General features: G+C 32.8%; 6 protein-coding genes across 7 annotated transcripts; 2 read left to right on the top strand and 4 right to left on the bottom strand.

Annotated features, from left to right (window-relative positions):
• The first annotated feature begins 7,576 nt into the window (after window positions 1–7,576).
• LOC132749336 (46 kDa FK506-binding nuclear protein-like) lies at window positions 7,577–30,019 on the top strand. Of its 2 annotated transcripts, none has more exons than XM_060739067.1 (13): window positions 7,577–7,681; window positions 13,504–13,596; window positions 14,380–14,541; window positions 15,127–15,219; window positions 18,388–18,473; window positions 18,631–18,711; window positions 19,219–19,366; window positions 19,991–20,169; window positions 22,971–23,108; window positions 23,687–23,977; window positions 24,737–24,866; window positions 28,061–28,109; window positions 28,794–30,019. In XM_060739067.1, the coding sequence occupies exons 1-13, from the start codon at window positions 7,645–7,647 to the stop codon at window positions 28,870–28,872; spliced, it is 1,566 nt and encodes a 521-aa protein (XP_060595050.1). In that variant the 5' UTR covers window positions 7,577–7,644; the 3' UTR covers window positions 28,873–30,019. The 2 variants fall into 2 exon arrangements, with proteins under 2 accessions (XP_060595050.1, XP_060595051.1); XM_060739068.1 differs by having other exon boundaries at window positions 7,617–7,681; window positions 22,974–23,108.
• Window positions 30,020–37,535: 7,516 nt separating this feature from the next.
• On the bottom strand, window positions 37,536–52,963 carry LOC132749334 (perilipin-2-like). Its single transcript, XM_060739065.1, has 9 exons — window positions 52,813–52,963; window positions 50,053–50,299; window positions 49,386–49,579; window positions 48,993–49,179; window positions 48,433–48,590; window positions 47,106–47,243; window positions 46,461–46,631; window positions 46,029–46,151; window positions 37,536–37,669 (listed from the first exon to the last, which is right to left on the bottom strand). The coding sequence occupies exons 2-9, from the start codon at window positions 50,282–50,284 to the stop codon at window positions 37,562–37,564; spliced, it is 1,311 nt and encodes a 436-aa protein (XP_060595048.1). The 5' UTR covers window positions 50,285–50,299; window positions 52,813–52,963; the 3' UTR covers window positions 37,536–37,561.
• A 1,033-nt stretch (window positions 52,964–53,996) lies between these two features.
• On the top strand, window positions 53,997–56,315 carry LOC132749335 (uncharacterized monothiol glutaredoxin F10D7.3-like). The gene is made up of 2 exons (XM_060739066.1): window positions 53,997–54,251; window positions 55,932–56,315. The coding sequence occupies exons 1-2, from the start codon at window positions 54,039–54,041 to the stop codon at window positions 56,025–56,027; spliced, it is 309 nt and encodes a 102-aa protein (XP_060595049.1). The 5' UTR covers window positions 53,997–54,038; the 3' UTR covers window positions 56,028–56,315.
• A 6,532-nt stretch (window positions 56,316–62,847) lies between these two features.
• LOC132749333 (uncharacterized) lies at window positions 62,848–66,405 on the bottom strand. Its single transcript, XM_060739063.1, has 5 exons — window positions 66,272–66,405; window positions 65,780–65,910; window positions 65,050–65,119; window positions 64,489–64,635; window positions 62,848–63,995 (listed from the first exon to the last, which is right to left on the bottom strand). Exons 1-5 carry the CDS (start codon window positions 66,318–66,320, stop codon window positions 63,688–63,690), a joined length of 705 nt encoding a protein of 234 aa, XP_060595046.1. The 5' UTR covers window positions 66,321–66,405; the 3' UTR covers window positions 62,848–63,687.
• A 7,840-nt stretch (window positions 66,406–74,245) lies between these two features.
• LOC132749332 (alpha-2-macroglobulin-like) lies at window positions 74,246–114,677 on the bottom strand. The gene is made up of 28 exons (XM_060739062.1): window positions 114,495–114,677; window positions 111,382–111,590; window positions 110,606–110,868; window positions 110,405–110,477; window positions 109,534–109,647; window positions 108,618–108,702; window positions 106,687–106,792; window positions 105,422–105,536; window positions 105,068–105,183; window positions 104,460–104,633; window positions 102,625–102,849; window positions 101,809–101,935; window positions 100,584–100,700; window positions 99,587–99,747; window positions 90,104–90,253; window positions 88,943–89,039; window positions 87,488–87,549; window positions 85,138–85,210; window positions 82,895–83,099; window positions 81,410–81,638; window positions 80,836–80,985; window positions 78,388–78,486; window positions 78,128–78,179; window positions 77,412–77,498; window positions 76,725–76,901; window positions 76,054–76,382; window positions 75,454–75,625; window positions 74,246–74,481 (listed from the first exon to the last, which is right to left on the bottom strand). Exons 1-28 carry the CDS (start codon window positions 114,533–114,535, stop codon window positions 74,261–74,263), a joined length of 4,029 nt encoding a protein of 1,342 aa, XP_060595045.1. The 5' UTR covers window positions 114,536–114,677; the 3' UTR covers window positions 74,246–74,260.
• Window positions 114,678–117,093: 2,416 nt separating this feature from the next.
• LOC132749331 (murinoglobulin-1-like) lies at window positions 117,094–143,226 on the bottom strand (the record flags this gene model as incomplete). The annotated part of the gene is given in 24 exon segments (XM_060739061.1): window positions 117,094–118,471; window positions 119,635–119,781; window positions 121,825–121,894; window positions 123,094–123,224; window positions 123,994–124,093; window positions 125,164–125,232; window positions 125,657–125,744; window positions 126,006–126,133; window positions 126,400–126,612; window positions 127,827–128,041; window positions 129,145–129,316; window positions 130,055–130,383; window positions 130,968–131,144; window positions 131,404–131,490; window positions 132,385–132,436; window positions 132,720–132,818; window positions 133,483–133,632; window positions 134,207–134,435; window positions 135,027–135,204; window positions 139,620–139,692; window positions 140,270–140,334; window positions 140,993–141,089; window positions 141,510–141,659; window positions 143,162–143,226. Coding segments are annotated over 24 exon segments (3,317 nt in total), but the record flags the coding sequence as incomplete, so codon positions are not given.
• Window position 143,227: the final 1 nt, after the last annotated feature.

The raw sequence follows: 143,227 nt of genomic DNA, 5'->3' as shown, positions 1-143,227 counted from the left end.
GCCTCTTCTCAATTAAGCAAGAAAAACCATTGTGGTGTCAAACATATTCTCAAACTAATTCAATGAACACAAAAGCTACTGCTGGAAAGATCAAACTTTGTCCACCAGAAATAAAAAAAATGTTTGATATTACATTTATTTATATGTCAATCACTAATCATTTAAAAGTTATCCTAAACAATTTCACAAAACATTTGGTCATGGGGGGCATTACTTTATCAATATTGAATTGTTTTCAGCCAACATCAAATTCCACCTGTGATCTGATATAACATACTTTAATGCCAAATATAAACAAAATCATTTTCAAAAAAAAAATTCAAAAGTAATCAATCAGAAACCCATTTTGAATGAGCATGCTGAAAAGACATTAACAGGGCCAAAACACCATTTTTGGGGAAGGGGCCTCAGCCTTTTTCTTGGGGATAATATGCGTGATTTTGGCATACTTTGGGGACAGGAACAAACGTTTTACAAGTTCTTTAAAATAGAAAAGCAAAAAAGCACTGGTAAATACTAATAAGACCTTAATTCAACACCATCATTTAATTTTGTTCTAAATTCTATGGGAAATTTCAAAAGACTGGGGAAATTTGAGGCCCAAACTAGGGAAAAAAAGAGGCTAGTTTGGTTGGGGAAGCAGCCTATATTCGGCCTCTAGAAAGAAGGGTTTTTTGGCCCTGATTAATGTCTGAAAGACATTATGGTATTGTTCTTTTGATCATATCCCCCCCCCCCCCCCCCCCAAAAAAAAAAATCTAGGGTTTTTTTCAACCTCAGAATTTCAGTTTGTACAAAATAAACCTCATAATGTTAAGTTGTAGACAAACACTAACACCATAGTGTCCATCTCCTAAAATCAGACAGACGGATGGACAACACTGTATCATAAAATCCCAAAGGACTATGGGTATAAAATATATTAAATTATTCTGAATTATGTTACATTGTCAAAACAGTATAATAAAATGCATCAAATTTAAATTAAATGGCCAACATTAATATAGTCTGTACCTATACCTGTCAGGAACTAATATTACTGACTCAAAGAACATTAAAGACACTGCTGACTTTATTCACAAGTACACATATCTTGAGCCATTTATTGTTTGGCATAAATTTATACATGGAAATGCCTGATGATGTGATATGTCATGAACTATCATTCTTATTAATACTGCCCAATATGTCATGAACTATCATTCTTATTAATACTGCCCAATAAGATAAGACCAGTTCAGGATATTAGATTTTTACATGTTTTACATGCTGCTAAAAAAGTGACACTCACAAGCATCATGTCATACAATAATTGGTCTAATTTTTTTGCATTATTTACATCAGCATGTGTTAATAGACTTAGAATTATGAATACTTTGAGTTTTCCCAGCCAATGTGAGGGTACAAACAAACTTTTACAGTTACAGTTTTTAAAATACATGTAAGTGCTACAGGCTGACTTTTCTATAGTGAACAGTAGTGTACTTTGGCAAAAGTTCTTATGAGTGAAGTATAAAAGGATTTTAATTTACCAAATATTTTATTTCTTTGTCTTAATTGATGTATACAATATGTTGTCAGTTTTTAAAAAAAGTCCAAATTCTGGGGGAAGTGTCATGTTCCCCAAGTGCTGAGAAAAAAATCTAATTGCATTCAGTCATTTTTAAGAAAGCAGAGTTAGCTTGCACGAGATTTTTATTCTAAAGTCAACATCACTTATTTCATGTCATCACTAATTTCACAAAAATGGCATATATTTTCATGTGACAAGTGCTGAAATTAGTCAGAATTGACACATTTTATTCATACACCTAAACATCAAAGGTTTTGTGAAAAATATTTTAACTCTCGATTTTTATGTAAAACAGAACATCATTTTACTCATTTCTACAAAAAAGCCACAATAGACCATTAAAATATGTGCATACTTCTGAAACAATCATCATTTTCTAAATATTCCTGTTTGTTGAATTGTTAGTGAAGGAAGAAAACAGTCAGAATGATGTTTCATCAATTCATCATAGTAAATTTTATGTGTCTGCCAAAAAAAACAAAATGCTTTGATCTTTAGAAAATATAGTGGTTCAAACAAGCACAGCAGGCTTCGCGAAAGTTGCCGGACCGTCGGACATGTCCGACAAAAACCAGGCAGGTCCGATATTTTTTTCCAAGTTCCGGACCTTATGTCCGGTACGAATACCGGGATATATCCAAGACCGATCAAGACTGAGGTTTTCTCCCTTGAATAAAAAAATGTAAAACGAGTTTTGATTCGCCGTTTCATTTTTTGTGTCCAATCAAATTCTAGATACATACAACTTTCGATGATCTTGTACTCGAAGAAAATGTCGGTGTTTCTGCATTATTAAATTATTACGTTGGCGCTACGCCAGGCAAAAAACGTAAATTATCTAATGAAGGAAAAAAGCGAAACAAAAGAAATACGAGTCCAGGCGCCTGCCGAGAAAATTTGTGGGTAAATGGAAAAATGGCCCCTCGTGGTTAACGAGGAAGAAAATAAGATGAAATGTACATTGTATCATATTCATAAATTTTATAAAGATCATATGATGATGATGATTTTGGTGATGAATGTTTAAATTTCCAGACAGAGTCCATCAATCTGGATAAACTGATGTTTTATATAAGAGAATAAAATTGTGTTGCAAATCTTTACAAGTTCCTATGTCTTTAAAAAAACACAAAGGTATTAGATATATACATATATTTGGAAAAAAAATTTAGTCAGACAAGAATTGAAAGTTTGTCTGACCGAATGTCAGGCAAATGTTTCAGCAGTTTCGCGAAGCCTGAGCACAGTGAAAATGCCAAGGGTAAAGAATCATGGCCGCCCATGGATAACTTATAATGTAGTAATCAGGTAAAAATATTTTCATTTTCTTATTTATATCATTACTATTACCCATTTATTAAGATTTTATAGATATCAGTCTATAAGAAACAATAAAAATGGGAGGAACAGTCTGCAATAATTGCACATACAGTATTTTGAGAGCTCTCTGGGAAGAACAAGAAATGTCAAGGCAGGAACTGGCAAGAGGAAAATAGTCTGACTACCGTGATACAATTGTCGCAATCTTAATGTTCTATGTTGTTTGTCAATGTATGTCCCATATTGTACACCGTAGATTATGTTATTTACATGTCCATATCATATCTGCTGTATCTGTTACTGTATATATATCTTGTGTAGCCCTATATTTGTGTCCCTTTTCCTATATTCCATCCATTCATCCTTTTATTCATTTACTCATTCATTCATTTCTTCATTCATTCATTTATTAACAAGTATGTACTAACCACTGGTACGGGCCTCAATCCTAAATATTCTATTTTCACACTAAGTACCTTCAAGCATGCGCACCCGTCTGAAGATTTTCATGGCGCGAGCCAGACTTCATATTGATTGATAATAAATATTTCCTCAGAGCGCGTCTCAGTATTTTTACAGCAACCCTCAAGCCCAGAACTTCCAGAAGCCCAGGTAATTCGGATCAACTGATGCAGTTTAAGTTACTGAACAGGAACTGAAACAGTGAACAGGTGAAAGGATGCTGGACATCTTTAGAGGGGAACAAATAATGTCTGATACTTATAATAGACACAAATATAGTTTAAACAGATAAATATCATGAGGGCAGATGATAGAACCGAAAGTATACATAGGATTTATTTAAAAATCTTAAAACAAGCAAACTTACATCGTAATTTTCAGAAATTCATAAATTCATAAATTATAATGTTGTTGTTGTTGAATCACTTGTAATTGCCGTGCGCACCGTTCTATAATGGGGCACGGTAAAAGGATATACTATTCGCCGGTCCGGTCGCATCCGGTCCCCGGTCTCACCCGGTTTCTTTTGACCGGTAAAAACTAGAAACCGGAGAATAGTACATTAACAGGCCCAGCCTGTGCAGTCTTCGAATGATTTATTATTTGTATGTTTTGATGTTGATATAGATCTAATACTCGTACACTATTTCAAAAAAAGATATTTTTAAAACATCCTAAAGTAAGAAGAATATTTTTTTGTATATAATGTATATAATATTAGTTTATAATCCGAATTTATTATTTTTCCGTGCGTAAATTTTGTACAAAGGGTATATAATAGCTAAACATAAAACATGTTCTAAAGTTCATTACAAAATAACTTTTGTTAACTTATCTTTAGATATAACTTTATTAAGTTGTTTTGGAGATAGATCTATTTATCATAAAAAAGGCGCAAATTTATAAGACCTTGTTGAATTTGTTACACCCAGTTGAACGTAAACAACATTAAATTCTGAAAAGTAAAGAATTAGGAATATTTATATTTCAAGTGTGAGAAGCGTTTTATTTGAAAAGAAAAAACAACAATGGAAATGCGTGAAATTCATAGAGGAATATTTTCGTGTATTGTTTATTGACTTTGATTAACGTTTGTGACAATACATGTATTTATAATACTGCACGTTTGTAAAGTCACTTTTCATTGGATAATCGTGACATTTATATAGTTTTAATATATACACAGCTGCTGTCAATTTTCTAAGAAATCTCACTTTCTCTCAAAAAAGGATGTTTGCTGTATTATTAATTCGTAATAAATATTCAAGACAAGTTATATGACCGCATATAAACGGTTGTTTGCAATATAATCCTCGCCTAGCGGCTTGGGTTATATTTCAAAACAGCTGGTTATGTAGGGCCATATTACCTGCCAAAATCTTTATTATATATCACCATTCATGTCCTTAAGAGTTGTTTTCTGCCAAAAGGTGACCTATGAATAAAGTACTTCCCCGAATGATACTAAATATAAATGTATGCATGTATGCAAGTCGATAATAAAGACGGAATGACAACTGACACAAATATCTAAGTTTCTTTAAAAACGATGCTCGGCCGAAGTAAAAGGGGTTAATTGCATATGTTATTTCTAAGTTTCTGATTCGTAATGATAAAGAATTGTTAGCAATGATTAAATAACAAAGACATAATAGATAATGATATAAAAAGAATTGCATTTGTAAACATAGAAAATAAATTATATAAATTATAAATTTGGTAATCATATGCAACATTGGCAGTATTATTAAAAGAATCAAATAAAATTGCAAATATTGCAAATTGAAACAAAGTAAAGGATATTGGAAAGTATAAAAACAAACTACTTATAAACGTTTTATCTTTAATTAAATACAAACATCTATGATGAAAAAGAACAAAATAAAACACTATAAAAAAACTTTGTTAACCGGTCTTGATTTCACAAGCAAAATCTATTGTGATGATTTGTTATAAAAGTGGTTTACAACACCACCCACCACATTATGTGCATGAAAGTTTGTGGGTCTGAAGCCAAAATTCAAATTTCACATACAAATAGAACAATAGTAAGGGGTCAGAGGTTATGGGTAAACACGTGTAAGCAACCATGTCTGGAGTTGGGCTTAGGGGCCAAGTGAAGAAGAAAGAAAAGTTAGTTTTTGACAAATGTGAAAAGTATTTAAATACATGCATTTTACTGTACAACTTGTGATGGCCCATGTGTCATTGAGCTGAGTCGTGCACTAGAGAGCAAATTATAAAAGTGAACAATTATAAATATGAAAGCTTGCCGGTTTTATCATGTTTACCACAGGGGTCAATTGTGTCCTTTACTATTTCACTACGAATTCAGAAATTCATATGTATGCAGATGATTCAACATTACATAAAGCTGACCAAAGTTTTAGTAATACACAGCTGTGTTGCTGCTAGACTTAGTAAAATACAGGAATGGTGCATGGATATTAATCCAGAAAGACAACATGTATGATAATTGGATCAAAATGTTAAATAAATAACTTAAGTAATCTTTCTCTGAATATTGAGAGTTCGAGAATAAATAATGATCATTGTCAAAAACTAATTGGATTCATATTGATAACTGTCTATCTTGGAGAATTTATATTGACAAAACGTGTTCTAAGCTTGCTCATAAAATATCCCTGTTGAAAAGAATTCAAATATTTCTTAAACCTGAAATGAAACAATTATATTATAACGCTTACATTGCCTGTACTTTTGATAATGGATGTATTAAACTGTATGGTCCCAAAGTAACAAATCAGATCTAAACAGAATAATGAATTTACAAAAAAGAACCGCCAGAATTATTTTAAAGAAACCCGTAAAAAGCAATTCTCTTGAAAAGTTTCAAAATCTAAAATGGTTAGCTTTTCCATCTAGATGTTATTACTTTTCTGGATTTATTCAGTTGTGTATAAAGATATGAAAAAATTAACACCAGCATATATTTCTGATCTAATTCCGTTATCTCAGAATATAACGTACTAAGATCGACACAGAAAAACAGAATGAATGAATGAATGAATGAATGAATAGAATGAATGAATGAATGAATGAATGAATGAATGAATGAATGAATGAATGAATGAATGAATGAATGAATGAATGAATGAATGAATGAATGAATGAATGAATGAATGAATGAATGAATGAATGAAATATAGGTCCCCAACAGGGGTTTGACAAAATGGAAGACAGGTAGGACAACTTAAATCAAAGTTCAAATCTGTGTTAGTTAACATGTTAAAAATAGCAATGGTTGCTAAGGCAAATCAATGGTTGCTATGGAAGTCACTGGTTGCAGTATAAAAAAAAGACTTTTTGCTATGGAAGTCACTGTTGCTAATAGAAGTTTATGATTGCTATGGAAATCACCGGTTGCTATAGAAAGTTGTTATTAATCGTATGGTTGCCAAGTGATATAATAATAATAATAATATTATTAATAATAATAATAATAATAATAATAATGATAATGATAATGATAATGATAATAATAATAATAATGATAATGATAATGATAATAATAATAATAATAAACTCCTTATTTAACGAAAGTTTTGTTTGGTTGATTGGGTTTTACATCACACCGACACAGTATAGGTCATATGGCGACGTTTTAGCTTTACTAGGGGAGAAAGACCTTAAGTAGGTGCCCTTCCGTGCATTATTTCAGACACGAACGGGCAAATGAGTAGAACCAGGGACGTTCCATAAGCTAGCTGGATAGCTTCCTCACATGAAAGAATCCGAAGTCCCTGTGGGATTCGAACCCACAGTGGTGGAGGGGCAAGTGCTTTGAAGTCAACGACCTTAACCACTCAGCCCCCATTTAAAACGAAGGTAGCTTATTAAGACATTTCATCAAAGCACCAAAGATAACACATATAATGCAAAATAAATGTATTATTTACAACAATTAACATAAAAATAGACATATTAAAAGTAATTAAAATAAAAATTAAAACATTCATTACAATCATCTTATCCAACAAAAACGATAGATATTATATATAGGGATATTGCTTATAATTTATCTTTTGATGATAATGAATGTTTGAAATGTGATTTTATTAAACAATTTACACTTGTAGAATTTCTTATTTCTAAAGGAACTGTGTGCCATAACAGTTACTTCATACTAGAATAATATAAAGTGTGTTTTGGGTCGTTTTAAAGTGAAGGAAAATATTTAGTAGTTTTCAACCTGTAAAATATGGTTAGCCTTTTACGACATTATAACGGGAAAACTTTTAAGACCACTTTACGATAGCACATGTGCAATGGTACAACTGAAATCAGTAGAAAATATGTTTTGGGGTATTTATAATATTACGTCACTTTTTAAGCAATTGTGTCTTGTGTCATACTAATATTGATCGTTATATTAAAATCTTAATTTACAAAATTACGTTTTTCTTTTGCTCATCTTGTTTTTGCGAGACGATAGGTTCGCTATTTATTTTAATTTTCAAATCGACCTGTTCCTTTCTGTAATGCTGATGGAGAAATACTGCAGCATAAATGACACAGGAAAAAGGGAAAACCCTAATTCAAATTCCAAGTATGAATGGAATTTACCCACACACTTTATTTTCTATTTCAATTCAGTTCAACATGCATGGTACAAATGCGATTTATATAAAAAAAATCAACTAGATCTACAGTATCCACATACTGCCAGTTTTCAATCACAACCACTTTTCAATCATCCCTAGAATTTTTTTATTTTTGACCTTATTTGTCATGTCACCAAATTGTAAGCACATCTTGTATTCACCTTGACTAAATTTATCAGCAGCAATGTCAATTATGGCGATAAAAAAGAAAATGCTAGCATTTTAGTTCAAAATATGTAAAATGTGTGTTTTCCACTAATCCTTTATTTACCCAGTTACAAACCGCAATAGTTTTCTAAAAATAATTGATTTACAGACTCAGTTTTTAGTCAGTCTGCAGAAATGGTAATTAAGTTGGACAACTGTTTCAATATCATAAAGTCATAATGTATACTGCACTTCAAAAGCTGTAATTTTAATATGTACATATTTTACCATTCAGTTCTTAATTGGAAGGTAATACATCAGTAAAGTAACAGTCACTTAACCAAGGAAAAACATTGTCTGTGATAACTTTTCAGTAAGCAGTCACTAGAATGGGGTCATATAGACCCTAAGATCCTAAAAATTTCACAAGAACATGCTTTTTCTGTTATGCAAATTGAAATGTACATCCATACCCCAATTGTGACAGCTTTACCACTGCAAATAGATATCTAGATTGAAAAATGGCATTATAATTAGGTTAAAATTGTTTATTACCATTTATCTGAAGTTGAGTTTGTCAAAATTTCTCCAAAATACAGAACTAATTATATTTTAACATTGTATGACAATTTTTATGTGATACAGTTTATATTTTGTTAACTGATTGAAAAGTGGTTGTGAAATTTTGAAGAACTGGAAAATGGGTCAGTAATGATTTGTCCTCGATTCATAGTAATAATTCAAGTAAAATTTTAAAAAGTTGGTTCATTTATTAGCTGAAATGATAATATTCGCAGAATTGAAAGAGAATTTTTTTATATATAATTTCACTGTCAGTTATTGTTGAAAAATCTGTTAGCTGATCGGAAAGAGGCAGTACGGGGATATTTATATGGCAGTGGGCTATGAGCTGTACGGGCCTGTCGGGCTAACCGTAAGGCATTTTTGTGTCACCTCTACATAGTAGAGGCAACATACAGGAATCATTTCTCCGTCGTCTGTCTAAACTTGTTTAGACAACTTCTCAGAAACTACTGGTGCAATTTCATCCGAACTTTACAGGAATGATCAGTATCAGAATAATACATGGGTTTTCATGTTGAATAAATTTTGGCCGAGTTATGAATAAAAAGGGGTTTTGCCCTTTTATTTTAATGATTTTTGTGTGCCCTGCTACAAAGTAGCTGCAACATGCAATTAGGGATTGTGAGTAGCCTAATTAATTCGGCGTGATCGGTTTGACCCATTTTACAGACTTTTTTTTCTTACTGTCAAACCGTTACGCCTAATTGTAACTGTCATTTTTACGCACGGAAAATCTACCGGTAACACTATCGATAGTTTGGACTGATTTTTACTGCTTAAACCTAAAAGTAACTTCAATTACCTCTAAAGATCAATAGAATATAAATTTTAGTACTAACTTCTCCTAGAAAAAATATTAGATTGTACCTGTCTTAACGCATACATGCGATTTATTTCAAATTTGTACTGTCTACTCTATCTTCGGCGGACATGTTATGACGTCATCGTAAAAAATCGATTCCGTGAAAGCTGGTAGTAGCTACCAGTGTGTCTAGCAGGTAAGTGTGGGTTACGCATGAAGATTAAATTAAACAAAATATCGGGGGAAATAAATCTATTCATCATTTTTTAATAAATGTGTGCATTATTAAATACTATTGAAAAGTATCATTGTATTTAACCTAAAATGCAATGGTCCTGTTGTTTAATATTTTTTAAATATTTTAATACATGTACTCAACATTTATCAATTGGTGGTTTGCCTTCTTGTTTACTGCTAATGACTGCCAAATGTCACTCTCGGATAAAATACTGACTTTATTTATACATGCATATTTATATGACAATTAAGAACGTAAAAGAAATATTGAAGGAAACTATTTGAAATACACTTCAAATTATTCAGTATTTGTACAAATAATATTTCAAGAGCTCTTTTTCACCGATTGCCGATGTATAATACCATATTAAACCTATTGATAAAGTTAAATGTTCTCTTGACATACTTTATTAATTTACTAAAAAGGAACTTTATTGTGATCCAGCCATATGCTGTGTAACTATAAAGGAAGGGTCACATATTTTAATTGAAATAATTTAAATCTTTTTATATAGGATATTAAAAAAAAGTCATTGAGAAGATCAGATTTTTCAAATGAACAGATTAAGACTTATAAATGTATAAGGTGTATGTCTTGTTGTTTCATACTGTTTTGGTGACACTTTTGTTTGTGTCCCTTGTTGTTTTCTCGTCTATGGTAAGTATCTTCCCTTTGCCCCTAGTTTTATTTCTTTATTTCGCCCCCTCCCCCGAATTTCCTATCCCCTTCCCCTGTGCCTGTTAACTTAGTGGTCCTGTTTCATACTGTTTTGGTGACACTTTTGTTTGTGTCCCTTGTTGTTTTCTCGTCTTTGGTAAGTATCTTCCCTTTGCCCCTAGTTTTATTTCTTTATTTCGCCCCCTCCCCGAATTTCCTATCCCCTTCCCCTGTGCTCGTTAACTTAGTGGTCCTATTAATCATTCATTTATTTATTTTCTTTGATTTCCTTCTCAGTTACATTTTAGTGATAAGCCTGACCGTGCTCTCCCTTGCGCCCTGTCCCGTTTTAATTTAGAATCATCCTGGGCTCCTTGCCAATGGTTCATGTTCCTGGGTCGTGTGGGAGTTGCGTTCATTGAACGCCGCCTTTCCTTGTTCATCTTGTTTATCATATTGTATACATGTATACCGAACCGTAACAAACAGATAATGATTATCAATACAAGGTTCGGCAAGCAAGCAAAGAAATGTAAAGAAACAGAAAAAACTTATCCACATTCATGTATCCACCCTCGAAAAAAAAACCCACCAAAAACGCCTGAAACTGCAAAATCGAAACATAAATACACAGGAGTGCCAAAGACGGCTCTGGTAGGTGCAAGTGCTCCCTTTCGCCGGTTTAAACAGAATTGACCACTTAAACATAATAATGTTGAAATTTTTAATCAACATCCACAAATGTGTACATAATACGGCGGTAATCATGGAACTTTCAATGTGACACATTCGAGGTGCCGTTCAACGGGAACTAGACAACATGGAATTTTTAATGGGTATCAGAGGTTTTGGTGTCCTTTTGCGACAGTCGTTCTAACATTTCTCCCATCTGTCTTACATTGTTATGCTATTCAACGTCTAAATAACGGTCACTAAATTTCCTCTTGCTGTGTTTTTATCATAAACCCCGTCAAATCTGTGCGACAATTGTATTTTACTGAGGACTGTCTGAAATTCCATTTTATAGTTTGAAATTTTAAGATTTTTTTTTCGGAATTTTAAAGTTATTTTTGGTTGTTTTGAACTTCTTCCCCTTCACAACCGTCCTCAATTTCTTTTAAAGATAATAAACTAGAAATTGATATGGAGTGTAATATAAATTGAAATTTTTCTTTGCTTCATCATGTATAGTATAATTATAATTATAATTCATTAAGATGTACCTACAATTACATTGTATTTTCGTATGTGGGAAATCATGGCAGGGTTATAAAATAAAAAGGTAGTTCAGAAACTTCACCTAATGATCACAAATGTTAAAAAATCCAACTTAATAATATCTAATTTGACAATTTAAACGGACTTAAATGCAGTATGATCTGACATCATAAACTATTTAATTTGTAAGTAAGGTTATCAGAATTTTCTTTTCACATTCTCTTTTTAATGCTGAAATATTTGTGTGTGAATAAAAGAGTTATCCTGCAATAATTCATATAAATAACATAAACAAATTGTATAATAAAGCTTGGCAAATACAATTGATCGCCGTCGATACCTGTGTTACACCATGGATTTTACCATTACACCGCTTTCCAATATGGCCGCTTTCAATAACATTCAACGATTAAAAAATTAAAGTGGAATATTTAGTCTTCTGTTCGACTTTGAAGTATGATAATTTGGAACCTTGCATAAAAAACGATTCTCGTTCAGGTAATGTATACCGTTTCTTTGAAACTTTTCTAGTTTTCGCTCCCAACAACTTCTAATTGGGAAGCGTCCGTGCATAAAAATGCAGTTCGTGGTTGGACTTGGAAAAAGACAGCGCCCGTCCAAAATTATCTCGGTGTCTCTTTGACAAGTCTAATTAGTTGGACTAGGATTGTGAGATGACACATGTGATCACTGATCACTTAGATTGTTAAAATAAATAACCTAAAACAATTAATGAATATATGAAAGCTTGTGTTTCTAAAAGAAGATTTTATTGAACATCATGAAAACTTATCAATTAATGAAGGTATATTAATTTTTAGCTTTTGATGATCAGAAGTTTTTTCTTCTGAAAATCACAGAGTATAATAATTAAACTCCTTGAGAAAATATGAGGGGAAATAAATTGAAACAGTATTACATCATTTCTATTGACAATATAATGTAATGAAAATGTCATCTTGAACACTTAAAGCTGGTTGTTTGCTCACCAATAAAATGATGCAGTACACCAGTTTTTCACGATTGCTTAAGAACAATAGCTGCTAACGTGTCAGTCCGGGACTTAAATTGACAATAAAGTCTAAAGGTCAATTTCCAGCGGTAGTTAGATTATGACAAAGTTTTTTAACAATTATAACTTGTAAATAAAACAGATTATGACAAAGTATTTTTAATAATTATAAATTGTAAATAAATTAGAATTTCCATCGGCTCACAAAAACTCTTTAATTATATGGGTGAATTCATTTCTGACAGATTAATCCGATATAATATAAATGCCAAACATCTGTAATTATTTACAAAAAACATACATGTTCATTCTTTGTCAAAATGTAACAAGACGTGCTAGCCAAGTTACTGACTTCATCATTGCATTTATTTATTATTGAAAACATGTTGTACGATTAGAACTTCTGGCTGGCAGTACTAGCCACTTCCTATTCATATATCCCTTATCAATGGGGAACATTTATTTTAGTAAACTAAGTTAAGGAAATCTTAGTTATTAACTTAACCATGATTAAATGTACTTTCTCTGTTTCAAATTAATAATTTCACCCTATGGGAGAACTCTTGTAGGAAAGCAAGCTCCTTGATACATTTAGGTCATATGAAGGCTACCAGTCATTTAAGTATTAAATTTTAGCATGCACATTTAGTTACAATTGTAAAATTGTTTTGGTTCAAATTTTCATTTTTCCACAAGTGGAAAAATTCCTGTTTCAATACCCCTGGAAAGAGTCCCGTAATTATCCATAAATTTGTGTATCATATATATTTGTCATCTGATACAATATATCACTGATATGCTTTGCAGAGAGTCAGCAACAGCTCTATTGTAAATTTTATTAGAATTTGTTTCATTTTTTTGCAGCACTTGTTTTAGAAGAGGGAAAGCGCTACAGTCAGATTGTAGAGCAATCTTTCCATATAAGCATGGCAGCTCTAGAACTTCCAACAGATGCAGGTAAACTTTGCTGATAGAAATAATTAATATGTACATGTACCTGGTAATGAGATTTTGTCATCAAACTTTAAATTTTGCTGTTTATTAAATTAAAAAAAATCTAAGTAAAGATAAAAAAAACAAACAAAGATATTGGTTCTTACTTTTTGAAGCTTAATTAAGAAAAAATTATCTGCTTAGCAGCTCAGGCCTTTTTTTGTCGTAAAGTTTTTCCAATTTAGGAAAAAGGTTATCATGAAATGTCAATTTGGGAAAATATGCTAGCATTCAAGGTGATACAATTAATTGTTAAAATAAATCTAAATAAATCTTACTTAAACTGTTCAGCTTTTTCTGTGATATCAAAAATACAAGGATAGGCCAAAATGTGTGCAAATGTTAAACTGATAATCAACTAAAAGTCATGTTTTTTGTACAAAACATGAATATATTCCCTAAAGCTATTTCACAACATCAAAATAGAAAATGCGGTACTTTTTCTTTCAAATTGCTGACTTCTAGATTGGGAATATTTTTTTGGATTGGAAAAAAACACAACATAATTTGGATGGGGAATGGGCCCCATAATGGGATCTGTGGGATAGGGGAAAAAAGGCCTGCAGTTAGCCGATTGTGTTAGAGGAAACTATGTAGAAATATTGCATTAGTTTTTGGATGGGCCTGATTTATCATTATATGCATGATTATATGAATAATATGAATATTTGTTATATTTCCTAAGATTTGAAGAATTTTAACAGTTCAACTTTTAATTGAAATTTTTTTTATGCATACTTATTACAGAAACATTGAAAGGTAAACATCATCAGTCAGTATCGGTGATGGTGGCAAGCCAGAAGTCAGAGTTTTTGATTTGTTCTTTAAACTACAAACATCAGACACAACAACCTCTAGATCTCAACTTCAATGAGGGGGAGGAAGTAACATTTTTCATTAACGGGCCAGGTAAAAATTCTAAAAGTGACTTCAGTGTCTATTCTAGGATTCGAAAAACAAGGGGGATTGTTATTGAAAAAAGAGAATTTATTACATTTGTTGATTTTTTCCCTTCTTTTTCTATGTAAAATGTTCCCCCTGCCTCTAAATTAATAATTTCACCCTATGGGAGAACTCTAATTTCCATGAAAACATTTTTTATCTAAAATTTGAAAAATTCTTTACCTGAAGAAATGAACTACTTTTAAACACAATGTAAAGAATTATCCAGTAAGTACTATATGTAACTATTGACAGTAATCTTTAACAAATGGTAGCTTTAATTCTTTTGTGTTCTACATAATCTGGCAAGATAAACTTACTTAGTACTGTAACTGTAACAAAAATGTTTTTTAGATAAATATTTATATATCGTCATGTATATTTCAAGTATTTAAAAAAAAAATATATGTCACTTTTCTTAAATAATTTCGGGTTCTATTTATTTGACTAGTTGACTATTTAATAGAAATATATGCATAAACAGGTATTTTGACTGGTTATTACTCAAATGTTAATTACAAGTTGCAACATTTAAATTTTGATCATTTTCAGGGAATATACATTTGACGGGCTACCAACTTGAAGATAATGATATGGATGCAATGGAAGATTTTGATATGGAAGAGGAGGATTCTGACGAAGAAGGTAGTTATTAGCTTACCTTAGTCCTAAGCTTTTGTCAATAACCCACAAGCTCTTTAAAACAATTTCCCAAATTAAACAACTTGGTGGTTTTTGACCAAACTTCACAAAAATAGCCCTCTCCAAAAGGTATATAAATATTTCCAGTCTGATACTTATATAGGTCACAGTAGTTATGAATAGACATTCAAAATGAAATCTGTAATATTTCTTTTCTTGACAAGGTGTAATAGATGTTTGGCATTTAACAGCAGGTTGTGGTCCTTTACAAATGCCCACAAGTCAAAATAGCCACAACTCTTGGGATCACTTAGTTTACATAGACTTGTATAGGAAAATTCAGGATGTAATGTTAGGACAATATCACAATATGTTTGATTATAATACAGGGGTTGCAATATAGTTTTCATCCAAAAGGGCCATAAAATACTTAACAGGCATCTATACTCAAGTATACACTTTGCAGTGTTTTTTTTATGCCCCCGGGCATATAGTAATTGAACCGTCTGTCCATCCGTCTGTCTGTACGAGGTTAACCTAGAATGGCAAGTTGGATTTTTCTTAAGTTCTACCTGTACCAATGGCTTTCAAGTTTACACACTTACTAATCAATACGAAGTACATGATCTGGGCAAGTTACATAACTCTGGCTTTCATATTTACCAAGTTATTGCCCTTTTCAGCACTTAAAATGAATAATGGTTAACCTTAAACGGCAAGTTGGAAATATCTTAAGTTCTATCTATACTAATGGCTTTATAATTTCCACACTTACTTATCAATACAATGTACATGATATTGCCAAGTTATATAACTGTGTCATCCATATTTCCCAGTTATTTCCCTTTTTTCACTTTGAAAATAGGGCCTTGTCTGGTTAACCTATTTCGGCAAGTTGGATTTATCTTAAATTTCTCCTAATTGCTTAATTTGTTTAATGATATCTTTCATATTTAGTAGGTGGATACCTTTGATGGTCCTCTATTTTTTTATGGAGTAAGCCGTCTCTAGGGTCAAGGTCAAGGTCACTGGTTTAAAAAATAAATATGAACATTTTTGCTCATACAGCCTTTATTTTTTAGTTGATGTTTTAGTTTAAACATGCCAAGGGAGGTCCTCCTTCTTTGGGTGTAGTAAGGGTCATTTGGGTCAAGGTCAATGTTACCAATGTCAAGGTCACCAATGTTAAAAATAGATTTTTACATTTTACAGGTATATTGACATTATTCTAAAGACAGATGTTATTTATAATTGATAGAAACACACACTTTGATGGAGTTAGTGGTCAGTTGGGTCAAGGTCACCAGTGCTAAAAATAGAATTTTACACATTTGCTCATACAGCCTTTATTAAGTGACAGATATATTTATATTTGGTAGGAAGATAACTTGAATGATAATCATCCTTTTGATTGGGGTAGGGATCAGTGGGTCAAGGTCACTTGTGCTAAAATAGATTTTTACACTTTTGCCCATACAGCCTTTATTTATTGACAGCTGTATTTCATATTTGGTAGGAAGATAACTTGCATGGTATTCTTCTTTTGGATGGAGTAAGGGGTCAGTTGGGTCAAGGTCACCAGTGCTAAAAATAGATTTTTACACTTTTGCCCATACAGCCTTTATTTATTGACAGATGTATTCATATTTGGTAGGAAGATAACTTACATGGTATTCTTCTTTTGGATAGAGTTAGGGGTCAGTTTGGTCAAGGTCACCAGTGCTCAAAATAGATTTTTACACTTTTGCCCATACAGCCTTTATTTAATGACAATGTATTTCATATTTGGTAGCAAGATAACTTGCATGAAGTTGAATATTTTTCAACTTCACAAGTCAGAGCAATGACTTGGCAACTTATATTTTTCACAATTACAAAATGCCATGACTTTGTCAAGCTATATAACTTGTGTTTACAATTTTTTGGCAATTTTTCTGTCCATAACTGAGTGAATGGGTAAACATTTTTTGAAATACTGCTACTGACAAGAATCTGAGCCGGGGGCATTTGTGTTTAACAAACACGTTCTTGTTTCTTTATATAACTACTACCCTAAAACGTTACTGTTCCCAATAGAAAATAGGCATTAAAATTTCCAATGTTTAAATTCCCAAAATGGCTGTTCAAATTCCCACAAGGCCAACTGATTTCTCTGAAATCATTTAAATCCAACATATTAAATTACCACTCAATAGTTCTACCTGGACAGTGGAAGCTGTTAACTATCTTTATTCATGATGGCTAATCTTATTTGTAGCTGAAAAAATGAATGAAAAAATTCCCAATTTAAGTCAAAATAACGCATTTTGTCCCAATCAGTCTGGTACCGGCACCATTCCCAAAGTAGAAAAAAAAACCGCTGCTTTGCCATATGTAAAAGATTACATGAAAAGCTTAAAGTGCTTGCTTAAAATCTACTCAGTAACAGTAGAAAGACTTGGGTTCTTGTATTTGCTGCTATGACGTTATAACTAAGGAGTCAGGACATAGGTCCGAAGCCATAAACATGCAAAAGCATGTGCAGGCCGTAAAGGAAGCTAATTACTGGTCTTAATTTACCTGATTCTACCAAGGTTTCATGTTTGCATAAGTATTCTGGTAATCAGAAGTCTGTATGATGGTGTAAGTTGTTCAGTTTCTCAGTGTCCAATATCAATGCTGTATTTGAAATATTGACAAGGCCGCATGAAATGTAAAATCTTTTGTTACCAATCTATCTATAATTTTTGAAGTGAAAATGGCTATAAATTTTTAAGGTTTTTAGCAGATCAATATTGATGCTATTTATCTGGTTACTTCCCATTTGACTGATCAGTATAATAACTTTGCTGTACTGTACCCTTACTGTGAGTTGCTAGCTAGCATGAAACAGGAATAGCTGTATACTGTCCCACAGAATACTCTAAACATCTTTAAGGAATACATTTAAATCTTATTTTGTGAAATTAAGTCATAATAGATATGCCATTTGTAGTTGTTATTAGTCAAATACATCTTCTTGTGCTATAGAAATAATTGGCTTCCATCAGTGATTGAAGTATTGAGAGAAATATTAAAATTCCTTAAGGACAACATGCAAATGTATTCCATGTGTACTCTTTAATGTTAATAAATGGTCCATGTTTCATGTTGATAAAGCTTCTATTTCACATTACTGTATTTTATTTCCAGTACCAGAACTGGTCACTCCTGGTAAACGAAAGAAGAGTTCTCAAGCTCTGGTTCCAAACAAGAAAACTAAATGGCTTACACCAGGGGTACGTATCATAACTGTTACAGTATACATGTACATTTGAATAGAAATTGTGACATTTTTTAATACAAAAAAAGAATTTACATGATAATTTGTGATGATATGTGTTTTTGTACAATGTATTATTCTTTAATTGATGCAAATATTGTTTTAATCAATAGGGCAGTGAGTTTTCTGAAGATGATGATGAAGATAGTGATGAAGACAGTGATGATGATGAAGACTTGAATACAACAGATCTGGTATGTAATATGTTGATAATTTGAAGAAGAAAAAAACCCTCAGAATATATTGTTGCAGTAGCTTTGTGAGGCTTTGTACTTTGCTATGAGCAGCATTGGAAAATCAATGTCTTGCAAGATTGAAAGTAGAGCTAGATATCAAGTTCACATGTTGGGAGTAGCAAATTGACAATATTATCAAATTACTGTGTATTTTCATTGAAGAATTGTGAAAAAAGTAAAAAAACAACACTTTTTATGCTTTGTGAATGGGGCCCTATTTGTTTCCCTAAATCTGCTTAACAGAAAACCCACTGACTGTATTACCAATAAGATTATGTTTATCCTCTAGAAGGGACAGTGAGTAATTCCTATTCATTACAATATGTATGTTCTGTGCTATATTATGTATGTATGGTACATATTTTTCTAAACTCAGTGAAATTTATGAATGCTTCGGAGGTTTGAATTTCTTTTAATTAACTTCACATAAACTATCCTTGCTTTTCATAACAACAAATAATATAGCTGGACAATATGGCTGCTGAGAGTGATGATGAAGATGATGATGATTTTGACATAGAAGATGATGAGGATGATGATGATGACGATGATGACGACGACGACTTTGGAGAAGAAGATTTTGATGATTTAGAAGAAGAAGACGAAAGTGATGGTAATGAATTTGTTCTTGAAAGTAGAAGTGGTGACAATTACTTGTATGTGATTGGTATTGCACTGCTGAATGAATTTGACATGCCGACTTTAAGAGATATTTTCCATTTCTTGTATTTTCTTGCTGTTTGCAAAATGAAATTTGTAAAACTTACGTGTCATGGTTTCCTTGATTAAATTATTAGATTTGTATTGCACACATCATTTGATATACTGTTCATAGGGCATGTTGGGTATTCCTTTGCTGGTGTCAAGAATCTTGGTATAAAACTTTAAAGCTGTATGTGACTTAGATATATTATGAAGATACTGAAAATATACAGTCTCTTTTTAGATGTAAAATAAACATCTTTTGAGTACACAAAGAGAAGATATATATTTTGTTTAATCCTCTACACTATATAGGTGAACGCAGAATTAATACATAGCATCATTAAAATAACTTGCAGCAGTTAAAAAGCACATTGCACCTCATGATCAAACAATTTGTCATTCTTAAAAATTGGTAGATCTAAAAATTACTTTATCATTAAAATAATTACTTTAGTCTTATTAGAGCTCTCTTCACTTAAAGAAAGAAGTGTTGTATATGAAATAATTTGATATATCTGTTTGGGTATTGTAGAGGATATGGAAGTTGAGAAGACACCAAAACAAAAGCCACAGAAGACAAAAGAGACTCCAAAGCAGCAGATGAAAAAGGAGAAGCAGACCCCAAAACCAGAGCAGTCTAAAACACCTAAACAAGATGCTGTGAAAACACCAAAACAAGAGAAAAATAAAACCCCAAAACAAGATAAAAATGTATGTAAAGAAATTTTAAAGTAAAGTTTAACTCACAGATGATTAACAAAACACTATTGTTAGTCAATTGTCTTTTAAAATAACAGTTTTTTAATACATATGAACCTTTAAATGTAGTAACTAGTAAGCTGAAGTTAAGAACAAAGTAGACATTTGACTGTCCTTTGTAAAAACTCAAGATATTTTGTAATTATACCCCAAAAACGAAGTTTGGGGTGGGGGGGGGGGGGTATATAGGAGTCACCCGGTGGTCGGTCGGTCGGTCCAGACGTCCGTTGCATTTTCCTTGTCCGGAGCATAACTTGAAGACTAATGGTTGGAATTCAATATAACTACGTACAATGGTCAAGCACATTGAGAGGAAGTGCAGTGCACAAGAACCATAACTCTATCTTGACTAATTACAGAGTTATTGCCCTTTGTTACTTTTCCTTGTTCGGGCATAACTTGAAAACTACTGGTTGGAATTCAAAACAACTTCATATATTTGTCAAACACAATAAGGGGAAGTGCAGTGCACAAGAACCATAACTCTATCCAAAGTAATTACAGAGTTATTGCCCTTTGTTACTTTTCCATTGCTCTCTTTTGTCCGGACCTTAACTTGAAGACTAATGGTTGGAATTCAATATAACTATATACAATGGTCAAGCACATTGAGAGGAAGTGCAGTGCACAAGAACCATAACTCTATCTTGACTAATTACAGAGTTATTGCCCTTTGTTACTTTTCCTCGTCCGGGGCATAACTTGAAAACTATTGGTTGGAATTCAAAACAACTTCCTACAATTGTCAAACACAATAAGGGGAAGTGCAGTGCACAAGAACCATATCTCTATCTAAAATATTTACAGAGTTATTGCCCTTTGTTACTTTTCCATTGCTTTCTTTTGTCCAGACCATAACTTGAAGACTAATGGTTGGAATTCAATATAACTACATACAATGGACAAGCACATTGAGAGGAAGTGCAGTGCACAAGAACCATAACTCTATCTTGACTAATTACAGAGTTATTGCCCTTTGTTACTTTTCCTTGTTCGGGGCATAACTTGAAAACTACTGGTTGGAATTCAAAACAATTTCATACAATTGTCAAACACAGTAAGGGGAAGTGCAGTGCATAAGAACAATAACTCTATCTAAATTACAGAGTTATTGCCCTTTGTTACTTTTCAATTGCTTTCTTTTGTCCGGACCATAACTTGAAGACTAATTGTTGGAATTCATTATAACTATATACAATGATCAAGCATATTTAGAGGAAGTGCAGTGCACAAGAACCATAACTCCATCTTGACAAATTACAGAGTTATTGCCCTTTGTTACTTTTCCTTGTCCAGAGCATGACTTGTAAACTACTGGTTGGAATTCAAAACAACTTCATACAGTTGTCAAGCACAATAAGGGGATGTGCAGTGCACAAGAGCCATTACTCCATCTTGACTAATTACAGAGTTATTGCCCTTTGTTACTTTTCCATTGCTTTTTTTGTCCGGAGCATAACTTGAAGACTAATGGTTGGAATTCAATATAACTTCATACAATGGTCAAGCACATTGAGAGGAAGTGCAGTGCACAAGAACCATAACTCTATCTTGACAAATTACAGAGTTATTGCCCTTTGTTACTTTTCCTTGTCCAGAGCATAACTTGAAAACTACTGTTTGGAATTCAATACAACTTCATACAGTTGTCAAGGACATTAAAAGGAAGTGCAGTGCATAAGAGCCATAACTCCATTTTGACAAAATACAGAGTTACTGCCCTTTGATACTTTTCCTTGTCTGGAGCATAACTTAAAACGTACTGGTTGGAATTCAAAACAACTTCATACAATGGTCAAGCACAAAAAGAGGAAGTGCAGTACACAAGAACTATAACTCCATTTCAATATTTATAGAGTTATTGCCCTTTGTTCCTTTTCTTTGTCTTTCTGGGCTTATTACAGAGTAATTCAATAAAACTTCATCAATTGCCTACCACATTGAAAGGAAATGCAACATACAAGAACCACAACTATCTTTAATTGCCCACAACCATAATTCTGTTACTAGTAACATCCTCATTTCCGAAGCAGTCTTGTGGGGGTATTAATCACATTTAGTGATAGTTCTAGTTTAGTCTGACTGTATGTGATGTAACAGCAGTGATGTAAGCAGATCTCTTGTTCTGTCTAGTAAAACAGATGATCATGTTATGAGGTTTTTATATGACAGAAGAGTGAAGAAAACTTCATTTTGCTTATGGTTTTGATTGATTTTCAAATAGAGCTTTATTAGAAAGAAGACTTGAGAATAATAATATCTGTCATATTTTGCAGTTCGGATCGAAATATCCGTCCCGAGGTGACCCGCCCATGGGCGGGTGACCGAGGGACGGATATTCCGATCCGAACCGCAAACATATGTCAGATATTTTTTCTTGCATATTCTACCATATTCCATTATATTTTAAATTCTTTATCTTTATTTTCAATGAAAATTTATATCATTACAACCGTAACTACTTTCATTCAACAGCGTATGAATTACAAAATCATTCATAACGGTAAAATTACGTCATCAAATATCGTGCCATTGTACAGCACGCGACTCATCTGGAACCCCCCATGCCAGATGAAATTTTTGGCATGGGTAAAACTTACGGAAACGCCAGTCTGATATGCTAGAAGATTTTATCTGGCTGTAGGTTAAATTGATGCTTATTGGATGTCATACTTATTACTTGAGACTAAGTGATACACACTGCATGATTTAACAATTAATTTTGTTATAAATATTTACTGTTGTTTACACAGCAGGATCAGGGCAAGAAGGTCACAGCTACTCCAGTTGCCACACCAGGTCCTGGAGGAGATGCCGAGACACAGTCAGCTAAGAAGAAGAAAAAAAAGAAGAAGAAGAACAAGAACGTAGAGAATGGGGACGCAGACCAGGTAAAAATATGTTTCATTGTATGATTATATTACATGCTTATTAGGGGTATTGATGTAATGTTAATACTGAAATGCTGGAACATCTTTAAATTGAATTTGTAGCATGAAATGCACCAGCTAATTGTTAACTCTTAGTCTCTACCAAAAGGGAATGTGGGCATTATAATCCAAGTTTTCACTACCATATAATGTTGTGTTGTTTTCTTTCGAGTGGAAGATAAGGTCAAGTTAAAGTGCATTTTGAATTTACCATCTTCTATAATAATAAAGAGCAGTTAGCAGTTCTACGTAGTCATTGAATTGTTTACATGAATTAGTTATAAACTCTACTATTAATATGTCCAAATTATTGGTGGTACTTCAGTCTCGAAATTCTTGACTGGGAAAGGTTGAGTATTTGCCACCAGCACTATGTGAAGTCCGTCAAGCCAAGGGTCTACACATTAAGATAAATACTTTTAAATTTTCATCTTGATCTCCCAAAAATTGAGATCACACTTGCCATATAGGAATTGGGACAATTTCTTTATTCAGATTTAGCTATGATTTGGTAAATATGGGGCAAAATATTTTTTCAGCAACAAGGTGGAAAAACACCACAACCAAACACCCCTAAGCCAGGACAACAAAACACCCCTAAACCAGGACAACAAAACACTCCTAAACCAGGACAGAATCAGCAGACACCTGGTCAGAAACAACAAAACAAACAAGATCAACAGGGCAAAACCCCACAACAAAGTAAAACCCCACAGCAGAGTAAAACTCCTCAACCAAATAAGACCCCGAAGAAACAAGTGCTTGCTGGAGGAATTATTGCCGAGGATATACAGATAGGGGATGGTGCTCCAGCTAAGAAAGGAAGAATGGTAATAAAATCTGAAACATCGATTATAAAATATTAAATTTTTAATGTTAAAACCTTAATTGTTTTATTTTGATATTTAGTTTTCCTGTTATTTAAAAGAAAAGTTTTGGAGTAGTACAAACTGCATATATGGAAGGGGAGCTGTAGTTGAGTAGCTGTAGTCAAGTTGCTAAGTTGTTTAATGGATATCTAATCATTCTTGTGTCAGAAGTATGTTTTTGTGCAATACTGAACATCAGTGCTTGGTATTTGCTGGAAGGTTCAAGCCTTTATGACATCACAATCTGGCTAAAATAAATATCTTTAACCGTATGCACATAAAATATCTTAATTAAATGGACTGCATCCAACCATTCATCATTTTTCGGGGAGAATTTCACATATGTACTAACTGAACAGAGAACAGTGCAGACCATGATCAATCAGCATGATGTGCCTGCTGGTCTGTTGAGGCCAGCAGGTTAAGTGTTAAAATTAAATGAGCGGAAGCGCAGGCTGGTCTGGATCCATGCTGGTCGCAAACGCATTATGTTGGTTTTGTCATGAAGCGGCTCAAATGGTTTATATGCACTGATTGAGACCTGAGAACTTTTTTCTCAAGGTTCAGGAAAAAATTGTTAAGTTCTTGCTACTAATTCAATTATTCTAACTTGTCCCATATTAATTATCAATAAACAACTACCAGTTACATTTATTACTTTTAATTACTTGTACATTTTAGACATATTGAAGGCTAATATTTTACTATTTTATACATTAGGCACATGTGTACTATGTTGGTAAACTACAGAAGGACGGTCGACAATTTGATTCCTGTACATCTGGTAAACCATTTAAATTTAAACTTGGACTTGGTGAAGTTATACAGGGCTGGGATAAAGGTGTTGAAGGTAAATTCTTTTAAGTAATGAGATATTGTAAATTAATAAAATATTGAGGGGAAAGTTTGTTTGAATTTAGTCTTGACAGTATTACAGTTGTTTACTGTCAGGCAATTACTGTATGTGTAGAAATATTTGCGGGCTTCAAATTTTCGCGATCTTCACCCTGACATTCGATCCGCGAATTCATGTTTAGCGTGAATATTTCTACAGCAATAATTTCTTAATAGTCATTTTGTCCGGAGCATATCTCCTACATGTATGGAGGGATTTTAATGAAACTTCATATAAATGTTCACCACCATGAGGAGCAGTGTCGCGCACATGAACCAGGTCTCTAGGTCAAAGGTCAAGGTCACACTTAGAGCTCATTGAAAAATGCTTGTCCGGAGCAAAACTTCCACATGTATAGAGGGATTTCAATATTACTTGGCACAAATGTTCACCATTGTGAGGCGGAGTGTCGCGTGCAAGATTCAGGTCCTTGCGGCCAAGGTCAAGGTCACACATAGAGGTCAAAGTTCAGATAAAAATATGAAGATGTGTATATGGACCATTTAGTCATCATTTATTGAGGGATTGTAACACAAACGGTCATTATCAAGACTATGGCTGTGATACATATAATTTAGGTCAATATATACAAGGTCAAGGTCACTAAAGATGATAAAATATCCAGATTTTGTAAAAGGAATTTAATCAAAGGGAGACAACAAAGTTATTACTTTGTTCATAAATGACTTACACAATTACTCCCCTTCACTTTCAATTCTAAAAATAGAATTTAATCAAAGGGCATGAAATAATCCTCTTTCTTGGACTTGAGTATGTTCTAAAGAATGTAACATTTATTTACACATGTTTCATTCATTGGTCAAGATTCTTAACTGTGATAACTATGGTGTTCTGTAGACTTGGTATTTGTTCATAAAGATCATACAGTAATTACCTTATCAAATGTAAATACTTTCTCATAGAAATTTAATTATATTTTAATTTTCAAGTAAATATCAGTTCAGCTCATTCAAAGATTAAGAATTGTAATGAAACGATTTCCCTAGAATAAAATCTTAAATCAGAATTTTTTAGTTATTAAATTACATGTACTTTTTATACGCCCGTTTAAAAAAAGATAAAAATATGAAGATGTGTATAGGGACGATTTAATCATCATTTATTGAGGGATTGTAACACAAATGGTCATTATAATGACTACGGCTGTGACACATGTACTTTAGGTCAATATATGCAAGGTCAAGGTCACTAAAGATGGTGAAATATCCAGATTTTGTCTGGAGCATATCTCCTACATGTATGGAAGAATTTTTATAATACTTTATGGAAATGTTCACCACCATGATATGTATTGCTCCATGCATGATCCAGGTCTCCAGGTCAAAGGTCAAGGTCACACTTGGAGCTCATTGAAAAACGCTTGTCCGGAGCAAAACTTCTACATTCATTGGGGGTTTTCAATATAACTTGGCACAAATGTTCACCATTGTGAGGCTGAGTGTCGCATGCAAAATTCAGATCCCTGCGACCAAAGTCAAGGTTACACATAGAGGTCAAAGTTCAGATAAAAATTTGAAGATGGTTATAGGGACCATTTAGTCATCATTTATTGATGGATTGTAGCACAAATGGTAACTATCATGACTACAGGTGTTACACATTTAATTTAGGTTAATATTTGCAAGGTCAAGGTCACTGGAGATGATTAAATATCCAGATGTTGTCCGGAGCATATTTTCTACATGCATGGAGGAATTTTAATGTTACTTTTATAGAATTGTTCACCACCATGAGACGTAGTGCCTGCACATAAACCAAGTCTCTAGGTCAAAGGTGAAGGTCACAGTTAGAGCTCATAGAAAAACACTTGTCTGGAGCAAAACTTCTACATGCATAGAGGGATTTCAATATAATTTGGCACAAATGTTCATCATTGTGAGGCTGAGTGCCGTGCATAAAATTCAGGTCCCTGCGACCAAGGTCAAGGTCACACATTCTGTGCATATCTTCCCTATTGATTTGTTTTAAGGTTCATTTAACAACACAGTGCCAAGAATAAAAACTTGCTTGCTAGATAACACTTATCCATAATGCCCCCATCTCCATCTAAAGCTTTTTCGTAAACGGGCGTATTTTGTGACTATGGCACCCTTGTTTACCTGAGGGGTCTACACGAATTTATGATTTTCGGCAGTCACCTCCGCGAATTCAAAATAGCGCGAATATTTGTATAGACCCCCAAAATGGACCTTTCCGCGAAAATTTGCTTCCGCAAATTCAAATACACATACAGAACTTAAAAAGTGTATACTACTGAATACTTTTGTATCTGTTACCTGAACAGCATTATGTTATCTTAAACATAGATGTAGGACATATAGCTTTATAAACTGTTGTCTACTAGGCAGGGGATGTTAAACCTTGGTCTTCCTTCACCATTAAAACTGTCAAGGGGAGCGTCCGAGTCCGAGTAGTTAAGTTTGTAGACTTTCCTCTTGCACCTCACCGCTGTAGGTTTGAATCCTGACAGGGACTTGGATTCTTTCATGAGGGGAAGCCTTCCAGCTAGCTTACGAAACATTGGTGGTTCTACTCTGGTGCCCATTTACACAAGGAGGAGCACCTGAGGTCTTCCTCGACCAGTAAAGCTGGAAAGTTGACATATGACTTGTACTGTGTTGGTGCGATGTAAAACCCAAACACGTAAAAACCTGTTGATTTGCTATATAACCTTTATGTGTCTTTCCAGCAATTTTTTTAAAAAAGACTCTGTGATGACTTATAACAAGCATGGGTAACCCCATAAATAAAACAGTTTATAACACATACAGTTGTATTTGAGAAAACACATGTGACATTTTTATTTCATCTTCATCGTTATACATTGATAGAAAATTTTCCATCTATGGCAGCCCTACTTCTAAATAGTCACAACAAAACAAGTGTCATGCGCAGGTCAGGAATCAAATATAAAAGTAAAGAACTTTAGGAGGAAAGATGCCAGCTCCATGTGTTTATTGTAAATTTGTGATTTGATATTAGATGTATCTCTTTTACATTTTCTTTTTTCTTTGGCTTCAAAAAAAGTCAAATTTTGGTTTACAGTGAACATCTTGGCACAATATATAGAAGTGATATTACATTTTACTAAATTATTATTAATGATCATATGCGTCATGTATTTAAAGGTATGAAGATGGGAGGAAAGAGAAGATTGACGATACCTCCACAACAAGGGTAAGTTTTCTCCCTTACTGCACTTAATCTACCAGTAACAAACTCATTTTAACCTTCCTTCACTCTTGGTTTAAATTTTAGTGATTACAAGAATTGAGCTAGCAACAGGATAAATTACTGTCAATTTGCTTGAATGCATATGGTAACCTTAGTGCAGTAATAGGTTAACTCTTATTAAATTATATTATGGACTTAACCTGTTACTGCACTAAAGTGACAATATATTGGTTATTGTAAGCCTACATCCTCTTAGTGTTAAATCTTAGTGATCATTTTGGCCCATGCCCTACGAGTATTGTAATAAGAAAATCTACTTTGTGTGCTTTTATGTAAAACAATGTTATCTTAAATGATGTGATATGATGATAGTTTAGAAGAGAAAAATATTGAACTTGAACAAAAAATGCTTTGAAGATATTCCAATATTGATACTGATCTTAAACTTGATCCTGACAGAATTTGTTACAGCGATTTTTAGTGACTTGTATGCTTCATTATCCTCACCTAGAGGCCCAGGTTATATAATCTTACAACTGTTGCTACTAGGTCATATAACTGGTCATAAATCTTGATATCTACATCTCAATATAACCATGATTTATTGTTAGTTATAATACAGCTGTAGAAATTGTATGGTGCAGAAGTGATGGAAGTGTTATGATATATTGTTGGGATATATTTCAGGTATGGAAACCAGAGGTCAGGACCAATACCACCTAATAGCACCCTAGTGTTTGAAGTAGAACTGAAAAATGTTAGCTGAGAGAAAAAAAACATAAGGCAAAGTAAAAGTCAATTAAGACAATGTGACCAAGTATAAATACCAGGTGATAACATGTCAGGTTGATCTATTGGAATTATCTGTCAAAGGCAGCATGATGGTGAAAGATTCAGGATTGCATTTGTATTATTTTATCTTATTGCATATTTTAAAGAAGAGCTCAGATTTTAAATCGTTGGTAATGTTTTATTAATTTTGTCATTTATTTATCCTTTATGAACTGATTTTATGATGTAATTCAATCACTTTGAAAATTCAGACATTGAAATTAATCCACAAGGCTCTATGAGAAAACACTAATTGTAAGTTATATTGTTAAACATAGAGTGATGCAAATAATTCAAGTTTCCATGTATGGCAACAGAAAAATATTATCCTTAAAAGTTTGTTTTTATATCATTAATAGAAATATTTGTCTGAAAAGAGGTTAAAGCTAAAATCCTAAAATGTAATAGTAAAAACATCATATTAAGGTATCTTAATTGAAAGAAAAATGTTTATTTTTTCAATAAAAGCTATTCACCCATGCCTGAAGTTGTAAGTAAATCTACTAAAGAAAAAGTTGAATATTTTGTTAGGAAATGTTCTTAACATAGAGAATTCTGTTCCTTTGTTTGTGTACTAAAATTTTATTGTATTCATTTTAGTAAATCACCATTTGTGCAACATTGAAGACTTAATACTTATATAGGATGAATGTATTTTCCTGATTGGAATGTAAGAAATAGTATAAATATATTTTCTGTCATCACATTGTTAACGTTATGGAAATATCATTTTTAGTGTTTTAAGGTGTTTCCTTTATACACAAAAGTGGGCATTATTTATAAATGTATGTTTGGTTCTTTTTTCTTTTCACATTTTCATAAAGTGGTGTTATTTTTAGAGTAAAGATATAAAAATTCAGTTTTAGAAATGTCCTAAAATATTTTTTAATACACAAAGTTGCCAACTTGTAAATACTTTAGTACCATGAAATGGTATTCTTGTATATGACAGTATGTCAGGTATAGCATTGCCACTGGTTAACTATTGATAGATTAAAAACCATATTATCTACCAAGCAAGTGTATAGTACTAGTGTGGCAACACAACTATATTTCTAATGTCTGTACATTGAGTGAGCAAAGTAAAACATGTTTGTTATAAACTGAATATCATTCAGTTATTTGCTACGTGTAAAGTTTATGATTATATTTGGATGGAATGATTCATTGTGTATACATGTATGTGTGTGTGATTGTGTTTTTACCTAGCCAGTACATAATACAGGTGTATAGTTTAAATGTTTTTATTGTAATATTCAATATATCACAGCCCGAATGTGTTCATACCTGTTTAAAACAGGTGATAGTGATTGTTTATTAAAAACAAATGATTTCATGAAGCTGCAAATAATTGTTTTAGGCTTTGAAGGAGGTAAACTGCTTCCCAGGTTTATTGCAGAACTCGCCGAGGTCATATTAACAAAGAGACAATTAAGAAATCTATATAACAGTTTGAGCTGAAGAGTTATACATGTCAAGTTTTAGTTTTAGTTGTTGGTATTATGTTCCATGTTGATTATATATTAGTATGATTTACCTCAGTTTAAAACAGTACCTGTATGATAATCATCATTTTTATCTGAAGACTATAGATGAATTCAGACTGGAAAGAATCTGGTTTTTCTCCCCAGTTAACCTAATTGCATGACTCAAAAACTTCAAATTTTGCACATTTGAAGTACTGTATTTCAAAAAAGAGAGTGGAAAAATTGGATGCAATTTGGTGAAAATTATCATTTGTAAATCAGCCATTCATTTGATAAAATATTTAGAGAAAACTGAATAGACAGTATGGAGTTACTACTTAGTTACTTTACATTTTGAACATGCTAACATTGCAGATTGTGCTGTACATGTCTTGTTTGTTTACATAATTACCTCCCTTGAACTGTCCAGCTAGCTTATGGAAAGTTGGTGATTTTACTTGGGTGTCTGCTCATGTCTGAAATAATGCACAAACAGGCACCTGAGGTCTTCCTCCTCTAGAAAAAGAGGAAACTCAACATACGACATTTACAGTGTAGGTGTGACTAAAAATCCAACAAACATTGAATGCTAATGAGGGAATTGTCACAATATACTGTATGGGTTACTTGTGTTACTTTAAACTTGTACAATATGGGAATACAGACTGGTGTGTGAAGTAGGTTTTGACATGGTCAGTTGTTTCTTTGGATGCCTTTAAAGATAGTGTATTGCATACTGACAATATATTTACCTGTTTCTGTCATGCAAGAACAAAAATAGGTTTCAATAGATGTAACATACCTGTATGGCATTTCTGACAAGACATTTTTATCCACCATACCTTATACATTTATTTTTCACTTTTGTCATTTTTATGCCTTTGTGAATTGACTTTGTGCTTTGTATTTTGCTTTTTGACGTATATTTTAATCATTTACGTTTTGGATGGGCTTAATTTTTATTCAGTATATATTGTAGTTAAATACATGTATTGACTGGTGTTGATTATAAGTATAACTACTTTGTAAGGAGGGTTGTAGAATATGTTCTTATGGGAGGTGATATGAGAATTTAAATGGAAATGCATTTCTTTTTTATTTTACATGCAGAATTTCAGATGCATTTATAAGTTGTAGACATACATTTTGATTTGTGGTAATAGCTTTGGTGAAATAAAAATGTTATAAATAAGAACTTCTACTGCTTGACAACTTATTTTAAGCATGTGTGACCTAGACAAATATTTGTATTATTGCTTATGGACATAATGTGGAATAGTTGAACCTCATAAAGAAGTGATAACTTTTTCCCATGAAGTCTTTGAAGTCCTTTATGATTATAGTGAAAATTAAAGATTATTTGAAATCATTGACTACAGTTAGTTTTGAAGTTGTTGTTTGTAATTGTCTAAAAATCATTTGAACTAGTAAAAATTCATGATTTTTATTCACTTTGAATGAAGGTGCTTTACTGTTATATTTTACAGGTAAAAATTGTTTTGCATGAATAATGAATAGGTAAATTTTACATCTGTTGAGGGAAATCATTTTTTCTATATTCTGACTTCATCAGTCATTTATTTGTGTTATGTCATCTATCTGTATAAATCATAAAGATAATAAAATTTACCTTTTTGAAAATACTTTAGTTTTAATTGAAGTTAAGTTTGTTCCTTGTAAAGAAGTTTTCCTTATAACATGCTAACAATGTACCTTAGAAAGTTAAATTACAACAAAAAACAATGTATCCAATGGCCCAAAAGCTCTCACAAAAGGGCAATTATGGGTCTCTTGTTGAGTTATCTACCCCTGAAAATGAGTTTTATTTATCTTATGGGAAAATTTTACACCTTGAAAATTTCTTAGAGTCAAGGTATATTCTTACATTTTCCCTCAAAAAAATATATACAATATCATTTTACTGCAAAAAGGGAAAACAGTGCTTCAGTGCTGTTCTTGTACTTTGAAGGGGGCAAAATAGGGGAAGTAATTGTGTAATAACTACAGATATGGTATCATCTAGGATCAGCACTGAGTTTTAGGGTAAAGCTCTTGTCAGAGGGCCAAAGGACCCAGAAGCTCCTTTTATACCAAGTAAAAATCATCTATTGTTGTTATGCATTGTCTTTAGTAGCAATTACAAATGTTGTTTAACCCATTACCAGATATACATGTATAAGCCTTTTTCACCCCCCTTTTTGCTTTCTCAAATTGTGAAAAAATGCCTTATTTAGGCCCCCAAACACTTGTTTTTGTTTGAGAAATGTTGTTTAAAAAATTGACCACTTTTTCGGCGCCGTCCCCCATCCAAAAGATACATCAGGGGGTTGCCCTTCTGTTTGGGGGGTTTGAAGGGGGGCGGAGTCCCCCTCATCGCCAAGAAAATTTTGGACTTGTGAGAGGCTAAAAATGACCCCAGGTCGATCATAACATGTAACCAATGGTGAAAAGCCTTTGACTCTATCTCAATCCATTGAGAAGTGGCAGGCAGCACTTTAAAATCAATTTTGATGGAAAAAATCAACGCGAAATAGTGATTTTTGGCAATTTTGAGATGTTCCCTAGCTGCCATGGTAACAGGAAATTTAAGACTGAGCATGTTTTTACAATGTACAAAGGCAATGGTCCAGTCAACATTTGTGCCAAGTTTGATTAGTATTGAAGCAGTTTTTATAGTTTTATAGCAACTTGAACTTGTAAAGGGAGACTTTTCAATGAAAACAGCCATTTTTCACAAAATGCTCATGCGGTAATGGGTTAATTAACTATCAACAGAAAAAATAGAAAAAAATTTCCGTGTTTCATATTTGAAAACTTGGCATCTCAAAAGTTGTTTTCCAAAAAAAGTAGGGGAAAATAGTGTTAGGTGAAAAATTAGTGTCTGCTTGACTGCCACCAGTATCCTGGTCCCTACAGTAATTGGCAGAGGAAGCTTCTTGGGTCTACATCTTATCAGTAAAGCTGGAAAGTTGACTTTGACAGTGTCCTTAAAACTTCCAACAATATACACTAATATAACTAGGCCTATACTTTTGAACTGGTGCATTATATGTGAACTTTATCAAATAGTCTTCGCAATTGGTCTACATTGTTTTTAATAAAATGTGCCATTGCTAGAAAAAAATGCCATAGTTTTTAAACTTCACGTATATAATTATGAACATTAATGATAGCACTATGTTGAGTGGTTTATTAAGGGCAGGTGATGAATTTTGAATACCGGTAAGACTTGAAGCCTACTACCTGATATACATAGTTTATCTGTGATCAAGACTAGTCCACTGGTCTTTTTTTCCTGTAAAGTACTTAAGTGAACAGTAGTTCTGAAACTTGAAAAATGCTGACATGATGTACATGTAAAAAGAATGACTTGAGACCAAACAAAACAAAAACAACATGAACAGCATGTGGTAAAAGGTTACTTTCAAGAAAACTAAAATTGGGAGTGTTATTCAGGTGAAAATGATTGTTTTACTAAAAAGAAAACAAAACATTTTGTTTAGAGCTTTTATTGTGAACAAAAAGTAAAAGTACTATGTAACTTGGCTAATTAACAAATAAGTATAATCTACAACATGCAAACAAAAGCAATATGATAATATAAGACATAGAAAATTTAATGATTGTCACTTAAAATATAATGCAAATATTGATTACTGGATAATCATGGTTTTTGCTGTAAAATTTTCATAATATTAGCATGCAAAATGTGAAAAAAACTTTCCTATCTATATTCAAGTTAAAAATAAATTAAAAAGTAACTTATTCATTAATTTCAGTTTAATCATGATAGACATGGTGCAATTCTATTAACTGAACTTGGTTTCCAATTAATGCTAGAATTCCTTATTTACAATGAACTTAACATAGTTCATTGGTCTTGAACAGTACAAGTTTGTAAAGAAATAATGTCAAAGAACGTGTTATGGTTCAAAATGCTGATCCCTAGTTGGAGGTCATCTTCTGTAATGTTCTAGCATAGTCAGTTTCTAGGACAAATGCACATATTAACTGAAGAAAAGTTAACAGCTATAGTATTCAGTACTGAGGTAGAACATTGTCTTAGTCCACTTAACCAATTTAAGTCCAGGATATGTTAATATTTTCTAAAACGTAACAATGAAATAAAAGTATTTAGTGTTAACAACAAATATACATGTAAATATATAGCTTCAATAATAATAACAACAACAAAAATAGATAAATTATAAGCACAAGATTAAATAAAGGAAGAAGTAATATGACTATCTGTTGGATTTCTTAAAAAGCCGTTACTTAATTACTTCATAAAAAAAACAAAATTTGAAAACAACATCAACAAAATTTACATCACAAAGTTCAGCAAATTTAGACAGTCATGTGACTTGTCTACAAAATCAATGCCATTTATGTTCAACTATAATATTCATACTATAATTTCTACAACATCTAACAATATATTAATATATACTTAAATACTATATCTTTGGTGCTAACAACAAATATAATTTGAGATAATAAACAACATAAAAATCACTAAAATTAAACAAAAAAAGAGGACATGGTTAGCGAAAGGCTAGACTATTGCATGTATCTCATAAAAACATTAACATATAGCAAGTTTATTCTACTATCTGACATAGGGAGTGTGTGCTTTTTGAAAAACAGAAAAAATACAAACATGAAACAATATGTGCTTCTAGAAATATCAGCTTATTACTCGTATTCTGCTCTCAGGGCTTCGATAAGTATCAAAATTTGGAAGTCAGAGTCTGCGAAATGTCTTAAAATTTGGAAGTAATATTATATAGGTAAAGAAGGAAAAGCAATATAATTTGTAAGTCACATTAGCCAAATCAAGGAGTAAGTGACTCCCAAACTGCCATTTACTGAAGCCCTGGCTATAATGTTAAATGCTTAAAACAAGAGGAAATTATCAGTGCTAACATTAGAGTCAGATGTGATATTCTGGCTGACCTTGAACTTTATTTGACTGGTTGTATGGGTAAAATTAGTAACCATCAAAAGATGGCTAATATCTAAATGAATTTTTTGGGTTGGGTTTTACCGTAATTTACATCACACTGACACAGTATAAGTCATGTCACACTATTGCAACTTTCCAGCTTTACTGGTGGAGGAAGACCTCAGGTACCACCTCCATGCATTACTACAAGCACAAACGGGCACCTGAGTAGAACCACCGCCGTTCTAATGAAATAGTATAACAAGTATGAAATAATAATATGTCTGTAACTATTATCATAACAGTACATCTTGTACAAAATATCACATTTATATCAAACAAAAAGATACAATACAATGTATAATATAAGCATAAGACTATGTAATAAATAGAGTATGACTAGAGGGAGATTGCTAAAGGATATTGCAAAAAATACATAAATACATCACAGTTACAATGTGCTTTATATTATCTTGGTTTTATTCTTAATAAATTGATAAAGAAATTAATGTGCTTCCTGGCTTTAATCTGATTTAAAGTAAAGAAATATTGTTGTAAAAAACAAATGCAAAAATATTAATTTCATATTCTATGAATGATCTGCAAAAATGCAATATTGTGTTGGACAAAAATTGGAACCTTAATTGGGATGAGGTTTTTCTTTTGTGTTCTAGAAGATGAAAACTGTAAAAATAAATTTTAATAAACTTATTTTAATATAAAACAATGACAGGCAAAACAAAACCAGGTTTCTTACCAACATAACAATAATACATGTTTGGTGAAAATAAACAACAAAACAGGTATAATTGTATTAAAAACAATCAAGTAAAACAATTCTGACTATATGCACCAAGGCACTTTATGACAATCATTTTATGAATGTTTTAATTCAGTTTTTTTGGCCTAAAATGTCACTAAGTGAAAGCAATTTCCCAATTATTTCTATTATGCAGTTATCATTCTGCTTTATGTAATGTAAGAAAAACAAAACAAGAAATTCAATGTATCTAGCAAGAATGTATCTAAGCTGGAGCATTATGCTTTTTACAGTCTTACAGGTAATGAGAAAATGTTGAATCCCACATACAAGGATAGACAGAATCTTACTACATAGTACAAGTTCTGTTTGTCTTTCTTCAAGGGCACTTTGTTTTTTTTTGTGTTATCATATTTTCATTACGGCAGAAAACAATGTTAGTTGTGCATTTCTTTATAAAACAAACTACATAAATTAAGTAGCCATTATTTACACTACCATTAATTTTAATAGTAGAAAGGATTATAGCATCATGGATCAAATCACCGGTTTGTTTGTAAAAGTTGCCAGAAATAAATAATAATCACAGTAATATATATAAATAATACACTAAATCATGTAACACATCAATGGTTCAACATAATAATCTATAAAATAGTAAATTTTTGCACAAATTTCAAACACTACTGTTCTAAATCTGTATAAAGAACAAGTTTTTAAACTAAGCAGCTACCATGTGCAGATCCAGAGAGGAGTGTTTGGGAAGGGGGTGTTTTGGGGGTCATGACTAGTAATCCTTTGGGTTTGGCAAGTTATGTGGAACCTCTCTCAGATTTGGATGTCTTCTTGTGTATTTTTTAGCAAAAATCCTCATTCAAAGTGGATCATCTTGACTATTGTTCATTGAAGAAATTTAGCACAGGGATTAAATTTTAATATATTATGAAGCAATATTACACTTAAAAATATTATTCTACTGTAAACCTATTTGATTTTGAAATAAAGTATAAAATTGAGAATATTTCTTAAACCAACATTTGTATTATTTTCATTCTTGCCACTAGATGTTTCATAAGTAATTTTATACTTTCCTCTTGTTAAGAGACTTTCCAAAGTAAATGTATTCAAAAATGCTTGCCAGTAATGCATAAAAGTGACTAAAAGTTTAAAAAAGCTACATATGCTAAAATTCCCCACCCAAAAAAGGCATTAAAAGTTTAAAAAAGCTACATATGCTAAAATTCCTCACCCAAAAAAGGCAATATAAAATTTCAAAATAAAATACTTCTCTCATTATAAAGTTAATGTACTTTTAAAAAAATATCTCACTCTTTGATACATCGAAAATAATGTACATGTAGTTAAAAAATAAATGTTTCAATAGTCTTAATGTCATTACTATATAACTGTAGAACACTATCCCTGAGTTATTCTGTTTCCATGGTAATGTAGGTTAGGCTGCTGGAAGGTGTTTCAATGTGACAGGCACTTGAAATTGTAGGTTGATCATATCTGAGGGGTCATCTAACTCTATACCATCAATAGATACTCCCAGATCAAACTGTAATAAAATCAGTGGCACACTTCATATAAACAATATTATCTCTGTATAATATATGCTATTCTACAATTTATTGTTTAATTAATTATGTTCTGATTTAAAATGCTCAAACATACGTTATGCAATGTACCTAATTCCATGATAAACCATAAAGCACTGGACCTTGTGACAAGGGATAAAATCAATTTCATTTACAATTATCATTTTCAATTATCTATTATTATTAGAATAATGTAAAAAGTTATACAATTATATGACAAGGGATTGGTATATTTTGAAGTATATCATGCTTACATAATTACTAGTATAGCATGTCAACATAATTATATTATGCTAACATAGTTATATCATGCTAACATAATTATAGCATGCCAACATAAATTATGGTACAATTACTGTGGCATCAAATGCAATACTGGTAAAGAATGCAAACTCTATGTGATATATTGTATCATACTGACTCCAGTAACATTTTCTTTTTTACTTTAAAACACTGCTGAGAATGGTCAAATCAAATAATCACTTGTTTCATCTTAAAGACATGATATTGTCAAAACAGTAAGTCTCTAATAAATGTCTGCATGCATTAACATACATCAGCTGAATAATCCATAAAGTTGGGTTACTGGCAAGCGTTTCACTAACATTCCGTAAGTTTTACGTAAATTTTGACTTACGCAAAACATAAATTTAGGTAAGTTGCGTTTCACTAAACAGAACATGCAATTTTTGCAAGCAATAAGAGAGCGTAACTTTACGTTTAAATTTACGCAAATGCGTAGCTTAGAAAATTTAGTGGAACAGAAAAAAATACATAAGTTCTGCTTACGCAAAAAGTTACATTCAAACTCGAGTTACGATAACGTAATTACATTAGTGAACCCCAGGAACCTGTGACCTTGACCTAGAAGCCTGGTTCATTTGCAGGACACTGCAACTTATGTTGGTGAACAATTCTATAAAGTAATACTAATATCCCTTCATGCATGCTGGAGATATGCTCTGGACATTTTATTATCTCTAGTGACCTTGACCTTGCAAATATTAACCTAAATTACATGTGACACACCTGTAGTCATGGTAGTTACCATTTGTAATAAATGATGACTAAAATGGTTTCTTATACACATCTTCATATCTGAACTTTGACCTCTATGTGTGACATTGACTTAGTCACAGGGACCCAAATTTTATTCCCAACACTCCATCTCACAATGGTGAACATTTTTGCTAAGTTATAGAGAAATATGAATGTAAAAGTTTTGCTCCAGACAAGCGTTTTTCACTTAGATCTAAATATGTTCTTGACCTTTAACCTAGATCATGCATGAAGTGATACGTCTCATGGTGATGAACATTTCAACAAAGTATTTTAAAAAGTCTTCCATGCACTTAGGAGATATGTTCCAGACAAATTCCTGATATTTTATCATTTTTAGTGACCTTGACCTTGCATATATTGACCTCAATTACAGGTGTCACAGCCAAAATCATGATAATGGCAATTTGTATTAAAACCCCTCAACAAATGAGGGTCCCTATACACATCTTCATATTTTTATCTGAACATTGACCTCTATGCATGACCTTGACCGCAGGGACCTGAATTAGTCTTGGACATTCCGCCTTGAAATGGTGAACATTTGTGCCAAGTTATATGGAAATCCTGATATTCATGTAGAATTTTTGCTCTGGACAAGCATTTTTCATTGAGCTCTAAGTGTGACCTTGACCTTTGGTCTAGAGACCTTATTCATGAGCAAGATAAAGCTTCTAATAGTGGTGAACATTTCTATGAAGTTTCAATAAAATCTCTCCAATCCATGTGTGTAGGAGATGTGTTCCAGACAAAATTGGACAAATTCAAGTTTAGTCTTAGACAACTTGAACATCTTGTACACAGTATGAAGACAATCCATTGAGAAATAAAAAAAAAATGGCCAAAGTTTCTGGATGACAATTAAGAATGACTACCTGACTGTAGCAATAGCTTGAAATTTTTCTTTGAAAAGTTGAGCCTAAAAATTATTGAAAGAGGAGCAATGAGCTGATGTCTTGCATTCTGTGTTATTGTGTTTTGTGATAATATACTTACTTGCAAAATATAAACACAGTCACTTACATCCTTCAAAAGTTATTCTGTGGCAACCAATAATTTCACAGAAAATTAGCTTAAATTGGGGCATAATTCCTAAGCCAAAATCGAACTTAAACTGTGTTTTGATATAACATACTTACATGTTAAGTAAAATCAAATCATTGATATCCTTCAAAAGTTATAATATAGAAACCAATTGTCTCATGGACAGACAATGCCATATGATAATACATCCCTCAAGTCTTCGGGTTTATAAAAATCAACTTCAATTGACCTTCAATTTTATTTATGAGTGACGGTCAATAATAATTAGTAAACCAATCATCATCTCTTGTTATAAAACAAACTTGGTTTTAATCTACAATTTCTTAAGGTTATAGAAACCTTACAATGTCATTGAAAGGTCAAGGTCATGTCTGAATTATTGGATATGTCAAGTTTGTCATACCTGTTTTTATTTGTGTCCAAGTATGAATCTAATTCCTAAATAAATACTAGTATTAAAGCTATAAAAATTTAAGCTTAATTCAATAAATTGACTTTAAAGGTCAATGTCAAATTTAAAACATTCAACATGTGAATTTTGAAATAAGTGTTTTTTTGTCTAAGTATAAATCAAACTTTAAATAAATAACAATTAAAGTTATGGCCAATTTATCAAAATTCACTTATTTGAACATTTACAGGAAGGTTAAATAAAGGTCAAGGTCATGTTCAATTCAAACTTCTTATACAATCCATTTATTTCTTAAAAAGTTATAGCCAATTATAGCAAAAAGACATAAAATTACAATAATCTAGGTCACTTATGAGTTAAAGTTCAATTTAGTTTGATTTTCTGTAAGACATTGTCCTATAGGTAGTTGTATTTAAGTTATATACAAAATCCATACGTAACAGTTATAGCCAATAATAGCAACAAGAGCAATCAATGATTACAGCTGTCATCTGATGATAGGAAATTAAGCAGTTGCATTAAGGGGCGATTGGACAGTGTGTTCCCTATATCTTGCAGCTAAATTATAGCATGTTGCAGCTTCTTTGAAGCAGTACACACAAAAATCATAAATAGGCCAAACCGCCTTCTTTATTCAAGGGTCATAACCAAGCCAAAGATCATTCAACAGGAAAACCAGTTAAATATGCACAAGAAATTGAGGTCCCCATCAATCCTGTAAATTTTCATTCAAATTGCATAAGGGGTAAAAGTAGTAGTCCAAACAAACCTTAAAAATCTTTCAAGAACCATAACCCTGTCTAAAATCATTGAACTAAAAAAAACCGACATTATGCAGAACTAGACATGGTACTGACATTTCTGTAGTTTGATTGAAATGCACTGCACCAGTAGTTTTTGAGGAGAAGGCTAGACAAGTTTTGAGACAAACAGACATTTTTACAAGGCAGTAACTACTGTGGTTTTTCCCAATCAAAAGGTTCTACCTACAGGGGCCAGCTAGCCTATCATGCCGGTCTGTGCACCATGAATCGGTTACTCATTTTCAGTATATAGATATCAAATTCCATTTTAAACCTACTAGTATTTATGTATTCTAAATTCAAAACAGGACATAAATATTGCAAAAATTAAGTGTGTAAGGCTTTTATCACAATTATTATTATAAGTTATACCACAGTATTGTTTTTATTCACGTGGTTGGGTTTTACGTCACACCAACATAGTATAGGTCATACAGTGACTTTCCAGGTAGAGGAAAACCTCAGGAGCACCACCATGTATTATTTCAGGCACCAAAGTAGAACCACTGACTTTCTATAACCTAGCTGGATAGCTTCCTCACATGAAAGAATCAAAAGTCCCTTATAGGATTTGAACTCACAGTAGTGAGGGGCAAGTGGTTTGAAGTCAATGACCTTAACCACTCAGCCACAGACACCCCTAAACAGTACTGTGGTAATATGAAATGAACATTTGTCAACAATTAAATGCTGGCATTGAGGATAAGAATAAAGAAGCAAAAAATTATTCAATTTGCATTCTTTTTTATTTTGAATATTAAATTCATGAAAGAAAACAAAAACAATTCATCAACATTCTCTGAAGTTCTTAAATTTTTCCGCTGTATATTTATAATTTAAACAGTTCATTTTTAATTTTCCCAAATTTCAATGACCTTTGGAGAAATCTAGTGACTGTGACACAATACTGTGACAACAACAACACACATATAACAACAAACCACAAAGAATCATACATGAATTAATAATGTTCCCAAGTGTGAGATACATGATCTGATATCACATTTGTTTATAATGCAAATAATTAATTGTTATAGTGCAAAATCTTATTATTCATCATCAAAAATTTCAAACAGAATCACTTAAAACTTTATCAACATTTTTTCTTTCAAGCAATATTTCATAGGAATATCCAACTGATAGATTTCTATAGTTTTTATGAAGTTTTGAAATATTTCTAGAAAATATGCAAATTGCAGACCAATTCACTTTAATAATATCTTATTAAAAACAAACAGAAATAATGTAATCCTATTACAGTAAAATAAACAACAACAGAGCAATGTAATATAATTCTTTTTATCTTTTATATGTCTTTCATTTGGAAAGCTGGAAAAAAATGTCATAAAAACAATCACAACAAAATCCACCATGATCACTTGTTAAAACAAATAAGTTTCACTTTGACCATATCTTTATCATTAAAAACAACATTTTTTCACAAATCCTTAGGTTTTTGATTTTACAAACGTTTTTTTTTTTCATAAATACCGAAAAATGTGGGGAAAATTAGAAACTGTTCCATAATTTTACTAAAAGTAAAAATCAATATAGGAAAATAATCCAAGATACCATAAGTCAATATGGGAAGTTATTCTAGATCTAGTAAGTCAATATGGGAAGTTCTATTCTAATTTTTGGATATCAACAATACAATCAAGTTATTCTACAATAATCAAAACAATATTGGAAGTTATTCTTTATGTTATAGCTAGTCAATATATGTATCTATTTAAGATGAAACTATCCTGGTTAATTTGTCAATATGGATGTTTATTCTGCATTTCATCAGTCAATATGTTATCTCTAAATATAACAAGTCAAAACGGTAGGTACACAGATTTGGATATGAAAGTCAATTTATTCCTCTTTTTTTCCCTCTTTTTTGAAGTGAATCCATTTTTTCTGCATCCCTGAAAATCAATCATCAAGGGCGTGGCATTTCCCCGGGGTAGGTTCTTAAAACTCTTTGGAACCTAACAGGGAAAAAAATAAAGGCCCAAAACAACAATGCCGGGGGGGGTGGGAAATTTAGTAGGAAAACATAAAAAGGAAAAAAAAAAATACTAAAAAAAAACCTATTTCTATAACTTAAACTAATATTAATACAATTTTTTAATTTAAAACGACTTCGCGGGGAAAAAAAAAAAACACAAATTTAAAAAAATTGGTCCCCCCTATTAAATGGTTTTTAAATGTTCCCCCAAAGTTAAGATAAAAGTATGCACCGCGGTAAAACTATAGAATTCCCAGATATGTAAAATTGCAGTTAGTATTACTTTCCCATTACAATTTAAAATGCGTATTTTGAAATAAATAAACATCATTTTGATCATCTTAATTTATTTCATGCAAGTTACAGATACCTTTTAATAATGGTACATAGGAGACTCTTAATATTACATTTATAGTTTAATAACAAATTTTAGTCTCAAATATAAAGTACATACATGTGAAACTTTTATCGCAAGTTTCATTTTGCTTAATTGAATATTTCCTACTATCAGAAATTAACATTTTAATCTAATTAAGTTTATTTACAATTTTAAACTCTAAAAAACTCACACTACTGTGAATTAAACTCAAATGTTCAGTAGGAATAGAATGAAAGCTACAGATAAAAACTTGAGAAAACTTGATGTTGCTATGAATAGATGAACTGCAAGTGCTATAATAATTGTAATTTTCCTTGACCCTATTACATTTCACTATTCTGACATTTACTGCAATATACTAATTATATACACACTTTCGTGAAATGTCACTAATGCAGCATTTCAAAATCATGTGAGAAATACACTGTGTCTAGCTAAATAACTTGTTCATGCACAGATAACATACTGTTATCATGTTAAAACAGTGCCAAGGTCAATAAACAGTCAGAATTGTCCCGTATGTAGGCCTATAACATATACATTTTGTATATGGGTTAAGGAAATATTACGTAAGAAACTTTATCTAACATCCAACATTGACTGTGGTAGATAAATGCATGTCTGAACAATATATCATATAATTATGACTTTTTGTTACATAACATATTTAATTGTTTAAATCCTTCCTAAAAACATTTTCTTGAATGTATTATGTGCAAATAAACAGTAATTTCTGACAAACTCACAAAAAACATTTTACTACACATGGCAACAAATATAAAACTAATATGAGCCAAGTCAAGTGCTACCAAGGGATGTGTTTTCTTTTTTTACAGAACTATTCATTCAATTCTCTTTTTAGCTTAAAGGGACTGAGGTTTTTTGACAAGACAGGATTCAAATTATTTTTGAAATATGATGTAGGGACCAGGCCAATAATTTTTGTACAAAATTTCAGATTGTTTGTGTATGTCTTAGCCTGATATGAGTTTAAACCCATTAAAGGTTTTTTTTAACACTTTTCATTTTTTGGTGGACATTTTTCACAATTTAAATGTTAATTCTATTTAGTAATCATTTTTAGATTTAAATCTGACCGTATTTCTTATAACCTTTGTAGGTTAGCTGGACAGCTGATATATGCAAGAATTTCAAATATCATGTTTTCAGGCCTAGGACTCTCAGTTAAGCTCATTTAATTTTAACAACAGTTCTAGCATCTTAGCACACTGATGATCAGGCAAGATACAATGCAATTTTTTATGAAATACCTATTTTATTGACCTTCATTTTTAAATGATAAAGATAAGCATGAACAAAATAAATTTTGCTAACACCACTCCCAAGATCACATAACTTGTCTCATATTTAATTGTTTAAATAAAATATTTATAAGCACAACACAGAGACATACCTATATACTATATATATGTCCATATTGTCCCAAATTCAGGGGAAATGTTAGTAAAAACAACCCGAAAACATGCTTTTAAACTACGAAGTTAGCACTACTTATAAAGGCAGCCCTTCTTTATGTACTTAAAATTTGATATAAAAAAACAATCCCTTATTTCATTTTTATCATGAAAATTTTCCTGTATTTTTAATAAGTCCTAAAATAATTCCCCCAACATAAAATAAAGGGTTGCATAAATGTTAGTAATATCTGGTATATTTTACTAAGATATTTTATCAAGGACTGTACTAACTAAGTAAATGGATATTTAAGTGGCTATGAAAACAATAGGTAATTGTAAATTTCCTATTTTCATGCTACTCATTTTTTTTTTACTAAAGTGGCTTGGAATTTCTCTTTTATTGTAAAAGAACCTTTCTCTCATATGACTAAATAACAATTCGAAAAAAAAGGTAGCTTATTAACTGTATCACTTCCAGGATAATACATTGCTTCAGTAATTGGTTTTCAGTTGGTCTAAACTTTAAACTTGTACTCCTTTCGTTCAGAGGTAGATACCAAGGTTGATTAGCCGATGCTAGCATGCAATGCAAACTTGAAAAGATTTTACAGCACATTGAAAACTTCGGTTTTTAACAGACAACAATAACTTCTATTAAAATGCCATACAAAATAGCTGTCACAAGTGTACTAGTGTTTTACATTTACATGTAATAGCCAAATACTTGCAAATATGCCTTATACAAGGGAAATCATCACAACATAAAATTGTGCACAGGGAAAAAAACCTACTTTGCGATGGATGCATGCATTTCTAAGTGCTATCAATTAGGCAAAACCCATTTCATTCATATTAATAAATAGCTTAAAGCAGGGCGAGGTAATTTAAATATCCACAGGGGTTTATGACTCATGAATTTATGTGATTTTATAAGCAAACTACATGTAGGCTGTAGTTTTATAACATAGACAATCAACATGTTAACCTGTAACCTGCAGTTGGCAACTGAATCTACCACTGCAGAACAAGATCAGCTGGCTCTGTGCAGTCTGACCATAGTCTGCAAACTCCGCTATTCACTCAGTATATACTTTCAAAATTTTCCCAAAATATGATAAATGGTATAATCAAGATTGAAAGATGGACAAGTCCATTTAAGATACATAACAGGGTCAGGGTTAGTTGTGATAGTAAAAAAAACAACTTACCATCCAACTGATAGGAGAGACAAGAAATGTTTCAGTGAGAAATGACACAGTCTCCTGTATATAAGACATCTTTTCCTTGGCTTGTGCTAATAACCAATGTGGCAAATCATCAAATCTCTGTGCCTGTAAAAGTGACCGACTTGTTTTTATGAACAGTAATTTTAATTTTCAAAATAACTTCAATTTTTTATGTACAAAATAATCATTCATATTGTAAGAAAAGAAAATTTGTGTTTTGATTACACAAGCTTTTCTTGTAAACAAAAAGCATGTGTACTGTATTTGTCCAATACAAAGCCCTTTTACAATGTAAACTAATTATTTTAGTGAAAAAACTGATGAAATTTGTCCCACATATGTTTTTTTGAAAAAAGGAATAATACAAAACAATAAAATTACAATTAAAACATTAAAATCATAAAGAACACTTACTTCTTTGAATGCCATGTAAAGTTCCTCTGTATATTTGATTGCATTTTCCATTCTTTCACGAACAACTGTGGGTTGAAGGCGGGCAGGGAGATATCCTGATACAGTGGTCATACCTTGTTTCACCTGTCTTGTCAGTCGCCTAGCAACAACTATTGTCTTACCTTCAAATGTCTAAATTAAACAGAAATACACTTTTAAATACACCAAATTTAAAAAACAACAACAAAAAAACCACTATGTTGAGCAAACACTATGAGGCATTTTTGTACAAGCAATCTGACCAACTGCTGTCATGTTTTGTCATTAAAAACATTCAAATATTTAAAGGGGAAGTTTACTTATAAAAATCAGTATGATTATAAAATTTCTTTGATATCACTAAACAAACATGGGAAGCAAGATTGATAATTAATCTGTCACGTGTTGCAGTTCAGAATACCCCAAGTGTAACTTGTCAATTGGACTATATCAGGGCCAAGTTGCCATCCATGGGAGGGTCCACAAAGGACGGATATTCGAATGAACTAAACAGCTTAAATATAGATTCAAGTCAGACTGCACTGTTGTGTTAACTAAATAACCTCTATAACATAGCCTGTACACTATCACCACTTGTACTCAAAAACTGTATCATAAAATACTTACTTCTGGGGCATCTTCACCATCAGAATCAGCATCATCATTAATTTTCTCCCAATACTCGGCCATCTTGTTCTGAGCTATCTCGTATTTCTCCTCCAGTGTGTCCTTCACCTCCCCAGCACCTGATTTGGCATACTGGATCTAAAAATAGAAGTAGAAAATATTAACAATGTTTAAATCTTCCATTCAAAATTCTCATAAGCACTCATAAATATTAACATTAAAACTTTCAAGTCTGATTTTGCTAACAGGCTAACCCTTTAACCCTTCTAAACTTAAAATTTCATCAAAGGCCCTTTTCCTTACACTAACATTATAGTCTGAAAAAAGAGTTATCAAGTCAAAAGTAAAGTTTCTATTTCTATAAGTATTTCAAAGACCTAAGCTTACCAAGCCAATAATGAAGTAACTATCACTTTAAGTTTTCAAATATTTACACAAATACAAATCAACAATGAAGTTGATAATCATAATTAAAAACTAGAAATGTGTCCATAGGACACGGATGCCCCCACACGCCACTGTTCTGTCAATCTTATGACTCTAGGTCAAATATTTTTTGGACTACATGTGCCACAAGTTGAAAACTAAAAATCAACAAAGGGCCATAATTCTGTTAAATTTGGTCGCAGCAAAAATTCCTTCTTTAATACCATCTACACATTAAGGTTGTTAATCCCTGGAAGTTTAAGCAAAATCTGCCATCCGGTTTAAGAGGAGTTGCGTTCACAAAATTTCTACATAGTATATAATGAAAAAATCAACAAAGGGCCATCATTCTGTTAAATTTGGTTGCAGCAAAAATTCCTTCCTACTGCCATCTACACATTAAGGTTGTTCATCCCTGGAAGTTTAAGGAAAATCTGCCATCCAGTTTAAGAGGAGTTGCATTCACAAAATTTCTACATAGTATATAGTGAAAAAATCAACAAAGGGCCATAATTCAGTAAAATTTGGTCGCAGCGAAAATTCCTTCCTTTACTACCATCTACACCTTAAGGTTGTTCATCCCTGTAAGTTTAAGCAAAATCTGCCATCCGGTTTAAGAGGAGTTGCGTTCACAAAATTTCTACATAGTATCTAGTGAAAAAATCAACAAAGGGCCATAATTCTGTTAAATTTGGTCGCAGCGAAAATTCCTTCCTTTACTACCATCTACACATTAAGGTTGTTCATCCCTGTAAGTTTAAGCAAAATCTGCCATCCGGTTTAAGAGGAGTTGCGTTCACAAGATTTCGGGACGTACGGACTGACGGACTGACTGACTGACGGACGGACGGACAAGTGCAACGCTATATGCTCCCACATTGTGGGGGCATAAAAAGCTTACCAAGTCAACAGTGAAGTTAAGACTGTCCAGTTTTTCCTTACTTCTCATCTGTAGTCCTTTCAGGTCCTTAATTGCTCTCCTGAACATTCTTTGGCTAACCTTTGTACTAAGGGAAGTAACTCTTGTCAATGTACCAACTTCATCAACTTCCAAGGGAGCTAAATCACAGTACACACATATTTATTACATTCTTGCACGTCAATTGTAATTTCATTGAATAGATAAAGAACATGACATAGAACAATAAACTATGATTATGTATGATGCATGCTCAGAATTACAATCATTTTATTAATCCTTACTTTGATAAAAAAATTTAAATGAACTTGTCTATTTCAGGGAAAATTTTAGTACATGTACCGCTGTATAGCAAATAGCGAGGACCATGATCAGACAGCAATGAATGATGTGCAGGCTGATCTTGATTTGCACTGGTCCTTCGGATAGGTAGAATATATTGCTGACTGCAGGCTTAAAGTTAATAGATTATCGTCCATAAAACTGCTCTTTTTTTATAATTTATAATATTATTTTTTTTCAAAACAAACAACAAAAGGCACCTTTTTCAGCCTCTGTCATTTCTTCTTCAGAAGGAGGCAGATATTTCTCGACATATTCCTCAGACACAGTCAGGGCCTCATTCACTTTCTCCATGGCAAATTTTCCAAGAGGAGATTCCAGAGTTCTGCTCACTGTTGTCATACTGTAGTCCTTCACAGCTTCAACCTTCCCTTTTGTTGCTTCATACTGAAAGTATAAACAGAAGACTTTTTACACCAACAGTAAAATGAACAGCTACTATGTATTACATATATACTTAAAAAATAAAATGACTCATTAACCCAAGTAAAGTTAGTATTGACCCTTTTAAAGTACCTATGCCCTAATTATTTAAATATAATAATTAATTAATTCAAAATAAAGAAATAATTATGGGAGTAAGTTCAACATACTGTTTCATGTCCTTTGTTAACCATTCCATTATATGTGTCCTTAACGGCATTCACCCTGTCAGTAACAGGTTTGAGCACCCCAGCACATTTGTCCTTGCCCTCCTTGAGGAACTCATCAGTTGGTTTGGTTATCACCGGATACTGTTCTTCCATCAATGCTAGCTTTTCACAAGCATATGAGTTTACTGTCTCAACTAATAAACAAACATAAATAAAAACATTATAAATATTCATAATAAATGTCAACACAGTGTGAAGGGCTTGTGTTGTGGTAGCTGTCCAGGTTAACAGATGAAGGACAACTTTCAGGGGCAGTGTTTCAGGCACACTGACAGATTGGCATCTCAGTAGAACCACTCACTGACCTTCAATCAAAAATGTTTAATCAAGCTCATTAGCCCATATCATGATAAATTTGTTAAAAGAATTAATTGACTGTGCTGCACTGAAGACGATCAAAACTTAACATATATAGATTTTAACATTCACAGGAAACTAGATATATATTAATAATCATGTTTATTGCTCTGAATTTACACTCTCATACTGCTATAATTTTTAAATCTTGCCATGCTATATATTGTGTGTAGATAAGTAGCTTTAATTGACACATAGTCATATCATTATGAACTATCTATCCTTCAGATACCTTCAAACATGAACTTACTTTGTGGCTGGTATTTCTCAACGTAGGGTTTAGCTGTAGAAACAACTGATTGAACACCTCCCTCAGCCATGTTACATGTAACCCTCAACAAAGTGTTGCTTTCCTTGGTCTTGTTGTAGATGTCACAGGCTTGACTCCATGCCGAGCTCACAACTGGTAAACTACCAAGCCTATATATAAACTGCTCATTGGCTATTTGCTCTTGTTCCATGTTCACTGCCCTCCTATACATTCGGGTAGATAAATACTGAAATGAGATGTAAACAAATAATCCATTAGTGAATCTTTATATTCCTGTATGATTTATTCATCAAATAACATAGTGATATATACCCACTCCCACCATGGTTCTGACCACTCTAGTTATGAAAAAAACCAACACTGTTGAAACTATAGCTATTTTCTATATTCTAGTTTTGGGACCTCACTTATGGTACTGTACAAAAAAACTGAATCCCAGTTAAAATATAAACTAGATCTATGTATTCAATTGTATAAATTGTAAATTATTTTAAGATCTGGGTGTTTAGTCAAAACTGATGTCCGACAGACACAAATCCAACTGACTGGTGTTATTCAGATGCTGCAAGCAATAGAAAGAGCATTGAAACATGAACCTATTGATTTGTACCAGGGGTAAAAGCAATAACTAAATTGTTCAACATCATCTTTATGAAACTCTCCTGTTTTAATCTGTTCATTGCTTTCAAGCACAATTTCCAATTAAATAAAATGTGACTTGACTAACTGGAGAAAATAAATGATTCTCAACACAGATTTGGGCATAATAGGTATACATGTTCATCTTACCTAACTGACAACCGAACTGCGCAAGACACCTTATTGAGACAGTTGGATGTGGTAGGCCTATAGTTGCCTTGGAATCAAGTTGGAAAACAGTGACTTATCTGTCATTTAATTTTCACACAGAACTTATGTTTCATTTTTAACAGGTCTTTAAAATAGAATTTTCAAGGTGAAGGACACTGATGTAATCAATGCATGTAGACATACTGTATCACCAAACAAGTCATGGAAAGTTCGATACAGTAATAGTTCAAACTGTGTGTTTCCTTGTTGGTATTTGTTTGGGTCGTCAGATCAAACAAATAATGGTAGCGAAATTTCAGACTCTGATGCCGTTAATTGCAAATGCCGAAAGTAGTCCACTTTTTTGAAGCGGTTACTTCCCTTTATATGTACACTAATGCCGAAAAATTCAGGGGAGATCACTGCGTAAAGATGGTCAAATGACAGACGCATTAATTTTCAAGCAAAATCGTTCCCGAATGGTCGAAGATTTCTAATATTGTTTTATTCTTTATATAATATATATATATATATATATATATATATACATGCTCAGTGTTCCCATTTACGCACATATGTGCGTATTTTACGCATAAATAACAAAATTCACGTACAGAAATTTAGGCAAGAGGGTAAAAATACGCACAGAAAGTCAGAAACTTAATCATGTATAATTCAAAAAGTATTCTTGTGAGCAACTTCTCAAACAAAAAACACTTACAGTGCATTGAAATTGATGAAATGTGAGAAAATCTCCAAATTCACAATGAAGTTTACAGACCCCCCCACTGGGAATTATTGCCGTAAATTACAAATTTGAATTTTTTGTTTTACGATGCCTGTAAGAATAGCCGATGAAAAAACAGTCTTAAAATAAAAAAAAAATATTAATTCTAATATAATTGTAATCAGCAACAACTAGAATTGTGAATGTTTCTGCAGAAAACTGACGAATTTTCATTTGTCACATATTTTCGCGATGCCGATTTTGTTAATTAAAAACATCAACAAAAGGGAAGCTTTGTTTTGTTCAAAGGTGTGTAGTAACAATTTATATGCTGTTTATGAATTTAAATAACTTAAATAATGGTTATATTAATTGAGATGGAGATATATGCCAGTATGTGTTGGTCACAATGAATTTTACCTAAGTGGGGGGGGGGGGCGGTATGTGGTGGAGTGCATCTTGAAGAAAATAGCATAATTGTCTGATGTATGATTTTGGAATTATCTTTAAATTTCATATCAATATTGTACAAATTTATGTACCCCCTGAATTTTTATTTTACCCCTAGTTTTCAAAAGTAAGGGGTAAAAATACCCCCAATGAAAAATAGAAGCGGGAACAGCTGATGCTTATAGTAAGCACCATGATTATTTACATCTATGTTAAACAACAGTTAGCGTCGTTACAAACCCTAATTTAGAATAATATGGTTTTCTTCAGGCCTTTAGCATATAACTTCACCGTGGCCGAGGGGTTTGAGCGCTCGCTTAGGAAGCGAGAGGTTTGGAGTTCAAATCCCAGTGTAGGCAACTCATTTTTTTTTTCAAATTGTTTAAGTCAAATAAACATTGAAATGAATATCAGTGTTGCAATTAGTCTTATAGTCAATTTACTACAATTATAACGCTGGAAAGCATTGGTGACACTTTACAAAAACAAATTGGTTTATAGTCTCACAACCTTCACCTTTCTGACATTCTGAGACCCAAACAAATTCAGCGCCTTCTGTGCTTTGATTTTATTTTTTGTTTGTTTTGTTTTAACATTTAATTAACTTTTCAACTTCAATATTTAACAGCCGGGAAATAAGCTTAAAATTATGTAAAACAAATAGAGAAAATTCGTTTTGAAACACCTGTACCAGTGTACGTTATGTTTTTTAGTCACTGAGTTTAATTATATTTAATTAATTAAAAGAGAACTAGAAAAAAAAATTAACTCACCTTGTCTTATGTTCCGCAACAACTGTAATATAACTTTATAAAGTACAAATATTTGCAATTTATACGTGTTTCACAGGACAAATTACGTCAGATACTGTCCAAAGTCCGCACTTGTATGAGTATGAGTTTTTCTTGCAGCCGATGTTCATGTGATCACGAGAAATGAAGAGCATGATTGAGGCCCAACTGGGGTAACTGTTTAAATTAGTTCAGAAACTTATCTTATTGAATCAAATTTTCTTCAATTAGATATAATATTTCAGAACATCATATTTAAACAAAAACAAACCAACAACCAGATATATTTTTGTGAATGTTGCAATCAGCAATCTAGTATTTATAAATCCCTATGGTAGCCTCTTTTGTTTAATCTACTGCACGTTCTCATTTATAAACTTTATCTGGTACCCGGCTTTCCAATTAATCAATACTGACAGCCGTGAGTGTGTACATGCACTAAATAATACTATGGTGCGTCAATGTGGCCACTAAAGTGATCGAAAGTATTGAAAAAAGTGAGAATCAGCTGTCAAGTGTATTTAGACGCAATTTATAGCAACTTTTCGGACATCAAATATCGGAAGTTGTGACAGTTCTGGCCAACGTGAATTTTTAATTAATCAGTGAATTATTAAAGTCTCAGTTTTAAGAGAAAAAAGAGATTTGCATTTTAATTTTGAACTAGATAAGTTCGTATCACGGCTCGTACTCAGTAACGACAGTTTCCTCGCGTAATCAATTTAATAACACACGAACACGAAGTTTGGTTTTGTCACATATTTTTCTCCATCATTTTTAGAGAATCATCACCGTGAACAAAACACAGAGAAAAAAAGTTATTAATATATAAGTGTTGCATGAGGGAAAACAAAACAAATACCGTTGAATGAAATGCAATACATGTTTTATATTGATCTTAAATTGCGCAGATCATTAAACTTTAATTCAGATTATCAGACGACTTTGACTTCCAAATTAATGAATGTAAAGAAATGTGCGTATCTGAAAATATATGTATAATAAAGTGTAATTTTAATTAATTTTTATCTTATTTCCCGCCGCGTTTGTTTCATTTAAAATATCACATCCCGATCCTTCTTTTAATTCTTCTCGATTCAACCACATTCTAGATCATGTTATTTGCACGTGGGAATCTGGCGACTCTAGAAATATCAATAGATTCATAGTGTTTCCGCCAGACCACCGTAGGATTTTCATAAACGAAGATGGCGGACGTAAGGAAAATAATAGAAGATAAAATAGCAAAAAACAAGGTGATGATGTTTTCGAAGTCTTATTGTCCATATTGTACTATGGCTAAAACAGCTTTAAGTAACTATAACCTAGGGACAGACGAATATAAAATATGGGAAATTGAAAGGGAACCAAATTGTGCAGAAATTCAGTCAGTTCTGAGAGATATCACTGGAGCTCAGTCGGTAATGATTTATAATTTATTTATTTATTTACGTGTGTATTTATTTATTTATTCTTATTTATCTTGTTTTGAATGGAAGGGAACTTTTGCTTTCTTCTTTTGTGATTTTTGTCCTGAAAGAAAGAAGAATACACACTTTAATGTTATCAGTATTTTAAGTAGTGGCCAGTGTTAATCATCACTCTTTGAAGATGCATGTACTTAAAAATAACGGTTGACTCGGGTTGAGAGAAGTTAAAAAATACTCGGCGATATGAATAAAATAGGATGTTTTTAATCAAAGTTGGTTAAGCTATGAGTTTACATAATTATGAAGTTAAGAATATTTGCATCACCAGTCAATTTTCAGTTTTCACTAATTCCCAGCACAGGCACGAGTATCGGACCTGGGAAGAAAATATGACCACATAGATAAAAACAAGTGTAATATGAGCCCCCTTAAAAATATACTATAAAATAAACTCCAGATTCGAGTCTACGAGCAAAGGGCTCATTTCCCGGGAGGTTGTGAAAACAATTGTCCAGACACAATTAAAAAGAACTTTTATCACTATTTCACGTTTGTATTAAGCTTCCAAAATTAATGAGAACGACCCGCATGTCGCATTCGTGCTAATAAATGTATGTCAGCCGAGTACTTGTCAAAATCACTTGAATTTACTAAATAATATTACTAAATGCATTAAATGGGACCATTCACAACCGTCAGTAGCATCTGTTAAAGTCAATTGTTGTTGTAGAATAGACTTTATACTGTTTAACAACTGATCTAACAGATTAAACAGAATCGAATAAGCCTGCTTTTAAAATGCGGAAGTGTTTATGATAAATATTGCATACTATGCAGTTTATGTGGAACTTAAGTACTCGGCAACATAAGTGTAAATTTGTTTACAGATAATACTGATATCACTATACATGCAGACGTCTGCAGTTTTGAAATGCGAAACTCACGGTTACCATGGATACAGAAACAAATTTATTATCAATATTTATTCTCGATGTACAGTGGACCATACTGTGTACATTTGTATTACAGACGAGTTATTCATGAATTATATCAACTTTGATCTAAGAAATAGTGTTGTCTTAAAGCAGCACGCCTCCAGATTCATTTGAATTTTCATGAAAATATTTAAAAATGTATCTAAATGTTTAATATTGTTAAGTAACCAAAAGAAAGCCATTTACACATTTTCAATGGCACTTACAACCCCCTTTAAATTACCAAAAAAGTGTTCAAAATATGCATAAATAGACCTTACAGCGTTAGTAAAGCAGTAGAAATATAGTTGTTAATACCGAAAAATCAGTCATTAATCGCAGAATACATGTAAAATATTACTTGAATCTTTTTACTTTCTAAAATATTAGTAAATATTTCTGAAGTTGTTCGATTTTATTTAAAATTTTGACCCATCTGGAGGCATGTAGCTTTAAGAGGAAATTGCGCGGATCGAGGGGTTGGGATGGGGGATAGGGGATATCTGAGATAAAATGTTTTTCTAAGCCCAGTATTGAGTATAATTATGTTCTTTATACCTATATATTGGGTACTCTAGAATTCCTTTTGTTACGTCGTTTAATAATTATGTTTATGAAAGATCAAATTCTAGAAAACACCAAATCTGTTACCATTTGTCTGTTTACAAGTGTCATGTATTATTTATTATATTTACAGGTACCACGAGTGTTCATAAATGGTAAATGTATAGGTGGCGGATCCGAAACAAAAGCCCTTCACGAGAGCGGACAATTGCAATCAATGTTGATGTAAAATATAAGTCAAAGTAATTCAGAAAATGTTTGTAGGAAAATTCACAAATGGACATTTGGAGATTCAAAGAAAATATATGAGATGTTACGCGAAATGTACTGAGCCTTGTATAATTTTTTTGTGCAATACTGTTCTTTCATGTTTTAATGTTTTACCTCAAATTTGCTGAAGTCAATGTATCTAGTCTCATGATTTTATAAAATATAGTATATACTTTATTCTAGCAATACATTTTGACCAATATATTTTTACTTATTTGCTACCAAATTAAAGTTGTTTTATCTGGTTTCTATGTATTACTTTATTATACACCCACTAAACAAATTGGTGATGACGATGGCTATTCCGGAATGACTGCCGGTAGGGTCTGTCCGTCCGTCTTTACGTGTCCTTTCTGTTTGTTCTATACCTCTACAAGGATTTTCTTTAATCTAGGCTAAAATGTTCTCCTCAACAAGGCAATGTGCTGAACTCATGCAGTCCTTGTGTCAGCTCAAGGTCAAGGTTTTACTTTAAGGTTAAATGTCAAAGAGCCAGTTGTGTGTGTGCTACTAATTCAAGATTTTTCTTCAAACCTAGCTTAAATGTTCACCTTGACCTGGCGATGTGCACCAACATTGGCGTCTAGATTATTTTATTTGCTTTTTTGAAATTGGTCATTGGATGTTTACACTTCCTTTATACAACACCTGTTATCATTAGCACCGGTGTAACAATTGACAGTTCATTTCATGGGTCATTTTTCAATGTTGAGAACTGAACCTTGATAATTTTTCCACCGTTGAGAATTGATCCTGCCAACCAAATGAAAGTTTCAAATAGATGGGGGCCAATGATTTGCTCATCGACACTTCCACATAATGGTAATGAGCTGACTCTGATCAAGGGAAGAAATAGCTACAGATTACCACAAATCTTCTCGCAGCGGTTACTTCCCCTGATCAGTTAAACGACGAACACAAATGTACACGATTTCAAGATTGAAATAACACGGCTGTTAATATTCATTCTAAGAGGGTAGATGGGATTTCACTAGTAGGATATCTTTTAAACATTAATGACAGTAGAAGGCGACCACTTTAATACTTGAAGGCGACTCCCTTTGATAGCAGACATTGAGATAATTTCTGAGGGACGTTGTCTAACGTCCAAACCGTTCACGCCTAATTAATTACTGTCTATTGCCAGTTATTGCCGATCACGGGTGGCATTATCAGTGTTTGGAGACCCCAACCCTGGACCCCTGCTACAACCCTGAAACTGTAAGTTTGATAGTAGAAAAAAAATCTTTTTTTATAATTTTATCGGTTGTTTTGAATTTGGTATCTTATAGTAAGCCTTAGCAGAATGTTGAATTTTTTTCAGGGTTGTAGCTTGGGTCCAGGGGCAGGGTGATGTGGGGTGTCCAAACACTGATACTGTCGCCTGTGTTACCGATGGGATTTGCAAATGGTCCACTATATAATAAAATGAATAAATATTCATCACTTTAAAAAAGACAGTCGTTAAAACGGTTATAGAAAATTATCACATACGTAATATGTAATTTACTATCATAAAGTAATATATAATCAACTGAATTACTCTTTATTTGCATTGGAATTTGGCAAAAAGAGAGCTTGAAATTAAATTAAAGGAAACCATATCCGGCCATCTTTTGTCGCTAGATAGGAGAACTATTAAAGGAACTGTACCGAGGTTCATCGTATGGGAACATGATTTTGTTTACAAAATAAGATCATAGGCATGATGCCATCGACTTTGTACTACGTACAGCGACAGATGCGTGTGTGTTTATGGCCTGACGGGGGTCCTAGATTTATGTCCCATTTGATGCATGTCTAAACCTATATCTTTTGGGCAAATTTTCAGATCATTATCACCCCGGTTTTCCTGATGATCTTTATCATAAATCGTTAAACTTTCAATTTCATAATTTACTTGCATGAACGTTTACTTAACAAATCTCATGTAGCCAAAAGGATTTTGTGTAATCATCTAACGGTTTTTACCTGTAATGTTCATTCCATGAAAAGAGTGGAATATTTTAGGATATCTTATCCGTATCACCTGTTGTTAAATTATAACAGTCAAACGTTTGAAATATGTAGTCAATAATGATAACAAGAGCATAATCGTAGGGTCGCAGGCATATGGTGGCTGATTTTGAACGCTTTTGTGCGTCGTGTTGGCGCTAACGACAACACGATAAAGCGCCAAACGGCGCGTTGTCAGACTTTTGTCTTGTCTTCCTGTCGCTAACGATGCACGCCAAATGGCGCGTTTCGTACGGCGTGTTGTCGCGATGTCACATTGTCGCTCGGTTCAAATCGAAGGATTGGCTTATAAGCCAAGCGACAGGGCGAAATTGCGCCTCAGGACAACGCGCCGTTTGGCGTGATTCGCTAGAGACAGAACGACAGTGCGACAACGCGCATTGCACCAAATCAGCCCCATACAGACACTTTTTTTAGTGCCATTACAGCAGCGACGCCAGATATTTACATACTAAGTCTTATTAAAAATTTGTTGCTCAATCAACCTTAATATATCGTACAAACAACTCCGACAAGAGTTTGGTTTTAAGTTTGGTTAGTTTTACGGCACACCAACACAACTAAGGTTATATGGCGCTAAAACGGGAACCATGATTTTGGCTACCCTCGGGTGCTACAAAACGTGTATATAACGACACAAAGGGTCAAAACCATCTCACCTGCTGGAGCTCAGAGATGCATAGACTCCAGGTACACGCTCCTCGATACATTTTGAAATGAAACATTGTGTATGAAATAATTCGTACTTATACCCTACTTCAAATTCCGCTGAAGCATAATCAAATTGAAGAGAGGTATACCCAAAAATAAGAAATAAATCAAGCTAAAAGATAATTTACATACATTTGATAGAGTGTTGTGCTGCAAGAAATAAAATAATAAAAAATGAGTTCCACGTGAGACGAGATCAATTTTTTATGATTTTAAATCATAAATATGATGCTCAAATTAAGATTTATCAATATTGTAGGTTCAGAAAAGCAATATTTATAAAGATATTACAGAATTTAACATTTCATGTAAGTAAGGGAGGTAATAAAATAATCTATAAAGTTTAAGTCAAATTTTACATGAATGCATACATTTTAATGATTACATATAATATGCACAAATATTTGCAGTACATATTTTATATATTCTTCGATATTTGAAAATTGTTTTATTTGCATAATTATGTACATATATATATTTTTTCACTTAGTGTGGTTTACCACTTAGCCGTCCGGTTAGCTCAATATGTAGAGTGTTGGACTGTGAATCGGGCGACCTGGGTTCGGTTCCCGGATGGCGTAGGTCACTTTCCTTGTCATTGATCATGAATCCTTTCTACGGTGATTCGCACTGTACCTCTTAAGTTCCTTGCGAAAGTGAAGGCATCCAGAACTGGTAAACTGCTTGACAGCTTGCACAGGACCGATGCAGTGGTTGAACTGTGCTCTGATAAATTCAATGTGGCTTACTACCGTGATCCGGAGTGAAAACTACCAACACCACCGCCACAGTTTATCACTTTGATCAAAACATACATGGATCTTTAAGGCGATCAAAGCAAGCATTCTTATCTTCACCAAAAGGCGCAATTAATTCGAAATATGCGTGTATTTTAGTATTAATAATGGTTCTTTTTCTTCGTTTTGGAATCTGAAAAAAAAATCACCATGCCAGTTTTGGAATACATGTAAGTCGTTTTTGTGTAAGACATCAAATGCATAAATAAATGACAAAGTTATGACAATTTCAGGAAATTTTATTAATTTGACATTGGTGGTAAAGATCAATTAAAGGTCAAATTCATATCAGACCAATTCAACATGTCGGTTTTCTGAAATGTGTTGTTTTGTCCAAGTATAATTTAAATCTGTAAATCAATAACGAAATTAAGACAATTTAAGACGATTCAAATAACTTGATCTTGACCTTCATCAAGATTTTTTTGTTTATCTAGCTTTACGAGTTATTTTTTTCTATAGCAAAGGTCAGTTTAATCAATCTCAGATATAACGAAGTCTGCAAGCATATTAATCTTGGAGATTTACTGCCTTCTACATTATTTCCTTATCTTTGGAAATTGACCTTTCCATAAACTGGGATGGGTTTTGTAGTTTACGAAGAGAACTTATCATCATATCTTGGGGTCTTTGAAATCAAGTTTCCTGAGCATTTCTTGTGGTATCAAGTGATATTATGAACCAGTATCTATCTTAAAATTAATACGGGCGGACTTTTGCCAATTTGGAGTTGCGCAATCCGGTCGAGACGTATGAAAATCAAATCGTTTATCGTACATACAAAAAGATCATCACTTGATCATCACTCAAGTCCGACTCACGGTTTATTTCGTTCACAGTATTTCTTCATTTGCACATTTTTTTTCTTGAAAATGGTTTAATTTGTCGCATTTTCTGCATGTGTTCCCGTTTGCTGGACAAGTTTTGTTCTGTTGATGTATTGTCTCGCATCTGAAACCGGTCATTTCCTTTACTTGACTGTCTCTTGGTCTTTGAACTTCTCGATTCATATGCCTAGCCACGTGGTGAACGTCCTTGTTCGCCGAACATACCATTGAACTATCTTGAGTATTCCATATTTTGAGCAATTCGCACTGCTTTGTCTAATTTTAATTATGCACGCTCGTTGATAAGCTTTACTCGAACATTTTGTGTTCCGAATACTATACGGCCCCTTATAATTTCATCTGAGTTTTCAAAACTACAGTCTCTTGCTTTGATTTGTAATATTTCTAAAAAGAATCAATAGTTTCCTCTTCTTGAGTCTGATTGTAGAACTTATTACTGGCGAATATTGGATTCAGCTTCGGTTGCACATAAGTCATGAACGTGTCAATCACTTTTGTCTCTTCATTGGAGATATCTTTCAACGTGGATATAAAAATAGTTTACTGCGTCAAAACATTAATCTTACCCCGGTTTTTGGATTAATGTCTTGACGCAGTAAACAATTTTTTACTGTTACTTTTACATTTCCTAAGTTATCAAATTCAAACTTCAAATATATGTTCCTTATCATTAGCCACATCTTATGTGACAAGGTCATAACTCTAGCATCAATATTCTCAGATTGTTTTATCTCCCCTTGAAGTTAGAATTTTCCTTAAAATATTATCTTTTACTGTCACTTCTTTATTTCTTAAACTTTAAACTTCAAATTTATGTTCGTTATCATCAACTACATTTTATGTGACAAGGTTCATAACTATTGCATCAATATTCAAAGATTTATCTCCCCTTGAACTTAGAATGTTCCTTAAAAAATTTATTTTTACTGTCACTTCTTTCTTATGACTTTAAAAAAGTCGCATGATTTACTGCGGAATGACGCGATTAATTTTGCGAATGTAAGAAATTAATGCAAAGTAAATAAAAAACATTCACATGCATATGCTAAACATTTTGGTTCCCATTTTCTTTTCAATTTATTGCAAAAAGCATTCAATTTGGTTAATTACATTTCGTCCTTTCGACAATAATGCTTATCTGGTTGATTTCCTATAATAAGGTTTCTTTTTCAGACTTTATAACATGGAACCAGATTAAATAGCAGAGAAAATGATGACGTATCGAATGCAGCTGAAGACACATTTTCCATCTTGAAGGGTTACTGTTTTGCATTGGACAAAACTGCATCAGCGCAGGGACCGTATATGGTTATAGTATATTCCAGATCGTTGTAATTTCAATTGCTTTACTTATGTTTTCCCTCGATATGATGGTAATTTAGTATTTGAACGGAAGTCATAATACTGAGCACTATCACATTTTGTTACTTTTATGAAAAATCATTTCACATTCACCACAACTGTCTTCAGGTAATATTTGACATTCCTTTCCATTTAATAAATTCCTTCGCATTTTACGCTTGCGTAAAACCTCACTTGTTTCTTAAGGGATAAACTTCATACTTCAATTGTATGTTCCTTATCATCAACCACATCTTATGTGTTAAGGTTAAACAAGCACTAATATGGCAAGAATTATCTCCCTATGAACATAAATGTTTTTTTCTTGAAAAATATTTTTTTTAATAATAACTTCTTTAGTTGTCAAGGTATCTACTTCGAACTTCAAATACATATTCCTTATCATCAATCACATCTTATATGACCAGGTTCAAAACTCACGAAGCAATATTTTTCGATTTATCTCCCCTTGAACTTAAAATTTCCTTAAAAATATTATAAATTCTTTATCTTTTAAGGTGTCTACTTCAAACTTCAAATATATATTCCCTTTCATTACCCAAATGCTTTGTGACAAGATTCATAACACTAGCATGACCATTTCCTGAATTATTCCCCCTTCAACTTGGAATTTATGTATTAAATCAATTGTTATTTTCTTTACTATAACTTCTTCATTTCATAAAGTATGTGCTTCAAACTTCAAATATTTGTTACTTATTATCACCCAAATTGTGCGTGACAAGATTCATTACTTGGCGTGAATATTTCCATAACTATCTCCCCTTTAACCCATATTTTTTTTTTCTTTTCTAACTTCTTTATTTTTCCGATGATTTACTTGTAACTTTGAATCTAAATTTCATATCAACTCCCATATAATAATAATAATAATAATAATAATAATAATAATAATAATAATAATAATAATAATAATATGATAGGCGCGTAACTCTGGATTCAATATTTTTAATTATAACTCTTGAGGTTTAAAAAGCCAAAAAACATAACATTTGAATTTCTTACATAAATGAGCTAGGGGACTTTAAACAGAAATATATGCAAAGATAGTTAAGAAATATACTTTGAAATAAATTGAAAATTGATTTGAGTGAAAAGCGTTTAAATGCTTTTCATTTTGGGTCATTTTTTACAATTTGAATAATTATTCTGGGAAAACGAAGTGCGCGAATGATCTGAATTTTTTTCTAAACCAACATCAAATGGTACATTAATCTGGAAAAAATATTTTCAGTCTCATCATGTCAAAAAACCTCAGCGGAGTCCCTTAAAACTTAGAAGGTTCCTCGTATTTTTTCTGTAACTTCTTAATTTTCAGCGATTTAATCCAGACTGACATCAAAAATATGTTTGTTATAAGCAAGTTTGTCATATGGATAAGATTTATAACGCAAGACTCTGTATTTCCAGAATTATCTTCAATTAATGTTAAACTAAGAATTTATTTGTTTATTTGTATATAGAGTCTATATATTTACAATCTTAGTTATTATAAATGGTATCTACTCTAGACATTAAATAATTAATTGTTCTTTGCCATTACTAACATCATGCAGGACAAGGTTCATAACTCTAGCATCTTTCTTCAATTGGAATTAAAATTTTACTTAAAAAAAATTTTTCGTCTTTTCCATTTAAGCAGAGAAATGTCTGTTTAACATTTATTGACATGGCCATATGCATATTATGTGGTGTAAAAATATATAAAATTTGAGTGCTTTCTTGATGCTGATGCAGAAATATATTTATATCATAATTTATTTTTCTTTTATAGTTTAGTCTTCTTTACTGTGTCCAGTATTTTATTAGTCGATTGCCGTCTCCTGTGTCAGCTCTTGTTAAAGAAAAAATCGAAGATGCTATGCCACGTAGAATATTTTTCTCATTATTTTGGATGCAGTTTCAATAAGAAATATCCCAAAATGTTGTTGCTAGAAGTTTTACAAAATGAGTCGTCCCATGCATACAACCGTAACTTTCTTAGAAGTTCAGCAAACCTGTACTGACTGTAAGGGGAAGAAGATCTTTTCAAACAAATCAGTTTGTAACAGGCCTGTGTCTCCGAAGAGAGGATATTAATCATTTTCTCATATCTCCTCTGGTAAGCTAAAACCGTTTCTGAACCCAGCAACGACAACTCTTCTGTTGATGAATCGAAAGCGTTGGACCTTGCAAAGATAAAGGCTTTAGTTTCTAGAAAGATACAGATACAAGTAATATTAACAAAGGTGATGGTTTGTTGATATATTGCATTTCCTTTTTCATATTTGAGTATATAGATACACGGCTTTTATTACACCCAATTAAAGCGGTGACAAAGTGTTTCAATTGTGTTAGATATTATTGATAAACAAAAGTTATATCTTTATAAGGGTAATGTTGGAAAAAGGTGTAAGAGGTTTCTTTATTCCAATTGCCAATTTCTCCACTGAAATATTGTTTTTATCCGTGTACATTCAATTTAAAAATGGTGAATATATTAACACCTACTACTTTATAATTAGCAAGCCCCGGGATACATTTTATGTTTTCAATCTGGAACAGTTACATGTTGGTTTATGTAGTGTCATGCAACAAATTAGCCTTACTGGTGTACAACTTGGCTAAGCGTTACACAAATGGCATAGACAAGTAAATATTAGAGCTGCTGGTGTTAGAGAAATAAAAAAAGACACACAAGCCTTACCTGGTCCATCTTTAATAATCGGACAAGAACATAGATGGCTCATGTTATAATTTACAAACTTGTGGAATCTTCTCTTTTCTTTGACCCGTACATTCGTTTCCAATTGGATAGAATACTGTCCCTTTCTCCGGACAAAAGACTTGTACACTGTTGAAAATACGAAACACAAAATATAGTCGGTTGGAACGAATTATAAAATGAATTATCAATCATAAAGAATTCGACAAGATTTTTGACAGATTAAATAGCGACTATAAACGGTTGTAACTTTATGTAACTATATAATAATAATAGCCGAGATGTTCCCATTGCAAGCATTGGTTATATCAACGCCTAGTCGTAAGATAATGAGAAGTCGTGCTCATGTCAACGTTTATCTGACCTTTACAAAAAGCTATTTAAAAGCAACGTTGTCCTAGTTATATAGATGCTTATTTGTACTATATAAGACACGGGAAGTTACGTTGTCATGGTTATATCAAGGTTTATTTGGTCACTATGCTTTAGAAAACACATAGCAGTTGCTTTTGATTAAATATAATTAGGAATGTAAAAATGTACCATTTTCGGATTCGCAGAAAAGCTCTATAAGAGTTTCTTTGTGAATTGATTCTAAACACACTGGACATGTCTGTTAGCAGATAAAAACACATAAATATTAGTATTCATTTTTTGCGCAGAAAACTCCATGTCATGTGATATATTTCAGTATATTTCTTATTATGGCATTTCATTCTAACTTATTCTGTCTAGTTTTTCGGTAAAAGTTTGGAAGAATACTATACTGTGTTCCATGACAGCATATGCAAACTGCAGAACTATTTTAGTTTGCCTTTTTACAATAGAAATAATATGAACTTTTTAATCAATGATTTACATAACTCATATATACTCATATATCAGCAGTGTATCTAAAGCGTAAATTTTTAGAATAGCTCGACTATTCACATTCCTCTAAAAGTACGTTTTACTTTATTTCCGCAAAAGTCATACAGAATTTTCAGACTCATAACAGAAATTTTCTGTTAATAATCTACTGTTTTTGGACGATGGTCACTGACGTATGATTAATGAATTATGACCAAAAAGACATGTTAAAAGGCCTACTGTCATATAACTAACACAGGCGACATTTAATTCACTTATTTCTTTTGGTATTAAATCATAACCCTAAAGACAAGCTTTAATGCTAAATAGCACCTTGGTGTTAATTGCAACTTGTGTTAAGCAGGATTTCTTCTGTATTTATATGTGTGTATATAGAAATTCAATAACGCATTAAGCTACTAACAATAACCGATTCTGTTGGAGTATCAACCCTGCAATTCTCGTTGGAACAATTTGAATCTTCGTTATTAGCTAGAATCTCTTCCTTCGACCCACAGACTGTTTCTAATGTGTAGTTCTGTGTTACACTGTATACTGTAAATAGACTTTGTGATATTATTTATGTATCAGCCATCAGCATTTGTTTTTTCCACTAACTTGTGCATTCAATCTAATAGACCAGACAACAATAGACTTATAATTAACAATATGTATCCCCTTAATAATTATGAGAGGGTTTGATTGAAACCGCTCAAGAATGTACGAGTTGGACATGGAAGAAGTTGGCCAGCCACTGGCCAGCCTACCAAATCCACAATCCCAATCGAATTACCGTGTAAAGTCTTGAACCTGCAATATTTTCAATTTTGCCGTGTTGGGCTTTCTTTTAGGGATTCTGTATTTATCTATTTTTTGAATATATCATATAATTCAGAACAGACGTTTTCATACTTACTTGTTTCATAATAATCATATACTTTGACCAAGGCCGGTTTAGAGTCCATCAGTATTTCTTGCTCTACGTCAAAATCTACACAAGTTAGTGTGCTGGAAAACTGAAAAATTAATTTATAAATAATGTTATAATTATCTCTAACTCAGTATACAGACATTTATTATTTCGGAAAGCGAACAGTTAAATTGTTATGATAATAATTTTAATTATTCAAATTAAAATCAAAATTGATTTGATAATAATTTCATAATTATTCAAATCAAAATTAGAATTGATAAGATGTTTGAAAACATATAAGCATAAAGAATATGACATAATTTAAAAAAAAAATATTCGATTGCATGATTAACTTGACCATCTTTACCTGTTTTGATAACCAAAGTATAAACGCACAGTTAATAAGATGTAGAAATATTACACCGATATGTTATAAATGTACAAGTATAGAAAAAGCATTATGATAATCTATATAGACGAATATAATTTTATAACGTTGATACTGTCAATGAAACAGATTAACCTCCCCTTGAAAAATGTCTCTAAAAGCAGTACAGCATTATCATCATAAAATAATCATTAAGCACAATGAATTTCAAAACAAAACGAACATACTACATGTACATGTACTTATCTATGTTATTTATGCATTTTACCTTCCATATTTTCCTAAATGGACTTGGTCATCTTTATGAGACATTCAAGATATTACCGAATTGACATTTCATGCTAATTAAGGGATGTACTTAGAAATTTATTTTCTATAAAATGAAAGCATATATTTTAAAGATTACATATAATGGAGACACATATTTGCAGTGCATATTTTACATAATTTTCGATGCTTGAAAATTTTAGAAGCATAATCACACACACACACACACACGCACACGCACACACACACACGCACGCACACACACACACACACTTTATTGTGACGTCATCACTTTTATTACCATAGCGGCGAGCTATTTATAGCTTCTTTTACCGCAGTTGGCTGACTCCAGTCACTATTAATTTTCTTATTGCAAATATCTTGAAACTTGAAACATTTTATTTAATTAAACGCCTGTTTCTATTTAACAATATTCAACGGCGTTGTACAGTACATATAAATAATAAGAATACAATTGTGAATGCATAAGAATATGTGGATCAACATCATGTGGAGACCATAAAATGATAAAACTGATTGATATACATGTAGCATGAGATAAGATTGTTTACATACATGTAACTTGATTACAAATAGATTAAAAAGAATAAAACATTCATTTATATTGCACATTCATCACACTGTCAGTCATCAGTTATACGTTACTCATGTTGATCTCATTTCAGATTTTAAAATAGTGATTCAAACTTTCTGAAAAAATGTGTTTAAAGATTATTTTTAAATACATCACTATTCTTAGATTGTTTCAACTCTAATGGCAGCGGATTCTACAATTTTGGACCAATAGTTCCGAAACTTCTGTCACTAAATGTTTTTCTTTTATTGAATGGAATAACGTAGCAGTTCTCAGAGGTTTAAGCTGAACGTAGTCGGGTATTTGGTACTTGTTTGGTTAGGAGTTCAGAAAGGTATTTTGGAGCATGACCGATTGAACAATTGTATACAAAAGTCAAAATTTTATATTCGATTCTAGATTTGATGGGCAGCCAGTGAAAGTCGAACAATGCTTGCCTTGAACTGTCAAATTTCTTTCGTTGCAGAACTAACTTAGCGCACATGTTTTGAATACGTAGCATTTTTTTTTCAATTCAAAATCGGATACACCATAAAGAATGACATTGCAATAATCCAAGTGTGACATTACGAGTGCTATAACTAGTATTTTAGCTGCTTCTTTGGTGAGGTATTTTCGGATACGTTTTATTCTAAGATAGTTTAACATTGCAGTACGGCACTTTAGTTTGACATGTTCCTTGAAATTACGTGTCTGGTCTAGAAATGCGCCTAAATATCTAATGGACTCCTCGGAGTTGATCTTATCTCCGTTAATACAAATGGATTTAAGGTGACACTTTTCGAGTTGTTGAGCACTTCCAAATGTTATGAATTCTGTTTTCGATGAGTTAATCTTGAGTTTATTAGCGTTCGTCCAGTTGTTGATATCAATCGCACCATTTTCTAATTCAGCGATTGCAGAAATTTCACTATTTTCTTCAGTCGGTTTAAAACGTTTGGTTGCAGTATGGTCATCAGCGAATCCATACAACGATAATCCAGATGGAATCACGTCAAAGGCCCTAAACAACTACCCTGGGAACACTGCACTCTAGTTGCCGTGGAGCTGAGACCGCCGAGTTGACACACACGCGACTGCCCCTCGGACGAAGGTATGAATCAAGCCAGCTGAGCACTGAACCGCTCACGCCGTACTGCTTCTGTAGCACGTCGACGAGTATATCATGATCCACATTGTCGAACACGGTACTGAGATCAATCGCAATTAGCGCTGTTACTTCTTGTTTTTCCATGGCTGCCAACAGATCATTACTCACAGGTCAATAATTTGAGAATACAATTTCAAGTCCATTTTTGTTCAAAAGTGGTCTCACGATAGGCGCTCACCATTTATTTGGAAATATTCCTTGCTGTAGTGATAAGTTTACCAGTTTTGTTATTATTGGGAGTAGTTCTCAAAGGAATAGTTTTAATATTGCTGTCGGTAATATGTCCAATTCACAAGATTTTGTCTGTAGTTCATTTATCAGCTCTTTAACATTGTCATTTGAAAATTCATCAAAGGCAAGAAGAGATGGAACGTTTCTAGTATTTGGCTCGAATTTATCAAATGCTTTCAGGTCATCACGTATTTTCTCTATTTTATTCATGTAAAATGAGGCAAAGTGTTCGGAGAGCTCACTATCACTGTACTCATGCAGGTGGCATTGGGTTTTCTGATTAAGTTCCTGTTAACTCAGACACTAACTGGTACAGTTTCTTTGAATCACCCTTTGTATTAGTTACTTTTTCACTTATTACTTTTGTTTTCTCTTTTTCGAGTTCATCATTGTACTGGCTCCGAGACTTTTTGAATGATTCATATTGTTGTGGTTGACGATATTTTCTCCATATTTTTTCAGCTTTCCGAGTCGATGTTTTAAGGGTGAGAATTTCGGGAGTGAACCATGGTTTAGGAGCTCTAATTACTTTTGTTATCTCTTTTTCAGGTGCATGAGTGTCCAGAACGTTCTTTATTTTAGTTTCAAACTCATTCACGTATAGATTAACATCACTCTGATCTATTGTAATTTCACTGAACTCTTTTCTAACAGATGACTCGTCCATATTTTTAAAGTTTCTAAATTTGACTGACTTACTGATTATGTTTTCTTTTTGAACATTTGTAACACATTTTATTGCTCGACGATCAGACACAAAATCACCAGGTTCACATGCCACAATTTCAACCCCATTGACTGCTTCCGTAATAACAACGTCAAGAGTATTGCCAAAAGCTTGTGTGCCAAAGTTAACATGCTGCACCAAACCCATAGCGAATAATGAGTCTTTAAATCTTATGGCAAACACATTTATTGTTTTATAAGACCTTTCCCCCCCAAAAAAGGAATTTAAAAGGGGAAAAAAAGGGAAAGTCAGGGAGATGAAATAACTTTGGGTGTATGGTTAGCAACTGGACCTCCCAATCCAGAGATCTTGTTAGAGCCCCCGGGTTTGCGGCGTGCCGAATTTTCTATTATAAAATTTCATTAAAGTGTGGTAAAAATGCAGGATTTTTTTTAAAAGCGGGTTAGGGGTAAAAGGTGGAAATTTTTCACAATACAATTTTCATTCAAAAAAAAAGCTTCCACAATTTTTTAAACCCATTTCAAAATTTCTATTTTCTTCGATTTAGAAGCTGTAAAAAAAAAAACATTTTTCTTTTTAAAAAAGAAAATGCAAACAAAAGAGAACTTTGTCTCAAAAAATTTTTTAATATTACCCGCGTAACCGAAAAACCCAACAAAAATTTTTTTTTCCGACCAGCATGGATCCAGACCAGCATCCCGCCCCCCACGCGGTCTGACCCGGGGCCCATACTTTTCCCCCTTACAAACCATATTTAAAGTGAGAAACTGTAGCGAACAGAATGGACCCTGCTGGTCGAAAAACCCATTATTTTGGCTAGGGCGGGGCCCGGCGGTTTTTAATGTGCCTAATACGTTTTAGAAGAAATAAATTTTTCGGGAGGGAAAATTTTGCAAAAGGGATAAAACAATAGTCAAATTTACTTTGAGTATTTTTTCCATTTTTTAAAAACCTTTCAAATCAATTTTTGACCATTTTTTACAAAATATTGTAAAAAAGCTTGGGCAAGTTTTTTTAAAAATTTTTGGCCTTTTAAATTTTAATTTGTTTTAATGTCATTGGGGCAAAAACCAGAATATAAAACAGTTTTAAAATTTTAAAAAATTCTATTTTAAATTTTTATAAAACTTTTTTTTCTTTTTTCACCCCGAAACTTAGCAAATTTAGTTAAATAAAATTGAAAAAGTTTCCCAACCCGGGAAAATTGGTTTTTTGGGTTTTTCCCTCATTAAGAGGGGAAGGGAAAAACGGGAATCCGCCATTTGGGAAATTTTCACTTCAGAAATTTCCCCAATTTTTGAAACCCCCTTTTTCATATACAAAAAATTTGTTTTAAAAAATTGAGTATGAAAAAAATTAAATTGTTTGTTATTTTTTGTGTTTTTCTTCGTGAAAACCCTTTTCATAAAAGGCGCGAAAATGACTCTTTTAAAGAGCACGTTACGCCTAGCGTTTGAAAAAACCTCCCCGTCTTTGAAGGGGGTTTAAGAAAAAAACATAGTCACTAAAAAAATTGTTAATTTGAATCTTTTTCGTTTTTTTTCATCATAAAAGTTCTTCACAACATCATCTTTCCCCAAATCATTCTTCGTCTTTTTAAGGTACAAACTTATTTGACTTTCTCAATATGAGGCTGTTTTACTTCTAAATATTTTGAATTGATAATATAATGACGATGTTAATGATGACAATGTAATGATAATTTTGTCGATGAAAGAGATGATAATGTGCTGATGAAAGTGATAATGATGACGATGTATAATTGATAATTATAATGACGAAAGTGATCACGATGATGTGATGTTGTACCTTTGATGATAATCACGATGTGCAGTACTGATAATGATAATTAGGATGTTGATAATGACGAAGATGATGTACTGATGATTTTAATGATAATGGTGATGATAATGATAACGAAGAATGTAGAATGACTCAACCTTTGTTTAACATATGAAAAAGAAACACACACACACACGCACGCACGCACGCACGCACACACACACACACACACAAAACAAACAACAAAACCCCTACCCCCTAAAAAAAACCCGAATAAAAACCCCCAAAACCAAAAGAATAAAAAAAAAAAAAAAAAAAAAAAAACAAAAAACAATTGCTCGGTAATACTTTGGGAGCTTTATCCGTCAAAATGTGACACCCTTAAACTAAAACGGCAGTTTTAAAAAAAACGTAACAAACTTTGGAAACCCCGGCTTTTTAGGAATTTTTAACCATACATATAGGGCCAAAATAAATTTGGGTTAAAGGGGAAAAAATTTAAATACCTTTTAAAATGTCAAATTTTTTTCAAAAAAAGTCACAACCTGGCAAAAAATTTGGGGAGCTTTTAAAAAACATTTTTTGGGGTTTGCCCTCCGTAAAAAGTATTGCCCTTTTCCCCCGGGGAAAGCTTGGAACAATCTCATCTCTTTTATATAGTTTTTACTTTCAGTTAACCAAAAAAACCCAAAATTTTTGAAACTAAAATTTTTATAAATGATTTTTAAAAAAAAACCCGCCCCCAATGACCCACAAGTATTTCAATTTTTTTTACAAAAAATAACACACTGGGTTGGGCTATAGTAACCAGCTGATAATCATTTACAAAAACATGTTCATACGTATCAAAAAAGTATACAAGCTGATAGGGACTGAACATAGCAGTTAGTATTACAAACACAAATGAATTTTCACAAATTCCCCCCATCTCAAAGTCGACAGGGATCTGCTTTTTTGAATATTTCAGACAGATTTAGATTATTGTTTTTGAAGAGTTAACTGAACGGAATAATATTGGAAAGTATCCGTGAAAACCCATGAACTATAAACAATAAATGTGAAACCCAGCGCTATGGCATAATTTTCAAAACAAACGAACAGAACATACAAAAAGCAAAACTATTATTCATAGATTTATTGCTAATATTTTACCTGCAATAACACACAGCCTGAACCAGTCACGGTCAACTCCATGGGTCCATGGTTAGGATCAATATCCATTGACTGGTATACTAAGCTTGTCTTTGGGGTCACAGAAAACACCTGGTGAACGTTCTGATTTTTAACCTCAACTCTAGCTGCAGTGCCCTCGGAATATGTTAATCTATATGTTACTCTATATGTTAATCTACCATATTCAGCGAGTGCTTGCAATGCAACAACTGTATCCTACAATTATACAAAACTATCACATTGCATTTGTTTGTTTTTCTGTAATTCATAAGTATTTTCTTTATTTCTCTAAATATATCACCATAGTTTACATAAAGATGTATTGGCCATAACAGAAAAATGAAAGAAATCAAATTGAAATAACCCACAACAGAAGAAGAAACAAAAACTTTAATTCAACAAGTAAACATCAATCTTGAGCGCGAATTCTACTTATTTCTTGTTCAACAATATTTATTTCAGTTGAAATATGTTAAGAAAGCTTTATGCTTATTTGGGTTGCTTCTTGAGAAGGTTAGTCATGTCCAACGTTGGGATTGAATCTATGATTTCATTATGCTTAGATGGAATCAAGTTACAACTGCACATCTTTTTACCTTTTAAAGACCCTAAACATTTACTTCTTTACATACTCTAGGGCACTGACTTCCCGGATGATTAGGATTGTACATAATTTATTTAACATTCTTAAAAACAAAGACAGTAAAATGATTTTTGTATTGAAGTTGTTCTCTGTGTTTTTGAAAAAAAGTAGAGAAATGTTACTCCTACAGAAAGCTCAAAACGGCAAAATTGAAGATATTGCAGACTCAGTTTGAGCATATTTAAGGCCGGAACGGGAAAGCGCAAGCTACCGCCAACACCCCTAGCGTCCAAGCAGTATTCAAACATGTAATGGTAAAAATTTGAATTAAGAAAAATCCTCAGATGTGAACTGCACACACATCCATTAGTATCGGTACTTTGGTCCCGATTAATTTTATTAATAATAGAGACATTGTAATTTGAAAGTTTTGAAAATTGTTTATATTTTTTGTCAATATAGTTCTTTGTAATTTGTATGTAGAAAATGAGCAAAACTTTTATATTTGTGTGCTTTGTTTGCATTTATGACTTAAAACGTATGAAAAATTGTAAATTTCAAAAAGTCATCTGCTAAAAAAAATAGAAGGAAAATTTGAAAAAAATCTTGCATAAAATCTAAACGTATGACTGACACTTCGTTTAGCATTTTCAAAGTTTATGATTATTGTACATGTATTATTATTTAAGACATTCTGAAGTGATGTGTGTTTTCATAAAAATTGGGCATTTTTTCTTATGTTAAGCTTGATTTTATATGCGGGTAATATAAATTACATATTGATTGTAATAACATGTAGCAATGCATGCATACAGTTACTTTTTTCAACATTTAAATTTTGTCATATGTCAAGCCGTTAGTTTCAGGCGTGTTTATAAAATCATAAACAAATTGGTAACATGTTCTACGGCCTCTGGAAAATTTTGCTGATTATTTGGTCCCCTGCCTTCTTAATAAGGAACCTTCACTGTGAAACATTCGTGACATTCCATGAAAAGCGCTGTATGGTTCCCCAGCAAGGACACATTGTAAAAGATAAATAGATATTGTAAGGTTTCCAATTTTTATACGTACATGTATGTTTCAGGGGATATAATACTAGTGTTAACCATCTATTTACTTCAATCGTATGAATTCAAACCTGAGTAGATGAAAAGCCACCGTAAGGATTTCTCTGTTGAGATAGCCATTGAACAATCGCTTGTGCATCTCCAATGACGTCATGACCCTGAGCCAACATAGATAAAAGGATGTATGACGTCATTTCAACTTCCGCTGAAGGTGCTCGGTACCAGTAAAATTTGTCGTTTGTTTCCGCTACCTCTTTATCCCCTCTCTGCCAATGTACAAGCCCCTCTAGGAACAACGAAAACAGAAGGTTTTTCTTTTCGACAGATATTCGATCAACAATTACATATTGAACTTGTCCTCACACTTCAAAAAGAGCACTCAGAAGGGATTTGGGAATAAGGCGAGGCAGGATATAAGGTTATTTCAGATCTTGCATTTAATAAACTAAAAGATAAAAGAGTGAACATAATTAGATATAGGTTACGTTTGAAAAATGGTATATGGTTGTACAATTTTTCTATAATGTGACCTATGCGTAGTAGCGTATTTTCTTTAAATAGAGATTATTTTTAATTGGCATTTGTGTATGATCCCGCACTTGATAAACAGAAGAAATACGACGAAAGCAAAGAGAGATCGACCATAAAAATTTAACCAAAGGAAAGTAAAAAAAGTAGACTAAAGAAGGGTGAAAAAGGGATTTAAAGGGTTCATGTTTAACAAAAATATGAAAAGAGTCTGGTTATAATATAAAGAAGAGCAAAGATGCCGGGTTTAGTCAACAATAGTTAAGAACAATTTGTCATTATATAACAGAAATAGCAAACGGAATCTGTTCAGGGTACAAAACAGGCAAAGTAAAGAGAATTTGACCCAGTTAAAAAAAGGGGGCAACGGAATTTTTTCGGGGGTACTAAACATATAAAGTAAAGGGGAACTTGTTCCCCGATTAAAACAGGTTTAGAGAGCAGAGAAATTTTTGGTATGGATAAAAAAACAAAAATTTTTTATCAAAATTTGAAAAATATCGGGTTTTAGCAAAGATGTTTAAATTTTTTGGAAACCCAAACCCATAGAGCAAACAAATGTTACCCACTATAAAACATGGAAATAAAAATCTTACTGGTAATAATAAAGAACATGATTATAGATAAAAAACTTTATCATTTTTTTTACAAAATAATTTTTGCAAACTAGCACGGATCAATTATCTACTTAATCGTGAAATGTATAGAGTAAATGTAATAACAGGCCTACCTTTATTAATACGCCGTCTGTTTAACTCATCTAGTACATTCCGTCGTCTTGGACCTTCAAGATCAATTAATGTGTATGCATATAACATCAAGGATAAAGTATACGTGTCGATGTCATTTGGATGGAATGAGTCCAAACAGGAATGAAATCCGTTGTTTATATTATACTCAAACTGAAAATATACATATTAATAACGTTGTGAAAACCAATCACATTTGTAAGGGTAGTTACTAATATAAGAAAATACTTTTTTTACCTCCTCTACTAAAACAATTGTAAGAGAAGTAACAGTAAAGGAGGCCTGTTTAAGCTATTTATATTGTTCTAATGCATTAAATTTACAATATAACGATAACTTACGATGCAAATCTATAAATTTAAAAAAGACCATAGATTAACACTGTAACGCGATTACAAGACTTTAGTACTGCAGTACTTTTATATTCATTTTTGTTAAAGGATAGTTTTTAAGAAATGAATTTAGCTGACAACAAAAGAAATGCCATGCCATTTTCATTGATTACAATACTCGTCTAATATTTTGGTGTAACTTGTCTTGAACTTATATCTGTACTTCAGGTAGGTTTCGGAACAACTAACCTCTATACCAAGGTCAGCTTGAACAAGTGCTATAAGAGTGAACGCCGTAAGTCCTGCTGGATTGTGTCCACCAAGTCCACCTTTAAGGTAGGAACTGAAAACTTTTCCAACCTGAGGAAAGCAGCCATTATCAAGTTGATGGCTTACTAACCAGCGTGCACTTCTTAGTATATCGTCTTTGTCTACTACAATATAAGCAGACGACTGCGCCATAGATTTTACGACAAATGCCGTCAACCACAGACTTCCGGTAGCGTTTCCATAACGATTTTCTCCCCATGCACTGTACGAATTATCGTTATGTCGGTATTTCATCTGTCGTTGATATCCTGAAGTTTCAATTACATCAAATACCATAAAATAAACTATGTGTCTGTGCAAGTATGAGTCAATATAAGAAAAAAAATCGATTCATCATTTGTTTACTCACATTGTAAAAATCGTGACCATCCACTGACATAATTATGATATAAATAAGTGTTCTGTATACTCATGCCAAACTGCATTGGAAAAACGCATGTATAAATACACACGAACACGCACGCACGCGCGCGCACACACACACACACACGCACACACACACACGAAGTAACATAAATCAATATGTATTACATATAGGTTTACGCACACATGTTAACAAATTATGTTTAAATATGTTATAACATTCTAACCAATTCTCATGTATCCCTCCGCCTGATTCTCAAGCTCTTCCGTGAGTTGCTCAGTATTTTCCAAGTATCGTAAAACATATATGTTCGGTGACCATGATGCCATATTCTGTTCTCCACAACCATACGGCATTCGTAGTAGGTTTTTCAAATTTGTAAGCGTCGGACCCATAACATCGCCTGAAAATTTTGTATTGGAAGCAAATAATTAGTTTGAAACATACATTTTTATATGATTATTACTACTGTACATTTGTTAAATTTGTATGTTTGTATTTTCACCCTCACTGTATTTAATGTATGCTGTATATATGTGTAATGACTAGGAACACTGTTATGTTCCAAATCATATTGTATTCTGTTCTCTTAATACTACTTTACATAGCTACCCCAAAAGCAAATTTTACTTACTCTTGTTTAGGAAACGAAACTGATTTAAGATATAAATATTACATTTCAGCATATAACATTGCAAAATATTACAAAATGTCTATGACATAAGCTATATTATTCACGGCTAGCAAATGGTGAAACCATAACAAAAATGTAACGGTTTATTACCCACACAAAAGAAACGTTGCATCTTCACAGAAGATTAATTCCCTTTTTTCCTTAAGTACAAAACAGTCAAAATTCTGTGAAATAATATGTACACTATATGCATATTTATTTAATAACAATCGAACGTACCAACGACGGAGACGGTGGCACGTTCCGAGCTGTCTACCACGTCTTCTGGAAGATTTAGTTCAACCACTTCAGTTTTAATCTCTGATTCTAAAATCATATATAATTATATCTATATATACAAATGTAATGTTATGTTATTGCATTAATAGCCTTGGTTTGTAATCCAACCTAACTTGTGTATACAGATTGACTGACAGAAATGCAACTGTTCACAAGCAGTCTTAAAGTGAAGAAGACAATTCTACTTCTTTATAAAGGAAAGTGATTACTTTAGAAAAAAAGAGGTCATTACGAATTTGAGGTAATACGTATTGTAATGTTTGTTTGCTACACTGGGGTAAAAATGAGTAAAATTTACACAAACAGTTTTCTTTTCTTCTCACTTTTATATGAAATACATCTAGGCAAATGGCCACTTTTAACCACAATTGTATGATTTGAACAAACGTTAAGTTGCATATTATGATGAAACTATTTATGACAAATCCCTGTCGTTTTTAAGATCATTACTTTTTATATATCTCTACAGTCTGTATACAATCAGTAAATGAGCATAACTTATTCTAACCAGTCTGTAACAATCAAAGCTTTGTATCCTGTTGGTATTGAGGTATGATGTTCTGTTGAAAATGCGTTCACATGTTGCATAAGACATAGGATTGAGTAAAGCAGGTGTATATTAATATTTACAAGATACACAAGTTATAATAACTTACCTTGAACACATAAGAAATAACTCTTTGTTTGCTCTTGTGGTGCGCCTTCTGGCTGAAAACCAAAATTTAATATAAAAAAAATAAAACAAGCACAAAGATATACTTTGATATTTTCTGTAAAATTCAACAAGACTAGTATTCATGTTTGCTTAAATTATCAATTGTTTATGGAATGAATGTGTATTATTATTTGCGTTTAACAGATTTGTTACAGACAAATAACCAATCAGCTAAAGAACAATAAATTCACAACAACATACCTCTATGAGAAGTTGTCTTTGTACACCATCAGTAACGCCTATTTCTATTTCACCAAGAACAACGTCTCTACATAAACTAACAGCATCAATTGACACAGCCTGGAATGTATAATACATGACATGGTAGAGAAATTATAGATATGAAAAGTAGTACGATAGTTAAACGAAACACACAAGAAATGCAATTACTGTCAGAATTGTGTACAATATGACGGTTGTTCAAAAAGAAATAGAACTACGGTTCTACTGGTCACATTGTTCAATTTACGTATACAATTTTACAAATGATAACTATCGGAATATATCATCTACAGTGAAAAAAATATAACATGTTTACAAAAACAATTTTTTGAAATAACAAATGACAATAAGGGGTACGCATTCCGACGCAAGCTAACAATAATTGACGTCCGTGACGCCGCAAAATCAATGCAAAATATAACAAGCATTATTCTTTCTGAAAGAATTCTACCTTTCTAACCTTGTTAATAAAATCAGGCCTTATTTTGAGAGAAGAAACGAGAAGGAAAGCGATTACATTCTAGGCACCAACTTAGTTGTAAAGTTACAAATATGAACAAATGTATACAAGGGCTGTTCAATAAATACGCAGAAAAGTGCAGCTTTATTTTTAATATTCATGGGAAATTGACATTCTCTTTACATTTTGTAAATAAACATATAATAAACATGTACAGAAAATTTCAATAAAATCGGATAAAAATTAAAAGTACAATTTCAAGTATTTCTAAGGTTATCGCAGTGAAACCGGCCCAATGTCGTAACGACGTCACGCTCAACGCATGTATGACAGTCACCCAAAACACGCACCTAGTCCTTCTCGAAATACTCTCTGTGAAAGGAAACACACTTTTTACAACGGTTGATCCATGACATGAAACTATTAAAGTAGGAGCCATTATTAATCTCAGAAATTGCACCTTGCACCGCGTAGGACAACTCGTCCATATCATCAAAGTGTTCTCCCCGCAGGACGTTCTTCAGTGTCGGGAAAAGAAAGAAATCGCATGGTGCGGGAACAGAAAGAAATCGCATGGTGCGAGGTCAGGGTGCTAGAGGACTTCGAAGCCGAGTTTCCTGATTGTGTACTGTGTTTCGACCGCACAATGAGACGGTGCGTTGTCGTGATGAAATATCGTGTCGGCGATTTTCGTGGCCTGCTTCTTTTTCATCGCCCTCATAAGATCGCGTCTCAGAATCTTAAAGCATAAAGAAATACATGTACAATCATCAGTAAATTGTCGTTAAATTTATTTTCATAATTACTTACACAAATATGAATAATTATTAGGTAATGTATTGACATAATAATGAATATCTTATAATAAATTAGATAAATTTATTCACCTTAGAATAATACTTCGCCGTCACAGCCTGACCAAGGTGTACCGCGTGGCTCAGTATCATACCGTCGACGTCAAAGAAGACGATGACCATCTGTGGCAGATGGGCCGACTTTAAACTTCTTAGGTGAAGGCGATCCTGGAGTTTCCCATATAGAAGACTGTGATTTTGTTTCAGGTTCGTATAGGCTGATCCATGTCTCATCAATAGTCACTATCCGCCGCAAGAAACTTTCACCTTCCCTATGAAAGCGTCTGAGAAATTGATTGCAACACCGCACCCTTTCCACTTTTTGTTCGTCCGTCAACATTTCAGAAATCCACCTGGCACACAGGCGTCTCATATTGAGTTCAGTGTGAATAATGCGATGCACTGTGCCAATGCTACAATACGATCTTTCGTGTATTTCGCGAATTGGTATCAGACGATCATTGTCAAGCAGCTCCTTTATCACAGCGACGTGATTTGACGTTACGTTGGGACGTCCACTGCGTTTGTCGTCATGAATGCTTTGTTGGCCGCCTAGAAATCGGGCATACCACTTTTACATTGCTGTTTTCTTCATCGCCTTATCACCATATGCTTTATGTAATCTAAACATTGTTTTTTTCTTTGAAAACACGTTCAGAACACAAAATTTTATTGAAGATCGTTGTTCCGATGCCATTTTAACGCATACGCACTAAACAATAAAGCCGCTTAACGCCTAAATGACGTCACACACTAACATGACGTCATGTGCGTAACGTCAACATATTGCGCGTAAATTATGCAAAGTTTGAAAATCGCACGGTAAACGTTAAAATGCGACATCATTATTAACCAGTGATTATTTGTCAAAATGAACAAAAGTGGGCCGGTTATCGCTACATGTCGTTACCGTAACGACCGTTTGTTAACATATGTTTCATGCCAGAACGGCAGTATTTGCTGTATATTTTCAAAAGATGTTTGTCTCTATTACTGTATAAGTTTTATTCGGCTAACTTGGAAAATAAGAAAAAAACGACACTTTTCCGCGTATTTATTGAACAGCCCTCGTATATGCTTAAGCCACAAAAGTATTTAACCAACACAACTTACGATAATTTCTAGAACAATTTCGCCAATGACTGTTGGTATAATGAAGAATTTGGTTGACTCGCTGTTTCCACCGCATAAACAAAATTGTCTAGACCTGGCGCTAGACTCAGAAAACAGGAAACCTTCTGTTTCTTTAAAAAGTACTTCAAGCTGATGAGAAAAGTGACGGATAAATAACATATGATAATATATAGTTTTAACTGAAACAAGCGCTGTGGAGTTCTTTCAGTCACTATCCAAGTTATTGGAATTTGGTGACATAAAATATGACTCTCATGTTCTCATAGCTTTAATGGCTTTAATGATATGTGTTTAACCTTAGATGGGATAAGATTGCTATTAGGTTGTTTCAAATTTATCAAAATTGTTTGAAACTATAAACAAAACCAAAATAAAGCAGGTACTTTATACATTATTAAACATAAATATTCATGTTAGACACAATAATTGTTTTTTTTTTAACTTTGTAACATCTACAAATGTCATGAGTATACGTACTCGTACTTATATTGTATTTTGTATAGAGAATAAAACAGACATAATAGTATGTGTATTTGAAAAAAGAATCACTTACAGTAATACAATCAGAGAGATAGTTGAATACAGTCACAACTATAGGTAACATCTCTCCTCTGATAGCAGAATAAGGTAACGTAAGTGACACAAAGAAAGGTTTGAATGCAGTAACGCCAGTCATCTCCGTAACACCCACACCGTCACTTTCGTGTGTACATACGGTGTTACCAATCCATTCTGTTATAGTGTCGGGTATTGTAGTGGTAATGTTCAACACCCCATCTTCTCTATGAGAAATTATGATGTAATTGTTTCACGTAATAGCTTGACAAACACATAATAACAATTCTGTAATAGGTTTAATGATTTAACTAGAAATAAATGTTAAATGTCAACTATTGCAAAACATAGTGTACCTGCGAACCAATTTCGAATTTAGAACTTTCTAACTTTATAAAATAACCGTTGAAAATGAACGTTCCCAAATAGGTAACTATTCTACAAATATGATTCTTAAAAATAGAAAGCTAAAAATGGCCTAAAGTTGATATTAGAGTTAAATAAAAAGTTCGCACATGATATTGTGAACTAAAATATAATAAAAAAGTACAGTTAAAATGTAGAAAGATAATGGTCTCCTTTTGAATATTTCATTAATTTGTTTATTTCATATCCATCAACTCCCCATTAAGAACTGTGTGAAAACTATTTTATTCTTGTTGCTTTAGTTTATAACGCGGTTTACTTGGATAAGAATTCACCATTATCTACTAATATTATCATAATTACCCCAAACAAGAATTGAAACAAGAAGTTGTATGCAAACTTATTTCAAGAGTTCGCAGACCTTCCTAAGTTAGCCGTTTTCGGAAAGAAACTAGCTCTTAGAAAGAGCATTAAAACACGTTGCTAGGGAGGCGTAGACCAGCAACAGCGAATACGTTCAGAGGACACAAAGCTATTGAACTGATGAGTTTAAACACAAACTATTTCCAAAGATGAAGAACAAGCTAAAACATTCTTTAGTATATGCGAAAATAACTTTTATTAAAGAAATTTTACTAATGAAACTTATCCAAATCTAGAGAGGATATAAATAGAATGAAGAATTATACTTATATTGTTCATGACACGGAACTAATTGAATTGATAAAATAAAAAGACATATTCAACTGATGCGCTAATCATTAAAAAATAATGAAATTTTATAGCATTAATAACTACATGCATTGTGAATCACTCTTCTAAAGAAAACATGTATTGCTTCATGCTTCACTGAGCGTCACATAACTTAAAATTTTGAAAATAAACGTACAAAGGCACACGCATTTATGCAAGCAAAAATAATGAAAATGTCTGTAAAATATGTTTTTATAAGATTGAAAAAAGTGAAGATTTGTTTAGAAAAAAAATGTTATAATTTATTATTTTTGATGAAAAATATACACTAGAAGTAAATTCTTTTTTTACAGATGGTCTATATATTGCGGTAACCTCAATAACAAATTTAAATATACATGTACTTGATTTATTTTAAACCGACCCGATACTGATAATGTCCCACAGCCAAGTTTCCGGGAAGTATGTTCTTACGTCTATACTTTCTATAGTTTCAGATTCGGTACTGACGGTGTCTGCGTCTGAAACTTCAGAGGCAGTGTCTATTCTATCGTCCCTCAGTACCCCACCAGGGGACCATTCAAACATTCTACGCATCTTTTCCTCTATCTCACCATCATTTACTGGAGCTGACACAAAAATAAAGATACCAGTAAGTTATGAGGAATAAAATGAAGAAAAAGATGAAAGTGCTACCTTCTTAGTTAACATGTTTTGTTCTCTAAATGTTTTAAATTTATTGCTCTCTCACGTTGTCTATAAAATAAAGAAATAATACCTCGTTCCCTTGATATACTATGCTCAAAATATGATTTTTGTAAATATTAAAAACTGCTACACGCCCCTTTTGTAAATATGAAATTGACTTGTTTTGACTTAACAGAAAGTAGATATATTAATATTTATCACATAAACCGCGGCGTAGGAGTGCAATAAAGCCATTTAATAAAAACGATATTACACTAGTGTAATAACACTTTGACGTGACGTCATTTGCGCTATATAGAAACATAGCGTTAAAGCGCGCTAATGTTGGCGTTACACTATAGGCGCGTCATTGAAAAATTACTTATTTTAACAGTTTACTGTTCATATTTTATATATGTGATAAATAGAATATTATATTTGTGTAGATTCAATACTAAATTTATTGAACTCGTTGAATAAAACAATATTATGCTCGCCAGAGGCTCGCATAATATGATTATATTCAACTCGTTCAATAAATTTAGTATTAAACTACACTCATTCAATATCCTCTATGTATTAAATCCTACATACTATATTAAGGGGACACACTATGAATAGAAAGTGTCACTTAAAAACCTGACATTTTTAAAGAAAGAAAATAAAATGTCGATATATCCAAAATATCGTTATACACAAAATGTATTGTGTGTCTTGAAAAGATCTTATAAGCGTCGAGATATTCAAAATATCGTTACATTCCGTGTTTTAAAAATATCAAGTATTACTTGACCCGTAATAAAGAACACAGATTCCTTGACACCTTGACCTTCAAGGTTAAACGCCTAAATTGTGCTTGATTTTGGATTTTTGATTAGTGGCTATAACTTTGTAATTTTTGATTGGTTGTCTTCAAACTTGAACATAAGAATAATTTAGAATAGACCTTTAAGTTAAATAGACATGCATTAATCTTCACTCATAAATGACATTGACCTTGAAGGTCAACTTATTGAAATGTCCATCATTTTTGCTGCATTGGACTATAACACTGTAACTTTGTTATTAATACATGGATTAACCTTATATGAAGGACAATGGTCTTAAGGATACGACCATCACTCAAATTGACCTTAACAAATTTATGACCTTGACCTTGAAAGATAAATACATTCAATATCCACTGATTGTTGCTTACTTAGTTATTCATAAACGGATTATATTCTACTTAGACAAACCAACCTTTTGGACAAGACCTTTTAAAATGTTAAAATGACCGTGACTTAAAGTCACCTTGACTTTTCAGGTTAAATTATTGAATTTCACTGATTTTTGCTATAATTGACTGTAACTAAGTAATTTATAAACGGATTATCTTCATACTTATACAAAACAACCTTTCGGACAAGACCTTTTAAAATGTTGAACTGACCTTGATATTAAGCTTTAAATGGCCTTGACATTGAATGTTGAATTATAAAATTTCCACTCATTTTCTGTAATTGACTGATAAACGGGTTATACTTAAGACAAAACAATCTTTCAGACAAGACCTTTTAAAATGTTGATATCAATGTCGATGTCATATAGAAGACCATCTGGCAACAGGACAATCAGAATGAGGGATAACATCATTATATTATTTCGCTTTTATGATTTTTTCTTCAACAAGTATATCTGTTTTCCTCCTTTATATCTTTTATATCGCTATGTTAATCATGAGAGCAATATTCGACGGTCGCGCAACCTTGTCGCCGCATAGAGCACCCTCGATTTACTGAGCGCATTCAACCGAACAGAGTTCAGTAGGCCATGGAAATGTGTACAACACCTACTTCCAAACACAACAACAAGAATAACATATAATACATCAAAACAAAGTTCTTGTAGACATTAAAATAAATATAAATCAGCTTATTTTACTCTCTTACATATTTAATCTCAATAATATGTATACATAAAATAATACTCAATACTCACTTCGTATATAATGCCTTCTTGAACACGGTCGACTTTGTAGATTACCATCTGTCTCAACCCATAAATTCACATCCTGTTTGACATAACAAAATGCAATTTAAAAAGTATTTTAACGTTTGACGATTTTAAATTTTCATCTAAGGTTCCGTGTATTTACTTAATTTCCATGTCTGCAAGGTTAATATTAACGTACATTTAACCAGCATTTCATACCGTTTTGTGTCATATAAGTATATCATAATTATGAAGTCAATGTAACAAAATATGGATTTTTTTTGCATCTAGTAAAGGTATTAGGTGTCTTAAACAGAATATCCTTTCTGAAGTGTGTTCATTTACAGGGAGACTACTGAATTTGCATGGGGTCTTGATTCAAACTTACTGGAAGCCAACCTTTTTTTAAATTCATTTTTGTACTTTTCTTTTTCTCTGGTCAGATTATGGATTTCATTTTCTTTTTTAAAGTCTTTTATTAAGATATATATTTGCAAATTTATATGTGCTTTTCGTGTTCAATTAGTGAAAATAGAGTAGGTTTACAAATGAAGATATTTATATTTCTAAATGTTGATAATCAACCACCCTTTTTTGGCACATATGTTCATAAAAATATTCAAAATTGTATAATATAAATGTATAAGGATGCTCCCATTGAAAGATGACAAATATGACCGGTTTTTGAACGTCGGTATATCAAAGATATCGAAACAATATTGTGTGTCCTAAAAGATCTTAATATAAATGCCGATATATCCAAAATATCGTTATACACAAAATGTATTGTGTGTCTTGAAAAGATCTTATAAGCTTCGAGATATTCAAAATATCGTTACATTCCGTGTTTTAAAAATATTTAGTAAACGCCAACATATATACAAGATATCGTATCATTGCGTGTGCTAAAAATATCTCATAAATGTCGGTATATCAGAGATATCGTTACATTCCGTGTCTTGACAAGATCTTATGATTGTCGATAAGTCCAAGATATTGTTACATTAGATCCTAAGACTAGTAAACGTCGATATCAAATTAACGTTGATAAATCAGTATAAACAAAATCTCCCAGCGTTGTCTACGATATTATGAAGATCGATTTGGCCTGAGAATCGTACCTTTGTAGCTATTAACTAGAAATGTGTCCATAGGACACGGATGCCCCCACACGTCACTGTTCTGTCAATCTTATGACTCTAGGTCAAAATATTGTTTGGACTACATGTGCCACAATTTGAAAACTAAAAATCAAAAAGGGCCATAATTGGCCATAATTCTGTTAAATTTGGTCGCAGCAAACATTCCTTCCTTCACTCCCATCTACACATTAAGGTTGTTCATCCGTGGAAGTTTAAGCAAAATCTGCCATCCGGTTTAAGAGGAGTTGCGTTCACAAAATTTCTACATAGTATATAGTGAAAAAATCAACAAAGGGCCATAATTCTGTTAAATTTGGTCGCAGCAAAAATTTCTTCCTTTACTGCCATCTACACATAAAGATTTTTCATCCCTGGAAGTTTAAGCAAAATCTGCCATCTGGTTTAAGAGGAGTTGCGTTCACAAAATTTCTAAAAAGTATATAGTGAAAAAATCAACAAAGGGCCATAATTCTGTTAAATTTGGTCGCAGCAAAAATTCCTTCCTTTACTACCATCTACACATTAAGGTTGTTCATCCCTGTAAGTTTAAGCAAAATATGCCATCCGGTTTAAGAGGAGTTGCGTTCACAATATTTCGGGACGTACGAAAGGACGGACGGACAAGTGCAACGCTATATTCTCCCACATTGTGGGGCCATAAAAATGTTTAGATTAAAGTTGCTATAACCTGTATAATGCAGCTTCTTGTAGATTAACCATCATTGTACACAAAATATCGTACTCTTCTGTGACTTGTTAAGATAAAGTAATCATCAGTATAATCAGGATATCGTTACTTCCCGAATCTTGTAAAGATTTCATGTTTGTCTATATAACCAGTCATTACCAGTCATAACAGTTTAAGAATTGTTGATATCGTAACTTTTTGTCATATAGATATCAGAAATTTGTGACAAAAGATTCAGCAATGTATTTGTAAATTCATGCGTCCTATAACGAAAAATAATCGTCGACATAACAACGGCATCAATAATCGTTAACATAACCAATATGTCGTATTTTTCTGCGTCTCGCAAATGTCAAGTACTCGTCGATGTTAACAAATTATCAAACCTTTCCAAGTCCATAGCATGAGCAGATTGGTCTCTCCATAAACTGATTTCTTGTTTCATTTTTCAATATCACAGAACACATTTTACTTTTGAATTTCCCTTTAAAAATCATCCAAATAAAGCAACACCAACAAAACTTACCCTAAAAGACTGTTCTGCACCGACGACTAAAGGCACTGCATAGGTGTAGTGTAACTCTGGCTCTTATGATAAAAATGAAACTAATTAGAAACTCTTAAAAACATTATGTGCATAAAATTTCTGATTCCGGATAGAAATGTAAAAATAACAATTTCATGTATAATTGAGATTTTTCTGTGTATTTTCTACACACCATTATTCGGAGAATGCATTTACCTGCAAGTGTTACATAGAGACCTGGTTCATGTACGTGACATGAAAGTATATATTTTATCAATAATCATATGCATATAACATGCTTTATTGGTTCATTTTATAAATCACAGTATGATATGTATGACAACGCAGGTTTGTTTACAAAAAGTTATGCATTATGTCAAATAAAGCAATGTTTCGCAACTTGTTTTATGTAAATCCATGATCACAGATAAATGACCGCTCAGTTTATCATAAGACAAAGTGGAAAATCATAAATATAAGAAATGAGCCGCGCAAAACCAACGTTTCCGCGCAGTCTGATCAGGATCCATGCTGTTCACTTACAAACCATATTACAAGTGGAGAAACTGATAGCGAACAGCATGGATCCAGATCAGACTGCGCGGAAGCGCAGGCTGGTCCGGAGCCATGCTGGTCGCAAACGCATTATGTTGGTTTTGTTATAGCGCGGCTTAAATATATCATTTTGGGATTTTAGGATGAGACATAGGCAATAGAGTATAAAGAATAAAATCAGTTTTGTCTGGAACACGGGCATACCTATTTTACAATAATAAATCGTTTTACCTTATTATAATTTAGGGAATTGTCCGAACAAGCTTGTTACTGAGTAACAAATTTCGAAATGTATTACTTATAACTTAAATGCATTCAAGTGCACGAGTTAATAACATATACATGTTGTTATTCATTGCAATTAATTCTCAAATTTCACCATATTGTACCCGATGCGTACTGATGCACCCTAGTACTTTTCATCTTCGTCTCTGAATACTTTGTAAAACCACATGCCCCGGATTCAGCCAGGACACCTGAAGCAGGTCAGCAAGATAGGGCTTCGTATTCTTTATTTTTGTCATCCCAAGTTATTCCAACCATATCAATGACGTGCGCGTTAGAAGAGAAAGCGGTGCGTTAAAATTATCAAAGCAATGTGTATGTGTTTCTGTGGTCATCCGACCAATCACTCAAGTTGTCACTGTGTGACAGGTGAACAGCAATGAATAACATCCATTTTCTCGAGAAATTACAAACTGTAACAATATATTGAAGTATTGAAGCATCGATCTATCTCATAATTTTCTTCAATATTGACTTAACTTGACCATTTGTGTCACATGGCCTCATTTTTATTCTCATTTGGCCTTAACCTTTAAATCCTTTGACATGGACGACGGAAGATACCAGGGAAAACTTTAATAAATGAAAGGTCGTATAATGAATGTTTATTACTACCTTTTGCATCAGTTTTCTTGTCGCAATAAGCTTTGTCTTCCTTCCAGTAACTGACGTGATGCTTGCGACGTGACACTTTCTTGACCTTCTCAAATAGCTTAAAATATAATTACAATCATAGAGAGAATTATTAAAAGCACGTATACATTCCATTCAGGACATATATTGAGTTAGCATATCAAATTAACTTATAATACAATGTATGTTTATTATCTCTCAGCAAGAAGTCCTTCGTGTCTATTGAAATTTTTCATGCCTGTTAGGTAGACACTTCAGATATAAATTTAATCCGGATGACGATTTAAATATACAATGTAAAAGTAATGCAGGCACCCGCTAGAGTGAAAACCTCTTCTAAGTCCATAATAAATATGTATTAAATATGGATATTTAACCGGTTAATAGAATTGTCTGTGAGGTAATATTGCAAAAAGTAGTTTGAAACGGAGAAAGTTTTTTTGTTATGCCATGACTTAAAACGTTAAGAAACCAACCAGAAAATATATATATAAAATATATATAAAGACACAAACATAATCCCTATCACCCGGGCAAGTATAAGCACCACACTGCATTATCAAATGAGCATATGAGCATAAAAAAGAATGAAAAGTCTGTGGGAGGCTTATGTGGGAAAAGTTAAACGTACGACTATAGGAAATTAAACCAGATGTAAGATTTAACACTACATTAAAAAATCAGAAGAGAAGTGAAAAAAGCAAATGGCTGGTGTGTGTGATGGTAAGTTCCTATATCATACATTTTTTTTACATTGAAAACAATGCCATGTGATAAAATATTAAAAAATAATTATGTAATAATTATTTATAACAACATACTTTATCTTGTCTTATGAAAAAGCATTTTACAACCAACAGATTATTTAAGATATTAAAAAAGGTTTATGTTTACAATGTTAAAATCATGTCTTCAGACTCCAAAGAAACAAAAATCAAAATTAATGAGTAACAATCGAAGTGGGAATCTAGGTCTTTTTAACCAATATCAGCATCAAATATGGACTAAATATTCAACTTGTGAAGAAGTAAAATTTGATTTACCGTAAGCTCCTTTATCAAGTATAGAAGGTATTCCTTTAGAATTAAGAGTTTTATATGCTATGTAAGAAACAATATTTGACCGAGTATGCGAAGGCCTTACCTGGCCCGGTGTGAGCTGATTATTTCCTCCCAGAAGGGTCACACTCTTATCGAGCATCCCGACAAAGCATGTTGAACTTGGGCTCGCACCAACGTTCAAGTTTACATTAGCGCCTGGTTTAACTTTCACCTCATCAAATGAAATTGTCACCTATGTACAGAAAGAACATGAAACTAACACTTGCAATAACAATGCAATTATTATTCTGAAGTGTAACTGGTCAGTAACAAATGTGTTTATGTAAAATTTAATCATGATTTATTATTTACCGCAATATGCCAAGATAACCTTACTACATTTTTTATCGTTGTAGAAGAATAAATCTAGTAAAATGTATTTTAATATATTAAGCTTAGTTGTTTGTACTTAATAGTTCATGTTAGTGTGATTATTTAAAATCTAGTAATGAGTATTTTAATATGTTAAAAGAAACACACTTTTGTTTTATTTTACTGCGTCGTCGTTTTTATTGTTACGTCAACTATTTGTTGTCTATCAGTATTTCGTCCTTGCTACATACATATGAATTGAAAGAAATAAAAAATCCAAACAAACAGTACCTTTATTCTCATAGTCTCCAATGAGCAAGCAAGTCTGAAAAAGTCCACTTAAAACCACAAATCAAGACTTAGAAGAGGTATACTTCCCAGGAACAAGGTAAGTCTGCTTTCATAAAAACAAGTTTCAGCAACATAAATAGTCCAAATTGTGAAACAAGTCCAGTAAGCGCTGCAAGTCTAAATAGTACAGCTTATCCAAGAATCACTCAAGTAAAAGTAAAACAGCAAGTTTACAGGTTGCAGCAAGTCAAAGAGACGTAGTAGGCAAAAGTGCAGCAAGTCCAAGAAGTACAGAAAGTCAAGAATTGCAGCTCGTGCAAGAAACGCAGCAAGTCCAAAGTTACGTACTAATCCTACCGTCAAAGCATATCTTTTCAAAGTTAATAAGTTATTGTCACCAAGTAGTAAACTGACATAGGTGTACGTCTGACATATTAGGTGTTCGTCTGGTATTAATTACGAAAAGGTTAAAATAGGTCATTGTCATGAAGAGGAGACATAGGCTATAAAATTAAGACCACGAAACTTATGATTTATTATTTACCGCAATATGCCAAGATTACTTTACTACATTCTTTATCGTTTTAGTAGAATAAATCTAATAAAATGTATTTTTTAAATATCGGTTTAAGTACATTAAACTTAGTTGTTTGAACTTAATAGTTTCATGTTAGTTGATTATTCAAAATCTAAGTAATGAGTATTTTAATATGTAAAAGAAACACACTTTTGTTTTATTTTACTGCGTCGTCGTTTTATTGTCTACGTCACCTATTTTGTTTTCTATCAGTATTTTGTCCTTGCTACATACATATGAATTGAAAGAAATAAAAAATCCAAACAAAACAGTACCATTATTCTCATAGTCTCCAATGAGCAAGCAAGTCTGAAAAAGTCCGCTTAAAACCACAAATCAAGACTTAGAAGAGGTATACTTTCCAGGAACAAGGTAAGTCTGCTTTCATAAAAACAAGTTTCAGCAACCTAAATAGTCCAAATCGTGAAACAAGTCCAGTAAGCGCTGCAAGTCTAAATAGTACAGCTTATCCAAGAATCACTCAAGTAAAAGTAAAACAGCAAGTTTACAGGTCGCAGCAAGTCAAAGAGACGTAGTAGGCAAAAGTGCAGCAAGTCCAAGAAGTACAGAAAGTCAAGAATTGCAGCGAGTGCAAGAAACGCAGCAAGCCCAAAGTTACGTACTAATCCTACCGTCAAAGCATATCTTTTCAAAGTTAATAAGTCATTGTCACCAAGTAGTAAACCGACATAGGTGTACGTCTGACATATTAGGTGTTCGTCTGGTATTAATTACGAAAAGGTTAAAATAGGTCATTGTCATGAAGAGGAGACATAGGCTATAAAATTAAGACCACGAAACTTATGATTTATTATTACCGCAATATGCCAAGATTACTTTACTACATTCTTTATCGTTTTAGTAGAATAAAATCTAATAAAATGTATTTTTTAAATATCGGTTAAGTACATTAAACTTGTTGTTTGAACTTAATAGTTCATGTTAGTGTGATTATCAAAATCTAGTAATGAGTATTAATATGTTAAAAGAAACACACTTTGTTTTATTTTACTGCGTCGTCGTTTTTATTGTTACGTCACCTATTTGTTTTCTATCAGTATTTTGTCCTTTCCTTGGCTACATACATATGAATTGAAAGAAATAAAAATTCCAAACAAACAGTACCTTTATTGTCAGAGCTGCTCTCCAATGAGCAAGCAAGTCTGAAAAAGTCCGCTTAAAACAACAAATCAAGTCTTAGAAGAGGTATACTTTCCAGGAACAAGGTAAGTCTGCTTTCATAAAAACAAGTTTCAGCAACCTAAATAGTCCAAATTGTGCACACAAGTCCAGTAAGCGCTGCAAGTCTAAATAGTACAGCTATCCAAAATCACTCAAGTAAAAGTAAAACAGCAAAGTTTACAGTTGCAGCAAGTTCAAAGAGACGTAGTAGGCAAAAGTGCAGCAAGTCCAAGAAGTACAGAAAGTCAAGAATTGCAGCTCGTGCAAGAAATGCAGCAAGTCCAAAGTTACGTACTAATCCTACCGTCAAAGCATATGCTTTCAAAGTTAATAAGTCATTGTCACCAAGTAGTAAACCGACATAGGTGTACGTCTGACATATTAGGTGTTCGTCTGGTATTAATTACGAAAAGGTTAAAATAGGTCGTTGTCATGAAGAGGAGACATAGGCTATAAAATTAAGACCACGAAACTTATGATTTATTATTTACATCAATATGCCAAGATTACTATACTACATTCTTTATCGTTTTAGTAGAATAAATCTATAAAATGTATTTTTTAAATATCGGTTTAAGTACATTAAACTTAGTTGTTTTGTACTTAATAGTTCATGTTAGTGTGATTATTCAAATCTAGTAATGAGAATTTAATATGTTAAAAGAAACACACTTTTGTTTTATTTTACTGCGTCGTCGTTTTTATTGTTACGTCACCTATTTGTTTTCTATCAGTATTTTGTCCTTGCTACATACATATGAATTGAAAGAAATAAAAAATCCAAACAAACAGTACCATTATTCTCATAGTCTCCAATGAGCAAGCAAGTCTGAAAAAGTCCGCTTAAAACCACAAATCAAGACTTAGAAGAGGTATACTTTCCAGGAACAAGGTAAGTCTGCTTTCATAAAAACAAGTTTCAGCAACCTAAATAGTCCAAATCGTGAAACAAGTCCAGTAAGCGCTGCAAGTCTAAATAGTACAGCTTATCCAAGAATCACTCAAGTAAAAGTAAAACAGCAAGTTTACAGGTTGCAGCAAGTCAAAGAGACGTAGTAGGCAAAAGTGCAGCAAGTCCAAGAAGTACAGAAAGTCAAGAATTGCAGCGATAGTCCAGTCAGTCTGTAAATCGACCTCAAACAAATTGCAACAGAAAATATTTTACCTGGTATAGAAAGTATATGGAAAAACATGAATCATATCAAAAGTCTAGCAAAATCTAAGTTGCGCAACATAGAAAAAAACGGGTTTTTATCGCGTTATTTTTTGTGATTTTTTTCTGACGACAACGGTCTTCCATAGGCGAACAAAGCGTCTCCGATACTCAGAATAGCGACTGCATAATGGCGACAACTAAAATAAGTGTAAACAAAATAAATGTCAGTAAAGTACACTGTAAAGTGGGTCGGTATATTTTCCTTAAAATATTACAGATCATAATAGGTATTATAAATGTGGGGTCGTAAGTTTATTATGAGTATTAGATGAAAATTATTACTTGTTTTACCAGTTCTTTATTCGTTGAAGGTGAACAGGTGTTTCAAGCGATCTGTATTATACTTTTCACGGAAAACAGTTTAATTTATCTAAATTACAACTCTGATTAACTCCTGTCTTAGAAAACATTCAAAAACGGCCTAAAAATGTGTATTTATAACAAGTTAATTTTGACAGTATTTTAAACTATGGAACGCCATTATCACTTTATTTATGACGAATTACGTTAAATAAATTCTGAATACTTTAATCATGTTTTATTGTTAAATGTGTATTCAAGGTTGTTTTTTTTGTATTTTTTAATAGGTTTTTAAAATTGTTTTACATATATAATGTATGTAATGTTATTATTATTTCAGGGGTACCGCTTTGAGGTAGTCTTCATTGATGTATGCTTGATTTTGAAAATAAAAAAAATCCAGTAAACTATATGTACACAAAATGAGTAAGTTTGCTTTCCTGTGCTTACATTTGTAATATTTTTACATATATAACACAAATATCAAACATTATCTTTAACTAGTTTAAGTGAATATTAAACATGGAGGAAATAGAGCGTCGTATGCATAATTCAATATATCTGAAATTATTTTCAGTTTTTAATAGACATAGAAGAAATTTATACATGAAAAGGTGACATGAAAAATTCACCAATAAACAAACGTGATTTCTAGTTATGGTTCATGATTGGCGATGTGTATGAGTTCAATGTAAACATGCACAGTTGATCCATAATTTAAAAGATTATGCATACAATAGCACCTGCGCGAATTTGAATAAGTGCATAACGTGTATAAGATTAATTCACAGCGATATATTAGTATTTCTTTCGGAATGCACACCTAAGTTGACTATAGTATAATTTTATCACTTTTAAAATCAAAATTTAAGCAAATACATGTAACAATAAAAACATCTGTGTATTCTATAGAACCTTATTTCACGTAAAATAGTATGAAAATAAGATTCTAATCCTTTCAAACTTGAGGTAATTTCTATGTTACAAATTTCATTAACACACCAGAGCCAATGGGTATGCCCGATCATGTGTTCTGAGGACACTGTGATGTACACGAGTTAAAGGTAAAGATGCATAGTTGAGACATTTGTTTCACAAAATCACTTTAATGATATTTTTCATATAAGCAAACTTTTAAAGTATGTATTAAGTTCCATAGAGTAACACATCAGTACAAATATTTTGAATGCATGCACGGATGGGCATTAGAAATGCTTAAAATTGAAAGGTGACATTTTTAAACTCAATATGTGACTTTATCTTTACGTTACTTCCAAACACTTTAACAAGTAGGTACTTTATATTTATAATTTTAGATTAAAACCTTAGAAAATAATAATAATATCGGTCATGTGTTGCGGTTCGGATCGGAATATCCGTCCCGAGGTGACCCGCCCATTTGGCGGTAACGAGGCTTGCCGAGTTACCGCACATGGGCTGGTTACCGAGGGACGGATATTCCGATCCGAACCGCAAACATATGTCAGATTTTTTTTCTTGCATATTTTACGAAATAACATTATATTTTGAATTCTTTATCTTAATTCATGTAATTTTCAATGGGAATTTATGCCATTACAACCGAAACTATTTTCGTACAACAGCGTATGAAATTACAACTTCATGCATAACGGTAAAATTACGTCATCCTTAGCGTGACATTGTACAGCACGCGACTCATCTGGCACCCCCTATGCCATATGAAATTTCCGGCATGGGTAATACTTAACGGAAACGCCAGTCTGATATGCAAGAAAAGTGTGTCATATCAGCAACTTTGATCAAATAATTTATACACCTAAAACATTTTAAGGAAAGTCTTTTAGGAAAAAACATCTTATAATAACACGTTCTGTTCTGGGATAACTGAAACAATACGTAATCAGCTACCAATAACCAGAATACAAGAATGCAAGGGATGATCCAGAAATACCCGTAATTTAAACAATAAATTCAATAATATTTATTCAAAGTTCATATAACAAACACTTTATTACTGCGTAATATATCCTCTTTACAAGGAAACAAGAATATGATAATTAAACACAGTATGCCTACCATATAAGCAAACATAGGATTTGTCACATTATGCAAAAAAGGTTGATGTTCTATTGTTCTTATACATAGGGAATCCTCCCGATGCCATTCACTGTAAGTGTAATAACAACCTAAACCTATGACTATTGAACTGCTAATTGCTTTGATTGCTGTGATTCATACACATGCTCAACTTAAAGTTGATGGCATAAAATATATGATTCATTTAATTTAATTAGATAAAAAGTGCATGTAAAAGAAAACAAATAAAGTATAAAAAACACACATAATCGTCAATTATAATTCATTTTTTTTAAATCGCATTGAAATTGTGCAAGGCCGCATATGACAGCAGATTTGTATTTTTCAATCGCCACAGCGACGGAGAACGTTAACTTCACACGTATTCTTCTATGCTGCAAACGATATGTATTTATCTTTAAAATTACTCCAACAGTCTGGTAAAAAAAACTTCTTTACCCCTCAAAAAGTTTTGTATGCATGACTAACAAAATACTTGTGTCGAATTTCTTTTATCATATTAGATGTTTCTATGGTAGGCTGTCTAAACAGTTGACACATGTTTATGAAAGTGCCGTTTTCCGACGCCTTAATGAAAAACGTTTTTGCATAAATAAACGTTGCAGTTACAAATGATTACACACTTATACAATGTTCAAACGACGTGAAATTTTGGCAGGCTTTACATTAACCTTCGGCAAATATTGGACATGATCCCTTTTTGTGTCAGGTACTTTGGTGTATAATAAATTTCAACGAACGTCGTGTTCTTTGAGTTGCGCTGCTGTGGTGTATCCAGGGTTATTTAAGGCGGCCTGAGACGGTACAGGGTGTTAATAATCAAATCAAAACAAATTTTGGGTAATTCTGGATCAACCTCCATATAATGTAAAAAAAAACAGATTTTATTAATCTTACAATATCAGTTATTGTTTTTTTTTTGTTTTTTTTTTCAAGATGAACTCCTGTCGGATTTGTTAACGGCTGTTTGATGATCATACAAAGGCAGTTAAAGGCAACGAAGAGGAATGCAAGGGAATAAATGCTGCCAATGAGAAATAAAATGACAGTTTAAAAGTTGAATCGGAATAATATATACACATTGAGTGTAGAAAGATGTACTGTAACCCACATTACACTAAAAAAGACACTTAGACAGAAAACGAAAACACTGAAGCCACCATTGAGATCAATGACTGATAAGTTTTCATACAAAAAAGATTGTTTATATTGTGGTCAATCTTTAATAAGTACGGGTAAAACAAGGCAGTGTGGTGTTTCGCCAGTATGGACACTAGAACCTACTGTTTTGAATATATGTATACAGAGGAATGACTGTTTGTCTGATACAGTGAGAGCAAGGATAGAACAGATTCACGACTAGCTTGTAGCCGATGCTCTTTACCATCAAACATGTTTATGCTCCTCTTATTTCAGAACTGGAAAATATATACCAGAAGAATTTCAGGTGCTACCATCTAGTGATAAAAAGTGAAAGATTGGTTGACCAGAAATTACAGAAGCGAGTGACGCTTTGTAGAAGTCATGACATTCTTGTGCTTATGCGAAGATATTTTACAAATTAAAATTTGCAAATATTTTTTTTTTTTTACATTTTATGCTCAAATGTATCAAATATTTGAAATTGACCTTCCAAAAGGTCAATGTCACCTCCTTTGACCCAATGTCATGATGTTATATAATGACTCAGAAAAAATACAACAGATGTGCTTGAAAGTATTCAAGTTAATATAAAACTCAATATTATTATCATAGATAATATAGATTTCCTTAATGTTTTTTTATTTTGTATAAAATTACCCCACCCACTAGCTGTACAATGTTAATATAAATATTTCAATATATGCATTAAATATTGATGGAATGTAAATTAAATTCATAAAACGTTGAAACTTGACAGTTTTCACATGTACGTAAAACATTATGTATTTTCTGTTTAATATCATATAACAATAGACCTTTCAATAAATTGTTGATCTACAGCAATGTAAAAATATAATATTTACCCCACCACTTAAGTTAATTAATAAATTTTAGAAGGTAAAAGTAGTTTCTTTAAACAAAAACAACTTTTTGATTACTTTATGTTACTATAGGGATAGATTAAGCTATATTCTTATGCATATTACATAAAAAATGATTGGAAAATTGTTTGTGTGTATTAATTACTTTGAGTTCAAATTAAAAAATTAAATACAATGATACCCATATATTTGATCTCGATTTTTGAAAACATTCTCCAATTTAGATTTTTCTAGACTTTTGATATGTTATACAATATAGGTCTGGGGTTTCAAAACACTCAAAATATTTTCTGTTGCAATTTGTTTGAGGTTTCACTCTATTTTGAGCTAGAATGACTGGACTACGAGTGCAAGAAACGCAGCAAGCCCAAAGTTACGTACTAATCCTACCGTCAAAGCATATCTTTTCAAAGTTAATAAGTCATTGTCACCAAGTAGTAAACTGACATAGGTGTACGTCTGACATATTAGGTGTTCGTCTGGTATTAATTACGAAAAGGTTAAAATAGGTCATTGTCATGAAGAGGAGACATAGGCTATAAAATTAAGACCACGAAACTTATGATTTATTATTTACACCAATATGCCAAGATTACTATACTACATTCTTTATCGTTTTAGTAGAATAAATCTAATAAAATGTATTTTTTAAATATCGGTTTAAGTACATTAAACTTAGTTGTTTGAACTTAATAGTTCATGTTAGTGTGATTATTCAAAATCTAGTAATGAGTATTTTAATATGTTAAAAGAAACACACTTTTGTTTTATTTTACTGCGTCGTCGTTTTTATTGTTACGTCACCTATTTGTTTTCTATCAGTATTTTGTCCTTGCTACATACATATGAATTGAAAGAAATAAAAAATCCAAACAAACAGTACCTTTATTCTCATAGTCTCCAATGAGCAAGCAAGTCTGAAAAAGTCCACTTAAAACCACAAATCAAGACTTAGAGGAGGTATACTTTCCAGGAACAAGGTATGTCTGCTTACATAAAAACAAGTTTCAGCAACCTAAATAGTCCAAATCGTGCAACAAGTCCAGTAAGCGCTACAAGTCTAAATAGTACAGCTTATCCAAGAATCACTCAAGTAAAAGTAGAACAGTAAGTTTACAGGTTGCAGCAAGTCAAAGAGACGTAGTAGGCAAAAGTGCAGCAAGTCCAATAAGTGCAGAAAGTCCAGAGTTGCAGCGAGTGCAAGAAACGCATCAAGTCCAAAGTTACGTACTAATCCTACCGTCAAAGCATATGTTTTCAAAGTTAATAAGTCATTGTCGCCAATAGTAAACCGACATAGGTGTACGTCTGACATATTAGGTGTTCGTCTGGTATTAATTACGAAAAGGTTAAAGTAGGTCATTGTCATGAAGAGGAGACATAGGCTATAAAATTAAGACCAGGAAACTTAGATTATACTAGTAACCAATTTAAATCAAGCTCAGAATGAGATTTGGTAAAAAGTTCTTTATATCTTGCAATAAATTTTACTGCAAAATCACCTAAAGACTATAAATATGTGAAACTAATATCATCTTGAATTACCTTATTATTGAAGCAACTTTTTACTTTAAATTCGATTGTTGATGCCACGATCTCTTTGTTCATATCTCTCATATAAAATACGAGTATCTTTGCATTAGGACTCATGTCTTTGGTCACAGGGATCGAAAGTTTGAAATATCCTACCAATTTTTCCCCAGTATCTGGAACAAAAATGTAATCAATCTATTTAAAACACATTTCACATCGACATTTGCTATACATTTCGAATGTCCCATTCCCTGTAAAAAATCACGCTAAATACGCAATGGAGCTAAGAAGTGAGAAAAAATATGGATATTTCCTCACATCGATGAAAGATATATGTACTAGCCTAAAAAACGAAAAAACAAATAATGCACAATAAATTTACTAAGAGAAATTTTCGGCTGTTTTCATTGAAGCGCGGGAAACACACCGAGGTAAAGATTACGTCAGCCGTTTAACGGTTGCAGACAAAGGTGATTCAAGGTTTGTAGTCATAATATACTGCAGAACAATTTTAGAGAAATAATGAAATTTGAATCGAGAAATATCCTATGTTCAAACATCGATTTTCATGTTGATTTACAAATTTAGTGATCATACAAATTAAAAAAAAGGTATGCCTGAGTTATATGGTTTTATCACTGTGATAAAACCCAGTATCTCACTGGTTAGCGTAAAGTAATTTGAGGTTATTAAACATTGTTGAGTACAATTCTGAATTCCAATGGACGAGTATCAGGGTTGTCAGAACTATATTTGCCCAGCCTGATATACGCTTTTGCAGCCGTGGACGAGCTTTTTGTTTTCAACCATGCTAAACCTTTATTTCAGACCATCATTTGTTTACATTTAACAAAAAAGATTCGATAATGATTTTTTTGACATTTATAAAAGAAAACGAGTATCTGATTATATATGATTACATGTGTTTTAGCAATCAATAACAGATCATTGCAGTTACCTAAACTATTTACCCCTCTCTCTGGTTGGGACTTAAAAAGATAATATATACCTCTTCTTTCCCTATCTTCTCTGGTATTTGATCCAATTTCCGGTTCAATACTTTCTTTCACTATTGGTTTGTTCGTACAATCCTCTTGTAACCGTCGTGTCGCCGGTTGCCCCGTAGCTAAAAACAAATAGAACAATCGAGCAGCAAGTCAAAGTGTTTACAGTACCAAAAAAATATAAACCTACCTGTCTTCTTTTGTATTTTAGTGAAGTGTAAACAATATGATATACGTAAAATAAATAACAAGAAATAGAAATACAAACAAGAGCTTCCGCCACTTGTCTCGGTACTTCAAAATATGACAAAATATGACAAAAGCAAAAAAAAGGGGGATATAATTCTGATAAACAGCTTTGATATTAAACAAGTATTGACTGATGTAAATGAAGAAATATGTGATATCGAAACTGTCGTCCGCATAACTCCGAAAATGCATAGAAATAGACATTATTTCACAGCTCTGAAATCATATGAACTTCTTTTTTTTTGATCGGCTTGACTAATTATATATCTCGTAAATACAGATATATTAATCGAAATGAAACTATTAAGATCGATGTATTATAATTTAATGACTTCTATTTTTCTACATCGTATGAATATTTTATGTATAAAAGCCCTTTAACAATTATTATAGATATCATGATTCTTAACGAAAACAAGAAGTGCAAAAGATCTAACTAACAATGCTGAACAACATTTTATACATTTCAGTCAATTCTTAAATGTTTGTTCCTTTGACATAAATAGTTTTAGAGAAAATGTACCGAAACGTTAAGGTACATGCTTGAAATTATGATGTTCACAGAATGTCTGAAAGCAGTGATTTTTGTTATCAAACTCTCAATAAAATTACAACTGTTTGATAATAAAACCCTATTTTAAAAAGGAAATTCAATAAATTAATGCCGTTAAATTTAATGTTTTAATTGACTGATATTCATGAATGTGGGAAACATGCACTTGGTCTTATATCATAGTCATATTAAAAAAATGGAAGGATATTAATTGAAATTATAACATCATCAGGAATCTAATCGTCTTCATAATCACCATTATCATAAACGTCACCATCGTTAGCAGTATTTAAATTTTTCAGATGGACATCTGCATTATTAGCAGCAACAACATGTTGACAATCATCTCGTGATGACAATGATGACCATCGTTGTGCTCGTCATAATGATTTAGTTGATTATGGAAAAAATGAATACAATGTTCTTACTAGGTTTTCTCTCTTGCTTCTGTATGACCAAATTCTGATCAAAACCGAGAATGTCCGTGTTGTAAATATTGTCGGCGGCTTTTATATCTTTAACTTCTGCATATATGATCCTGTCACCAGCCTTTACCTGAATACAAGAATACATTCATCCAACAGTTTATTTCAAGATTTGATTTTGGTTTTCAGCAACGTTTAGTTTCATGAGAAATTAACATAAAAATAACACAACAACATGATACTTTTAGTGTCAGAATATTAAAGCGACCAATCAAGAATTGAAGAGAATAGATTTCGGAATTCTCCCGGGTTGTTTCTCAAACAACTTGTAAAACTATAAACCGAACAAAAATATCGTTAAAGTCAACTAAAATTGCGAAAAGTTACTGTTTGTTTGATTGCATTTTACGTCACGCCGACATAGTATAGGTCATATAGCGACGTCCAAATTTTACTGGTGGAGGAAGACCTCCGTATGTTAGCTTAATAGATTCCTCACATGAAGTAGTCCGAAGTCTATGTCGGATGGGAACCCACAGCGGTGAAGGGCAAGTGATTTGAAAAGTTACGATAACAGATAACAGTAAATTCCCTTTCTCTTTCATCTTCAAAAAGGACAGGATCAATTACTGCATACAGAAACGGATATACTTACTTTTTCGCCATTATGAGCATAACATGAATGCAGTCAGGTTGACTGAAAATCCGAAATAATCATTAACATTCAAAAACTCATTCGTAGTTATACAGTCAATAAATTATTTCACTCTTTCAGCTACTGCAAGGACTAACTTATAATCAATCAATTATTTTACTTACAATTGTTGTAAATATATAGTCGACACCGGTTTCAGCCGTGTAGTAAACATCAAGATTTAGCTCGGAGTCACAATCAGCGATGGTATCGACCTTCTGTACGTATACATAACTTTTTGACGGAGAGAACACTTTTGTCAGCATAATAATTGCTTGTCCTCTGTATGTAGAATGATGTAACCCGTCAGATTTATATCGCCAATCAGTTTCATTTTCTATCAAGTTAGCCTGTAGGGAAACAAAGAACAAAGTCTCAGGAATACGTTGGATAGCTTAGGAACAGAAAAAGTATTTCAAGTATTTGTTAACTAACTCTTGTAAAGACGGTCGTTTGTTTACACCGGCGACCAGAAACAAACAGGAACGATACGATCATTTCTCATGAAAAGTAAACAATCATGTAACAGTTAATCTTAAAATCTTAATACATTTTGTAATAACAGTTCTGAATCTTCAAAATAGTACCTAATGTAAATAGTCGAATCGAAAAAAAAATGTTCCTGTTACGCGATAACACGACGGGACGATGTGCCGAAGCGAGGAGATGATCGGCAGGAGAAATTATTAATAGATGTCCGAACTTTTTTTTTTTTTTTTTTTATTGGCGACTCAACCATGGTCCGTTCATTTAACTTAATTCATTAATAATAACATTATGTCCGTTTTTATCTTTGGCCTAACTCCTTATCTCTTGACAAACTTCACAATCAACTGATCCTGATACATTTACTGTACCAATTTTTTATGAGCGTTTTGCCGTCATGGATATGAACGTCCGGTATATTCGTATGACTTTTCTTTAAAAGTACTTTCTGCAGTTTTGCTACTGCAATTAAAAGGAAGAAAACATAATGTCTTAGAAGTTCCATAGCACCTGATTTCCGTTAAATATCTAATTAATGTTATTTATAGTTTGTTAAACGTTGACTTGGTTAGACCAAGCATTTTTATTTTATTTGTGGACTCCTTGTCAGCTGAAACCAGTGATGACGACGGCAACGATAACAAATTGGAAATTAATTATTAAGAAAGACAAAATCACAGGCAGATATTACGCTTATGAGCTTAAGTACTGACAAAACGAGACGATACGGCAAAGAGAATAGACGATGTACCAAGCGATGTCACACCCTATTGGCATACTTTCAAATAGAGCACAAAGAGATGGTGCACTTCTCGTTGTTGTTGTATTAAGGTCCCCGAGAATCTCAGCTGTGTAAGGAGTAGCTGTTGGATATCCTCATTTATGTGATACAACGAAAAATGTGTTATTCATTGCAATACAAACACATGGAGACAAAATTGTAATTTATCGTTCAGTTCTCTGTGTGTCTACCTTAAAGTATATCTGTCATCTGTCCGTCTGTTCTAATTTGTCTGTCTTTAATTAAAAAGATTTTGGTTGTTAATTCGAAGATTTTCTTAGCTTTTATGAGAATATATGTCTATTTAGCCTTAATTCTATGTCCGTCTGTTGTAAGGCATGATTTTTTCCTATTTAAATTACTTTAAAGTTACAGAAATCATAATTCTTAACGCCCAGATGGCTCCTACATTTTTGCAATGAATGATTCTTATTAAACTTATAAGGCTACTTACCACTTTTGTCCCCTTAATTTTGCTTATGTTTTCTATGGTAAATAACAAGATCCGGTGTCACTTTTATATTATAATAATTTTGATAACGAGAGCTCTCTACGACGGTGTGAATGCTTTTTAAAAAATAGTGCACCAGTATTCAAAGTGTGTAATTGACTGAAAAGAGGATGACTTTCCATACAATTATGGAAGACAAGATTTTCTACACATCATATGCTCATTTTTTTAATATACTTTACCTGCACAAAGAGTACTACTATATTGCTGCTTATTCCAGTTATAGTGAAATGAATAATACCGGTGTCGTCTGTTGTAAAGTTTTTATACCACCTTCCATTAACTTCAGATTCGTAAGCTTCCACTAGGATATCTTCACCTGCTGCCGGACTCCCGTCAGGATTCGTCACCACAACCTATCATCAAAATTATTGTTGGTTTAAGACATTTTTTAAAAACTTCCAGCAAGAAAAATATTCAATCTAAAATGATGACTACTTACCTCACCTAAATTATATTAAATGGGTAAAAGCGAGTAAAAAACAACCCACACCTCTTCGGGATACATCGCTTTTCATATCATTTCATATCATTAAAATGCAAATCAGTTGGATAGGATTAACAATTTTGTTCAAACTTGAAGTGATTACGGAACAGTTTTTAAAAGAGATTTATGATAGATATTGATAAATGGTAAAAAGTAAAGAGGATATTACAGTTAAAGCTACCTGTATTTGTCCTAGAAAATGTAAGCGGGCCAAGACTGCATTGACCTTTGGAAAAAAACTAAACAAAACAAGGAAGAAAGATGTATCAAAAGGAAGATATTAAAAAGCCAACGGTTACTCACACGACCGTTGTAAGGGAAGCCTGGTTTGAAATAATAGTTTGAGTCATCCTCTATTTTGAGAGTAACAGGTATATTTGACATACCAGGGCTTTCTGAGTAGCTCGACAACTTAATACCTGGAATTGAAAAACATGAGCATACACAGATGTTGTTTTCTTCATAGATTAATAATATATATGTCATATGTTGCGGTTCGGACCGGAATATCCGTCCCGAAATGACCCGCCCATTGGGCTGTAACGAGGCTTGCCTACTATTGCATTTTGAACGTTTAATTATGTAAGATGAAAAGCAGACCAAAATAAATTAATAAATAAATATATAAATAAATAAATCACCAAAGTTAAAGCCTACCAGTTTGCTCTTCGGTGATATTGACTGTTATCGTCAACAACCCCCATAACTCATATTCCTTGTATCCAAGTTTTATACTTTTAGCAGGAATAAAAAACTCGTAACAACCATTAATCTGAAAGAAAATGTTGGAGTCAGCGCTGTTTTGTTTTTTAGTAAGTTAAATTACAAATTACTAGTATGACAGGCGTCAACAATATTATTATTACTATAATAATTATTGCTACTATTATTATCAAAAACACATTTTTAAAGTACTTTTCAGCATTACTGGTGGAGGAAGGTCAAATGGACATTATATAAGGCACAAACGGGCACCTGAGAAAAGACATCGGCGTGCTATGAGCCAGCTAGATAACTTTCTCACATTAGAGAATTTACATTCACCTCTTGGTCACGGACGCCAGCAATGATTTGCTTTCAAATGAAAATCATTTTTGTAATAGCTTCAAATGATGGAAAACGGGCCCTTGTTAACAAGTGAAATATATAAGTTTGTACAACTAATTATGATCTATACCAGCACTAATTTGTTTTCAAATGATTTTACTTTGCAATAAATCATATAATCCGCGCCATGACAAAACCAACATAATGTGTTTGTGACCAGCATGGATCGAGACCAGCCTGCGCATCCGTGCAGTCTGATCAGGATCCACGCTTACAAACCATATAACAAGTAGAGAAACTGATAGCGAACAGTATGGATCCTGATCAGACTACGCGGATGCGCAGGCTGGTCTGGATCCATGCTGGTCGCAAACGCATTATGTTGGTCTTGTCATGGCGCTCATATAATGTTTGCTAGCACTGATAGTTTTTCCCAAAATTTATTAAGTATTTTACTATAAACAGATGATAGTTGTCAGCAGTCTGATATGATTTCAAGTGATTTAGTGTACTTAGGTAGGTACAACAAATAAGTCAATTGATAATGCAGGACATTTTCGCTCTAAATAAAGGGTCGTAGACACAACACTAAAATCAATTATGTTAGGTATCTAGACACACAGAAACAACATAGTGGGAGTTTGGTCCAGTCCAATTACTTGTCTTAATATCACTTGTTTGGTATGATATGAGGTCAAATGTGACTGACTTGCGTTATCTCATGAAATGGACAATATTTACCTCTGGAATAATAAGTATAATCGTTTTGATCGTTTTAAATATAAAGCATGTCTATTTGTTATTGATTATTAAAACGTTGTTCTTTTTAAATAAAAAAATAAAATTGAACTACAAAAATAAAAAAAATAGCTAACCTTTCTAATAAGATAGGCGCACGACCCTATAACATTTCTCTTGTATGAACTTTTGTAACACACTTCAATTATCAAATCACCTTTTACTGGTTTCCCATATGTATATCTATAATAATTATAATAGAGGAAGTGGATGAATTCTTAGCTGATGATCGAAAAGATCACCCGACTTATTCCAAGTCTCAGTATGATATTTAGAATAAACGTTAAGTTCTAGGGTATAACCGTTTCAATTATCTTTTTATGTCTTTTAGGTTTCTTCATTCGTTCCCTCACCAAACAAAATAATCAAATAGTAATCGGTTACATTACTTTATTTTCATCGAAATGTTTGTTCACCAGTTTAGTTTAACAGTCATTAATGTTGATAACTTTTGAGTCCCTGATAAGTTAACCATATGCTAATAAACAAAATTTTTGCTGCAATTATTAAAAAGTTTCTGCTTGTCTGGGCATTGTAAGAAGCTATAAAGAACAGTGAATTTGGCACGAAGATAAATTTACCTTGAGTATGACATTCGATTTTTCAATGTCGAGCTGGAAATCAATTACCGCGATATTGCTAAATGAATGCTTAACAAAAATAGTGTGCCAGCATAGCATTCAGAATTACTTTTATACTTCATTGAACGACAAACTGATCTTTCCTGAATGACGAGCTAAGATCTAAAACTGCTTCGTTATTCCAGCTATATTGAGCTGAAATATGACACTTGTCCGACATTCAGCTTAAATTTATGATTAGCTGAAACGTGACACTGGTGCGACATTCATCTTAAATTACTGATTAGCTGAAATGTGACGTTGGTGCAACATTTAGCTTAAATTTATGATTAGCTGAATGTGACACTGATCCGACATTTAGCTTTAATAAATGATTGGCTGAAGTGTGACACTGGTGCGACATTCATCTTAAATTAATGATTAGCTGAAATGTGACGTTGGTGCAACATTCAGCTCAAATTTATGATTAGCTGAATGTGACACTGATCCGACATTCAGCTTTAATAAATGATTAGCTGAAATGTGACACTGGCACGACATTCCGCTTAGATTAATGATTAGCTGAAGTGTGACATTGGTCCGACATTCAGCTTAAATTTATGATTAGGTAAAATGTGACACTGGCGCGACACTCAGCTTTAATTTATGATTAGGTGAAATGTGACCCTGGTTCCACATTCAGCTTAAATTAATGATTCGATGAAATGTGAACCTGGCACGTCAGTCAGCTTCCTTGAATGAGAAGGTAGCATATGAATCTGGCAAGATATTTAGCTGAATATATTAAGATGGTGTAATATACTGTACACCAAAAATGTCATCTGAAAAATGAAGCTTGTAATCCATTCCGCTTAAGCTTTAATGTAAAACTGGCCGTCATTTTCTTTGTAACAAATGTTGTGCTTTATGTCGAGCCAGCTTCATATCTTAGCACGGTATTCAATGACGATAGATGGTTTGCTAGCAGAACATTTCAATTCATCATTCATTATTCAATATGATATTAAAACATTCCTTGTTGACGTTGAAAAATCAATTGTGACGCTGGGTCTACCTTAAATTATGGCGGTTTGTGCGCGTCTTACCTTGCCGACAGAACGTGAACACCCCAAGCCGAAGCTGTAAAGCAGACGCCATTATCTTACGATGTTTTTGTTATAACCATTTATGATTTTTTTTTGAAAATCAATGATCTTATTCAATCAAAGAAAATAAAAAAATGTAAAAATGGCGCAGCTTCCGTTTGAAATAGTTAATAAAAAAATAATACACAACTTCTACATTTCATACAATTTATCCAGAGATAGGATATGTAATTAAGCGGCAAATCCAAGATAAATGACCTACGGATTAAAGTATATTTATTGTAAGTTGTGTCTGTCATAGAAAGCTAGTGTTCCTTAAGTTTGCTAAATGAAATGACTTACTTTGCACAAACAGTTCCTCTGATATCCTTTGTCATTGGTAGTAAGTATTTTGGTGGCGTTATTGTAATTTCAAATTTCGGTAAAACTGCAATGACAGGAAAGAAACTGATGACGGTTGAAGACATTTCAACTTCATGAGTTCTTCACTTCATCTTCATGTAATTACTATTTAATCTTCAGGAATTCAAGATTTCAACATATTGAATTCACGATTTCACGATTTCAACTTGAACATGACTTAAATTTCTACTAGGGTGAGTGATCCCGTGACAGTTCTTCACGGAAACACCGAGTAACAGCAAATGACCCCGCCCATCAGTCAAATGTGTGCCGATTAAAATAGTACATATTTTTCTAATGGAGCTATTGTGCTTTTCACGATGTGCTTGTACACATTTGTAACACACACTTACCACATATTTTCTTCAATACATTGCCACATTACGAGAAAGTAAAAGCTACAATAGAGGGTAATTGGCATGTAAAGGACCAAATGTTACAGTAAACCAATGTAACGTTATGTAATCACCCACCCAGACTACACAAGCTCACGAAATTGAAACCATGATACCAAGTTAAATTCATGGATTTGAAATGATAAGTTTGCGTAGTTGAAATCGTGAAGTCATGAAGTTGAAATCGTGAATTCATGACTTTTAAATCGTCGTGTAGAATTAATGAAGTTGAAATAACTATAAAGAAGTTAGAAGTAATAAAGTTTACCACAACGAACCCTATGTTATAACACAAGCCTGTTTTTGTTGATATTCGGTTCTTTTCGTGGCAAATACGATATGTATCACATGACGGTAATGTTCGGTGCACCGAGTACACGAGTTCACATCGTAACTGCATGATTCAACTACTATTGTTCTTACTAACTGACTAAGTGCTAAAGATTATTGTCCGTTCTTACCGTACTCGTCAACTTTAAACGATTGTCTTATTTCCTTTGATCCGTATAGAACTTTTATCATCCATGATCCAAGTACAGGGTCAGAACTCAGAGGCATTTCAAGACTAACCAACCCTGTATATTAAATATATAACATGTATAATCGAATAGGATAGAATCGCTTCAGATATAGAAACGTATAAATTAACCATGTCACAATGTCGATAACAGAATACACGATATTCATAAGAACGTTTAGATTGACGATTAACATAAAAATGTATAAATTGGCAATTGTAAAATGACAATTTGCATTGAAACTTATACATTAACCATGATAGATTTAATATAATGTTTTACATGTTCACATTAAAACTGACAGAATGAGGATGTACATATATAAATGTATAGCTTAAACATGGTATATAGAATGCCATCATTCATTTTAAATTGATTCCTATATAATGCTTTAGTGTCGAACACTAGAATACATGTTTGCAATTAATTGAATAAACAAACTAGTGCCATTGAAACCCCCCTGCAAAGGTGATATATATAAAAGAACCTTTACATGTATGATTCGTTCCATAATGCAATACATCTTTAATCTTCTAGTAGCAATGACCTTTGCTCAAGGTAGCACATGACCTTTGCTGAAGGTAGCACATGACATTTGTTCAAGGTATAAAATGACCTTTGCTCAAGAGATTCTTGTTTTAGAAAATGCTGGCTATGAATTATGTGTTTTCGTTCCTTGATTAATGTATTTTTCACACATCCGAACTCTACTTATATCAAGGAAGAAAAAGGCAACTAACAACAACAACAACAGCAACTACAACTACAACGAACAACAACAACAAACACCAACAAGAACAACAACTACACCTACCTGTAGGAGAAGGTATATCATCCCATTGCATAACTTTTAACCCGTTGGGTGTCTCTATCGTTATCTGCTGATACTAAAATCACGAAAAAATATCTTATACATTTCACATACATTATTCTGTACAAATGTAGCTTACATTCCATCAATGTTAATTTAACAATAAGGGCTTTACCAACACTTAATGTGATAAATATAACTTACACCATCGATTCTGGACATTAATTTGTAATCCATCGTCATCACACGAAATTTGACCGTCTGCCCTGGCTTGTAGATAGGTTTGTCCGTCTGTACAAGAGTTATCAGGTCTGGTCGTTTAACTGTTACCATCTTTTCCGCACCAAATATCAATTTGTTGACCTCCGTTGATCCATCTTCAGTGTACGTCAGACTCGCGTTGACGACAACAGAAAAGTTCCCCTCAACAACAAAAGGTGTCTCTACTTCATGACATTTTTTAAAAGCTGTAGTCAAAAATATACATTGAAGCTTCATTTATTCGGGACTTATGACAATCATGTATACATACAATTATTTAATATGTCAATTGTTCTGCAAAGGAGTTTATCCCGGTAATGATTTACCAAAGATATAATTTAGTGATTATAAAATAGAGCTTGATAAAATATGATTAAATGCTTTTTTAATATCATTTTAATATTTTCGAGACGGTTGAATACCTTTATATTATCATTTGTTTCTTTTCTTATTTCATAAACAATCTGTTACATTTTAACTAAATCTAGTGACCTATCACATAACACTTGAACCGTTTTTCAACATTTCCGTTCACTAAATTGATACCTTTAATAAATTCAAATTCATTATGACAATTTAAATTAGACTTTGCAAAACTAGGAATAAAACATGGAAAGTTTCTCATATCATACTATCAAAAAGGCTCTTGCTGTAATACTGAAAAAAACTGCACATCAAGTTTGTACAAATATAAAAAAGATTAAAAAAGACATAATTACTCCTATCCATGTTGACAGCACCAAACTTAAAATCATAATTGTCAGGCATATAACCTGTAGTATCATCACTCGGCAAATACGTTAGATTGACATTCACAGTATAATCTTGCTGTAGTTCAAAGCTATCGAGGTCAAGGTCATGGAGGATTAAACAGAAACTGGTTTTGGATGCTGCTTCCAAGACCCGGGGGAATGTGAATATGTACTCCCTGAAACAACAAAAAGAAGTTACAGTGGTTCAAAGAACGATTCTGTTAGATATAGAATTCTTATCATAAAAGTAACTAAGTCAGTTGGTAAGTAAAAGTAAGTAAAGTTAGAAGGTAAAATAAGCAGACTAGTAGGTAGGTAGGTAGGTAGGTATGTACGTACGTAGTTACGTAGCAATATTGACTATAATAATCTGTGTAGTAATTATTTTATTATATCTGAAACTATTTCATTGGTAGGTAGATATGTTGGTAGGCATGTAAGTAGCAATATTGACTACAATTATGTAATCTGTGCTGTTATTAATGTTTGAATCTGTTACATTTTATCAACATTACACAATATTATAGGATGTTTCCATCTCGACAAGAGTCTCATTTCGGGTAAATACTCATAGAAAATAATGTCCTGTGGTGAAACTACGTGGAAGGATTATTGGTCATCGTACCTCCGAATGAAAAGCTCAAACTTATCCCCATTACTACCCATCTAAGAAAATTACGTTCGACCAAACCTTTCAAAACCATCATACTTTTGAAAATACTTGCGTTAAATTCGAGGAGGCATTTCGCGTCTAGTAGCAAAACTCCCTAGAAAAAAGAAATTCCAACAACAGAAATATCTAATTTATTGAAATCGATAGATCTGTCAATATCTGTATCAAAATCATTAATGTACGAGAGGGACGGACCGACCGTGAATAAAAATTTCCCTCGGAGTCATTATTCATCTTACATGCCGTTATCATGATCTGGCTCTATTTAGCCATGCATTTATTAAAATGGCGCCATTTGTTTATTGGCAACAATATATGCATGCCTCTTTTCTTGCTTTTTGGCAAAAAAGCTATTTGCTTTCGTAAATTCTCGTATTTGATAGGAAATAATCGTTAAAAGTATAGAAACAAGGATAATCAGATCTGGTCTAGAAAGCGTCCTAACATAAAATAATCCCAATGTGGTAAGGGGGCAAATGTTTCAAAGACAGCGACCTCAACCACTTGCCCACGACTCGAAATTAAATTATTGATATATATCTACGTCAGCGATTGTGTTGCTAAGAAAAATCAAGAATATTTAAAAAAAAGTTATTGCGTTTTCACATGGTAAGCTACACCATATAACTCCGTAAATAGTGTAAACAATTTGTTCATGGTAAAACTAGGTTCACACCGGCTAAAATACTTATCCTTCCATTAGAGTTCAGCGTTTAACATTTTTTTATTGACAAAATCCCCGGATGTACTACTTCAAGACTAAAGTGATATTTTTGCTAATGATCCTCAGCAGTGTTTTTAAACATTCATCAATTAAGAAGAAGGAAAAAAAAACAAAAAAAAAACAACAACATAAAATGAGGTCGCCATAATTCTGATACGAGTTATAGTAAGTTGATGAAATCTTATTGCGACTTACAAAATAATAACCATCTTAACTACCTATTATACTAAAGAGCAAATTGACATGATACAGAACAAAGAAATGAAAAAAACAAATCCAAAAAAAAAAAAAAAAAAAAAAAAAAGTATAAAGAATTTCGTACTTGTCTAAGTAAATCATAAAAAATGACAATGCCAAAACAAACTAAATATCAATATATGGCATTTAATGTTGTTTTGTTTTATTTGAAAATGACCCAAAAGCATAAGAAAATAGCAGGGTGAATATTTTTTTTTCATTAATTATTTTCAATTATGATTTCTTTATCATGCTAAGTAAAAGAAATTCTGTCTTCTATTTAATAATTGACAAATTTGCAAAAAAGGCCATCCTAGGGAGAAACAAAACATGGCTTTTACAGACAAGTAGTCTTTATTTGTTATTTGGACATCTCTCTATTCTATTCAGATCTATAAATGAAGGGTTATAAAAAGTGGTCATTATTTACAGTGTTATTTTTATTCAGAGGCGGTCTTCATCACACAGGTTTGACTGTACAAGTACCCTTTTTCTGAACCAATGGCAAAGCAAAGGCATAATGAAAAGAGGAAACAAACAAAAGAAGAAAAAAACGAAAAACAAAAAGCAACAAATAGGGGCCTCCGTGGCCGAGTGGTTAAAGTCGCTGACTTGAGATCACAGGTCCCTCACCACTGTGGGTTCGATCCTCACTCGGGTCGATATCTTTCATGTGAGGAAGCCATCCAGCTGGCTTACGGAAGGTCGGTGGTTCTACCCAGGTGCCCGCTCGTGCCTGAAATAATGCCCGGAGGGGCACCTGGGGTCTTCCTCCACCAATAAAGCTGGAAAAAAAATCGACGAAAAATCTCGGCGGGACGCTCTAGGATGACCCGACTTGAGTGTACGGTCGCCCATATGGGCTTTCCGGCGGCGACCTTAAATAAACGCATTAAAAAAAAAAAAAAAAAAAAAAAGGCAAAGCAAAGGCATAATGAAAAGAGGAAACAAACAAAAGAAGAAAAAAACGAAAAACAAAAAGCAACAACAACAAAAAAAGAAAAAAAGACAACAACAGAAAATGTCACTTTTTTCAAAGGATTATTTAAATTTACAAACAGACAAGATATTTGAAAGTCACTTTGATTTCATTAATTACAAAAACATACACTGAAAAAGATCGCAAACAGTTTTCCTTGAATTATAAAGATAAAGACGATTATATTCAAGTCACATCTATAGGTTTTTATAGCCTGAATTGATTATATGTATGCAGTGAATAAATAAAATATTTCACTGAATTCGAATAATATGTAAATGAATGTAAAAATGTCTTATGCTGTGAAACCGAAGATCTGATGTACATGTTAACAGAGCTTTAGATTTTTTTATATGATTCATAGGGAATAGAGTATTTGCTTTTTTTTACATAACGAAAATAAAAAGTTGGCAATAAATTGCTAAGAAAACTTGTCAAACAATATAAGAAAGATTCCTTTTACTTACCCCGAAACAAACGTAAAGGTTAAAAATATAAGGGCTAGCATTTCCACTGCACGCCCGATTGTTATTGGCACTATTTATTAAGTTTTAATAGTAACACAAGTATGTAAGAAAAGCAACAATACACTCGTCTGCAAATAAAGTACTTATGGTGCGCCTGCATAATTGCATTGCAACCTATTTAACTTTGACATGTTTAATAATTCGTCGCTTTTATGATGTGTGAAAAAACGTCTGCATAACCTTGAACTACAAATCATTGTCAACAAAACGACAATTTCAAGAATATATTTACCAATTGATGAAATTGGTCAAGTATGTATTGTTTTTAACCTGTCAATTGCATAATGATTAAACATGCAGTCAATACATAAAAAGATAAAAATAGAAAGCAAAGTAAAATTGTGAAAAGTAGAAATAACAAAACCACGAAGCCAAGGTGTTGAAAATTTGAAACACGATTTTTCACCAGCGTGGTTTCGTTATTTCGATTTTATTACCATCGTATTTTCGTATTTTCGTTTTTTCGAGTTCTGTGTTTGTCGTGATGACCCTAACGGGATACAATATTTGACTCTAGCAATATAAATCAGATGACTAATGTAGTATAAATATTTTGTATAAACAAGCATGACAAAATATAAAGTTTTGATACAATAGTATTTAAATTTCATGTTGTCTTGCAAAACATTTTGTCCGTCTGTTTATCATATTTCTGTCTTTCCGTCCGTGTACCGTTCGGCTGTCTGTCTCTTTGCCTTTTTGGCTGTCTAACTGTCCGTCCGTCGATCTCTCACTCTTTTTTACAAAAACAATATAACAATGTTTTGATTGTTTATTCTAGAGTATTTTAGCCTTGTGAGAAAATATGACTACATTGTAATTGTTGTTGCTGTTTGTCTGTCCATCTGTAATCAGTCTTGATTAAGTGGATTTAAGTAGTTTTATGACCTTTCTTTAGAAAACGTGTCAGTGTTAAATCGCATACTCATACATGCACAGTGCGTTATCTGGAGTGCAGGTATTAGTTACTCACACGTAAGCACTAGATTGTGGTCAGATCTCTAGCGTCACCAACATGATTTACTTCCTTAAGCTTCAAAACTGGGACTCAGACTATAGATGCTAGTGCATACTTTTTTTTCTTAAAGATTCACCATGGTCTGGTGGTTATCCCCGTAGAAGAACATTTGACACCCCTCTCCGGAACATCACGCAATGGCCATCTCTTGTGTTTAAGGTTATTCACAGCAACTTCAGATTAAGATGGAATACCACTGGAACCACCTACCCCCTGCAGTTGCCCTCCTCCAACCCCAGAGCAGTTCAGTACAGCCTTAGCTTGCATTGAACATGCCTCACCTAGTTTTCCAGCCCCATGTTTTGAATATTCTTTTTAATATTCGTTTATCACCTTTTAAATAACTTTTTTTAAATTTTCGTTTGATTTTGAATCACAGACACGTCTACGTCCCTGCGAGGGTCTAAGAGTAATGGCCCGTCGTTTTTGTACATTGTGTAGATATTTTGATGTAATTTCTTTTTTGTATATTTGGAATAAGTAATTAAACTAACGTTAGGGTGCTTAGAGTCTTTCAGAGCCACAAGGTATTTGTAGAAATGGTTGTAGGATGTAACCAGTATCTCGGTATTCTTCTTTTGAATATGTAAGTTTGATGTCGTTAGCTAATAGATATTATACAAATATGGATTTTAAGCTCGTGAATATGATGTGATGTGTACTGAAGAAAAAGAAAAAAATACGCTTAATTCATAATTTTCTTAAAAATGTAAAGACGGTTACTAAGATACACCAATTTGAATATTAGTTGCGAGTCACCCAGGGGGAGCGTTTAATTGAATGCTAAAAGTATGCACTGAGAAGAAGTCCTATGATAATAATGGTTTCTTAAGGTTCGAAGGGCTATGAATGTTCTAATGTTTCTTCTTAAGAGTCATAAAATGTATATTTCTTGATAACATGATATGTCCTCAGTCAGATAGGGGAGAAAAGAAATTCCTCTGATTCAGAACGCTTATTTGGGTTATTCGTCGACGCTGATTGATGTTTTGGTATTGCGGTAGTCACGAAACCAAGCTGCACATTCTCTTTATATGAGTTTGAACCGTTGAATGGTTTAATAAGTGGATTTTGACAGTATTAGATAAGCCTTCAGTGTATCAAATCTATTAAAGCAAAAAGGGTATTTCTCTTCTAGCGATTGTACCCTCGTTGATCTAGTTCGTATCTTGTAAATATATTGGTATAGTAAGTTTCTGTTTAGTTCAGTGGAGAAGTCCGAATCTTGGATGTTCATTGAACTAGTTCGAATAAAATTATAAAACGTAATTTAGGCTAGTTCGTATTTTGTTAGTATATTGGGTTAGTTCGTATTTAGTAAGTTCGTATTTTATAAGTACATTGGACGTGTTCGTATTTTAAGTACATTTGGCTATAGCTAGTTCGTATTTTGTAAATACATTGCACTAGTTCGTATTTTGTAAGTACATTGGGCTAGTTTTTATTATTAAAGTACATTTGACTTGATCGTAACATGTAAGTCTATTGGACTCAGGTTATAAACAATAAACAAACACCTACTGGTTTTGATTATAAATGAGGTTTTATTATAAAAGTAAAAACAAATTAAAGTATATTTATGCTACAAATTACAAATCTAGGCATAATGAAGTAATTGGCAAATAATATTGTAATTTAGCAGTATATTTGGGATTTATCCGCACAAAATGTTTTCTTAATGAAATTTCCTTTTCATGTAGCCATAATCTACATGCAGCCATGACCTTTTCATAATCGGGACACATAAAGCTGTGAAAAAATTGCACCGGAATTTCATAACGTCAGTATTCCAAATGTAGTTCATAATTCAGATATTCAAAGGTTGCTACCCTTTTCATTTTGTATTAATATGAATACTTAACCCAAATTATGAAATACATTAGATATGCAAGTAACGTGACGTTCTTTGGCATAAAAAACTTTCAAGACTGAGTCATAACTCTACAGTCATGACATCATTTCTAAACACCAATCGAAACCGTTGTTCCATTTTATATTATAATAAAAATGAGACGTACCAAATCAAATTGCCGTAAGAAATGCGCCAAAGACTGGAGTAATGTCAGTATGAAAACTTCTAAAGTGATACGCTGCATACATTTGTGCAAATAAACCCAACGAGCAGTTATTACCAGAAGTTATTGTTGAAAACGGAACGTTTAATGCTTCAAACAGTAAGCCTTATCAGTCGACTATAAAATGTCATATCAAGGATCGTTCCGACCCAAGACAACAACTACATTCCAATAGACAACATCACTACTTAACTTGTCTTCCAGCTATTAAATGTGCCATTTTTAAAAACAAGTAACTTCCAGTTTAAATGTAATTGAAGCATACCCATAAACAAGAATTGTTCGAATCATGGCGGATTAATATTTAAAGCTAAACCTAATATAACGCATGACAAAAGAATAGGACATATAATACCAAGATTTCAAACAGTCATAATGATTAGGGCCTATCAAGTTTATTCATATATCACAATTTAATTTTCAATTAAAAGTCGTAAAACAATCATTTAAATCATTTAAAGATCACGGTTAAATCATAGTAACAAAATATTCAATTGTTTTGCGATGTTCTCCCGATGTTCTATTTAAGGCTTAAAATTCAAATACAATTTTTTAATTCTTAGATTATATATGACCATATGTACAACGTTTCTATAACAACCCTAACTTCCGTCTTAGTCGCAGAAGCTTGGCAGCACTTTTAGGAGAAGTGGATCTTTTCAAACTTTTCAGTCTGTCACAAGTATGTGCCTTTGAAGAGAGCTTATTCATTATTCTCTCATAACTCCTCTCATAACGTATGATTGTTTCAGAGTCCAGTAACGATAACACTTCTGTTGATGGGTCGAATGCGTCGGCCTTTGTGAAAATAAAGGCTCTAGACTCTAAAAGTTAAAGAAATAAGTTAAATCATAAATAATGTTAAGGTCATATATTACATTTCATATTCAGGTACGTTGATTCTTAATTTATTTATGAAATACAGAATATAAAATTTACGTCCGAGGATGCTTTTATTAATTTCAAGCACTAATGACTTGAAAGTTAATCTTTTAATCATAACACCTAACACCCTTTGAATCATGCATTTATAGTTTCAAGTAAACATGTAGCATTTTCCAAAGTTGGATTTGTTATGATCAAAGAGCAAAGTCATGAAAGTAACTAATTAGTTTTTTGTAAGCAGGAATGTTACAATTATGCATGATTATGCAATACAACGGACCAACATATTTTATAGTAACCAAATTACAAGAAATGACGGCTGCAATGACATTTTCTTTAATCGGTATTACAGATATTTCCAGGAATTTCTTTACTTTTTAAGATAATGACGACTTGACTACTGTTTTGAAAGTGGCATTTTTGTTTGGCCGATATTTATAAGTACAAAAATACACAAAAAATAATACTGTTTTATATCCGGTATACCTGAGACATTTGTCAAACTATAAAAGCCATATCATATTTTATCCATGGCCGAACCTTTAACATTAACATGATAAACAACTGTGGGTATCCGACGATGATTATATTAAAAAAAAACAAATAAAGTATGATGTATCAGTCATGAAAACGGCGTTTCCTCGTAACAATGGTCTTAGTCACATTTTATCTGCTAATTTAAGTGTTATATGACAAGAGTTGTCTGGCAGAAGCATACCGAATATATATAAAACAATATCATTATATATAAAACGACCATAGACCAGCACAATTCTACTTTACAGTTCGTGCGTTATTTTCCAATTTCTGTGTTACTGGGTACACATGGCAAAACAGAATAGATGATATAACAGCAACAGTTATGCAAAGCCAAGAAACTTTTGTTTACTAGAAATCTATTTTGTTCACATTGCTTGATGTATTAGATATACTTGTTTTATAAATTCAAATCTGGAAATATTCCATGTTAGTTTAAGTGTCAGGTCATTGAAGTTGACAAAACATTAGCCTTACTGGTGTACAACAGGCCTAGGCTTACGGTGGCATACACAAGTAAATGTCAGAGCTGGTGTTAGAAAATAAAAAGAGAAATAAACTTTACCTGGACCTTCTTGAACATTTGGACAGTCACATTGATCATTCATATCATAATTGACGAACTTGTCTATTATATCCTTTCCTTTAACCCGTAGATCTGCTTTCAGTTTGATAGAGTAATCTCCCTTCCTCCGGGCAACAGACTTGTACACTGTTAATATACAACTGGACGGTTAATTTAAATGAATAATTAGTAAAAACTATTTTGACAGGTTAAATGGCCAAATATAAACGGTGGTTAACTTATAACTCAGACTGGTCGTCGAGGGTTATATTGCAAACAACTGTATATGCAAAGCAATAAAATTTGTCAAAGACTTAATACCAAATGATATACATGTACATTTATCATGTCACAATATGTCACAATATAACATGGACTAAGAATCAGTCTTTTCTTCAATAATTCCTTAAATTTCGCCTATCTAGATAAAATTTTGTTACGATATTACATACAGTTGGGTAGCCCAAAAATCATCTCAAATTTTAAAACGTTTTGTCTAGATCACGAATAATTGTTTTTGTCAAGTGAATCATTTGTTATGCTGAAGTGCTTATCACAATTTTTGTCTTTAAACTAATTATCGTTTAGCATGTACCACACCAAACACATCAAATACAATTGAAGTCACACACCTACAGAACAGCTATTACGAAGCCATGGCTATATATACATGATTATTTTTATGTTAACAAGAAATGGAAATTTAGGACACAATTTGATATATTAATGTTTATTTGATGTTGTAAAGAAATTGATGAAACAAAACCAAGGTGTAATCAACGCTTATTTGGTATTAACAAAACACTGATAGTACATATCCATGGTCATATGATGGTTTATTTGACGTTAACAAGGAACTGACACTTACAAAGCCATGTCCATATCAACACTTATTTGATGTTCACAAAATATTGAAAAATACGAATTCATGATTATATCAACACTTATTTGATGTTAACAAGATAATCAAAGTTATGACGTCATCGTCAGATCAACGCATATCTGATGATCACGTGACTGACAGTTGCGAGGTAAATCGCTAAATTCCAGAATTATTTCATATTCACAAATAACTAAAAGTACGTAGCCATGGTGATATTAACATTCATTTAATGTTTAGTTATAAAGTCAACGACAGATATACATTATTTGATGTTCGCTAGAAAATACAACAACAACAATAACACCAAACTAAAAACAAAACAACAACAACGGAACGTAAGAAGCAATGGTTCAATATCGTTTATTTTAGTTTTACCGGAAAATGAAAAGGTAATGGTCATATCAATTTGATTTTACCGACACTTCAGTTACGAAGCCATGGTCATTTTAATACCTCTCTGATGTTGACAAAAATTGAAAATACGAAGCCAATGTCATATCAAACTGATTAAAATCATTTTCTAAATAAAGTATACGAACTTTTTTTCTTCAGATTTTGATCATGTCAAAGCATATTTTAATCTCGATATTATACGAAATTTGTCGATGTGTTACTCCACATATAGCATATATACTACATTAACTTAGTACTTAATATTTAAAATACAATTTCAGATGAAAACTAGAACTGTGTCCATAGGACACGGATGCCCCCACTGTTAACATATATATGGTATATAGTGAAACAAATCAACAAAGGGCCATAATTCTGTTAAATTTGGTCGCAGCAAAAATTCCTCCCTTTACTTCCATCTACACATTAAGTTGTTCATCCCTGGCAGTTTAAGCAAAATCTGCCATCCGGTTTAAGAGGAGTTGCGTTCACAAAATTTCTATATGGTATATAGTGAAAAAATCAACAAAGGCCCATTATTCTATTAAATTTGGTCGCAGCAAAAATTCCTTCCTTTACTACCATCTACGCATTAAGGTTGTTCATCCTTAGAAGTTTAAGCAAAATCTGCCATCCGGTTTAAGAGGAGTTGCGTTCACAAAATTTCTACATAGTATATAGTGAAAAAATCAACAAAGGGCCATAATTCTGTTTAATTTGGTTGCAGCGAAAATTCTTTCCTTTACTACCATCTACACATTAAGGTTGTTCATACCTGGAAGTTTAAGCAAAATCTGCCATCCAATTTAAGAAGAGTTGCGTTCACAAGATTTCGGGACGTACGGACAGACATACGGACAAGTGCAACGCTATATGCTCCCCACTTTGTGGGGGCATACAAATTTAAAACATACCCTTTTCCGAATCGCAGAAGAGATTTCCCAGAGCATCTTTATCAAGTGATTCTAAACATCTTGGACAGCTCTGTCAGAAAATAAACAGATGAAAATACAAGTAGACTAAGTATATAATACATATATTAAAATTGTACAATAGCATTACTTTTGATTCTGTAAGATATTTGCTTTAACATTTCATGTATTATATAATATTATATAATTATATACTTTCATTTTTTTCGCAGGGGTGTAGCTTTATGAAGGTCATGGAACAAGTGGTAACACTTAATAGATTTCCTTCACTTTTCCGTGAATATATTTAAGCCCAGAATTAATTGTCCTAATCACAAAATAACACACACTTGCAAAAATCCACAGACGAGAGACATTCTGCCTACACGTAAATTCAAATTTAGCTAAGCTTAGCTAAGCTCCTGCACTTGCCTCTCACCACAGTGGGCTCAAATCCTGATAAGACTTGAATTGTTACATGTGGGGAAGCTGATATGTCGCCATATGACCTATACTATGTTGGTGCGACGTAAAAACCCAACTCCCCAAAAAGATAACATCCTGCTTCAGTTAAAGTCTGCAGGAAGTATTCACACATTAGTTTTTCTTATCAACAGGACCAACTTAATTCGGTAATTTTAAGATTTTAAGTGAAAATAGATCAATGTCTTATGGGCAACAAGCTGGATCGTTTTCCCTGCAATGAAGTACTTGGAGCAGAATTTCTAGGTTCATATAGGGGATTACATCAATTAAAAATAGTACACAGCACTGAGGGCCTCTTAACATTATAGTGACCGATCAGTCAGCCTACAAATTGTTAATGTACCAAAGCAGAAGGTTGAGGTCCATACATTCATTGTTTTGGGCTGAGTGGGAGGTCACTTTAATAATTTGGGGTCCAAAACACTGTGTGCTATATTATACCGCACTATCCGAGAAAAAACTGTTAAAAGTTGGAAATCATATTGTTTTTGTTTGTTAAATATACTGGAAATTTTAGCTGTCCGATAAAAACATAATAGTGCTCGCTGAGACGGTCACTTTACCTCTTTCTCACGGACCGCTGATGTCATCTATTGAAAGGCTCGCTGACACTTACAGAAATAAAGAAGGAACATATTCATGGAAGGTATAATATTTCAATATGGTGGTCAAAAAATCGTTCTTGATAGCGGGTGGTCTTAATTGTGAGGTGGTTTCACATGTAAGTAGGGTTTCTACTATACAACAATGTAGTATGAAAATTAGACAAAGAATCGAACTACTCACACTTTTAGGTATTCTTGTGCTAGTCACCCTGCATTGCACGATAGAACAATCTAAATCTTTGTTGTCAAATGATATTTCTTCCTTCGTCCCACATACTGTCGTTAATGAGTAATTCCGTGTAGCACTGTATCCTGTAATAGACAAGATCGATTATACATACCAAACCGTATCAAAATTCAGTCTGACACTCCCTGTAACATATACAGGGAAGAACTAAATATTGGTAGAATTTTCATTGGTCATTTAAAAATTACAAACTGTAATCTGGGAATTTCATTAGCCATTTTAACATAAGTAAGACAATATATAGGATCTTTCTGAAATGGTTTACGTGTCCATTTTTTTAACCTAATCCGCTGACATTTCAAGATCTATAAACAGTATTACGTTGGAAAATATAGTATAATAAACCAGTAGGTTGAAATAAAATGTTCACCAAATATGCACATTTTAACAACGATATTCTACGCTGCAAATAACATATTTTAATGACACGTATGCAAATATAAATATGTCAAAATCTCACAAAAACAACATTTATAAACAAAAGCACTGCATGCACAAAACTCTAGAAATATAGCTTTCAAAATTATGTCCCTTGTCTAACAATTTCACCTTGTCAAGATAAGCAAGTGTGCCAACATTCATGTAATGGTATTAACTTATAAAATGTTAGAATAATGGGCTAACATGAAAGATTTTTGCATGACGGCAACGACGGCCCAGTAGCCATCATAAACGTTTGAAGTTTTCTTCCAAAAACACAAGATAAAAAGACCTTAACAATATTTAATACAATTCCTGTCGACTTTGCTATTTTATCGTACTCGTATTACTAGGATTAATTGTATAAAGTATTGAATATATCATTTGTTAAAGGTCAGACGATTTTATACTTACTTGTTTCATAATAATCATATACTTTAACTAAAGCCGGTTTAGAGGTCAACCGTATTTCTTGCTCTACGTCAAAATCTACACAAGTTCTTGTGCTTGAAAACTGAAAATATAATTTTATGAATGTTTCTTCCCATAAAAATATCTAATTAAGTATACTAAAGTACATGTATTTGTTTTTACGTATCCAATGATTATTTTTGGAAAGCAAGAATTTGAATAGTTTTTTTATAGCTCCACTTTAAACAAACGCTGATCATATTTTTTTTATTGTAAAACAACTGCGGAATATCTTCGTTTGAAGAAGCTTATTCAATTCACGCTTTAATTGCACAGTTAATGGAATAAAGAAATATAAGTGTATTGGAAGTACTAGTAATCATTATCTAAAAGGAATACAATAAATGAGACTGTTTTTATACATTGTCAATAAAATCTTTAAAATAACAAGAGGAAAAATACATTTTTCTTGAAATTCCTAAAGCAAAACAAATTACAACTAGAACTAAAAGTAATTAGCCTTTGCCAAATTTGACATACATTTATATGATGGAGATAATCCTGAAAGCCTTCTTTTTCACTTTATTATTTCCCTTGTTTGACTTTAAAATATTTGCCTTTTTCACAAAAAGCGTTATAGATATTCTTTTCAAACTTAAAATATTTGTTGACTATCAATGGCAGGTAAGTCTGATAAACACGTTTGCAGAGTATGTCCCCCTTTTTATGATGTTTTTATTTTACTATATAGCACTGAGAAGTGGTGTGCGCTGTCCGCGGACAGGTCAAGAAGGTTAAGGATTAAAGTTAAAAATCTCCGCTGTCTGTAGAAAACATTTTGTGTTTGAGTTTTGAAAAAGAGTAATTCCTAAATTCCTGCATAAAAAGAAAATGTTATATTTCCTTTTGATTAAGCGCATACACGAAGTCATTGCTTAACGGTAATAGTATTTTAACTGACAGCATAATATTTCGTTCCGTAACATTTTATTGTGTTTAAGTACAGTTTTCATTGTTTTAAACAACAGAAACATTTCATGTTTCAACTCTTTTGAGAACGATCATAAGAGCATGGAAACATCATAATTTGACCATTTATAAATTTCATAGAAAAATTTGATCAGATTTTAAGTAATATCATTGGTTTGTAAAACGTAATAAAACTATACCTACCTCATCAAAGTAAAGCTCAACGTAGTTCTTATCCACTTCGAATTTCTGTATTTTCTCCGACCTAAGAAGCTGAAAACACAATGGTTTAACAACGTTAAGAATAGAGCAGCCTAACATGAAGACCAGGTTTCGAAGTTTTTGTGTTTTCATACCAAAATACTTTAAAAATGTTTGTAAAGCGTTTCACTATTCCTTGGAGGAAACTATTGTTAAGAATAAACAATAACAAAGCATTGATAAGATTAACATTTTGCAATAGTCTTAAAAAATTGTTTGATCATATATTTACTTACGAAATACAACTTTAGATGGGACAATTAAAAAGTTTATTTAATTAAAAGTTGCGCTGTCAAGATAATCTTATGCAAGACAAAAATCTATTTTGATTTGCAACTGCAATATTTTATTTATGTTTATTCATTATTCTTTTCCACGACGTTATTTGTTAATTTGTAAGGTTGTAACCCAGTCTAATGCTGGTTTCCAGATTTACCTCATCAAGAGTGGACGAGACTGGGACCCAGCCAGTTGGCATTTTAACTTCCACAATGGCCATATTTGAAACCCCTCCCTTAACATAACTGAAAATAATAAAACATGTGTAAAATAGTTATATGTATATGTACATGAAGATTTGTTTTCTTTTCAACCTTAAAATCAAATTCTTGCCACGTGTTTTACAGATGGACAACTAATAATGGTGAATAATAACATATAAACCTTCTCCTTTTCAAATAAAAATTTCCTATATGCAAATGAAATAAATGAAATCACTAAAACTTTATTTTACTTTCATAAAACTTCTTGATTCAAATATCAAATGTTTTATAAGAAATTATAACCTGGAACAAACTTCAAGTGTTTTTATTGCACAGTTTCTCTTCTGTTTACTGGACCTATAAGACCTGACATCGACCAAGAAAGCTGGAGCATTATCGTCCTCTGTATATATGTTATACTTCATGTTAACCTGAAAAGCAAACAATTTAAGTTTTTATACATACAAACATCATACATTCTTTTGTTTATTTTATTAACATAAGACGCAAGCCTATTAAATATTAAAAAAAATATCCTATTCTATTTGATGTAAACGTAATTGTTATTATTTTTGTGGTGGTAATAAAAACATGATGACAGTCAGAAGTAATCTAGGAAGTCTATCGTGTCGGCGTGAAGATACTAGTGATATATATCATTTCAACAAATTCAAGAAGTTTTTTTTGAATATTTTACCTGTAACAATGCACAGCCTGATCCATGGATGCTCATCTCCACTGCTCCACGGTTAGGGGCGATATCTACTGACTGGTATACCAAACTGTTCTTTGGGGTCACAGAAAACACGTGATTAATGTCCTGATTTCTGACCGTAACTCTAACGGAGGTGTCTTTGGAATATGTTAACTTGCCGAACTCGGCGAGAGCTTGTAATGCAACAACTGTGTCCTACAATATATTTTGCATTATTGTGTTAGACATATAAGCAAAAGTGCAATATTTCCGGAATATGTTAACTTAACTCAGCAAGGGCTTGTAAGGCAACAAGTTTGAAATACCTATAGTTATATCAATCGGCCGCATTGCATTGTGTAAGACCTATAAAAATGTTTGCAACATTTACCTACAAAATATTTAAAATTATATATCAAATTAAGGCTGATTATTACGTTTATCAAAATGTTCGCGATTGGTTTGGAAGCTATAAGCTTATAGGTACACTTTCGAATCCGTTCCTTGAACCAACCAGTAATGAGCGATGAGGTGTAAAGTTTCTTGCTTAATGAACGTGACGGGGTTTGCGATTCACCTGATAACTTTGCTCTGAATATATCCCAATCATCATGATTGCTTAAATACATCATAATTGATTTGTCGGGGACTGTGTTAACGCTCACAAGCGCAATAATGTTGGTTTAAATATCATTCTTGTCCGTTAATCTGTCTCTTATTCTATCAATTTCTTGTTCAACCATATTAATCATATTAATTTTAGATGCATCATGATAATTTACAATGAAAGCTAAATGCTTATGTGTTTGGCCGCTTCTTGGAAACCAGTACAGGTAATATGAGGAAACATAGTTTTGACCGAGGTTCGACTTGAATCTAATATCCTTTGGTTGAGAAGGAAAGAACGTACCACTTATTGGCACATTATGCCCCAGAAACGGATATATAGTTGTCCTTATCATGAATTTAAAATGTTTAAATAATGATGTTAGAGACTGTTTGTAGTGAGTAGCGCATAATATGAAATGATTTGTCGTAAAAGTATCAAAATTCAAATAAAGTAGTATTTTCACTTCCATTACAAATACAATAATTTGTCAAAATGCAGAAGAAGCAAAAGATCGTTCAAGCTATAGACATGAAATATAATGTTTTAATGAATAAAAATTAAAGCATTTCTGGATCATAATGGACCTTTAACTTCAGATTCGGGTTGTCATTAACTAAACATTCTAATAAAGGAAATAAAACGGCCCGCCAAAATAATTTTTATTAATTTTTAAGGCTGTTTTCAATATTTTAGAGAAGATGTGAATCACTATTTATGGTATATTTCAGATATATTTATTTATATATGTATTTTCAAAAGTATATGATACTAGTGCTAGTCTTTTTTTTGCTTAAACCGTATGACCTAAGATAATTAGAACCTGAGTAGATGAAAAGCCTCCGTAAGGATTTCTCTGTTTTGTTAACCATTGAACAACCGGCTGTACATCTCCAATGACGTCAGATCCCTCAGCCAACATTGATAATAGGACGTATGACGTCATTTCAACTTCCGCAGAAGGTGCTCGGTACCAGTAATAGTCGGCGTCTGTTTCCGGTTCCTCTTCCTTCCCTCTCTGCCAATGCGCAAGCCCATCTGAAAGTAATCGAACGTAAAGATCGTTGCAAATAAAGGTGCTTTACTCATTTTCGAACTAGGATAAGGATGATTGAAAATAATAGGGACATAGGTGAATACGAAAAAGTGTTTTTTTGTGAACAGCATTTGACATTTTAGAGAACTATTTTTTACATATGTACAATGCCGCTAGTATTGTCATTGACAAAAAATCCATACTTTTTTATAAAGAGATTGCTGAAAACAAATAGTATTTTAGGCCTTACTTTATGCAGGAATTAGTTGATATCCATTTTTATATATTAGTCGGTGTAACAATAAAGATTATAAAGTGCCTTTAGATGCAATCGTTTGCCATTGTTTCAGAGCAGGATATTAAGCGAAATGAAAAAACAACACAGATAGAACAAACTGAACTCGTTCAGGATATATAACAGATAGAACAAGCGAGCTTGGTCAGGGTAAAAAACAAGCAAAGGGCATATGAGTCGTGCCACGACAAAACCAACATAATGAGTTTGCGACCAACATGGATCCAGACCAGCCTGCGCATCCGCGCAGTCTGATCAGGATCCATGCTGTTCGCTTACAAACCCTATAACAAGTAGAGAAACTGATAGCGAACAGCATGGATCCTGATCAGACTGCGCGGATGCGCAGGCTGGTCTGGATCCATGCTGGTCGCAAACCCATAATGTTGGTTTTGTCGTGACACGGCTCATATAAAAAGTATACAAACCGTATAATGCACAGAGAACTTGTTCAGGATACCTAAAAATAGAATAAAAAGACATTGATAACGATATGAGTGCATCAGTGCAGAGAACAACACAAATATGCAAAGCTGATTCACCCATTACCGGTACCAGGAGAACAGACAGATAGAATAAAGAGAGAGACCGTAGACAGTTTAAAAAGGAATACAGATAATGTTATAAAATAAAAACGATACATGCAGAAAAAAACAACGTGTCAAAGAAGCTAAGAGAAACTAAACTTACTATACACAGGCGATGCAGACAAACAAAATAAAAAAGGTCTGAATTTTTTATCTGGCTATTTTTGTTTCGAAGCAATAGATATGAACCCTCCACTAAATTAAGTATGAATAGTAATTATACCTTTATTTACACGTCTGCTTTTTAACTCCTCTAGTACTTTCCTTCGTCTTGGACCTTCAATGTCATATAATGTGTACGCATATAACATCAAAGATAAAGTATAAGTGTCGGTCTCTGTTGGATAGAATGTATCCAAACATGAATAAAATCCATTGGTTATATTAGCCTCAAACTGAAAATACAAAAATGAACATTCTTTTAAGTGTGTGAGTATAAAAGCATGTTATCATTATTAAATTTTAGATGACTACTACTACTACTATTCACACCACTACCACTGCCATCACAACCACCAAAACTACCAATACTAACTACCACTACCGCTGCCATCACAACCACCAAAACTACCACTTCCACCACCACTACCGCCACTACTACTACCACTACCAATGCCACCACTACCAACAAAACTACCACTTCTCACTACCACTACTACCACCACTTTTATCACTACCACTACTACTACCCCTACCATCACCACCATTACTACTAACTACCACTACTACCACTACCACTACCCCTACCCACCACCACCATTACTACTAACTACCACTACTACCACTACCACTACTACCTCTACACCACTACCACTACTACCACTACTACTACTACTACTACTACTACTACTACTACTACTACTACTACAACATTACATTAAAAACGGCCAAAATATTTCAAAAACGATCATTTTATTACGGTAACACTATTTAAAAGAAAAAAGCAACGGAATATACTAGCATTGCTGCAAGATTTTCAGTGGATTGTTTTTTTTTTCTCTCTCAAATTTGAGTCGAGAGCAATAGAAATGCTATTTTTATATATTGAAATGTTCATCTTTTATCTTGAAATAGCATGTGTTGAACTCGAGCAAAGTTATCTTGTACTTCCGGCAAGTTTTGGAACAACTTACTTCTTTACCAAGGTCAGCTTGAACAAGTGCTATAAGGGTAAACGCCGTAAGTCCTGCTGGATTGTCCCCATCAAGTCCACCTTTAAGGTAGGAACTGAAAACTTTTCCAACCTGAGGAAAGCAGCCATTATCAAGTTGATGGCTTACTAACCAGCGTGCACTTCTAAGTATATCGTCTTTGTCCACTACAATATAAGCAGACGACTGCGCCATAGATTTTACGACAAATGCCGTCAACCACAGACTTCCGGTAGCGTTTCCATAGTTATTTTCTCCCCATGCACTATAAGAATTATCGTTATGTCGGTACTTCATCTGTCTCTGGTATCCTGAAGTTGCAAATACATCATATATATTTATGAGGCTAAACAATGTGTCTGTGGCATAGGTATTTACATGTAAAACGTTCCATTTACGAAAGATACACCTTTCAGTGTATCACTTTTTAAATCAGATGTAACAGCAACAATAACAACAGAACAAAATAAATAATGTGAAAGCAGGCAAAGCCTATAAACGGGATAGTCAGATAAAAAATTGTTCAATTTTTTTTATTATTTGGTTATTCATGCTACGCTTCTTTTTCCAATCAAAACACCTTGACTATTATTCTTATGCTGAAAAGTTGCGATTGTTCCGTTATCGGAATACCCTGCCGATTATCATTGAGTTACCTTAAAAATGGCGGCGTCCAACTAGAAATGACACCGATAATTTCACTGATAGGTATGGAAATAAATCTATCTTAAATTGCAATTTATTTGATTTCCTTTTAAATATACACATGCATTCTAAAGCCGGGCATTCGAAAGCCCTGACTCGGCCTTTGACTTTCCCGTATAAATGACAGGTAGGTTTACGAACGCATGTAAAAAAATATTTATATTATTTATATGTGTTATAACATTCTAACCAACTCTCATGTATCCCTCCGCCTGATTCTCAAGCTCTTCTGTGAGTTGCTCAGTATTTTCCAAGTATTGTAAAACATATATGTTCGGTGACCACGATGCCATATTCTGTTCTCCACAACCATACGGCATTCGTAATAGGTTTTTCAAATTTGAAAGCGTTGGACCCATGATATCACCTGCAATTGTTTTTTGAGCAAATACATATTTTGTAATAACTATAATACAGTATACTACTATCTATTAAATTAATATGTTAAATTTCAATGGTTAAGTCCAGATTAGACATTGAAACGGTCAAAGATTTATTAAAGATAAAATAATACAACAAAGCTAATATAATATGCACAAATAAATAAGAATAATAAAAGAACAACAACAAAAACAAACAAAGTGAAGACTATGACTAAGGTTGAGTTTTGTATCCACTGAACTTACCGACGACAGAGACGGTGGCACGTTCCGAGCTATCTACCAAATCTGACGGAAGATTCAATTCAACCACTTCAGTTATATATTCTGATTCTGAAATTTTATTAATGATAATTATATGAATACACAGTAACAAAACTAATGGACTAAAACATGTGCAAATGTTCAGAGGTAAACAAAAAGCCCCTAGAAATTATACTTTTATAAGTCAGATTGGTATACACTCGAAAAAAGAATGTTTACTTAAGTCGAAAGAGGTCATGTCAAATAGGGGCGTGCATGTGTGACTTGAGTGGGATTGATATGTTATTGAGTAAATATTATACACACACATTTTAACTCTACACGATTTTGTATGTGAAATTCTTAATCCAGTAGCATAGCCAAGTTCATGTTATGATCTGAACTTTGGTGAAGGGGCATTTAATAATGAAACTGTAAAATAGTTTATAACAAGTTCCTATCGTTTAAAACGTGATTTCTTCTAATTCTGGTCCTTCCTTGCCGCCTGTAGGATCGTAACGAATTGAATCATCACGGTATAGAATTGTTTAAGCTTCCGAATATCTCAGTCGGTCAAGTAACGGTAAGACAGGGTCCAAGGTTCGAGTCCAGGTCAGGCATAATTTAAAGTGTTCTCTGAATCCATAAGAACTTTCAATACGAATTTCAAAAGTGGGGAATATGTCACGATAAATTACTGTTCATCAGGGGAAAATGAAGGTACGCGACTCGGTAGAGCCGCTTAATGGTATTCTGAACGTCCCGGCTTCAAGTCCTGGTCATGCTGCACATTTGTGACATCCTATGAAAGGAATATGCTGCAATTATCCATGATTTCTTTTTGTAGTGAAGTAGGTTTGCCGTTGAAATCCTTTCGTTTGTTGCTTAGGTCCAGCCCGGATAATAAAAACAAGACAGACAGATGAAACCGGTGTTTACCAAGACTTATACAAGAATATCAACGTAATATAAAACTTGACTTACCTTTAACACATAAGAATGAACTTTTTGTTTGTTCTTGTGGTGCGCCTTCAGCCTGAAAAATAAAATAAAAAAAATCAATGACACAAGCACATGCCATACAGATTTACCTACTTCACAGCAAAGAGAGAAGGTACATCTCTGTGCAATATTTCATGCACTTGTTACCACTACTACAATCAAAGACACGAACGGACAAACTATTGATTCACAACATGCACATTTACCTACTTCACAGTAAAGAGAGAATGTACATCTCTGTGAAATATTTCATGCACTTGTTACCACTACTACAATCAAAGACACGAACGGACAAACTATTGATTCATACATCATACCTCTATGAGAAGTTGTCTTTGTACACCATCAGTAACGCCTATTTCTATTTCACCAAGAACAACGTCTCCACATAAACCAACAGCATCAATTGACACAGCCTGGAATGATATAATACAGGACAAGGTAGAGAAATTATAGATATGAAAAATAGTCCGACATAGAAAAAATACTCAAACAAAATGTTTCCGAATCATATAGATGTGCTTAAAACACAATATGTTTCATTTGATGATTAAAAAATAAAAGAAAAAAAGGAGAACATAAAATAAAATAAAATTAAATAATAATGAAAAAAAAAATAAATAAAAAAAACATTTATAATACTCTTAGAACTTTATACATGTTAATTGTTAACTATGTATGACATATTTATTTGTTTATGAGTAACGCATCAATATACTCAGCTAAAATAGAATTATGCACATTATCAATCTGTAAAATAGAAAAAAAGATGACTCTAATTAATGTTATTAAAACACATTGGGTAACAAACTTTAAGGTACCGTAAAATGTTCAAATAGAAGGGTATTATATGATAGCCAAAGTAAAATCTATAGCTGAATCGTATCATATTAGAATGGTTGCACTGACAAAATGTGCATTTTGACACTGTCCCCCCTATAACTGTTCAATACTTGTCGCTGTTTCACATATGGCTAGCAAATGACAAATTTTAAAATCAGATTCACTAGACTGTCAGAATCAAAATTTGTTTACTAGCCTATATTTAAGCCATGATAGTTTTAAATCAAATCAACTTACAACAACTTCTAGATCTATTTCCCCAATTATTGTTGGTATGATGTAGAATTTTGTTGACTCACTGTTTCCACCACATAAACAAAATTGTCTTGACTTAGCACTAGTTTCTGAGAAATGAAAACCATCTGTTTCCCTAAACTGTACCTCGAGCTGAAAAGAAAAGTAAATACATTAAAAACTTTGTTTCATAAAGTTTTAATACATGCATGTACAAGCGCCACGAAGTTCATATGACGACCTTCCGGCTTCACCGATGGATGAAGGCCTAAGATGACCAGTCATGAATTATATCATATACAAGCTAGGCGCAGTTTAAACACGAATTATTCTTGAAACAGTTTAATTGCTTAGGTACACAAAATTATTTAGAGTCATCAAGAAATAAAGCCACAGCAATGAAAGTCAAAAAGTCAAGAGACTGGAATATGGCAATATAAAGCATGACTCGTAATTTCTCACAGTTTTAATGATTTATGTTAAACTTCTTGAGGCACATTTTAAACGCCAAATCACTAAAAACACACGCAAATATCTTACACGGCGCCTCAATACTTAATCAATTAGAAATGAGAATGAGAGAGAATTGATTCAAAACTGCAAAAACACTATTAGTAATATACATCGTTTCACTTATTACATTTTCTCAGAAGCTTTGAGAGATATGCCACAGAAAAAGATATTTATGGAAAAATACAGACACATGTATAAGGAAAGAATCACTTACAGTTATACAATCAGAGAGATAGTTGAATACAGTCACAACTATAGGTAACACCTCTCCTCTGATAGCAGAATAAGGTAACGTAAGTGACACAAAGAAAGGTTTGAATGCAGTAACGCCTGTCATCTCCGTTACGCCCACGCCGTCACTTTCGTGTGTACATACGGTGTTACCAATCCATTCTGTTATAGTGTCGGGTATTGTAGTGGTTACGGTCAGCGCTCCATCTTCTCTATAACAAATTATCATATTACCCGTTCAATGAATATCTCGCAAGCATACTAACAATCCGTAACACGTTTAAGAGTTTGATAATGAGGATAATGAAGTTAAATGTAAACTTGGACATTTGATAACATAAAGAAGCACAACTTTTAAAGTATAAATTAAATAAAAAAGCGAATCTAGAAAATTTGATTTTTTTTCGAGATAACTTTGAATAATAAAAGTTTCTAGATATGTATAGTAAAAAAGAGGTTTCAAATAGGTGTGCTTTTAATTGAGTTGATATAACAGTTTAAAAGACTGGGGCATGATTTTGTAACTCAAGTAAGTACAATTGTCTGCTGAATAATATATTTTACAGAATAAAAACGTATAATAAAAATATAAGAATGTAATGACCAATTTTGAAACTTCCTTTCGTTTGCTTATTCACATTAATGAGTGTAATTAACTTTTTATTATCATTGCTATTTATTTTCGTTTGTAAAGCTTTTACTCGGGGAGACCCTGTATTTTGTTACGCTTACATATATTTGTTATGTCCAAAACAAGCATGGAAACAAGAACTTTGTTGCATATTTATTTCAGGAGTACGCACCCAAGTTTCAACACATCCCAAAGCCATGTTTCTGGAAAGAAACTGCGAATAGTTACTTCACTTTCAGATTCAGATTCTGATCTATCACTGATATCAAAGTCTGACCTTGCTACAGGCATTGGTGGTACAGCAGCGACTGACAAATCGTCTAATGCTTCGGGTGCACCATAGTCATAATCTGAAGAAGTAGGATGACGTCCTAAATAAATACCATATTTCGTCACTGGATATATAGAACGTCATATTTGAATAATGTAACACGAGGCAAAACTCCATTGCAACCCGTCTGCTCTCATGTCCAATTCAAGTTACATTGCGGTTACGGTATTTGGTCAAACTTGAGTTAATGTTTACTGACCCCAGTCAAAAAGTAAGAAAATGGGTATCTTGACATTTAATCTACAAATGTACGTAAAACAGAAAGGACGTACAACCTAACTTAATATTCTGTTTTAATATAAAAAACATGCCGACAGAGAGGACAGACCATGTTTAATTTTTGCCCCAAATTGTGGTCTTGACCTTAAAGGTAGGTGTCCGATGTTGCGCATGAGACATTGTTCCATTATTGTTAACATTTGTGCCAAGTATTTTCAAAATCCCGTGAATGATAAAAAATTTTGGACTGAGCACAAAATATATCCTATAAAGGATCATGTTAAGCTTTGACCTCTGACAATGTTTAGCTTTGACCTCTAAGTGTGACCTTGGAGGTAATCGACTTGGTGTTACGCATGACACATCGTCTTATTGTTCTGAACATTTCTGTTAAATATTTTCAAAATCCCCTGATAGATGAAAAAGGTATGGCCCTAACACCACAAATACCCTCGAACAGACAGTGTTGACCTTTTATCGTGAAATATGACATTGACATTAAAGGAAGACAGCCGGGGGTTTCTTCTGACATGTCGACTTGTTATTGTCAACATTTGTGCATTTGTGCCAAGTATTTTCAAAATCCCTCGATGGATGAGAAAGTTATGAACTGGAAGCTAAATATATCCTCTAACAGACTATATTAAGCTTTGACCTCCAAGTTCGACCTTGACACTGGTGCCAGAGGTCTGGTTATAGCACATGACTTATTATTGTGAACATTTTTGCTAAGTTAATTCAAAATCCTTTAAACTGTGAAGAAGTTATGGTCCGGACACAAAATATACCCTATAACAGACCATGCTAATCTTTGACCTCCAAGTGTGACCTTGACCTCGGAGGTAGGCCATTGGTTCTTGCGCAAGACACACTGTTTAATTATTGTGAACATTGGTGCTATATATTTTAAAAATCCCTTCATGGATAAGTAAGTAATAACTCCAATATACAATGCTGACCTTTTATCACAAAAAGTGACCTTGAGCTTGAAGGTAGGCGTCCGCTTGTTGTGCATGACACAAAGTCTAATTATGTATAACAAACGATTGTGCCAAGTTATTTCAAAGACCTTTGATAAATGACGTAGTTATTGACCGGATACGCAAGTGTGGCGGACGGACAGACGGACGAACGTAAATACGGACGGACGGTAGGAGCCTATTTCTATATCATCCCTTTTTCTTTGAAAAGGCTGGGGGACAAAAAAAACAAACAATTTTGAAAATAATTTAATGCACTTTTGGGTAACATTCCCTTTTTGTTTGCAGGTCTGATCATTATTAAGCTTGATCGTAGACATTCATAATCAGCATTGTCAGTTCTAACGCAAGCATTTATTTCCTCGGTATTAGTACATGAAGGTATTGGAGGCTAAAGAATATTATTTGTAGTTCACATCCCTTTTTATGTTAATGGTGTCTTTTATCTGTATTTCACCTTCAGGTCCGTCCAATCCTGGCAGCCGTCCTGGCAGTCCTGGCAGTCCGCGCGTCTATTAGTATCTTAAAGAAAGGAACTGATAGGGAATTAAATGAAAAATGCAACCTTCAAAATAAACATGTCTGAGCGCCGTCAAGACATTTTTTGCATATCTATGATATACTCAAAATGACCCTTATTGATAGAATAATGTTTATAATTTAAGATAAAGTACATGGCGCTTGCACAAATCATTACTGAACATACTACATACGTGTATTTAGCGGCTGAATATTTTGTTTCGGAATTATAGTTGAATTCTGTTTTTGTATGTATCTATGTGACTGCGTTTAATATTATTTACACTTCTTTGTTAAAACATTCTCAAAATATGATAATTTGAATATGAAAACAATGTGATATAACAGGCTCTAGTATTATAAATGATTTAATAACAACAGAAGGTAGTTTTAGCTAGCTCTTGATGAAGTTAAGAAAACAAATGATGTCCTCCAAAAAGTCAAATGGGAACTTTATAAAAATAGCTCATGTTCAGCAATCAGTTTATAAACGAAATAATCTTATATGAGTCCCAGTTATAAGAATATAAACTAGTACAAAAAGATTAAACGTGTTTTAAGTATAATTCAATATAAATAAAAGTAATGAAAAAGGTGATAGTGGCCATGTTGACATTTTTATCATCCCTTATATCACTTTTACTGACCGTTTCTTATTGCGCCGATATCTTACTTTGTTTTCAATTTATGTTGATATATTGTTGTTTTTTAAGGTTTTACTGTATTAATGGAAATGTGGTTTAGAAATATCTTTTATCATGTTGAATGGATGTTTTATTTTGTTCCCTTTGCGGTGCATGGTCAAGGACGATGCCACTAAAACTAGAATAGCTTTTTTCTTACTAATTCCTCTTTGTTGGACACTATTTCCCATTAACGTTTAGTTTACAGTGCAAAATATATCATTGGTACACTTTTTAAGCTACAAAACTGTTGAAAACTTTAGACATTATTCCAGTAATAGGCTGCATTTGTGCACATCAAGGTATGAGATAGATTCCATGTCATCTTGTCCAAATATCCTCTCACTGTACAACTGATAAAATAACCGATACTTCCTCCCAAATATGATATCACTCTTGAATTAATACTGTAGACTGCACTAGGAAATGAGTCTGCCACCATTGATGATGTTTGACATGTTTTGGATAGAATTCTTCAGGATGGTAGATACACGTAACTGTATTATTCAGCAGACGTTCTCCTGCAAGTCTTGGGTAAATTCTGTTCATAATTATAAGTTGAATGTTGTTTTGTAGGTGCGACTAAATCTTACAGGGTGTCGCTGTTGATCCTCACATTCAGATTTCACAGACAAAAGGTAATAATTATATCTATCGTTAACTCAAAGGGTGATATCTCCCTAAACTAGATATTTTTGTAAATCCCAAACGCAACATTATTTTTATACAATTCTAGAAACATGGCTTTTAAATTGTTAAAACGGGAAGTGCTACCTTGATTGTGAGGAGTCTTCAGTTTTATGAAACTACATTTCCGAATCGAATAAATCTGAATCAGGGAAGCCCTTGGTAACAGGAAGTGTCAAAACAATGTGAGATTTATTGTTGCAACACAAACTTTAACAAACCCTATTTTGATAATGTCCCACAGCCAAGTCTCGGGGAAAAATGTACGGATACTTTCTTCTGCATCTCCATCGTCCTGTTTTGCTTTTACATTACTTTCTACAGGGGTAATATTTCCCTCCAAACTCATTGGCACTGGTATATCATCTATAGATCCCGCTGATTCGAGTCCTGGCCGGTAATCTTAAAACCATTTTATTCATTTTGATGTATAAATTCATCCAAACTTAAAGTGCATAAAGCTATACATCCGCTGTCTGTAGTTAACAATAAATGAAAATAGTCTGAGTTTTAAAAAATAATAATTTGAAAAATACCTGACACAGGTGTAAAAGAATTATTTTTTTCATATTTCATTGAGAGAAATGAAATGGTACATGCACAAAATCATTGCGAAACTGTGAAAATCATAATAAAACAGGAGGATAATATTTAGTTCAGAATTTTTTTATCCTGTTTACGTACCATATTCATACGCGTCAAATAACAGAGAAATCGTTTCGAGATAATCGTCCATACAATTATAAATTCTATAAAAATATTTCATTAGATAAAGCTTTATACTCTTTTATGATTTCTAATTAAATTACCTTATACTTATGTTGTTGGATACCTCTTACTGTGATCTTTTACTTGCCGATTGACAGTTCAAATTTGTCCATGCAGAAATTATAAATTAAGGTAGCGAAAAGTCTAGAGTTCGCCCAGTCCATAATCACGTGACATTGGGAAACGGACACTTTTTATTTTACACTACCATATAGCTAATTTTAAAAGGAATGTTACAAATTTACGGATTTTAATTTTTTTTCCGGTAAAAGGTTGAAAATATAATTACTACATTCTTTGATTTGTAAGTTATGATCAATCTGTCTACTTTGAATAACTCTTCAGTAAAAGTAGAAAATCCCTGTAAAGCTAATCAGAACTAATTAAACTAATTAGCTATTGTCGAACTTCATCTCACAACCCGCACGGTAACAAATATACCAAATAACACATGCATACAATGGAAAGTTAAAAAACATGTGTATAAAATAAAAAGATAAAAAAAAGCATGTACATCATTCTTATGTATATGAAATAGACACCGATAAAAAAAATATATATTCAAAAAAAATGCTCACAATACATTCGTGTCGGTTCTGTACACGGCCTACTTTGTAACAAAGCATTTGTTTCTACCCACAAGTTCACATCCTGTAAAATAAAAAGCATAATTATGTTTTACAATTTTGAAATAAGATTATAATGTTTCACATTATCGACAATTAGACCATGGATATCGTAAATCTATGCATATTTAAAGTTATCATAAAGATAGGTTTGTTTGTTTGTTTCATTTTTCCCAACAGTATTTCAGTCATATAGGCGGGTAGTTTCCTAACCATCGTTCCTGGAGAGTTACACAAGTTCAAGACTACCTTCCTCCGTGCTAAACTACCAAAACATCTCCCGAGGATCGAACCCACGCCAGAGAGGTAACTGGATTAGAAGTCATCGACTCTAACCCCTCGACCACGGAGGCGGTCATAAAGATAGGTATTACAATGATTTCGTAAATTTATGCATATTTAAAGATATCATAAAGATAGGTAAAATCAGGATATCGTAAATTTATGCATATTTAAAGTTATCATAAAGATAGGTAGATAGGTATTAAAGGAAATCGTAAATTTCTGCATATTTCAAAATATTACAAAATGGGTATAACCAGGATATTGTAAATATTCGCATATTTAAAATTAATAATTTTCGTCAATATAACCAAACTCACCCTAAATGATTGTTCTGCATCGACACCGGTTGGTGATGAATAAGAATAATAGTATTGCTCAGGTCCTGATGATGTAAAAGGAAAATATCAGAACTTTATAAACATTTAAAAAGAATTAAGATAAATATGTATAAAAATGAAAATGAGTCAGATTAAGGAAATAGAATATATTCGTCTCGCCTCTGTCTGTGTTTCATAAAGGTCAAATTAGCGTCTATATGTATAAATGGGGCGTGACGATAATGGTTGATACCGATTATTTTACAGCTGCTGTCTACAGCAAGTTCAAATTCTGCAAACCTATTCATTTATCAGCATTTCATGTCTGAATATATCAACACCTGTTAAATGAAAGCCGGGTCGACAAGAGTTTGACCTCAACCTTATGCAATTAAATGCGCTTGTAATAATTTGGATAAAACGTGATATTCCTGTGTATATTTCTTAGCAATATTCAAATAACATGATGAATAATCAGATGATTTATTTTGACATGAAGAATCTTTGTGCCTTACACTTGAAGAAGAACAAATGAGCGACATTCTTTTAGAGGAGTCACCATACAGACTTGTCTACCAACAGCGTTATGAAAGCGGCACAGCTTCTGACAATTAAATTCTCATTCATCCGTGTTCTATATATAAATGTGTTAGTACACATGATCATAAACAAAGGAAAAACCCGAATAAAACGTAAAGTAGTATATTTAATGTTTATCATTACCTCTAGGACCAGTTTTCTTGTCACAATAAGCCCGGTCTTCCTCCCAGTAACTGATGTAATGGTATGGACGTGAAACTTGCTTCACCTTCTCAAACAGCTAAACATTAAAATTAAAATAAAACTCAGCTCGCAATTTTTCAGTATTGAAACAGACTAACTATCGGTCCGTAGAAGTCATATTTGACTTACCATAAGCTCCTTATCAATTGGTATTTCTATAAAATATGCATTAAAGATTTTTAACACTTAACCTACTGAAGCAATAAGTGATTAGGGTTTTGCACCAATTTAGAGCCTGGACAACATGTACGTCCGGTCAGCCTGACCAGGTTCAAAACTGTTGGTATGCAACCTTGTATTTTGATATTTAAATCCAGTAAACACTCAGAATTGACTGTTCGAAATTCAAAGCTTGGCAAATCCATAACACAAACTCGGCAGACTAAAGGTTAATATAATATTCTATATAAGAAATAATCATTGACCACATATTGTACGAATAAAACAAGGCTTTTACCTGATCCGGGGTGAGCTGATTATTGCCTCCAAGGAGGGTCACACTCTTATCGAGCATCCCGACAAAGCATGTTGAACTAGGGCTCGCACCAATGTTCAAGTTAACATTAGCGCCTGGTTTAACTTTCGCCTCATCAAATGACATTGTCACCTATGTACAAAAATATTATGAAACTAAAAAGACACATGTCAACAACAATACAATAATTTATTTTATTTTATGCTTTTCAGTGGATTACTGATTTATCCGTGAAAATTATATTTGATAATTTCACAGTGAAAATTATCAAAATATAATTTCACTTTTTTCAATGACGAAACTACTTTTTTAAGATTTTCCCCATGTGGTACCTCAATTTTATTTTTACTGACAATTCTGATAATGTCGGGCTGTTAAAAGAAATAGCAAAGCTGAAATAGATAAATAACTTAAATGTCAAAAGTAATAAAGAGGGAAAACTTACTTCTATTCCTTCAAATTCCATCTCTAAATTTTTTTGTTTCGTTTTTACAGTCTGAAAAATACATTCCTTCCCCGTGCAAACCTGCTCTTGATGACATTTGGGCATATTAAAGTATCCTACGAGCAATAACTGCCGTATGCTTTATGAAAAATTGAAAAGCATTGACAGCCATCACTCGTAAAATAAGTAAAAAAACCCAGCGGCAGCGTTCCCTAGCAAGCTTCCAAGTTTTCCATTTTCCTAGCTCCTTTTCTGAAAGTTTTCACTTCTGTCAACACTTATTTTTTGTCTGTTACAATCCTCAAATAAGTTTTCTTTCTTTTAAAAAGGTGTATGACTAACAAATCCAAATTATATCCTTCTGAATCTTACACAATTATTTTCCTCCCATGAAATACACAACTTTAAAAAATGGCTGCCGCTTACATTTTACAAAGCCAGGTCTAATATAAATTCGCAGTAAGTAACAGAAATATGGATGGATGGTTGGACTTTTTCTCCTACAAGAATTGTTTGTTTTTATTATCAAAACAAGCGATCATTCATATTTTTTTAATAAAATTAATAAATATCACCGCCATTTAACGTTGTCTGTCGAACTTATTTTTCAGCTCAAGATTTCTTGTTTTAAATGAGAAATTCCGTCTAAATGGGGCTCTCAATGGGGGAAACAGATTTTAATATTAACGTTAGAATTATGGAAATTTCGTTTTAACTTGTTTTTAAGCATAAAATAAAAAGAAAATTTGTCTGTTTGTTGTGTAAGATGTAATATTATTTCATCTCGTGAACTTTAAAAACAGTATTCTCACTCGTGGCTACGCCACTCGTGAGAATACTGTTTTTAAAGCCCACTCGATGAAATAAAATTTCATCTTACACACAAACAAACAAATATCCTCTATGTAAAAGTGTTATAACTGTTCAGTGAAATAAATATCTAAATTTGGTTCATTATTCAGCATCAAATAAAAACAATTCAAAATTAAGTAATTCATAGCAAAACTAGGATGTGTGTGAATTCGAGAATTACCAAAAAAATCACCTTTTATCTTTTTCGTAATCTAGATAAAAACTAATTTCAGATCAAAGTATTCCGAGCATGTGAGAATAATATATCTTGTAACAATGTAATTAATAATATGACGATGAAGTAAAAAAAACACATGAAATAACAAAACTGAATTACCTTATTATTGAAGCAACTTTTTACTTTAAATTCGATTGTTGATGCCACGATCTCTTTGTTCATATC

Source organism: Ruditapes philippinarum, unplaced genomic scaffold, assembly GCF_026571515.1.
Source record: "Ruditapes philippinarum isolate M1 unplaced genomic scaffold, ASM2657151v2 ctg113_1_1_1_1, whole genome shotgun sequence".
NCBI lineage: Eukaryota > Metazoa > Mollusca > Bivalvia > Venerida > Veneridae > Ruditapes > Ruditapes philippinarum.
This window is presented reverse-complemented; position numbering and strand designations above follow the sequence as displayed.

Bases quoted from the DNA above. Each gene is read 5' to 3' on its own strand.
- LOC132749336 (XM_060739067.1), top strand. From the start codon at position 7,645: ATGGTACAACTGAAATCAGTAGAAAATATGTTTTGGG. The intron at 23,978-24,736 runs GTAATAAAATCT...TTTATACATTAG, and splicing joins CAGCTAAGAAAGGAAGAATG to GCACATGTGTACTATGTTGG. The intron at 28,110-28,793 runs GTAAGTTTTCTC...GATATATTTCAG, and splicing joins ACGATACCTCCACAACAAGG to GTATGGAAACCAGAGGTCAG.
- LOC132749334 (XM_060739065.1), bottom strand. From the start codon at position 50,284: ATGTATAGGAGGGCAGTGAACATGGAACAAGAGCAAATAGCCAATGAG. The intron at 49,580-50,052 runs GTAAGTTCATGT...TTTGTTTATTAG, and splicing joins TGAGAAATACCAGCCACAAA to TTGAGACAGTAAACTCATAT. The intron at 48,591-48,992 runs GTGCCTTTTGTT...ACTGTGATTTAG, and splicing joins AATGACAGAGGCTGAAAAAG to CTCCCTTGGAAGTTGATGAA.
- LOC132749335 (XM_060739066.1), top strand. From the start codon at position 54,039: ATGGCGGACGTAAGGAAAATAATAGAAGATAAAATAGCAAAAAACAAG. The intron at 54,252-55,931 runs GTAATGATTTAT...TTATATTTACAG, and splicing joins ATATCACTGGAGCTCAGTCG to GTACCACGAGTGTTCATAAA.
- LOC132749333 (XM_060739063.1), bottom strand. From the start codon at position 66,320: ATGGACTCTAAACCGGCCTTGGTCAAAGTATATGATTATTATGAAACA. The intron at 65,120-65,779 runs GTTAGTAGCTTA...ATCTGCTAACAG, and splicing joins CTCCAACAGAATCGGTTATT to ACATGTCCAGTGTGTTTAGA. The intron at 64,636-65,049 runs GTACATTTTTAC...TATTTTCAACAG, and splicing joins TTTCTGCGAATCCGAAAATG to TGTACAAGTCTTTTGTCCGG.
- LOC132749332 (XM_060739062.1), bottom strand. From the start codon at position 114,535: ATGCTAGCCCTTATATTTTTAACCTTTACGTTTGTTTCGGG. The intron at 90,254-99,586 runs GTAATTCAAGAT...TTCTGTACATAG, and splicing joins AAAGTTGCTTCAATAATAAG to GTGACAATTTCATTTGATGA. The intron at 76,902-77,411 runs GTACGTTCGATT...CAAAATTTTCAG, and splicing joins TGCCACCGTCTCCGTCGTTG to GCGATGTTATGGGTCCGACG.